At 43.6% G+C, this 132,149-nt stretch overlaps 10 protein-coding genes and 2 long non-coding RNA genes across 18 annotated transcripts; 7 read left to right on the forward strand and 5 right to left on the reverse strand.

Annotated features, from left to right (window-relative positions):
* Positions 1-20,992: 20,992 nt before the first annotated feature.
* On the forward strand, positions 20,993-26,922 carry gtf3c4 (general transcription factor IIIC, polypeptide 4). Its single transcript, XM_086054521.1, has 5 exons — positions 20,993-21,310; positions 22,034-23,746; positions 25,120-25,250; positions 25,354-25,442; positions 26,728-26,922. The coding sequence occupies exons 1-5, from the start codon at positions 20,993-20,995 to the stop codon at positions 26,790-26,792; spliced, it is 2,316 nt and encodes a 771-aa protein (XP_085910647.1). The 3' UTR covers positions 26,793-26,922.
* A 484-nt stretch (positions 26,923-27,406) lies between these two features.
* Positions 27,407-66,975, reverse strand: LOC147135819 (uncharacterized). The gene is made up of 5 exons (XR_015089903.1): positions 66,779-66,975; positions 65,557-65,629; positions 60,959-61,017; positions 57,246-57,342; positions 27,407-27,507 (listed from the first exon to the last, which is right to left on the reverse strand). It is a non-coding gene; the product is annotated as an uncharacterized LOC147135819 (long non-coding RNA).
* A 110-nt stretch (positions 66,976-67,085) lies between these two features.
* tsc1b (TSC complex subunit 1b) lies at positions 67,086-85,741 on the reverse strand. Of its 2 annotated transcripts, none has more exons than XM_086053213.1 (22): positions 85,471-85,741; positions 80,718-80,929; positions 80,520-80,623; positions 79,226-79,378; positions 78,972-79,116; positions 78,370-78,524; positions 78,207-78,280; positions 77,951-78,129; positions 76,692-76,810; positions 76,254-76,419; positions 75,607-75,728; positions 75,147-75,234; positions 74,725-74,832; positions 73,858-74,497; positions 72,676-72,719; positions 72,156-72,322; positions 71,881-72,063; positions 71,698-71,808; positions 70,683-70,796; positions 70,342-70,544; positions 70,021-70,191; positions 67,086-69,237 (listed from the first exon to the last, which is right to left on the reverse strand). In XM_086053213.1, the coding sequence occupies exons 2-22, from the start codon at positions 80,824-80,826 to the stop codon at positions 68,547-68,549; spliced, it is 3,846 nt and encodes a 1,281-aa protein (XP_085909339.1). In that variant the 5' UTR covers positions 80,827-80,929; positions 85,471-85,741; the 3' UTR covers positions 67,086-68,546. The 2 variants fall into 2 exon arrangements, with proteins under 2 accessions (XP_085909339.1, XP_085909340.1); XM_086053214.1 differs by lacking the exon at positions 85,471-85,741 and adding an exon at positions 85,071-85,453.
* On the forward strand, positions 81,532-92,092 carry gfi1b (growth factor independent 1B transcription repressor). Of its 4 annotated transcripts, none has more exons than XM_086053218.1 (7): positions 81,532-81,645; positions 87,437-87,519; positions 87,753-87,926; positions 88,497-88,717; positions 89,347-89,484; positions 90,271-90,436; positions 90,783-92,092. In XM_086053218.1, exons 2-7 carry the CDS (start codon positions 87,444-87,446, stop codon positions 90,959-90,961), a joined length of 954 nt encoding a protein of 317 aa, XP_085909344.1. In that variant the 5' UTR covers positions 81,532-81,645; positions 87,437-87,443; the 3' UTR covers positions 90,962-92,092. The 4 variants fall into 4 exon arrangements, with proteins under 4 accessions (XP_085909344.1, XP_085909342.1, XP_085909345.1 ...); XM_086053216.1 differs by lacking the exon at positions 81,532-81,645 and adding an exon at positions 82,845-83,009; XM_086053219.1 differs by lacking the exon at positions 81,532-81,645 and adding an exon at positions 82,845-83,009 and having other exon boundaries at positions 87,879-87,926.
* Positions 89,290-98,306, reverse strand: LOC147135822 (uncharacterized). 2 transcript variants are annotated; one of them, XR_015089807.1, is made up of 4 exons: positions 98,238-98,306; positions 90,252-90,377; positions 89,580-89,630; positions 89,290-89,493 (listed from the first exon to the last, which is right to left on the reverse strand). It is a non-coding gene; the product is annotated as an uncharacterized LOC147135822 (long non-coding RNA). The 2 variants fall into 2 exon arrangements; XR_015089806.1 differs by having other exon boundaries at positions 89,290-89,501.
* Positions 97,364-104,740, forward strand: gtf3c5 (general transcription factor IIIC, polypeptide 5). Its single transcript, XM_086053215.1, has 11 exons — positions 97,364-97,769; positions 98,460-98,658; positions 99,063-99,261; positions 99,873-100,059; positions 100,587-100,691; positions 101,766-101,880; positions 102,058-102,138; positions 102,314-102,402; positions 102,639-102,721; positions 103,374-103,516; positions 103,805-104,740. Exons 1-11 carry the CDS (start codon positions 97,416-97,418, stop codon positions 103,975-103,977), a joined length of 1,728 nt encoding a protein of 575 aa, XP_085909341.1. The 5' UTR covers positions 97,364-97,415; the 3' UTR covers positions 103,978-104,740.
* A 694-nt stretch (positions 104,741-105,434) lies between these two features.
* On the forward strand, positions 105,435-111,200 carry LOC147135824 (bile salt-activated lipase-like). Its single transcript, XM_086052713.1, has 11 exons — positions 105,435-105,500; positions 105,729-105,876; positions 106,053-106,172; positions 106,356-106,553; positions 106,993-107,123; positions 108,103-108,210; positions 108,328-108,442; positions 108,639-108,825; positions 109,319-109,522; positions 110,519-110,728; positions 110,823-111,200. Exons 1-11 carry the CDS (start codon positions 105,435-105,437, stop codon positions 111,001-111,003), a joined length of 1,668 nt encoding a protein of 555 aa, XP_085908839.1. The 3' UTR covers positions 111,004-111,200.
* A 958-nt stretch (positions 111,201-112,158) lies between these two features.
* Positions 112,159-112,710, forward strand: LOC147135825 (histone H2B). The gene has a single exon (XM_086052717.1). The coding sequence runs from the start codon at positions 112,174-112,176 to the stop codon at positions 112,546-112,548; it is 375 nt and encodes a 124-aa protein (XP_085908843.1). The 5' UTR covers positions 112,159-112,173; the 3' UTR covers positions 112,549-112,710.
* A 1,978-nt stretch (positions 112,711-114,688) lies between these two features.
* On the forward strand, positions 114,689-115,283 carry LOC147135826 (histone H2A-like). The gene has a single exon (XM_086052716.1). It carries the CDS (start codon positions 114,793-114,795, stop codon positions 115,177-115,179), a length of 387 nt encoding a protein of 128 aa, XP_085908842.1. The 5' UTR covers positions 114,689-114,792; the 3' UTR covers positions 115,180-115,283.
* A 1,089-nt stretch (positions 115,284-116,372) lies between these two features.
* On the forward strand, positions 116,373-116,749 carry LOC147135827 (histone H4). Its single transcript, XM_086052719.1, has one exon. The coding sequence runs from the start codon at positions 116,385-116,387 to the stop codon at positions 116,694-116,696; it is 312 nt and encodes a 103-aa protein (XP_085908845.1). The 5' UTR covers positions 116,373-116,384; the 3' UTR covers positions 116,697-116,749.
* Positions 116,750-117,198: 449 nt separating this feature from the next.
* LOC147135828 (histone H2B) lies at positions 117,199-120,566 on the reverse strand. 2 transcript variants are annotated; one of them, XM_086052714.1, is made up of 2 exons: positions 120,452-120,566; positions 117,199-117,742 (listed from the first exon to the last, which is right to left on the reverse strand). In XM_086052714.1, the coding sequence occupies exons 1-2, from the start codon at positions 120,486-120,488 to the stop codon at positions 117,348-117,350; spliced, it is 432 nt and encodes a 143-aa protein (XP_085908840.1). In that variant the 5' UTR covers positions 120,489-120,566; the 3' UTR covers positions 117,199-117,347. The 2 variants fall into 2 exon arrangements, with proteins under 2 accessions (XP_085908840.1, XP_085908841.1); XM_086052715.1 differs by lacking the exon at positions 120,452-120,566 and adding an exon at positions 119,915-120,051.
* On the reverse strand, positions 117,741-119,893 carry LOC147135829 (histone H4). The gene has a single exon (XM_086052718.1). The coding sequence runs from the start codon at positions 119,418-119,420 to the stop codon at positions 119,109-119,111; it is 312 nt and encodes a 103-aa protein (XP_085908844.1). The 5' UTR covers positions 119,421-119,893; the 3' UTR covers positions 117,741-119,108.
* Positions 120,567-132,149: the final 11,583 nt, after the last annotated feature.

Genomic DNA, 132,149 nt, shown 5'->3' on the forward strand with positions numbered 1-132,149 from the left:
AGTGTTTACAAAGTGCTTTGACAACAAAGCAAGGACAAAGTGATGCACAATTAGGAAGAAACAGTGGTCTAGGTGGAGGAGGGTACGGCAGAACACAATGCAACAAAACAAAATATGGGTCAAAAAGAGTCGACCAAGATAAAAGTGGAAGAACAATGACATGAGCGATAATGAAAGTTAAAATGCTCTGTTTTTAAGAAGAGATTTAAAAAAAAAAAAAAAAAAAAAAAAAGGATTCTACATGCCCCAGCCTATCCCTCAGGAAAAGTGTTCCGAAAGCAAGCGGAAAAGTGCTTTGGATTAGGGTGGATGATTGGAAGTTGCGTGCTCTCGTTTATTGGTAACGAGATGCGACTTTTCTCGCTTTTTGCAAGGAAAATTACCAGTATCCCCAATCAAAACATTTTTGTTTTTTTTCACATCGCTTCGACGTTTACCAGTTCCTAGGGGTTGTAATATATCGACGCTGTCCTGTGAAAAACACTCATCTCCAATTTTGGAAACGTATTAAATGTTTACTTTAATGCGACGTCTGTAACATGGAAACATGATTCATGTCAAAAATAAGAGAACGGAAAAAAAAATGGAGATAAGTGTTTTTCACATGACAGCGACCATATATAAAATGACATAATTACTGATTTCATACAATATAACTTATATCAATAGATAAGATTGAATCTCAGTTACAAGGGGAATTAAAGAGGTTTCAAAGCAAAGCAAAGTAAATAAAATATAGCTTACTAAATTGACTAAAAGCGCACAGAGCGTAAGAGCAAGATTTTTGAAAACATCCACCTTATGCGTCCATCCATTTAGACCTTCATCAGGGGTATGTGCAAAGATGATCATTTTTACCTTGGAGTGAAAAGCATTTAAACCTTATTGGCAAGTTTTGAATATTTATTCATTCATATTATTCGCTCTGACACCAGCAAATCGGGGGGACTGTATTCTACACAAGCACAGAGAAAAAAACAAAAAGATTTTTAAGGGTGATTTTGGCGTATTATAGAGCGGAATGATAGAACTTGTGTATTTGACACAGCTGTTGACATTTGGCTCGGCGATGGAAATGATCAAACGATCAAATTGGGTTTTACTAGTCCAAACTGCACGACGGTGTCTTAACTGTGTCGCTTGGTGGAAACCTGGCCGAAGTGGCAAGCTCCATCGCAAACAAGGGAGCTCTTCCTTGTCGAGAAAAACGCTCCAAACATGATGAAAAGGATGATGGCGGACGATGAGGCCACAAAGAACGATTGGACAGAGTCCGGCCTCCATGTACACACGCAGTTAAAGCACCCGCTAGTTTTTTATTTATTTATTTATTTTTTTCTACTTTTGATACTTTTATCACTTTAGATTAAGCTCCCCTCGAAGCTATTAATTCTAAGCCGTCAAGTTTACTGCCCGTACGTGCTTTCCTTTTCCACTTCCACTCTAGGCAAGAAGCTTCGCCGAGGGGAAAAGGCAAAGAGTAACTTATTGTTTTTATATGAGATCTATTCCCCTGCTGTTCCGGTCAATAATGACTTGGTATATCAGTGACTGCCTTGCTATTTGCACTGTTTTCGCCGTGTTTTCTCTGCCTGTGATTGAGCGGAGCTATTTTCGTGCGCGGAGAGAGGCGGTAGAGGACCAGCGAGGCTAACGTCTGTTTGATCAAAGTTTATGTGAAATTTCCCGAGGCCACCGGGGGAGCCGCTGTTTATGAACTGTAATAAAAAGAGTCATTTTGACAGTGTGACCCTGGCACACAGGAGGGGAGGGGCTGAGGATTTGGTTGGGTCTCTATCTTCGCAAGGGGGTGGAGCTCAGAGAAGGAATATGGAAAAGAATAAAGGAAAACACGACGACTCTACTAAGCGAAGTACGACTCCATATAATTACAAATGTGGTCGAGGCTTCTAATGTCCCAATTGACAGTTGAGTTGGTTGATGTGGCCAAAAGATTAATGAAACACTTCCAATTCAATTTCAGATTCCGCTCATGCAGCATGATCCACTTTGTCCCCAACTATTCTCTTCTCGTTTGAATATGATGCATTGCAAATGAAAAATTTGAATGCGCGCACTCTCGCAAATTGCTCCCGCGCGGGAGGACAAAAGAGAGAGAGAGAAAAAGAAAAAAAAAAAAAACAACAACAACGCGGATGCTCATGTCGCAGGCTCGAGCAATATAATGAAAATGGAAGCGGAGCCAATAAATAGATGGATATGAATATCAACCTTTGAGAGAATCAAATATCGTTGACCTTTTGCTAAGTCGATAGTGTAATCCTCCGTGCCCCCGGCAGCCCGCACAGACACTTGAGCGCCATCACAGATTTAATGAAGATGATTTGCTCCGGATGGAACGCCTACACACGGACTAAAGTGAACTAAATGGCAGGTTAATGACATCAAGTGACTGATAACGCACTAGAGTTCTCAATATACATTCTAAAAGAAAAAAACACACAACCGAAACAACAAACTGGCAAAAAAGCAAAACAAAACAGGGAACTACATACAAGATAACTGACGAGGCAACGAGGTACACCTGGACAAGGCACAAGTGGCTGAAGGCAGCAAATAAAAATCTAACCAGCGAGGCAAGCCATAAATGCAAACAGGAAAAACAGGACAAAACGTGAAACAAAACTAAATCTAATCAAAACCGAAATCAACAACAAGACGAATCTCAGGGTAGCAACAGTTAGGAATCACTTCTTATACTATTATAAAAGAGGGAAGTCAACCCGAACATTTTTTTTTTCCAAGTATACAATACAATTGTATTTATTGTGTCAGTCTCAGGTCGGATCAAAAGCCAGAGAATACAAATGTGTCTTCAAACGGGTTTTAAAAATGGTCAGAGAGTCACGAGTTGAAACAAGGCATTCTGATGAATATTGCGTTTGTGGTATATGAATTAAGCAGCAACATGCACCCGTTTTTATCTATCTCAGGGGGGCGGCCATTTTGTCACTTCTGTCGACTGAGAATGACATCACAACTGCTCAGGGCTCAGGTAACAACCAATCACGGCTCACCGGTTTTCTGAAGCTGAGCCATGATTGGTCGTTATCTGCTATCGATTTGTCTTTTGGTTTGAGTACACGAATTAGAGCTCTTGTACTTGGTCTGGAAACAATAAAAAAGGATTTGGGCATCTCTGACATCGTACTGATGGTCTTTTAGAGAAAATTGCCTTCTAAAAAAATGGAGCAAAAAGGTAAGTGTATTTTATCAGTAGCTGCAATCAAGCAGGTACAAACACCGCCGCGCTTCGCCTCTCTGCGACTGCTTTTCAAAATAAAACTCTCCCCGGGTCAGCCAAACAGTCGGCGTGATCCGAGGAAGCTTTGCTCCTTTCTGCTTCTTGTCTGAGATTTATCAGAGGTTTCATAAAATCAATGCGGCACGCTGTAAGAAAGATCACAGCAAACACCAGAGACCCATCAGCAATAATATCCTCCTCGAAACCAACGGCAGAAAAAAAAAAATGTCAGGAATGCCGAATTACGGCTGTAGGGACTAAAACGCATGAGACAATGAAACCAAAACGTAGACGGCGTCATTTCCTGACTAGATTTCCGCCTGAAATGGGCATAAAACCGGAAATGTCAGACCCGGTGGCAGATTCTGACAGTTGTATGAATACATACGAGGTGGTGGTCCTCCCAGTCAAAACTTAAGCCCGCCTCCATCACACACTTACGGGGGTCTTCGGCGGCCGTCGCACGCGCGAGCGGGCGAGCATGTGCATGGCCCCGCGCACACGTACACGCACACACATCCCCGCACAAGCACACTTGACTCACGGGCAGGCAGAGGATTATTGAGGTTGTGTCAAAAAGGAATAATAAAGTAGGTTCTTAAGATTTTAATAAGAATAAAATGAAACAGTAACCATCGAGGGGCCAGCCGGGTTAATCCTTTCTATATTACTGAAAATAAAAAAGGATAAAAACAGGCATCAAGGCAGGGATACAGCTAGAGGGAGGGGGGCCGGGGGGAGGAGATTGAGACATGAAAGAGAAAGAAAGAAAGCGGGGAGAAGGAGATGGTCATCTGCGGAAAGTATAACCAGTTGAAAGAGCGGCTGGTCTGGCTAGAATCGAACACGGAATCAAATGGGATGGGGAAATTTCTCAGTCAGACTAACGCGGCCTTTTATTTCCTGTCGCACGCGGCCAAAGATGACAGTGTTTGACTGTGTTTGGAATTGATGAAAGCACGGCAACATTCACGAGCATCCTCCCAATGTCAAAGCGCGTGCGCCGGCAGCGGCGGCGGCAGATGGCATGAAACAGTTGGCAAGAGTGAGCGAGCGTGAATATCTGTTTACTAATAACCCTTTAATTACTTCAGATGGGCAACGGGATCAAACATCGGCAGCCACGCAGGAATTAGCCTTAAATGAGACTGGACTGAGATGGTGGGCGAACTCCTTATGTTGCCATAAAGACCTTCGCAGGGAGAAACGGCGCCGAGGAAAACAGTTATTGACCCAAAGTTGATTAAATATTCTCTTTTGCCCCCACCAAGAACGATTCATGCGTAATCGAACAACACCGCATGGGCTTCAATATTAACCTGAGAGGGAGCAATTAAGGATTCAGTGAAATGATCACTTTTTTTGGGGGGGGGGGGGGGATACATCTGTTGGTTATCGTTGACTAATTATTTTCTACACTATCAGCAGTGATTTCATCTGCAAATCTGTAAAAAATAAGGAAATTAGGATGCCAGGCACCAAATTCAGATATTATGTAAAGTATTAGCAATATTGAAAGACGTATAGTTTTTGACTGTTATTCATTTGTTTATTCCAAAACAAGACAAAAGAGGCAAAAAGCATATCACTGGCATTGGGCCAAGTCACATTTTGGTCAATTGAATATTGTTTCAAAAATCAAAATTGTGGCTCATATCCAGTCAGCGATACAAACTGCCCAATAAAAATTGAGCTCAAAACGATCTTCTTCTCCATTATTATCGACAGTGTACACGCAGTCCAAAACGACAACTGTAAATCTTCAAGCGCTTCATTTTTTTTTTTTTTTTTTTTACTTTGTTTACTCAAAACAGCAGGGCAAAATTCATCGTCTTCCGCATGCAAAACGCAAGTAAGTCCTTTTGCTGGTGCAAAGAGGCATATTTTGTACACTTAATACAGACGCCGGGGCTCATCTATCGCCTCGTTGAATGTTATGAAGCTGCTTCGGGAGCTAAATCCCAGCTGTGTGTGTAAATGTCATGAAAAATTCCTTAGCCTGCAACAATAGCGCTCTGCCTCTCCATTTTGTTCCGCTCAAAGCCACCTTTTGGGTGAGCCCGAGACAAAGATGCGCGGCACCCCACCCCGCGCCTCCTTTACGCCTCTGGTGACGTGAGGCGGGAGCGCACGCCGTTCCGTCTGCCGCTGCCCTTTTCCCTGCGCGGATGCATCGAGAGCGCATACATTTTAATGACGGGACCTTTACTTTCCAACGGCGGTGAGGTGGGAGGAAAATAAATTGCTGTTCAAAAGGAGATAATACTCCTGGCATTGCGAGATGGGGCAGCTGTGTGGCGATCACTGCTAAGCTGAGCCCAACCTGTATAAATTACGATATAAATAGCCTCATCTCGGGTTGTGCTTGAGTGCTGCAGAACAGGCTTAATATATGCATATAGGTGTGTGTGTGTGTGCGTGTGTGCGTGTCCTCTGAGGGAAAGGAGCAATCACATGTCCGGAGTACAAGCTGGTTAAGGACAGTCCTCCGTGTCTTTGCGCGTGTATGTGTGCGTGGCCCTGTGTGCACATACTTGTGACAGAGTGCTCGGCAAAGCTAAATCCCACTCAAGTGTAAGGCAAACAGTGGTGGTGGTGTGTGGTTATTGTATTTTCTTTGCTCGGATCCCAGTAAAGATCTCCAGGCCTGCGCTGCCTGTCGCCGCGGCCATCCCGCCATCGGGGGCCACAGCCTTGGCGCAGGCCCCACAAAGAAATTAAAAGGGGATTAAGGCTGCCCGACACTTTGTGGCCGCTCACTTATTTGTGTGCGTGCGCGTGCGTGCTGTGGAGGACGGATGGTGTGGCAGAGTGCGGGGTAGGGAGGGGCGGGCGGCCTGCTAGGTGCTTTAGGCGTGAGTCTGGCAAAGGTCGTGAAAGGTTCAAAATGGTGTTATAAGAGATAGAGTGGATATCAAAAGTCTACACACCCCTGTTGAAATGCCACATATTTGTGGCGTAAAAAATGATTGATGTTATATATATATATATATCTATATCTATATATATATATATGTTAAATTTACAATTTTGTATATATATATTATATATATTAGATAATGGTTAATTGGTAAATAAATAAACCATTTCTCAGGCTTTTCCCAAACCATTTAGACAATGTTAATAATATTTTGCTGTTGAGGTAATAAGTTTGCTCGCACACTAATTTATAAACTGCAGATGAATACAATTAGAAAACACAACCCGCACATAGGCTTGACAACTAAACCATTTTGCCGATGTAATAGCAAACAAAATCTTGTTTCTATCTCAAGACACTTGATTTGCTCTTTATTTGATCTGTGCCGCGCGTGATGTTGGCATCCGGGATGCGCCGCAGCAAGGTGCCTGTGATTGCCATGCACATCAGGCAGCTTGGGTTTACTGTCTCTTTGCGTTAGAACTCAATATAATTGCTGCAGGGGAAACAAACTGTATGGACGCCAGTGTTTGGTCTGCTAATTAGCAGTTTGTATCTGTAATTAATAGGCATTACCAGTCAACGGGGCTCCCGCTCACTGGCCCCCACCAGCCTGTGACAGAAATCCAGGCGGCGTGCCTCCCCCGCAATATCACACTGCTGAGCCTCAAGGAGACTATATTTCACTGGCGCACGCAGCGGAAATCATTGGATGCAATCTTTGTGCTTCCTATTAGACAGCAAGTAGAGTTTTCAAAATGATTACGCGAGCACCATCCCAGTCACTCAAATTAGCGACATGTCTTTAAAGCGGAAGTCAACCCAAACATTTTTTTTTTTTCGAGAATATGTTCCCAGCAGGCCCACTAGTTGAAACACAGCATTCTGGTTAATATTGTGTTTGTGGAATATGAGATAGGCAGCAAAATCCACCCGTTGTTAGCCATCTCAGGGGGCGGCCATTTTGTCACTTCTGTCGACTGAAGATGACAAGACAAGCAATCATGGCTCAGTTTCAGAAAACAGGGGAGCCGTGATTGGTCGTTATCTGAGCCCTGAGCAGTTGTGATGTCATTTTCAATCGACACTAGTGACAAAATGGCCGCCCCCTGATTGGGCTAAAAACGTGGGTATTTTGCTGCTTAACTCATATTTCATATTAATCATATTGCCTTGTTTCAACTAGTGGGCCTGCATAGAACATATTCTTGAAAAAAATATGTTTGGGTTGACTTCCTCTTTGGGGAATCCGACGTATATATTGACGAGATACATTTTCATGTCAACAGATTTGTCTAAAAAAAATTTTTTTTAAATTGATAGGGGAAATTTCATTGAATGGATATGAGATACAGAGAATGGATGGATGGATGAATGGGTTGAATTAACAACACATTTTCACTGAGAGTGAATTGTGACTCCCACCACTATAGGAAAGAAAACAATTTGACAGATGAGTGAACAGGCTCTGCAAAACCATTCAGTCAGAATTGAAAGTACCACCAGTATATTTACAATTTTGGATATTAATAATGGACAAAACGTCAAAAATCAATTCAAACGAAGATTTGGTTGACAGACTTTTGGTTCGGACACACACAAATTGGCTCATGCCTCAGTCGCATTACCGATAAATAACGTCAGCATGACGGATTCGCATTTGAGTGAGACCCGAAGTTTTCGCAGTCACCAGCTGACTTCCTTTCATGCAACTTGGATTCATTCCACGCTTTGTGAAAGTCTGAACTCTGGTCCTGTGACTGAGTGCCAGTCCAGGGTGTAGTCTGCCTTTCGCCCCAAGTTGGATAGGCTCCAATTCCAAGTGACCCTGAACAGGATCGCGAATAGAAGAGGGACGGATGTATTTCCTTGTGCAAACTGTTACTTGACAATATAAAACCGTTGTTTTTTGTTTTTTTTAAGCCCTGTGCCTGAAGTAGAAAATCATTACAAGTACCAAATGTCAGCAAAGTGTTGTGTCCACCACCGATGTAAATAAATGTGAGCGGAGCTGTTGCGAGGACAAAGATATCAATTATCCCGAGCACAGTGGCACTCTGGCTTCCTCCAGGTCCGGTGTTAAATAGACTTGTCAGCACTGCCTCTCTGATTTCCCCCTTCACACGAGCAGCCATTGAGAGCGCACATTGGCCGCTCGCCGCCGCTCCTTGCCGGCTGCCGGCCCGCATCTTGCCTGCAATTCATCAGCCGCGGAGCACGCTGGCCCAGTCTCGGTCGAGCGCACGCCGCGTTGCAGCGGAGTCAGCCAGCCAGCCCGCCAAGGAAGAGAGGGGAAAAAAAACAAAAAAAAAACAAAAAAAAAAAAGAATCAAATCACCTTCCAAAAGTCTGCAGTAGAGGACGGGGAGTGGGCCAGAATTTTACCTGAACGCCTTGGGCAGGAAAGCTCGTTTGAACTTGAAGGTGTTTGTGTGGCAGTGTTTGTGCAAAAATAGAAGAAGAAGAAAAAAAAAAAAAAAAAGATGTAAGGGGAGTTCAGGTGGACGGGTGTCATCCCGGGGAGCACAACAAAGGCTCTGTTGGGCTTCAGGTGAGGGCAGAGAATTTGGGACACGAGGCAGGGAGCTTTGGCACATGGGCACGAGCCACTGGCTAGCCCGCAGCGCTCTACCGAGTTGAAGGGCACCGCAACACTGACGGGACTGAGGGCCAGCGAGGGGAGGGGAGACCGAAAAAGGGACAATCAGGTTACGGGGAAGAAGAAAAAAAAAAAATGTCAGGAAGTAAAGCGTCGGGGTGCTCAGCTCAGAGTGCTTAATTTGTAATGAAAAATCACCACGGCGCGCTAACAAAGCACTTGTTTAATATGAAGAAGCCTCCAGAGGAGCGAGGATCTTTCCAGCGAACCTTGAACGGGGCGGCCGACTCAAAGGCGGGCTGCGGGAAATGCCAAACCGCCGTAAACCTTCCACTCCCCCATCTGCATTCAAAACCACTTTCCGTCCCTTTACACTGTCCATGCTGTCTCTGTGCTGAATAAAACATTAAACGCCATTCTGAGATATTAACCTACTTAATTAAAAAAAAAAAAAAAGAAAGGAAAAAAAAAAAAAAAAAAAGAAGCTCCACGTTGTATGTCTATTTGGTTGGCGTTCAATGCTGCCCAGCTGTCACCACCAAGCCTGTAACCTAAATTATCCAGCGATGCACTTTCACTCCAGTTAAGGGAATAAGCACTCCTTAAACACTTCAAAAGGCTGGAGTTTGAATTCCCTACACTTCTTAAGTTCAGTAATTATTCAATCTGGGTGATAATGAGTGCCTGTTCGACCTTGAGGATAATAATATTTCCCTTTTATGTCGGTGTTTAAAGTTTTCCGGGCTAATTTAGGAAAACACTGCTTAATCTTTCAGCAAAAGTAGCAAAACTGTGGGCTCAGAAAGGCTCACAGTCGTCGCGCTGCCTAACGCCAATTAAAGCGGGGGAAGCAAAACAGACTGGCAAAGGGGCTTCTATAACTGTGGATCTAACAGTCACAACCTGATAAGATAAGCTGCAATCGGATCAGTGGGGGTATTTAACCGGGAAGGAAAATGTTTGCTTGGGAAAAAGCAGGACAGACGGGGGAAGTAAGCATGAAAAGGAATAACACGACGGGAGGTAATGTGGACCTAAATGACTGTTTGTGTGTGTGTGTGTGTGTGTGTGTGGCAGCAAGCTCATTGGTGATGGGCCTGAACGGAACCCAGACGGGTGCCCGTACTGAGACCCCACGCTTAATTGGCCACTCAAACGTTACCAGGTCCTTCCCCAAAACGACTCGGAGGTGACACGCGGCCAAAGAGTGCGAGTGGAAAGGAGCTTGTGGGGAGTGGAAATGGCGCAGAGGCTTTAGCACCTCCTGCAGCCAAGTGTTTTCGCTCCCTGAAGGTTGGTGTTTTTGTTTTGGGTTTTTTTTTTTGGGGGGGGTGGGGGGGCATATCACCAAGCAAAAACAAACCCCTGGGTAGTTTTGTGCCCATGGACACATTGCGTTGTTCTCGAATGCAAAGTTGAGGCTTCCCTGAGCTTACTGCGAGGAATGCGTGATAAATTCATGTCAACCGCCCCGCACTCAAGTCGCAGAGGGCAGTGCTTTTCATCTCCAAAGACGAGGAAGTCAAACGTGCACCAGAGCAAGACGGGAGCAAATTCATGATTTTTTTCCAGTTCATCAAAGCCTCCACCAGCTAATCCCTTTCTTATATAAATAGCTCATTTGGTGGAGAGGGTAGCTGCCACATAGAGCTCCAACCCTTCTGTCCGTGAAGCTACAGCCAGGATAAGCTGTGTGTTGGATTGGCACACGGGCAGCCTGGGGCCTGCTGCTGCGCTGGCCGCCAGTACAGATGGAGGGCAGGGCTGGGCAATGCCAGCTTGTCAGTCGGATTAAAACGACTCATTTATTCACTGAAGTATCGCGCAAAGACACCGGGCCAAAGTGGGCTGAGGGAAAAGGGCGGGGTGGGGGGTGGGGGGGGTTCGCGGCGAGTCGAACGGCGGCGAAACCGGGGCATCTCGGATGTGAGATCGGGTCTCTTCATCCCTCCCGCCCTTCTGCCTTTTGCCTGTTACTTATCTTTCTTGGGCTGCCAGAAGCCATTACCGCAGTGTACGGAAGGCGGCCGGCAGGGTGGCATCTCCTAGTGCCCGGTGACAGATTGCCGCTCGGCCGCGGTGGCGGAGAAGGTTGAGGGGCGAATGGCGATTGGCTCCGTTGGCCAGGAAGTGAACACTGAGGTGCTGGAGAAGGAGGCGGAGGAGGTCGAGTGGATGACAAGACCTGGCTGCGTGACCTTTCTGGTGTCGCGCGAGTGACTTAAAGGGGCGCGGGCCCTTCCTTCAAGAGCGCGCTCGGCAGCGGATGCCGCTGCGGTGGTGGCAGGCAAGAGAAGGCGGCCGATGGCGCAGAGTTGCCTGGTTTTGCCCAACGCCCCGCTGTCTGCACGGAACCTTCGTGAGGATACGTCGAGGACGACCGGTCAGGTCCAATAACCTCTCCGACTTCAGCGGCGTTTCAAACATCCATCTTAGACTCTTCAAAGTCATCGCAGAGTTTGAGGAAGGCGTTCAGGCCCACGTCCAAAATGAGAGGGCAGAATGCTTAAAGGTCAAAAACGAACGCCGGCAATTTCCACAGAACTTGGTGAAGGAATTTGGAATGGGCCAAGGAACAAGCCAGGAAATGATGGGGCAGATCCATGATTTATATTTGTTTGAAAACTTCATCCACGACAGCGGATATGACTTACTCTCCTTGGGTTACTTTCTGGTACATTTTTAAATCAATTTTCTTACCACATTGCTACTTTCAGGAAAATTGTCACAAAATTTCCAAATAAAGGAAGACAATACATGCAGTTAATCTTTTGAAATGTGAAAATAAAAATGTGCAACAATCTCCTTGAATAATTTTTCCTTTTTTTTGGCTCAAAGGGGAAACAACGGATGAAGTCTGTTCGAGATTCATTAAAAAAATGTCCAAAAACATCACCAGTCACTGACGAATGGTGGGGCACCTTTGAAAAATGACGGACTGACGAATGACGGAAGTGGGTTTTAATCATTACTAACCGCGTCCGTCAATTACGGACCGTCAATAGTCAGTGATGGACGCCTGTTTTGGTGATGTTTTTTGGGGGGATGCTGGAAGGACGGACTGACAGACCGACAGACTTCTGATGGACTTAACTGACCGACCGAGGAATGACGGGCGGGTACCCTGGTCGCTGACGAATGTCGAACGACAGAGTAGCAAATTCGAGTAAAATGCCCATCTCTGGTAACGACCAAAGCAGTGACGTATGTTCATATTTGAGCGACATAAAAAGCCGAGCTCGAAACTGTACACCTTTGGAGCAATGACCATCCGGAGTTCTGAGGTCATCAAGGGGAATGGTTTTATCAGATCTAATTACTCCCGATAGCTGTAATTTACAGGTTTGCGGGAGGGAAAAGTCGGCAGGATTCACACTTGTGTGGATCAGCATCTGTCGCCATTACCGCACAGTGCACGCGGCCGGCCGGTCCAAACCATAAACAACGAGCAGCGTGTGACAGATTAGCCAGCGCGGGCTAAAGGACCTTCCACTGACACATCATTTCTCTTGCTAAGCGAGTTTGTTTTGCGGCAGATGTCACCAATAAAAACAGAAAGGCGGGAGACGGGGAGGGGAGGTGGCGACGCAAGAGGTGGCCTTTGTTCCCCATCCAGAGAGGAGGATGGTAAAAGGAGCAGCATAGGAAGTCAAGGTTGAGGGCTACTTAGTAGCTTGAGGGACCCGTTTAGAAAGTCTGCCTCACTTTTTAATTGCGTGTTAACCGGAATGCCAAGGCAGGCCGACTTCAGAGCGCATGCTTGTGCTGACTGTAATTATCCTCACTGTTTGCATTTTTTGCACGGCGGGACAAATTGCCAGTGTCGCCCTGAAATGGTAAATTCAGTGCCATTTGCATCAGCCTGCGTCGTGCATTTGACAGAGAGAGATCGCAGAGGCGAAGCATTTTCTCATAGTATGTGGGAGTGTTTTGTTTTAACGCCGCACTGTAAATGGTTTCCACACGTTTTGCTTACTCTTCCCTTTCCTCGCGTTTCTCCTCGTCTGGTCCTAAGCTGCTCAGAGATGAGCCCGATCGAATCAGCCAAGTCCCAATCGGCGAGTTGTTTATACTTCATCCTGCATCTGCCTCGTTGCCTAAAACGCAGGTTTGGCTGGCCAGCGTTTGGACTCGGGGCTTTGACTCTATATGTACCGGGCAAGGTCCTTGACCTCCAAAAAGAGGATTGGATGAACATTTGTGATGCATGAGGTCAGGGCCGCAGTCATCCAAATGTGCTTTCATGGACCACGCTTTGTGTACCGGGCTACAGTCCTGCTAGAACAGAAAACTGCCTACTCACCGAGTACCTGGTGTACTAAGATCCCAAATCGCAGGTGATAAAGTTCCTGAATACTCACTCCAACAGACTACATTGTTGGCAACATGTGTAAAAGGTCGGCCATCGTGAGTTTGAAGTGGTGGAATTGGTGGCTTGAGTGGGAGAGGCAAAAATGAACAGGGAATTTGGTCACAGTCTAGGGTTGATGCCGCATGATTCCTTCTTGTGACTGGCTGAAAGTCAAGTCTTAGAAAAAATGAAGATGCTCCAAAATTGCATTGCTGAATGGACAATATGGATTGATGGGTTTTTTTTTTCTGGCATTTCAACAATGTTTAGACTAGCAGAAAAGTTCTCCCGTGGAGCTGACTTTCAGACGGGGTCTTTGAAGACACACATTCACCATTCGTCTCGGGTTTAATAGATCACATGTGCTAAATCGATCGATTTGCATATACTCCTCTTCCTCCTGTCAAACATACAAAATTGCTGCACAGTTTATTTTGCGTGTTTGGCAGCTGGCAAGATGCACGTGGTTATTAGATCAGCAGCTTCCACATCTGTTTGTGTGGGCAATCAAGTCCGTGCCGGTTTTTGCCTGCGCAAACCTTGTGTAAATCAGGAACTAAGATCGAAGCATGGTATTCAAATCGTTTGCGCAAGTTCAAAATAGAGATGTTTGTCTTGCACTGATTGGCATATCACAGGACACACCCGAAAAAGTATGATCTCAGTTGAACTATATCTTCCAACTCCATCGACACCTTGACCTGTTGTTAGCCTACAGCAGCTTGAGTCAAGCATCCTGCAACTGTTCCGCTAATGAAGGCTAAATCACGAGCCGGCCAATCGCCGTGCACATTTCATAAGAATAATAAGAATGCCTTTATTGATCCCACAGTGGGGAAATTTTCATTGTTACAGTAGCAAAGATATAGGTCACACAGGGGCGGCGGCATAATGTGGCCATTAATGTATAACATTGACGGCAAACATTTAGAATCAAACCTATGTAGATATACGCAGTAACATGTGTATATACACATGTGTATACACACCAACCTACATCTACATAAAAAATATGAGGAACACTCATTTCGGCCTGTACATAGTACAGAGGAAAAAAATACTCTAAGTGACAGTGCTGCAGTGCTGTAGTGAAATGTAAGGAACAGCATTGGATAAAAATAAAACTAGACTAACAGTAGTGGGGAATGTTGAGTATTGCACGGTATTACAGTAGTGGGGAATATTGGGTATTGCACGATACGAGCTCAGGTGCAGGACTGCACAATTGCACTAATGACCGCCAGTTTGTAGAGACTACACAATGTTCTTGTTAAAGACTCTGACAGCAGCAGGCAAGAAGGAACGGCGGAATCTCTCCTTTGCACAGCGAGGGTGTAACAGTCTGTCACTGAAGGTGCTGTGGAGTGCTGTTAGGGTGCCCTGGAGGGGGTGGTCCGGGTTGCCCAGCATTGATGACAGCTTGGCCAACATCCTCCTGTCCCCCACCGAGTCCACAGAGTCCAGGGAGCAGCCCAGGACAGAGCCGGCCCTCTTGACCAGTTTGTCCAGCCGCTTCTTGTCCCGGGCCGAGACGCCGCCTGCCCAGGTGACCACTCCCTGGAAGATGACCGATGCAACCACCGAGTCATAAAAGTTCCTGAGGAGTGTCCCCTGAACCCCAAAAGACCTCAGTCTCCTGAGTAGGAAGAGTCTGCTCTGACTCTTCCTATAGAGGGCGTCTGTGTTGTCGCACCAGTCCAGTTTATTGTTCAGATGAACACCCAGGTACTTGTAAGTTGAGACTCTCTCAACATCTGTTCCCCGGATATTCACTGGTGCAGGTGAAGAGTGCTGGCGCCTACCGAAATCCACCACCATTTCTTTGGATTTCCCCGCATTGATCAGGAGGCGGTTCTGCTGGCACCAGTCCACAAAACCCTGAGTAAGTTCTCTGTACTCCCGATCATCTCCGCCTGTGATGAGGCCGACAATCGCAGAGTCGTCAGAGAACTTCTGCAGGTGACAGGTAGGGGTGTTGTAGTTGAAGTCCGAGGTGTAGAGGGTGAACAGGAAGGGAGCCAAGACAGTTCCCTGTGGCCACAGGGCTGCTGTGACCTAAGTCCCACTCCTACCTGAGCAGAGAAATAGAGCCCCCCCCGCCGGACAGTTTGAACTGAAGAAGCCTATAAGAGGAAAAAGGTACTACAGCCAAGCAAATAAAAACAAGAACGTCAAATAAAAACAAGAACGTAGACACATTAGAGTATACAACGTTATGGAGACTATCGCTGTTTTGGCAGGCTGGTGGTTCAGGTGTATACTGAACTACTGTACTTCTATCAGCATGCACATCTCCAGTATAACACGGGCCAGGCACTCGGTGTCCTAAGGTCTGCTCCTGTCCTGTTCAATATGTAACGGGAGGCTGCCTGGTGGCTCGACACTGCCAACCTTCAGAATCTTCTTCCACTTCCACTCACGACGGCCATATGGACGAGCGAGCCCCATTCCATTAGCAAGAGGCGAGCAGAGCATGGGAGCGGGCCGGGGGCCCCCCAAGCCCTCCTGGCCTTCCCCTGGCACTGCCACAGGGCATGCCCTGCCCACCGCCAGCTGCCCACGCCGGGTCAAAAGACACAACAGCCGCCGGCTACCTGAGTTTGGCAGCGGACTTGACGCTCTGTACGCCGAGACGCAATCCATCAATGTAGAGGCGCTTCCAAGGAAATGTGAACAACAGGCTCGCTTTGGACAATTGACTCAGAGCGCCGTGGTCAACATTGGACTCTGACGTAAATAACACTTAGAGCATAACCGCGCCAACTAAATAACTGCATGCCCATAAAGCTGACAGTCAAATACCAGGAAGGCTAAACAAATGTTTTTCCTTTGAAAAATACGAGAAGCTACTAAAAGTTTGAGCATGCGCCCTCTCCAGTTTGAGGTCTGGGGGCGAGTCCAAGTCTGCATGAATGACTTAATTTGTCAAAACGGTACATTTATTTATTTCTTTTTTTGGTATACAGCAGAATCTTGCCTGTTTCCGGAAGTCACATAGCTACTGTAAGGTTTTGGGCGGTACAGGAAGTTATTTCATTTATTTCATGTACTTATTTACTATGACGACGAGTGTCCAAAAATGTGCTACCAAATAGTTGTTAATGTCTGCGTCTATTAAGTTGTTGCTTCCTTCTACTGTGCTGATTGTTCTCAGTGGTCGGGGCTTCACTTATCCAATACAGCAGTGGCCCATCCGCGGCGCTTTTAATTCCAACAGTTAAGTGACAAGCTACGAACTAAACAACACGTTAAAGAGTTACCACAAAGCAACTCGATACGCGCATACTATGCATAATTAATGATTTCCAACACAGATCCTTTTTGTGTTGGCCTGTTTGATAAACTACAGTTGGCACCTTGGGAGCCTGCCGGTGAGCTGCTGATGAGCTGATCATCTCAATCAGGTGTGTTGGAGGCGGGAGGCACCTAACACAGGCTGGATAGGGGCTCTCGAGGAACAGACCGGGGCACCACTGTTTGTCATTGGATTACCTGTTAATTCAATGGTTGACAGGTGCTAAGAGAAGGATGTAACTGGTAATTATTAGCTTCCATCTGGCCTGCAGCGTTACAGCAATTCTCAGCATGTTATTCCTTCACAGGCAGCTTTTTCCCCCTCTAATCCTGACATCCCATCACCTTGACCTTTAACAGGTGACTGAACATCCCTGAGGGAAGCTAAACAAAAGGCCATCACTGTGTTTCCTACTGATATCACTGATGTGATATCAATTGGTATCTTGTAGAGAGGGGGGGATTTGCTTCGCTGCCGCATGAAGCTCTCTTCATCTTGGTTAGAGGGTGTCACAGTGTGTAAAAAAAAAAAAAAAAAAAAAAAGAAAAACAGGCGGGGGCTGGGGGGGGCTTAACCACCACCCATCACCCCGAGGGCCGCGTGGGAGGGCAGCGGGATGAGCGATCGCGAGCGGCACCCGTCAGGTGAGCCTTTGGCAATTGACGGCGCAGGAGGAGCGTCGAGTGCACTTGCTTGCAGGGCTCGTCTCCGGCGCGGCGACCTCGCAGGTCCCCGGAGGGGCGGACGCCGCGAGCCTGCACGCGGAGGCTCATCCCGGGAGCGCGTCTCTGCTAATATTTCCCCGAACAGAAAGAAGCGCGCTGATATGCTCTAAATACATTTCATTATCTTCATCATGATTCCACGGCTAATTCTGTGTTGCGGCTAATGTGCGGCAGCGGCGCCCTCCCGGGACGTGTCTGAGAGACTGAGTGATTAAAACATGTATGATGAAGCATGCGTGGAAACGTCCCCGAAGGCTTCCCCCGCAAGATACAGCCAAGCAGCTCCACTGACACTCGGAGGCGGCCAACAGCAGAGGAGGAGCTCTACGGAGGCGGATGAAGAACCTCCTGGTAATCACTGGCACGCCGTTAGATACGCAATGGGATTGACCTGAGCTGACCTCATCTGTATCCATAAATCCACATTATGCCTTCGGTCACGACTCGAGTGCCGCTAATCCGCCAACGTTAGACGAGCGAAAGCATTTTTTTTCTGTTCAAATCCAAGCCGGTCGTCCCTGGCCCGTGCGTACGCATTGGCCTGCTTCTGTGTGGCTGGAAAGGCGAGGATAAAGTTTTGTGACAGCATTTGATGAATGTTTAATCCAACATTCATACACGGCAAACTGGGATTTGGTCCCCAGTCAAAACCCAGCAAAGACACACAGCAGGTGTGTGAAATATTCATTCGCGACACGCTTCATTAACAATGAAACATACCGCCTTTCGTGTATTCATTTCGATTATTGAAACAAAAGGCAGAAAAATGGGCGATTAAAACACAGTGGGCGTGGTATTCTATATTTGTCGTACAGATTTGTAACCATTTGTTTTGTGACAAATAACTCTGTCGGCTGAAATCCCGCCGTCGTCTTGCTGGGAGTCAGACAGCGTTCGTGTTGCGAGCGGTGACAAATGTCTCTTCAACTGTGCATGAAACGGCAGCAGTTTCACCCCTGACCTGTCCGGGAACATCTGCTAAGTCGTCACGTCAAGCATTCTGATTAATGTCCGAGCCGTGCGCTGATCATTGTTGCTATTTGTATTAATTAACACTGTAAAATGACAGTGAGTGATTTGTCATCGGTGCTGACTGACAGCAGACGGACAACGTGACAGATGTCCTGCCTTCCGGGGATGGAATCTGTTATCTTTCCCTCACAAAGTGATGGCTATGTCACGAGAGAGTGTCAGGGCCTTTTCAGTATAGGCCCCGCCTCTTTGAATAGATGTGTCATGTAGATTACCAAATTTCCCAGAGGAGATCATTAAAGTTTCATCTAATCTCATTTAATTAAAAGAAGAATGTGCAAGTCCTTGACACAATGTCCAAAGCTATATTGTTCGGCCGCATCAGGGCTCCGAAAGTCGTACGACAAACAAAATGTAGTCATGTGACATTTCAAGACAGAGTTTAATGAAGGTCAGTGGATCTTTTTAGAAAAGCCCATATTTGGGGCGAATTATACCATTGCGAAACAAAATGTTGCACATTAGCCTTGACTCACACACACATACTTATCTGTATTCTGCTGGGTGTTGTTGAATAAATAATGATACGGCGTAGTTCAGTACCGGGCAAAAATCACCACTGGCTTTTGCTGTTTTGATAACCCTTTCACATCACACTAAAGAGTATCGTATTTTTCTGTTCACTGCGGGGTAGAAGTCTGTGTGTATATATATGTGTACATATATATATATATATATATATATATATATATATATATATATATATATATATGTGTACATATATATATATATATATATATATGTGTATATACATATCAGTAGTAGCTGATCATTAGATCAGCTGCCACAGCTGTTTGCATGAGCAATCGAGTTTACGCCCGTTTTTGCACGCGCAAACCTTTCGTAAAACAGGCCCACTGTGGCGTAATGTGATTGGCATTCAAGTGAAGCGATGAGTTCAAAGGACAACATCTCAGAGATCAGGCACGTGTTTTCCACATTTGATCAGTGCCAACTCTGACAGCTGGCGGGTCAAAACTCCACAATAATCACCTTGTGCATAAAACCGATACATCTGTTTTACATTTTCACATTAAAGTGCCTACACCTTTTCTTCCTCGCAGAGGCACATGAAGGCGTCGCCCTACACGTTTGTCTTCTCCTCACGGTTGATTACCACTTCTGTTTATGGCTGCAAGATGTACTCGCCATCACTGTTATTCTGAATATTTATTTGAGGTATTTGATGCATACACAGGTATGACAGCTGTGACATAAAATGAATTAGTTGTTTACAACCTTTATCCTTGCATAACCATCTGGGAAGGGGTGGAGAAAGCCTGTTTGGAAAAGGGCAGGCATTTTCAATTGGCCTGTTTTGTTTGAAGATTGGTTCTCTCCCAAGGTTATTAACGTAAAGTCTATTTTTGAAAGCCCATTGCAAATTAAAACCTACATAGGAATCAGGCTGGTGAGTGTTAAAGTCGAAGCAGTGATATTGTTTTCTGGTTGCCTTGACAGCTCAAACAGTGTAACTTTGGTAAATAGATGCAAATACAGTAGATAGTGCGAGCAAATAGAAAAAAAATAACAACGTATGTGCAGTACTTAGGTTTAGGCTTACTTTCCTTGTCATACAGTGGACTATCAACATGTTTCCGAGTTTGCGGCATCCTTATTTACAGCACCCTTTGGTAATATATCGGCAGAATTTTCACTCGTTCTCAATTTGATGAACATGTTTGTACAATCTGTGTGTGTTTTTATAATCTTACTTTGAGCTGAGGATCTGTGCCAATAGGCATTTTTATCCCCCATATTTTCAGTTGTCTTATTCTAGTTAGGCCTGCGAAGATGTCATCTTCAACGTGAAAAAGTACAGATGACACTAAACGGCGGATATGTGAAAGCCTACACACCCATGTTCAAATGTCGGGTTTTTGTGAAACAATGAGACCAAGATAAAAATATTTCGATACATTTTCCATAATGCGACCTTGAACCTGAGCAACTCAATTGATAAAATAGGCAATGACAAAATCTCCCAAACACACGTGGAAAATGTGATACGGGCTGATGAAAGTTTGTTTGTTTTCAAACACAAGCGTAAGTGGTGGCAGCATTATGCTTTTGGGCTCTTTTTCTCCAGCTGGAACTGGGAGGATAGGTGGGGAGAATTATGAACAGTTCCAAATACTGTCACAGTCAGTGTTAGCAGAAAATGTTCAGGATTCTGTTAGAACGTAAAAAATGTCAGGAAATGCCAACTACAATGTCTTAAATTTAAAGAGGTACTTCGAATGGTGGCAGCTATGTGCTAAGCACAGACTTATATGTAACGGACAAACAATTGGCTTATGGCGAGTAAGTGGAGATGCATGTGATTGGTGCATTTTTTTCATTCCGAACAGAGCCATAACAGGTGAAGACACTACTTCGGCTACTGTATTTATTTTTACGTCCGTTGTCAATTTCAATCTCTCTCTTTCTCTCGAGATTCAGTTGATTCGTACTCGTTATAGGTCACATTAATGGTCGAAAAAGTTTTGAAATAATTTGTCTTGGACTCATTTTTTTTATTTCACAAAAACATAGAATTTGAACAGGCTAGACTTTTTATATCCACTACACATTGGTTTGAATTGTATTTACGTTTTAAATCTATTTACTACAGCAGGTTTGTAAGAGCATTTAGGATGAAATGCAAGGACATAATCAGACAATTAATTTAGTCTCAAAATGTAAAGGGCTAAACGAATAGGCAACGCAAAATATAGAAAGATAGATACGGTTTTTTTTTTTAATAACCACAGAAAAAAAGAAATCTGAGGAAGTGGCGTGACGTCACTTCCCTAAACAACAAAAATGGCGGCCCCAGCCGAGCCGTCTCATTTTGCGGATACTCAGCCCACAATTGAGCCTACTCCGATGGATTTAGAGTCCGCCGACAATGGAGTCGCAAGTACGCGGGACGTGCCGGTGAAACGGGATCCGGCAATCCCGCTCTTGTCCCCGCTGAGCGGTACGCAGCCGCTTGTTTGGTCGCAGGATCACCGGCTAGCTGTGTGCACTGCCAGCTCGTTGGCAGTCATGGAGCTGGTTTGCGACATTCACAGCAGAAAACAGGAGCTGATACTCAACAGGACTTCAATTCCCGTTCCCAGTAACACTTACAAAATGCGGGTAATTATGCTTTTGCATTGATCACTTTAAAGCCGAGGGCAACGAGCTCCAAAACGTCTACAAAGATGGACTACAGTCAGCCGTAGCTCTTACAGACACGTGTGTGGGGGGAAAAAAAGAAAGAAAAAAGACTCCAATAGAAGTACCGATTGAACTCCATTTAATTAAGTAAAGGCAATACCCTGCAATCTCTGAAATAAAACTCAATTTTTTTTTTTTTGCTGCCAATTATATACCCATTTTGATAAGATGATAGATTGCGTTAGCTGAGGTTTTTATACCATTAAGTGTTCCCACAGATTCTGTTATGTGTAGTACAGTATTAACAAACAAAAAAATATACTTTTGCCAATGGTAACAGCATGTTTTTGTTTTTCAGATTAGACTGCAAATTGTTTTTGACGCTAGAAGCTGGTGTTTTTCTTTTTGTGTGGTCTGTGCCGCCAGTTGCCTATCCCCAAGTTAAGTCATGTGTTCATCTGCGGATTTTGAAAAAAGTAACAGACCTATTTTGATAGCTTGAGGAGAAGAAAGTACAGATATCTGTTTTCAAATGTAGGGAGCTAGTTGTCAGGAAAAAAAAATACTCAAGTAAATTACAAGGAGAGATCCTTGACATGTAAATACAGTTTAATAACGTAGAGATAATCTTTTTGATGACTTTTGGTTTTTCATTAGGATTTCCCCTTGTAATCGTTTGGCGTGTGTGTGTTAAATGTATAGGTTGGACCCCCAAAAGAACAGGCCCAGGCCATAAAGCACTTAACCTCACACCGAGACCTGCCCACAATGCAAGAGTTTGAGCTAGATCGAGTGATGAATCCCTCGGCAGGAGCCCTCAAAGGAATCAAATACGCCAGCTGGTCGCCGTTCGGTTGCGATTCCAGCGGGCGCTGCTTGCTAGCGTGCCTAACTCTTGACCACAGACTCACCATCCATTACAGCCGCAAGCGTCTCGTGTGGAACACGCTGGTGGATCTCAGCGCAAAGTACGGCGAGAGGTTAGAAGAACGAGGCTACGCCAAAAAGGACGACGAGGCGCCCGAGAAGAACCTCTCGGACTTTGAGGAGCTGCAGCGGCGCTACCAAGTGCAGACCCCCGTCAGGATGGAGTGGTCCAGCGTTTACAAGCTCAAACAGGTGCAGCCGGACAACTCCTGCCATAATGCGGAGATGGTCCTCCTCGCCGTCCTGATGGAGAACGGCGACCTTGTTTTGTGGAAGTTTGCGTTGCCCTTTGAGAACGGCGCCGATGTCGTTTTTTACGACGCCATCGAGTCGGGTGTGAGCAGTCCCAGCGATTTGGCGTGGTGGGAGTACGAACACGCAGATCGGCGAATGAGCGGCCTGATCGTCGGCAGCCGGTCGGGCGCCGTCAAGATCGTGCCAGTCAACTTGGCGGGGGTCAAGGGTTACTTCACCCTGCGACAACCCGTCATCCTGTGGAAGGAGTGCGACCGCATGGCTGCGGAGAACATCAAATGCGTCTCGTTGGTCCACCCGCTTCACCGAACCAGCTGCAGCCTCATCGTGGCGTCTCGCGGTTGCTACGTCTTCTGGTGTTTGCTCATGATTTCGCCTGCCGGACTCAACGTGCACACCTCTCACGTGGTGGGCCTCCACTCCCTCCCCGTGGCGTCGCTAGCGGTCGGCCAGCACGGCGTCGTGTACACGTGCTGCAGCGACGGCTGGATCAAGACGCTGACGCCCCAATTCACGGAAAGAACTTTGACTTTCAAACAAGACGAGATGCTGTGCCCGGAAGGTCTGGCTAACCTGCGCGTGCACGGCATCGCGGTGAGCCCCAACGAAGCGTATATGGCGCTGGTGGGCGCACAACGTTTGCGCGACTCATTTCACCCAATCCTCAGGACCTACCACGTGCACTTCATCGCTTTGAAATTGCCAGAAACGGCAGCCGGGCTTCTGCTGAAATCCCCCACCGAGAACCTGTACAAGCAGGCCGACCTGCTGGACTTGGTGAGGTGGAACGTCTTAAAAAACAAAAACATTCCCCAGGCCCTGCAGCGGGAGCTCGAGCAGAAGATCCGTGAGGTGGACTCTCCTTACTTGTGGCGCTTGAAGCTCTTTCTGGTTCGTTTTCTGCACCAGTCGCTTCAGACGCCGCCGACGGACCACCACTGGAAACCGTCTCACGAGCTCCTCAGTGTGCTCATGCAGGACGAGGACGGGGACGGCGAAGGGGACAAAGATTCGGCCGGCCGCAGTAAAGCGGCCAAGCAGGAGAATCCAGACGAGCAGATGGAGCAGGTGCAGGCGAGGATCCGTTTGGTGGAGGGCCACCTCGTGAGGGAGAACATGAAGAAGTTGCTCGGGGAGGTCTACCTCAACACCCAAAAAACACAGAAGACGTGCATTCCCACCAGCGGCCTGGCTGAGCACCTCTTGAAGGTCTCCCAAGACAAAAATGCCGAGGTAACACCCTCTCCACAGTCTTGTGTCAAATTAACCGGCCTTTGTGCGTTTTCTTGCGATGGATGACGTTCGACGTCACGCTGGCCGGCTCGTATCTCCAAGTTGCAAATTTTGCACCTTTCTATTTCCTTTGGGGTTTTTTTTTTGCAATTTGATGAACTTCATCTTGAATCCAAAAGCTTCCTCAGTGATACTTGCTTCATGAAATGGCCTCTGCGGGTTCATGCGCGCTACCCGAAAAATAACTTTTCCTTTAACCGTGAATGTTTGTTTAAAAAAAAAAAAAAAAAAAAAAAAAAAAAGCAGATTAAACAAAACTGTAACAGCAATAACACAATAGAACACTAGTGATCTCAAAATTGTTTAAACCTTTGAGGCATATTTTGCACAAAAACAGTCCCACAATTTTTGGGGGGTTCAGCTTTTAAAGTGGAAGTCAAAGCCCGAAAAAAATCGTTATGTGTTCTACGCAGGCCGACTATATTAACACGGCATGCTTTTTAATATTGTGTTTGTGGAATATGAGTTAAGCAGTAAAATCCAGCCATTTTTGTCCTACTCAGGAGTGGCCATTTTGCCACTCGCTGTCGGCTGAAAATGACATCGCAGTTGCTCAGGTAACGACCGGTCACGGCTCAGCTTCGGAAAACTGGTGAGCCGCGATTGGTTTTTACTTGAGCCCTAAGCAACTGTGATGTCATTTTCAGTCGATAGAAAGTGACAAAATGGCGGGTGCATTTTGCTGCTCAACTCATATTCCACAAACGCAATATTAATCAGAATTCCATTTTTACATAGAACATGGCGGTCAAGCACATTTTTGGGTTGAACGACCGAAACGGGAGTTGAAATAATCAGTTCTGTCATCAAACTGATTCCATTTATTAAGTTCAAATGCAAGTACCCAGTTTAATTGTATACAACAACAGTGGTGCCTTGAGGCCCGAGTGACCCGAAGTTTTCCAAGATACGAGTTGTGGATCGGCTAATTTTATTTATTCTTTTTTTTTTTTTTTTTTTTTGCTTCGACTTGTGAGCGCAAAGTTGAGATAGTTGTGCTGCACGGCAGCCGACTTAAGTCGCCTCACAACAAGCTGGAGACTGGCAGATTTATAGAATATAAATAATAATAAAAAATTCTTCAGAAACGGCCGATTTAGGTCGGTACCTCCGAGTGCTTCAATACATTTAAAGCTAATGAAGAAACAAAGATGTCTTATTTAATGCTCTGCACTAAGAGAGCGGGACTGTTCAGTGCCTGAAGTAAGGGAGGGCCACATGGTCCCGTTGCACTTCAAAGTAAATGCAACGTTGACCTCACTCGTGGCGTCCTGGATTAAAACGCGTCTCTGTCTTTGTCTGTGGGCCGTTAGGTCCTGATCGGTCACATCAAGAAAAAGATGAACAAGCAGACGTTCCCGGAGTGCTGCAGCTTGTGTCAGGAGGTGCTGCCCTTCACCGACCACAAACAAGCAGTGTGCCAAAACGGTCACATGTGGCTCAGGTAGACCGCCCGCGCCCGAAGGGAATGGGAACCGCCACGTACTTTTGGGGCACATGCAAGCCACTCGTTTTTGTGACCTCCGAACCGTCTGCTTGTCGTGCAGGTGCGTGCTGTCCTATCAGGCGTGCCAGGACCTGACGTTCAGACGCTGCCTCTTGCAGGATAGCATCTCGGGAATCCCACAGCCTGACGGTCAGCTGCACTTCCTGTCTTATTGCTATTCGGTTCATAACTGGCTGGCGTCTTGACGCTTTGAAAGAGGAAGTCAACCCAAATACGTTTTTTTTTTTTTTTCCAAGAATGTGCTCTATGCAAGACCACTAGTTGGCATTCTGATGAATATTGCGTTTGTGGGATATGAGTTAATGGAACCTTTTTTTAGCCATCTCAGCCATTTTGTCACTTTTGTCGACTGAAAATGACATCACTGTTGCACGGGGCTCAGGTAATGACCAATCACGGCTCACCTGTTTTCTGAAGCTGAGCCATGATTGGTCGTTACCTGAGCCCCGAGCAGTTGTGATGTCATTTTCAGTCGGCGGAAGTGACAAAGTAGCCGCCCCGTGAGATGGCTAAAAATTCTGTGGGTTTTGCTGCTTCATATTCCACAAACGCAAAATGAATCAGAATGCCGTGTTTCAACTAGTGGGCCTGCTGGGAACATATTCTTGAAAAAAATATGTTTTGGTTGACTTCTTCTTTAAGGAAACCGCGGCAGCTCAAAAATGAAGACCACTACTAATCCATTTTTTTCTTCTTTTGAAACTTGATATGGCCCAAAATTTTGCGCCAGGACTACTAACCTCGCTATTGCTCCCATGCTCCAAACTGATTGAATGATTAGTGGGTGTGTATATGCATCCGGGGCAAAATGAGAAAATGATGCCCGTGATACTTCTTTTTGGCATTCTTCGGAGGCCTGATTCCCTTTCACAGCACCGCAGAACAAGCTTTGTCCCAGATGTTTCAGGGTTTGATGTTGGTATATTCAAGAATTCGCATTTTACAACACCCAAAAGACACGCATGGGCCTGATGGAGTTCTGCCGACTCGGGAGACATACAAGGGAAGAAGAGATTATGCAAATTAGTTAGTGGTTGTCTTTTAAATCTCTCAAAAGGCAAGTGCGCCGCAGGTACAAACGAGCTCCACTTGCTCCACTTTGGCTGTCGGCTGACCCTCAGACCTCAAAACGTCAAATCATTAACGATTTCGAGCAAGTTTTCTTGAAGTATACATGAATTCTAATTCTTAATTAGACTTAGAATTAATTAAACTTTTGGATGCAAGGGCCGCATTCTTGAGGCTAAAAAAAAAGAAAGTGGGGAAATGTGTATGTTAATTATCGAAAATGGCTTTCGTAAAAAATAAAACATTTCACAGACATAGTTGAAATGCGCTTTCCTGACACTAATGGCAAAGTTTTGTTGGAACGTATCTTTTTCAACTGTATCGTTTGTTGATTTCTTTGGCCTAGACCCGCAGTGGATCAAGAAGATACTCCAGACGTCGTGCTCACTCTGCGACTCGCCAATGCTCTAGAGACGAACAACCGCGGCAACATCGGCAAATTCCTGCAACCGCCTCAGTTTCGCAATCACTGGAACGCGTCTCAATTATATCATGCTGATATTTATGTCTTAAAATTGGAAATAAAAGCCTTTGAAGTTTTGTTGACGCTTGTATTTCGTCACCAGCGGAGCCTGAAAATGAAGTTGCTGAGGCTTTGAATTAGTATTTTAATGAGGTAAAACACGTGGACTAAAACTTTACACTTTTTTTTTTTTTTTTTTTTACACTTTTCCCGAACACTCTCCCTCCCCAAAAAAATCCCACTCAGACACTGTTTGCACAAGGATACAAAGGCGAGTTTGAAATGTGGTTATATCTGGAGGCTTTCATTATTCAGTAGAACTTGAGGGCACCATAAATAAGTTGCCTCGTCCCCCCCCCCCACCCCCCCCACCCTTCTCCATATTTCTCCTGTATTTCCAAACCTTTGGTGTAGTTTTATTGCAAGTAAGTGGAACTTACTTACCGCTAGACCTATTTTAGTAATTTTATACTTTTTCATTCTTTTTTTTTTTTTTTTTTTTTTTGAGTGCAACAAATAATACATTCTGAATAAAACATAGTCTTGGAAAAAAAGAGAAATCTCTGCGTACCTACTTTAATTGGCAGCGTAAAACAATTTCCATGCTTTGGGAGGAGGAGGAGGGCGGCGGTGCTCAGTCATTCTCTCAGATGAGGACTTCCGCTAATGTAAACGCAGAATAGAAGAAACGGCGAAGCAGATGAGATGAGCAAGAGGCAGGAAGAAAGTGAAAAGTGTGCTTAAAAACCTGCTGTGCTACCTCCCGCGGGAGCGGCTTGTAATGAGATTCAGCAGTAATGAGGGACAGAACATGGTGCCAGATGTGATTCTAATTCTAATCAAGTAGGGGAGGGTGGTGGCGAGGGCGTGCGAGCATATTGTTAAATACAATTTAAGGCACTTTTTTTTCCACATTTGGAGGGAAAAGTCTTGGTGGCATGTTCCCCGGCCCTCTGTCGGGCCCATTTCTTAGTGCTGTGGTGTGTCGGCATCTTGGGATCAAAAAGAGGAAGGTGGGCCCTTTTTTTTTTCTTTCTTTTTTTTTTAGGATATAGTTGGTGTCGCTGCAGATGTTAGCCTGACCTAGCAGTAGATATTCAAGATATCTGCAGAATATTGTGTGGCCCCTCTACAAAAAGTGTTTTCAGAAGTCAGCCAGAGTTGACACCTGTAGTGTCGTTGCTGAAGCAAGATAACAGTCTGTTGACGGCACCGTGTGGTGTTTTTAGCTGACGCAAACTCAATATGTGACTGTATTTCCCCTCCTGTACTAGGGTGTTAGGAAGCAAGGGTCCTTGTTTTTATTATTCATTAACGATTAGTTTTGCTGCATGTATAGCAGAGGTGGGAGTAAGTCACATATGCGCAAGTCACAAGTAAGTCTCGGGTCGTAACCATCAGAGTCTCAAGCAAGTCACTGTGGGAAAATAAATAAACAAAAATCGAAAAAGTCAAGTCGCCACTAAATTTCATGATGAAAAAAAAAAAAATTCGCAAATGCTACTACAAAAATGACATTATCTCTAAAAATGTAATGGAAAAACAACTTGAATATCTACACTTAAATTATTTAGAAGAATGCATGTTATTTGTTTAATGTGGTGATAAATACTGAAATATGCTAAATGAGGGTGTAAATGTGTATCATCGTCAGATCAAGTCTTGTCACTTATTTCCCACTGCTGCAACCTGAGGCAGTTTGCTCCAATTTCCCTTGGTGGGGAGCTGTGCGCAGTAACAGTTTATGATATTCGAAGAATAACTGGAGTCTGATTACTTGAGTGGAAAAAGTAACACGTTCGATGAATTACTTTTAGTTAGTTACTTAGAAACCCATTACCGACCTCACTGCTAGCGAGCGCTTGATATTCAGATGCATCAATCAATTTGAATCTAGTGCAACACTTAATTTATTGGGTTAAAATCAAAATTCCCTACACACAGAGTGAAATTCGATATTTTATTTGAATCATTTTGCTGATGATAGCTCACAGCCAACGGAAATTGAATATGACATCATGAAAACGATTTTAAATATAGAAGTAGGAATTGGCCTAAGTATTTTCCTGCGATTTTCGCTTTTTGATATTTGAGCAATAGTGAAATAAACGTGTCCCCAATATTGTAATTTATTGAGATTGAGTTGTAGATGACTTATGTGCAGCTGCTGTGGAAAAACGAAAAAAAAAAAAAAAAAAAAAAATCCCAGTCATTGACAGCTGCCCATTATTTGAACGGGGTGTCGTCCCCCTTCCGGCCCAAGTCAGCTGGTGTAGGGCTCCAGCTGTGACCCTGACCGGACTCAGCGGCAAGACTCGTGGATGTTTATTTCCCAAAAGTCTGAACGAAAACTCTTCAAATATGACCTCGTCTCGTTTGGGGTCGAGGCTTTTTGCGCCGTATGCATGCGTTGGATGTGATGTTGAGGTTCCTGTCACGCGCGTGTGCAGCCAGAGGCAGCCAGAGTGTGGCTCTTTTTGGTTGATCCTCCTCCGACTTCCACAATAAACTGCCAAAGAGCATCTCTACCAGTAATTACCTGCTTCTCCTCCCATCTCCCACACTGTCTCCCCTCCCAAGGCTTCAAACGGGCTTTTTTGTTCTCTTTGCATACAATATTTATAGCCTTTATGTTAGTGTCAGGATGGTGAAGATCACTGACGGAACCTTTTCACACCTTAATTCTATGTGATATTCCTTTTGTTTAGACTTGATTCGGAACATGATCCTCGCCGCTGTATTGTCTCAAGAGTATCGGTTCATTCGTCGCATTCAGTTGATGCTGTAAAGCAAGGCCCGCGTCACCCGATGTGGCAACGATGCGTTTGGGTGTTTTGCCTTCACAGGGCTCGGGTGGGAAAATTGGTAACCGGTTGCCATGAAAGACAGTCTGTTTCGACATTTCTCAGTAAGGATGCAGTTGACGACAAGTACGACAAGTCGAATCCGTAAACATTAGGCTTATTGTTGTTTTGGCTAATTTGCATTTTTGTACCACTGCACTGCATCGTACGCAGAAGGTGGGCATTTTACTAAATTTTGCTGGTCTGTTATTCGTCACCGTCATTTTTCATGACAAACTGAATTGTAATCGTCAGTCAAAAAACTGACGACGGACCGTCACTGACGGGACGCATTTAGTGACGATTACACTGACGGGTGAAAAAACACTTCCGTCATTTTTAAAAGGCGTGCCATCATACGTCCATCGTCAGCAAAACTGGCGTTAAAAGAGTTTTATGAAAACCAGCGCATCCTTTTTTTGTCGTTTCAAAGCTGTCAAAACCATGCATCAATTTTCTATGGCTCATCTGGGGTAAGGTGGCGGGGGCAGCAACCTCTGCGCACAAGCCTGCGATTCCCTCATATGGCATGACTCCTTCTTGTGACTGCCTCCAAGTCAGCTCTTCGATCCTTCAATGTTGTGCTAATTTTTGTTTCTGGCATTTCAAAAATGTGGACGCTATTACTAATTACATAATTTGTCTCAGGTTTGATCAATTATACTGCATTTGCTAACAGAGACTCCCAGGACGCATGAAATTAAGTACACAGAAATGTTGCGGTTTTGGCTGCAACTGGTTAGTACTGTAGCTCCGCATCCGTTTGTGCCCATTTTTGCACACGCAAAATTTGGAAAAATCAGGCCTGGGTCTTCAAAAGGTTATTTAAAAAAACAAAAAAAATGATGCTTTTGGTTGTGAGTGGTTGTGTTCTGTCCTGTCTCTGCTAAGATTGCGCTACAGACGTACACCACAATTTTGTGTTGCGTGATGTCAGACACACACACACACACACACACACACACACACACAATGTGTCGGTGTTAATGAAGTCAATATGCAAGGCTGCCTTCTGCACTCTGGCGCTGAACGGGTGAACATGGTTGTCTAACTGGTTGACTTTCCTGCTCTGCCATCCCCCGGGGAAGGGGAGGGAGGGCGGCCAGTGACCCGAGAAGGGCTGAGGGGGCGCTTGTGTGTCCCATCATTAGAGTCCCCATTTGTCCGTGGCTTGGAGAGCGCTGAAGTGGAACTAATACTGAACAGCAGAAAGGACACGGAAAGGGAGGGCCACTTTTTACTGCTACATTAATTAAGCTCTCGCTCAACATGCTCCCTGTCTCCTCTTGTTCTGCTGTCGTAATGAAGTTGGGGGGCCACGGCTGCCTTTACCTCTGTGATGTTTAACAAACCCTCGCTTTAAGAGGTACTGCATTTACTCAAATGGTGTGTTTTCGAGCGCGACATGCTTTGGCCTGATTTGTTACATTCCACGGTTGACATTGCAGCTCATTTTGTGGTTGCTTAGCACAACCACGCTAACGTCAACGTGGCATTCACGTGGCAAGTGTCGTCATTTCTCGTCTATCAACAGACAAAACGCAGTATTTTACGTCTTAACCGCTTCTGAAACCGCACTTTTGATGCAAGAGGTTCAGAGATGCATACACAACTTAAATTGAACAACGGCTGTATACGCATACTCACTATTTGACATGACTTTTCATTTCAATTCAATTGTGTATATTGTCACTGTCATGTGAAAAACACGCATGTCCAGTGTTGTCATTTTTTTTTTTTTTTTTTAATGCTCACGTCAATGGGATGTCTGTAACGCGGAAACGCCCCATCAAGGTACTCAACATTTTTTTTTAAATGAAAAAAAAAAAAAAGGACATAAGTGTTTTTTCACAGGACAGCGACGATATGTAATAATATGATGAAGTGATTAATTATGCATTGACAGGATATGATTTTCACATTCAACAGCCGTATGAGGGAAACCATATCGACCACCAAGCAAGCAATGAAAATGAGTTTGACACCCGAAATCATGCCACTCTCCCGAAGCGGAACGTGAGAGTACAAATTGTGTGCAAAAATGGGCATAATGGGCCCTCTTTAAATCACTAACAGGAATAAATACTTAATCGTTTATTCTGAAACTCAAACTCAAGGTCTTCGTGCTGCTTTCTCTCCCGTTTCACTAACATTGGTTTGATGTGCCTCAGAGGGATTGATGGACAGTTATGTCTTCATTGCATATGGACGGTAAAAGTTGATTTAAAAAAATGTTAATAAATGTTTTTCAACCTTAAGATGAGAGGCACGCGAGAACAAAAAGCCCGTTTGCGAGTCTAGCCGAATGCGCCTAAGCACATCTTAAGCGCAACACACTTCTCGGCAGGCCTGCAAGACATCACATGACGTGCGACGTGAAAGCGGCGGATGATGGATGTCTGTCTCCATCAGCGCCGCGCCGTCAAGTGACAGCTCGCGGTGACGCTGACAAGCCAGGTTCCAGTCGAGACAGATTGCCTTCAGGTGGCTCACTTTTCAAAATCTCGCCGAGAACGTGCCGCGCTTAACTTTCCTTTTGAAGGCGGAAGGGCTCTCGCTGTCTTTTTTTTTTTTTTTACCTTCTATGCCACATTTTTCAGCAGGAAAAAAAAGTGGAGAGCGGGGGCGGGGGGAAATGGCTCATTTGAGAGTTTGCTTTAATATCTGCCTTTCGGAGATCAGAGTCATATTCTCACACCTCATATTTCAAAACGTCTATCACAGGCCATGTAAAATTCCTTTAAAAGTGCATTATGCAATATAATAGTAGTTTTGAGTGACATTTACCTGCCAAGGAGGGGGGTACCTGCTGCCTTGTGCTAAAAGGATTTCATCACGCAGGAGACCTCAGTTGTCGTCGCTGTTGACTGAAATTAGAAATGAATGTGCGCCTCTCTCGTGCGGATAAATGCATTTTAACAAGTTAAAGCTGCTAAAAAAGCATCTGTATTTTTTCTTTTTTGTTTTGTTTTGTTTTAAGCAGTTGATCTGGATAAGTCTCCCGCCTTCCTCTCTGCGTCTTCTTGGGGAGGAGAAATGATTTCAGAGCCCGGTTATGCAGAATTTGAAATGAGTATTTTTGTGTTCGAGGGGGAAGAAGAAGAAGATGAAGAAAATACCGGTAATAACTATGTGCAAAACCATTAGAATGCATATTTATGTTGCTTGTTATGAAATATTCATGAAGTTGGTATAAAAAAAGAACAGCCAATTGGGGCTGCGGAGGGGAAATGCGTGTTTATTTGCGTGTTTGTGTAAAATGAGGGCGATGGGGCACTCATCACCTCTTGCGCAGGGGTACTGACAAAAATCCTCAGCTTGAATATCTGACATGCCTTGTTTTGTTTCCTTCCATCCCTCGCTGATTTTGCTCTCTTCTCACCTTAAGCCTCCCGCTCCGTTCCTCGCCTTCCCTGCATTTCATTCCCTCACTTCCCAAATTAAGAAATTAATGAGGGATAGGTTCTTTACCAACCGCCCCTGCAATGTTTACCACTGATGAAATTATAATGTAGGCCCTGCTGTATTATTTATAAGCCAATTAGGCGAAGTGTTACTTGATTTGATGGGGAGACGACACACAGTGTACATTTAACTAATGGAGACCAAGAGAGTAAAGGGAAGGAGGGGCGGGAGGACAGCTGAGGCGGCCTATTCCGCACATTGCTCTAGGATTACGTGGCTAATTGCCCTGCTTTATCTGTCTGTCATGGATAGCCATGCATATTTTAGCGTTCCCAAACACTTTGATTGTTTGCACTCGTGTTGGGGCTGTAACAAGTAGAGCAGAGGCCAGAGTGGAGTGTAGTTAAAAACTGGCAGCGGGGGATACAGGGAGAGGGTGCAGGGTGGCGGTGGAGAAGAGGGGGTGGAAAAGGGGGGTACGGGAGGCGGGCCCGAAACGCAGACACAGTGACAGGTGGCGGAAAAGTTTTGACAAAGAGCTAAGGTGTGCCGAGGTGGGAAAATACAGCCGAGAACAAGGGGGTGTCTCGTACTGACGCTGCAATTAGGCAGCTCCAACAACAATTCATGATACACTCTGCAGCCCGGCGCTGTGCAGGATTCTAATTCCGAATTCGCATCTGCACCACACTGTGCCAAAATACAGCGGTAGCATCATAGCTAAGTGCAATCTGTTCCAAAACATTGGTCGACCACCAGTTTTGTTTTTTGTTTTTTTGTGGGGTGGGGGGGGCGGTAAAATAGGGCCAGCCTGGGGCAAAGAGTACACAGTCGGCTACCTCGGTTAAGTCGACCCCAAAAATGGGTAGGCACGAAGAATTATACCTCGAAAACTATAATTCATCATTTTAAAACCATATTGTATTCGTGATCCTCGGAACCAATGGTTGGTCCTTTCTGTGTTTTCGCACAGATGATGATGATGCTAATGCCCAGCGTTAAAAAAAAAAAGACAAAAAAATAAAGTTTTATGACTGCAAGGCAGAGCTGGGGTAACTTGAAGACGGCGGTCGCGGGAACACACATGCATGTCTAAGTCGACCCAGCCCCCACATTATGAGGGGAGGTAGGATGAAAATACTGAAGTTTTTTTCTACATTCTTTAGTGAGAGCCTCGTAACAGTACGTCCCATTGCTACTTTTCGGGGGAACAAAGCACGATCTTTCAATACATCGCTGCGCACGGTTAAACCTGTCTGGCATAAGCTACAGCTTCTAGAGCTAACTTAGCTTAGCATAGCTTGCTCCAGAGCGCATCGACGCGGCCAAGCGGCGATCGAGCGCCGGTGTGATCATTGTGGGAAATGTGCACGGAAAATGAATAAAGAGCAGGCGAGCGCGACAGTGACATCCTCACGTGCTGCGCTCTACTTATTGACGGAGCAAAAAGTTGCATTCCTGTTTAGCGTCGTCAATGATGAGATTGAATTAGCGCAGCTCCGTGTGAGCATTTGTGAACTAATCCTGATGACGACATCCTTGGCAGAGCCACCGTACGTGCTATAGCACCTTCTGTATCGGTCAATTGGCAGTTGGTTCCACGGAGTCGAGAAGCTGAGCGACAAATCTTTGACATTTGCTTCTTACAGCCTGCGCCCACTCACAGGGAGATCCTGATCCTGAGAGAGCAGGCGGATCCTGCCGCAACTCTGACTGATGAGCTCTCTGAAAGATGATCAGACACTCATACTAGGAAGGGGAAACTGGAGCAAACTTAATTATCTGATGAAGGGAAGCTTATCTGAATGGTTTCTTTTTCTCTCGCCCTTTTTTTTTTTATCCCGCTGGATCGTGTGGCACATCTTTACATAACAAAAGAGCGGCCTGGCCGACCCGCTTCATCCAAAGCGCCATCGACGCTGCGTTTGAGGCCGTCTATTCTTTTTGCTGGTTTGGCTCAACTTAAGTTGTCATCTCTGGGGGGGGGGGGATGTGATAAAGAGTTCTTACTACGGCATAGTGGTGCGTGTTTGTCTTCTCCCCTCCATGAGTACGTAATTAATTGCCAGTTAAAAGTATTAGGACACGGCTTTGTGCGGTGATTTATTTAAAGGCATGTGCGAGGAAAGGCTGGCTCAATTTCCTCCTTTTAGGAAATAGGTAATGGTATCCTATGCGGGCCTTCTTCTGCATTCCTATCAACACGCGCTCCCATTAAAAGCGCACACATAAACCTGGAGCTCTGTCACCGACGTCATTGCCATGTTCACTTATTCATCCCCGTTAAAGCCCATGTAAGGGGATAGCTGTTAATTAATATCGCTGTCGGGTAAATGCTTGCTGCCGGACCGTTGCCACCATCCATCAGTAACATAATCTCGGGCTTGTTTCCATGCCAGGCCTCGGGCTCAATTAAGATAATGCCATGCAAACGAGGTCTCTCGCCATTAGCCTCATCAAGAGGGGCTGTTCATGGAGTAATCGGGCCACTCCAAGAACAATTACGGTGGCATCTCCTCCCGGCCGATGAGTAATCGGCGCCGGCGTGACTGAGGAGTGGCCGGGTGGGATGGCCAGACAGTGAGCTGGGCCCGCATGCTGACCCTGAAGGTGGGGCAGCGGCAGCTGGGGGGCTCAGACATGTGACAGCGGCCAAGTCGCACCCCCACCCCCGTCTCCTGTCTGGTGGAGACGGCAATAAACGTGAGGCACCTTTCGCAACGTTTTCCTTGGTTTATTATCATCCTTCCATCGGTGCGCTTGCACTGGATGAGAGGCAAAGCAGAGCCTGGTCTGGTCGGGAGTAAATCTCGGGGTCCATATAGACAAAGTGACGCCATTACGTACAGAATATGAATCGGGAGGTTTGCGTTTGTTGTAAGGCCAAATTTTCTTGGGCCTCTTGCCTTCACCGTGCAGGAAATAAGAATGCTGCTAATATTAGAATCACACACCAACTCACGACCTCATGTCTTCCCATCAACCTCATCCAAATCATCCAAGTCTGCTCTCTTTGATATGATATTTTAACCCTAAAACGGATTCGAGTATTTGTATTTGCTTTGTTGATAATTGGAAATATTGTCAAAACAAGCATTTTGGATCAGATTGCATTAGATGGTTCCACGTACAGCGTTTGATCGGAGCCCTATGATCAAATATTGACTTTGACTGCATATTTTTCAAAGTACTACAACTAAAGGATCAGCTCATTTAGGGGGGAAAAAACAGCTTGGAGAATATGTTAATTACTAGACAAAAGTTACAGTGATAGATTTTTGGGCAAGTAGGCAAATTTTCAACTTGTACATTGTTTGGAATTTGGCTATGAGGATAGTTTGTTTTTAGTAATACTTTCTAGTTTTAAAGCACACTTGTGTGAAATGCACAAAATTCTTTTTGATATTTTCAGATTTTTTTTTTTTCCTGGAAAACCAGAGACTTGCAGTTTGATGATGGTAATTTCTGGTTGGAAAGGTCCAACAACTTCCCTGTTGTGTGAAGCTCTCAGAATTAATTGGCAAATCAATGCGAACTGGACAAAAACAACAACGGTTAAAAACACTTCAAAAGTGAGGAAATCACAGCCAAACGGAGGTGCCGCAGCTGACAAAGTGCATCGAAATCAGCGTAGAAATATACACCTTTTCACAAATTGCACTGGAGTGAAAATGAAGAAAACAAATGACACAGTCGCTCAATTCAACTACGACCGCGTTAGAAGAAACGGCGGCCTTGCCATCTGGATTTCCAGGAGACTTTATCGACGCTGAGTCACAATCCCACACATTTTCTGTCACTTTTCATTTGCAGCCGCCCCCCCACAACTCAGGAGGGGAACAAAAGCCCCAGCTCCACAATGCACTGAACCTTGCTGTCTGTTGTGTGCCCACACCTCCAGCTACATGACTCACACCTTCACACGCATCCACCATAGGCGGGCTCGCCTGAGCTCTAATGATCCCTCCGACACACATTGGGGCGCATCATTCCGCAGCGCACCACAACTTTGCAGCAGCTCAGGGCCCTTAAACCTCATTGCCAAGATGTTTTCGTGAGTGTGTGCGTGTGTGTGTGTGCGCGTCCGTGGCCATGGAGCTGAAGAGTGGGCAGCTCCTTGGGAATTTTTAAGAGTCAAGCCCCTCTAAATCTTCTTGTTTCAACTTCAGAAAAATCAATAGGATAAATATCCTGTTTGCCTCTCTTGTACTTAGCGGCACCCCCAAGCTCGCTCTGGTAACCAGAGCAGAGAATCTCGCTCTAACCTCAGGCTATGTTTAAAATAACGCCCCCCCCCACCCACCGACCCCCGCCCGCCCCTATCAACCCCTCACCTTTTTAAAGCTCTGAACGACCAAGGATCTCAGGTGCATGTTTTTTTTTTTCTTCCCATTCCCAAGTATAAAAAAAAAAAAAACGGCTCGTGTAAACATTTGCCACGTGATCGGTCCGGGAGCGCCACTGGCTAAGTCTTGCGATCGACCTGCTCCTTGTGTGATTAGGCTGCTGTAGCCGAGCACAACCCAGACACAGATCGAAGATTGTACAATCTCAATATGGATGTGAGCAGTGCTGGACACATCCTGCTGCTTTCATTGATTTTTTTTTTTTTTTTTTCCTTGCCCTCAATTATATAATAGAATCACTGTTCTGGATTTGAACTCACATCACAGTTTTGTGAGCATAAATCAAGAAAGCATTTTGACTCAAATGAAATCGGGGCTTCATCGACTGCTTTGGCAGCCCCTCTGGAGAGACGCGCGCTACGCCGACATGCGCAAAGCGTGCGTCTTGTTTTATCTTTTATTGTTCCAGGTGACTGACCCGTAAAGACAAAGCGGCACTGAAACAAACAAAAAAAATGCATTTCTGCAAGTGTACACCTCAAGCTGGCACAAATATGTTGAAAGAATAGCCCTGCTATGACATTGCTCTTGGCGTCAAAATTTAGGAGGTAAGGGTAGGAGTTTGAAGAAAAAAACTGCAAAACAATTTAGCATTCACCAAACATTTTGTCCATCGTTGGAACAGGGAGAACAAATGTTCCAAATTAGTTGTAGAGAGAAGTTTTAGGGCCCTATTTCCGTGCCCAAAAAAAGCCCTATAAATTTTTCAATCGTGTACATTTTGGAATAGCGGTTCGTTCTCTGACATATTGTGCCACCGATAGTCCATTTAATGTGGACAACCTTATCTCTGACAGCTTGACTGACTGCATGCCATTGTAACCTGAAGTATTTCATGCCCTGCTGACCTGGTAAATTGACCCCTGGCACTCTGCTCAAACTAACATCAAGCTCATTTTCAATCATCCCACGATTGCCGCAAACGAGAGCGGCGTCATTATCGGGGCGCCATTATCGGGGCGCCATCAGACACCTGGAGGATGAGCACGGTGCCGTGGCGCTGGCTGCCCACGTCTGACGAAGGGACGTCGGCTTTGACACGGGAGGGAGGGAGGGAGGGAGGTTTGGGAGGGAGGGTAACCCGAGCCGCGATGCTAATCTGACTACACTCTGACATTTTGGGGGATAATTGTAGCGTGGGCTGAGCTCAGGTGAGATGCGGGCGATCCTCGGCAGATAAGCCCTGTCGTTCACATCGGTTTGCTCGTCTTCCTCTCACATGTCCTGCCCCCGCTGCTTAGTATCAATCGCTTTTTCCTCTCCTATATCCTTCCCTTTACTACATATGAATATTCCCCGGAACGCCTGCCATACCCGCCGTGCGGAAGGGTCGTGGGCGCAACTTTAGCTGGAGTAATGAGGCCTAATCCCCTGCTGACTGGGGCTTGTTTAAACAGCTCCTGACTGAGCCGCTCGGTAATGGAGTAATTAACCCCAGCGCCCCCTCCTGCCCGGCAGCTCTGGTCTTCACCATCAAGGCCGTCCATATTCCACTCCTTCATTGCTGCACAGTTTTCTTGCCGCCGTGTGTACGATTAGAAATCTGTGGCTAAAGATGACCCCCAATGCATCTCTTCTGTGCGTTCTCGTGCATTCCAACATGGGAGAAACTTTTCAATGCTTTGTACCCCGAGTGAGCTGAACGTGACAACGGGTTTACGCGTTTGTTTGGCTTTTTCGCGCTTTCGTTTTTTGCTTCGTACATGAAAAAAAATGTATAACATTTATTAAAAAAAGTTGTAGACCGTACACCCAGGGTTAATATTCTCAATAGGAATTCAAGCCACCAATCCACTTTAGAAGTCGGCAACTTGGGAAAAAAAAGGCGTCTAGCTTGATTTCATTAGGGCGCATGCATGCATCGAACTTTAGAAGCGGCGGTATGTAAACTGTACCCTGTATTATCAAAAATGTTTTCAAAGAGTATCTTTGTTGAATTTATACTACACAACAGTACTTACCGTGGTGTTTATTTTTTTTTAAATCAAGTAAAACTATTTGAAAACTAAAACTAATAGCAACACTAAACTAAAACGTTTTTTTGAAACAACTAAAACTAGCAAAGCCGCCTTGAAAACTAATTAACAGCAAGTAAAAAATAAATAAATAAATAAAGTCAAAATTCCAAAACTATAACAACCAGGGCGTGTTTTGAGGCTTTCCAGCCGATCCATTTTAGAGCAATTGCAACGTTGTGGTCTAGTTCTGCCCAACTTTTATCTCCTCGGATCCAGGAACCGCACCTGCAACTTTTGGATGCCCATGCACCTTCTGTACGTTATTAAGGCAGCTATGATTTGTTTTTCCAGGCGTAAGAAATACTTAAGGGTGTCCAATGTTTACGTCTTGTGCTGAAACACATTCGGCAGCATGGAACATAATGGCGACGGTTCAAGGGTCATGAAAAGCACTGCCAATAACTTGAGGCAGACTGCGCATCGGGGTGCGAAACATCTCTCTGGCGCCGGTGATCTGATTTCCAGACAATCATACACGGCAGATTCTTTGTATTTGCTTTTGGTGGGCTCACGAAAACAATCAGCGCAATCAAACAGCGCGCGCTACACAGACATCCCATCAAGCCGCTCTGGCAAAAGCCTTGTGTGTTCACGTCCCGACTCTTGCCGTCTCCAGCTAGCTTAATGCAGGGAGGTGCCGGGGTGTTTGAAGTCAGCAGCCGGCGCACATTATACCAGATGAAATGCTATCACGCGTGGTCGATGAATGGTTTGTGTCATTAAGAGAATAAGGCAAACAGGGAGCCGAGCGCGCTCAGAACCTTCCTGCTTGCGCGCCTTTCTGAGGGAAGGCAAGATTAAGGGGATGTTCAGAGGCTCGCGTCTGTCAAGACTTCAAAGATGCCATCGACACTCCTTGTTTCTGCCGGTGCAGCAACCAAATCGCACACACTCTGCTGCCTCTGTGGCTGTCAAAGCTCCTCTGACATCCCCTTCATCAGGTATACGGGCTTTAATCCAGACACGGATAAATAAATCAACACAGAGGGGTCCCGCTCTTTCCAGCACCTCCTGGCGGCGGCGTGTCGGCACAGCCGAGAGATGGCGAAAAGATCTCGAGAAGTCGTTAGTCGTCTGCTCGGGACGACAATCGCACGTCACCGAAAGGATCATTAATACAAAATACGGATGAGAAAAGACGGGATTTAGCCAGTTTGAGCTGCCGAAAACTCCTCCGGCATGTTTGAGTTGGATCTCTTTGTCGATCGGAGTTTTGGGGAGCAGAGCTCAATCGCGTGGAATAGAGGGGGGGGGGGGGCTGCATTCGAGCCGACACATTGGCAAGGTTTACGCGGACAAAAGTCCTTTCATCTGATCGGAGTTCGGATTAAAATTAGGATCGGTTGCTCGAATTTTATGGGCACTAAAAATATGGATCCGTTTAGGACTCGCGTGTTCACACTTTGGATCGGAACAAATTATTTGGACATGCGCAGATTGAGCAAATATAGCGGAAGAAGCCGTAAAGACTTCTGTGTCGACAAAACACCCATTTCTACTTTAAACGTTAGCATTATTTGGCATATTTTTCCCGTTTGCGTCGACTTAACGCTTCCTAATGACCAGTTTAGCCTTGCGCCCGCCGCGTCTTTTCGCCCACTCTGCTTCTACTAGCTTCCGAGGATAACAGAAACGCGCGGCAAAGACGGTTTGTTCCGAAACGTTGGAAAAAAAAAAAAGTGTTTTCATGCGCGCCGACCGGATTATCAATCGACAAAAAAAAACAAAACACCCCTCTCGTTCGGAATAAAATCTTGACGGGAACGGGCTTGATCGGATCGGAATATTCCGAATGTGGAAAAGCATTTTTTTCCCCCCGATCGGGTTTTTAATCCGAATAAATGTGTCCGTGTAAACCAGACAAGCCTATAGAGTATATGGATGGACACATAGTATGTCTGGAATCCCATGTGTGATAAAACACACAGCAGATGGGAGGACCATGGGAAGCAATCTGAGGCATCAACAGTGGAATAAATAGAGCAAAGCAAAAGAAGCAGCACTGTGTACCCAATACGACTGCTTTAACTCACAGGGAAAGGAGCGGGGAAGAAAAACACAAGCTGCAGAAGCAGAGCGTTGTACCTGTCGAGGTGCGTTTCTGTTGGCTCTTTTCATTTTATTTTAACAGCAAAAGCGAGGCAGACAGAGATCACCACAACAGAAATATGTTGTCTGAACTGAGAGGAGAGATCTGTTGATCCATTGTTCTGTTTGTTTGTTTTGAAGACCGGTCTGGCAGCACGTAGCGCATCCCTTTCAGAATACAAAAGATGCCTTAGAGGCAACATAAGTGAAGTTTTATGCTGATGACTGACTGCGTGACAAACATGGGGTGAAAAACTGCAACTCCTTTCAGCGGGGTACCAGGTTTTATTTGTAAAAGTTAAAGACAAAAAGGAGGTTTAAAAAGTGACAGAACACACAGGCGCGCGCGCGCGGGCGGGCGGGCGGGCACACGCGCACGGGCACACGCGCACGCACATCTAATTTATATCCTATAAGAAGAATGTGAGGCGCCCATGGGGTGCGTGTTAGTTGTGAAAAATTAAAGGAGACGGATTCAAACTGTCCAATTTCCACATCAAACAAACGCCGGGCTCCGTGCTCCTGGAGAGGCTGCCTCATTTCTAACACATAGCTTCAGAAAGAGGTAGCCCCCCCCCCCCTGCACCCCCCCCTTCCATAACCACCACCTCTTCTGCCTCCTCATCCTCCCCCTGCTGCTTCATCCTTCCACGAGTCCGCCGCTGCCGCCACTTTTTCCCCCTCTTTCTTCTTCTTCCTTTTTTTCTTTTTTTTTTTTTAAACTGGTACTCTCCATTTCCTCAATAACCCCGCTCTCTAATTCCCCTAAGCACTGTACTGGTTACACTAGCCACTGTCTCTCCCCTGCCTAATTATACCCTTGTGAGTCTATTAATCAACTTGTGAATTATTTAAGAGGGAGAGCTCCTCTGCCTGTAACTGGTTTTGACACTGCGGAGGGGAGACAGAAGAGAAAGGCAGCGGGTGGGGTGGGTGGTGGTGGTGGAGGGGGGGGGGGGCGAAGGCTCAAGCAAAGGGGAGATGAAGGATGGAAAGGAACGAGGGCAACGGGAAGGTAGGCGAGAAGAAGCAAGAAAAGCCAAAACAAATAAGAAGGAAGGCGAGGAGGAATCAGGGCCTTCCTGCATACGTCCCCCGAGGACCGGGCTGCCTGGTGCCTCACCCAGACGAGACAAAACCCCCCCATCAGCATTCACCCTGTTTGTTTTGTTGCTGTTGTTGTTGTTCACCCCCCCCCCCCCCACCCCCAACCAAGCCCCCCCACCCCACCCCTGTCCCACCCTCGATTTCAATGCATAAGTTTTCATGATAAACAGGCGTTCATGAATATATGGAGTGCAATAGTGAGGAAAGGAGCAAGGGGAAGACGCAGGCTGAGGTGAGGGAAGAGAAACAGTAAGACTGGAGGGAGGTCGTGTGTGTTGTACGCACGCACGCACGCACGCACACACACGAGTGCGTCAGGCTTCTACTGTTTGACAGGAGGCAGCATTTCCCCTGAGCAGTAAGTCTACATGGCCGTGATGATGATGATGATGATGATGATGTTAGTGAGCATGCTTCAGCCCTTTCTTCCTCTTGTCCCTCCCGCACGGCCTGCCTAACGACTCCCATTGACACATTGACGCCATCATAAGTGGCAGTGGCATGCACAAAGAAAAAAAAAACAACGACAAAGTGAGCTCATTAGCATTTTCCAAATGTTTTCGGCGCTCCGTCAGACCACAGCTGAAATGTGCACTGACCAAAGATGTGATGGACTTGGTTCAAATAAACGTTTTGGACACAGGATAAACAGTCGTTAAAGTGGAAGTCAACCCCCCCAAAAATTATTTGCAAAAATATGTTCTATACACCGTCACTAGTCTAAACACGGTATTCGGATTAGTATTCCGTTTGTGAAATATGAGTTAAACAGCAAAATCCACCCGTTTTTAGTTATATCTCAGGGGCGGCCATTTTATCAGTTTTGTTGACTGAAAATGACAGGGAATGAGCAATCACAGCTTAACGTTTTTCTGAAGGTGAGCCACGATTGGTCGTTACCTGAGCAACTGTGATGTCATTTTCAGTTGACAGCAAGTGGCAAAATGGCCGCCCCCGACATGGAAAAAAAAGGGCGGGATTTTACTGCTCAACTCATATTCCACAAACGCAATATTCATCAGAATGCCATTTTTCCAATAGTGGGCCTGCATAGAACATATTCTTGTCAAGAAAATGTTGGGGTTGATTTTCCCAAGTGATCATTTAAATCTATGAAAATAGATTGGCCACAAATTCTGTTTTTCTCTCTCAAAACCTGAACCACATACTCAAAGTAGAAGTCAACCCAAACATAATTTTTTCAAGAATATGTTCCCAGCAGGCCCACTAGTTGAAACACAGCATTCTGATTCATTTTGCATTTGTGGAATATAAGTTAAGAAGCAAAATGCACTCCTTTTTAGCCATCTCTGGGGGCGGCCATTTTGTCTTCTGTCGACTGAAAATGACATCACAACTGCTCACAACGACCGATCACAGCTGACCTGTTTTCTGAATCTGAGCCGTGATTGGTCGTTGTGAGCACTTGTGATGCCATTTTCAGTCGACAGAAGACAAAATGGCCGACCCCTGAACAAATTCTTGAAAAAAAATATATTTGCGTTGACTTCCTCCTTTAAGTTTAAAGTAGAGAACGGAAAGATTGATCTCCCCTCAACATTACTGGGTTTTATATTAAAGTTACGTTTCATTTTCACAAGTGCAACTTGTTTGTTGAATATACAGTACCTTTTAAATGATTACATTACAAAAATGCGAATGTAAAAATGAAATGAATTAAAAGTTGCTGTCCAAGCGAATGCCCAGGGCTTGGCCGTGATCGGCACGTTCCTCCGTGCTGCGTTGTCTCGGGGCTCCTGCATGCATTTGCTTGAGCTAACTGCGCGTGACTGAGGAGCCCAGCCTGACATAAAGGACGCCTTTCCCAAACCCTTCGATGTATTCTCTTCGATTTCATTTTGGGGGGCGCGTGGACTGCGGATTCTATGGCAATCGACTACGGTTCTGTGGGTAATACCTTCGGGTCGAACACATTTGGGAATGTAGCAAAAAGTTAAAAACGGTATTGCGCTCTAATGGACAATTTTTCTACGCTGAACGCCATACGAATGCACAAAAGGTCAGGAGTGACGCATTCCACAAAGATGGCGGCGTGCGGTTGTTATGTTGAGTGGCCCTTGACTGCATTTGCCGTGTTTGGGCCCAAAATGTTACATTCCGCCATGATTTCAAAGCGCTTAGAATGTTCAAGAACGGTATTTTCGATTCACTTTGTCTCGCAAACAAAAAGGCTTTTCAAGTAAATTCCCAAATTTGTCAAGAAAGGCATGAACTATGCAGAAGAGAGAAGATTTGCAGCGAAAAGGAATATTAATCAGGCAGGAGCAGAAGAGACTCTTGTGGGAAAGATGAGTCACTTTTGTTAGCCATTATACAACCATTTCTGACTTCACACAAACACTTAGACTACTGTTATTATGTTCCAATTAAACTCAATAGAAAAGTCGGGCTTTTCAAACTCTTCTGAGAAATTTGCATACTGACTTTCAGTGGGGTGGGGGCGGCGGTGGGGCGGGTGGGGGGGGGGAACAAAGGGAAAAATTAAAATATATTATCATCTTTTAAAAATCCTTTTAAAAATAAACAAGACAAACACAAACAAAACATAACAAAAAAGCCCCACTCTGTGTCTTCCACTTGCTTCCTCACTCACTCGCCTCGGCTGGGCGACTCTCTGAGGAGGCGAAAGCTGAGAGAACGTATTTGCATTTAAACTGCGAGAGGCAGGGATTGTCATCGGCGGCGCATTAGATGCAAGGAGTGCGAAGGGAGAGGATTTTCATGTGCAAATTTTTAGCCTCGCCAACTCGGAGCATTATTATTTCATCAGTGCCTAAGAAGCAAAGCCCTTGGTTTCCCCGAACCCCGCCACCGTCCCCACGGACACTTCAAGATCCAGACCAAATCCCCCCGTTACGCCTCGTCCCCACAAGGCCGCACTACAGAGTCGATGTTTACACCGGGGGCCTTCCGTGCAGGAGGAGGAGTCAATCCGCCCGCCAGGAGGACGAGAGCTCAGACAAGAGCAAAAAGCACGGAAAAAGGGGACACGTAGAGTTGTGACCAGAAATATTTGCCGTTTCTTGCATTAATTGCTTTTAAAACCGCCAGGATGGAAGCTTGCCGGCTTTCAACTTTAAAAGGGAGATTATAGCCAATTAGCGGTCCTTCTGAAAACCCTTTAGCGCCTGGGGAATTGCGGCTGATCCCAAATGTGGGACAGCTGTGAGCAACAAAAGAACAGCGGCGGGCCTTGCTTTTGAAAACACACACGGCAAGCAGAACACTTTCAAAACACACTCATATTCCATGCAGCTCTGCATAATCGCTCATGCAAACAAGGGTGGGGGGGGGGGTGTTGGGGGCTGGGGGGTGTGTGGGGGGGGAGAACCCCTCACTGATAGCAATCGTAGCAAAGAATCTCTAATGCGGCATAAAAAATGAATGCGTGTAACTACAAGATGCAAACAGACAAACGTGCACGGTATTGCAAACGTTCCCAAAGTGACAAAAGGAGAACAGACGGAGAGGTAAATATGTTTTAAAAAGGTGACAGGGAATACTTTGGTGGGACGGGGAGCGCATTCCATCCTTTTAAATCAATTTGTCAGCTTCGTCTGCATTACGGGACGCGCCGAGTGTTTCCCCTGTAAACTGCCATCTTGAATTTCTTTGTCTGACGCGCTGCGACGTCGCGCAGGAGACGGAGCGAGAGGTGAGCGAAAGGTTCAAAGCCCAGATGGGAGCAGCGCGTGTGAACCCCCGCAACCTTGCGGATTACCTCAGTCGCTCTCATGTCAAACAGAAGGCAGCGAGAGGAGGAACACGAGTCGAAAGATCTCCGCGGGCTGCGTAATCTACGCCGATTTAGAGCGGGACCCCCGCATTACCAGTCTCTCTCGATGATTTCCTTCTTCCTCTTTATCTTTTCCTCTTCCCGCGTTTCATACCACTCCGTTTCCATCCGTGTACCTTTCTGTCATGTTCGCCGTGCACCTGCGCAACACCCCGCCGCCCTGCCATCTTCCTCCCTCCTGTTCCTTTATCCCGTCGCGCACATTAGCAAAAAAAAAAAAAAAAAAAAGAAGCTTTCTGACAACTATTTCAACTTGCGGGAAAGGAGATTCAGATCCTCTATTTGCGCTGAACAACTTCTCCTACAAAGGAAACGTCGGAACGCGTCAAGATAAATGGCTGAAAACGATGTTTTAGTTCAACAGTTTAACAGCTGTTAAAAGATGAGACTTTGACTAAAGCGCTGGAAAACTGGTTTTGCTGAGGGAGAAAAAAGGGCCTCATGTCAAACTGTGCGGAATAGAGGTTTTATCTCAGCTGCTTCTGTTCGGTATTTGCTTAAAATGTACGATGAATGAATAAGTGGCTCAGCAGGCTAAAAATGGACTTCTTGAGCAGTCAAACCAGCCTGTTTTCGCACACGAAGGCTTAAAAACGTTGGAACAATTTGGGATTTCTTTGTTTCATTCATGCTAATGAAAAAATTGAAAAAAAAAGAATGGCACTATTAACAATTAAAAAGGCCTAAACCTGAACCCTAACTGCAAAATATCCTGCTTTATTGGCAGCCTTTTGTAATTCTTAGATCAGTGTCAAAGCAAGCAACATGTCTAAAATGTGATGTTTTGCATACAAATCCTGATCTACGACCGATCGTCGGCAAGAGTATCTTCTTCCTAGCACAGGAAATAAAGCCGGTGAGCATATCATATAGCCCTAAATCGCCATCATATTGATCAAAGTTGAGGGTACCCGGTACCAAGCCCTGGGGATATTTTAAAACTTTATTCACTAGATCAGGGGAAGCTGGCCTCCACACGTTACATTGCCAAATTTTACAGGATTATTTAAGGATTCAAATGACAAAGGCTACCCTGCTGTATATGGATAAAAAAAAAAAAACTCTGAAAAGATGCTGATCCTTGTGCCTAAGGCTCTTTTTGTGGATTGTTTGTTTACAGTATGACCCTCTCAGGAGAGTAACTCGCTGTTTTCATTGAGGCTTAACATCACCCTTTTACAACATGATGGGTTTTGCCTTTTAATACCTCCTGATTAAGCACATCCTAATCAGAGCTAATGACCTACTCATTAAAGGGCTCCGCAGCTCTCTCATTAGCATTCTGAGCTGCATGCTGGGAAACACCGCGCGCAGGTTACAAACTTAAGAAATGAATTGTAGGGGGCGGAGACCGACCGGACACCGCTTCGACTCCTCTTCTCAAACTGCATTTTTAATTTCGGATAATCAATATTCAAGGCAATGGATTTACCGCACTTTACATATGCATCAAGGATCATGAATTGTTAATGCTTTAAAAAAAGTCCCAATGCCCGCAGAATTTCACTCCCCAATTTTATCGCAATCTGGCAAATCAAATATGATTAATTATAAATTGAATCATTACAACACGCTTCGCAAAGTCCCGTTCGCAAATTGCATCCGCGACTGCGGTTCAACAACTTGCTCTCCAGATATTTCTGCCGCTCACATGTTAAATCAGCGAATGATTGCAAAAGCAGCGTAGAGCCGCGCTGTCGATTCAATTAAGGAAATATTCGGAACACCTCGAGACTATTTACGTGCGCCCGCCCAGCTGTCACCGTCCCGCCTACATCGCGGGACGGGAGCGCAAATGCGACCAGGATTACAACCGCTGCCTCCTAAATACAAAAGAAGCAAAGGAATGAAAACAGCGCAAAAGTCGACAAGCGCAAAGTGTGGAAGACAACTGAGCGACGGCATCTTGGGGCAGGGGGCTGCTGGGTTGGGTCGGGTGCTCTAATGGGCTCTGGGAGAATGGCGGGCCCTGCTGGGGGGGGCCACAAGAGGCCCTAGCCTGTGGTCTTGCCTTGGGCTGGGCTGCCACAGCGGCAGTCAGGTGGGCTGGCAGACTGCGAGTGAGGCGGGCCTCCCCATGTGGCGTGCCAGCGGCCCCTCCCTCTGCACAGATGTTGGGGGGGTGGGGGCGATGTGGGGCGGTTGGAGGGGACGGTTAACAAGCTGCGCGGCAGCACACAAACACAAGGATTCCATATTACCGAGTTGCACCTGAGAGCGATCGTTGCCCCCGTCGCTCCGATTGAGTCGTCCGCAGTCGTTTTTTTTTTTAATGAGATTTTCTATGAGATTAAAAGTTAAACACTCGTGCGACGCGTCGAATTGCGTAGTTTGCTATTTAATGGTCATTTATCATAATTAATTAAATACCAACGAGTCCACGGTGCTCGCGCCGAGCACTTTGCTTTCGCTCCACTTGCCATGGAGTAAAGGGCAGGCATCCGTGTGACCCTTGGCATCGAAAGTCGACCTTGACACTGGCAGTTCCCTGACGCCCCATTCGACGCAGCCCGCCGTAGGAGGGAAAGATTACGGCGGCCGGGCCCGGACTCGTCTCCTCCTGACCGCTGAGGCGTGAAGCCTCTGGCATGACTCTCAGCGTGTGAAGAGCAGCTTCATCTCCTCTGCTTAAACATTCATCACACAACCTCTCCTGCAACACATTCCAAAGGGAGACAATCACGCCGCCGCCAACTCCCATCTGAAGCTGCGGGTTTAGGCCGAAGGTGGCAGGGAGGCAACTTCAAAGTTTCCGGGGGGGGGGGCCTTGAGTCAATGCACACATCACACCGTGGAAGAAGAAAAGCAGACAGGAGGGACGGACGAGGAGGAGGAGAAGCTCTTTTCAGTCAGGAGGGAGGTCATTAGAAGGCCATGTTTACACCGGCAAAAAGCACACTTAGAGTATGAGTCCTGCTTCTCAATACCTGTGCAGGGAAAACTCGAGATGGAGTTTAAGGGGCTCGGTTTTCGTGCCCAGTGCGATCCTAGAGCAAGGCGCAGTCTAAATCTGCGCAGGGGAGGGCTAGACTGGGTTTCGGTTAAAACGGGCATTTTGCGCCGTTGTGGGTGTGAACACCGGCAACTCGATTTGACCTCCAATAAAAGCGGCTCCTCTCATTCCTTTTGCAATCAGCGCGATTCTTGATGTTGAAGAGCCCATGCTTCAGGGCGAAGCGCGCAAAGTATGTAAAGACCTCCACGGGCGGAAGTGATCAAGTTGGCCAGGGAGGTCGGAAGACCGTCTGATGGTATGTGGCGTTTCTCACCAACTACTTTCTTCCACGGTACAAACTCAAGAACAGAACTTTATGCGTGACAATGCACCGTCTTATCAAATAAGAGGTCCTACGTTCAAATGTAAGGCGCAGATGTCTCGGATTGAAATAGCTTGGGAATCCGGGCAAAGGCAACCCCCTAATGCTGCAAATTCGACCGGCTGATGAAAAGATGCCGCCGTAAACCGGTTTGATTCGGCAGCATGCGGCCGTTGAAGGAAGAGGCCGATAAGAAAGAACGACGACTGCGCGGCTGTTCCTGCGAGATGTTTACAGACCTGCTGTGCCGCTTCACATATTTACAATCCAATTAACCCACATTTCTTCGACACGGCGGGCACTTGAAGACGGCGAAAACAAAGTCAAACTTTGCCACATCACGAGTGTCAAGTGAAGTTTGATAGCACATTTGAATTGGAAATCCGGCAAAGCGACAATAACAACGGCGTACACTCGCTGGGAAGGCGGGAAGAGGGTTAAATGAACAAAGCCTTGAAAAAGAGTACAATTCTCTCGCTCCTGCCCCAATCCTCGCTGTTACCCCCACAAAGTACACAAGAAAAAAGAGAAATAGTATCATGCATATCATTCATTAGCAGCAAATAAAAGAAATTCTCTCTAATAGTGCCCCCAAATCCCCGAGCTCGGCGCACCGCGGCGCCGGGAACTAAAGAAATGGGGGAGAGAGATGCAAAAGGAAGCCGTCTCCCTCAAGTGCTTGTTAGGCCCAAATTATTATGGCGATGAATACATTTGAAAAATAAATAAGAAAATAAATAAATAAAAGAGGAAACATTTATAGATCTAAGTATTATCAGAGGAGCCGCGGGTCTGTTGCCAAGCTCTCTGGGCCCGTTTGAAATCTGCCTTTGTTTTTCACTTTGATCTTTAACTGCTAACCTATCCATCACTTCACCTGATCCCCCCCCCCCCCCCGCCCCCCGTTAGCGCTCCCCCAGCCACTTCCTCCTTTGAAAACTTGCTCGCGCAAAGTGCACCAAGCGCTGCCCGCTCTAAGTGGTAATCATGATCGCATCATCATCAGCCTCCACTGCATTGTGAGTCATTTGCCGTTTCCTTCACAACAATAATTAACATAGTGCATTGTGAGGGGGGGGGAGGGCGGTGGGTGCGAGATTAGAGCGAGAAAGCGCCCAGCTGCTCATCTACTGTACTTTCTCTCACTCTGTTTTTCCCCTTCCCGTTTCTCCATCCCATTATTTGCTCTTCTCCTCGCTAATCGTCTTGTGTTCCTCTGAACCTCTTTCACACGATTGTGTCTCCTAATTTGAGTGTTGCTGCCCTCAGAGTCATTTTCTCCATTCGTCTTTGATTTCATGTTTGACATCAGCACCCAAAACGCATCATTTTCAATTGTTGCTCAATGGTCTATGCACCGTTACACAAGACGCTCACTCTTTTCGTCCGAAAATTTCAAAAAAACTTCTCTGGGGCCTTGTCTACCAGATGACGCAAGCTATTCCGTCTCATACAATTATGGCCACCACATACTGGTGGGTCAATCGCAAATACGGATTTTCTGACCATGATGACCAGCGCTAGGGGAGACAGCACTTGGATCCCTAAATCTTAAAAAAAATAAAATAAAAAAGCAATATCAAACTGTGAAGCACGTGCCAGCCCCCCACAAAGAAAACGTTATTTTACTTGGAGGCATCACTGATCAGTGTATGCGGCGCATGCAGCAGACATCCCCACAACTTTACCAAGATGTGCATCCTATCAGGAAGCTATAAGCTATCTGTGCATCCAACGTAACTCATTGCAGCTCTGCTTATCTTGTGGCTTTGATGTAGAGTGTCGGACAGTGAACTCGCACAGCCTAGCTGCCAAGTCATGGGTGAGGAAACTTGGTTTGGGGCCTGTAATTATGTAAATGAGAAAAAACACTGTTATGAAATGGTGGGGCGGAGGTTCAGCTTTTTAGAAATGGGCAGGAAATTAAGAGATTAATTTGAAACGCAAAAAAAAAAAAAAAAAAAAAGTTGAGAACTCAAAAATTTCAAGGCAACAAATTTCGATAAAATTTTAAGTTGGGCAATTCAACAAAATATTTTAATTTTGTTGTGAAAATTGGCTTTCCGCATTTCACAACAGAGCAATAAGAGTTTACAGAAATTATTGGAAAAACAACTTGCGCCGTATTAGCCCCCCAAAACTGTTTCTCTTTTTTTGTTTTGTGGTGTGGGTGTTTAATTTCACTCATGCGTGGCATACTCCGATGATGTCTGAAATCAGATGATTATGCTAAAAATGCTCTTGCTCTTAAATTCACTGAAATTTAGATCTGAGCACGTCTATTTTTTTTTTTGAATCCACTACAAGCGTCGCCTCCCGTCTCCCCCTTAATATGCAGCATCCGGTCCTGTCTTTCTCTTGAGGTTTCCGACCTCCAGCGCAGGGACATTGTGTAACCTTGGACTCTGTGTTTGGCCTCTGGTTTATATTATGAGACTCATCCCGACATCCCTCCCTTCCTGTCCTTTGCCTCCCCCCTTTCACTCATCTTTCCTGCTATCCTTCCCTCGCCTCCGCTGCTCCCTGAGCCCCAGAGTGGCTCGCTGGATTCTGTTTCATCACACATCAAACACGCTCGACGCTCTCCGCGCGGGCAGGACCCGGGGACCGCAACATCTGCACGGGGAGACGCGCGGGGGCCGGGGGGTGGGGGGGGGGCACTCTGGCCTCTGAGGAGGCTGTTGCGGGGAGGACGTGGCATGCCACGAGCAGATGTCACCAGGACCTGAACAGCAGGCTTGGGGGGGAAGCCGCAGGGAAAAAGCCGAAGCGAGGGAGCCACCCCTGCGGCCCCGCCTGGGGAAGGAGGAGAGATGAACCGACCGCTCTCTCCAAACACTCCACCTCTGCTCACCTCGCAACATGGCTCCCGTACGCTTCCTGCTTTGACGGTACAACGGGATAATTAGCCAGCTCGGCGCTAATAACCTCATCATGACGCGTCTGTGTGTCTTTTCGTTCCATTTAAAAATCAGTGTCCTCTACAGGCACTCCCCGGAGTCGTGACGGGGAGGCGGAGGTGAACAATTACCTTTGTCTGGCTTGTCCCAGTGGCACGGAGAGAACCGCGGCTCTGATCCAGAGCAAAGCAAAGACCTTTCTTTCTTTCTTTCTTTTTTTTTTTAACGGCGAGAGGGAACCTGCTCTTTGGAGAGGGTCACCGTTGCTCTCACATCCATTAACACCGGAGGTATTTCATCACTAGCTCCTTCTGGCAGGCGGGAGCAGCGGAGGGACTGTGATCAGCCCGAGCTGAGCACAGATGCTGACACTCCCCCAGTTAGCGAACGCGGCAATCGGGAGCTTCCGCTGTCAATGAGTCATCAAAGGGCTTGTTTGAGAACAGCTGTTGACGTCAGTTCACTGTCACAAGCATTAACCCCTATTGAAAAGTGACGCTTTTTTTTTTTTCCCCCCCAATTCCAGAATCGCTAATGGTCCTTTACAACTGCATGGGCAACATGCACGTTTTGAAGGGCTTATGTCCTGATTAAATCTATCTAGGAATGGAGCTTCTCTCTTGTTTTAATAATACTTAATAATCAATAATCAATTAAAAAATGTTTCGTTCGACTTTGTCGATGACTTTTGTTGCACTGATTCGGCCCTTGTTTTCTCTCTAATGCATCAGGATTTGATCATAATATGATGTGTACTACAGTAATATATTTAGTGATATTTGTGAATTAAGGGTTGGATTCAGCAACAGGTGGATTTGTATTCTGAAATGTCATCGCTATAAATTGCAATCCACAGTAAAATCCATATTGGATTTTATGATCAGAACCCGTTTGTAAAAACCTAACACTGGCTTCCGGTGAGCTGTGGAATAGATTTGAAAATTCTGTTGCTGGTCTATAAATCACTGAACGGTTTGTATCCCAAACACATGACAGAAATGCTCATGGAATATAAACCAAGTAGGGCTCCGACGTCAGCAGACCGGGGTCAATTAGTGGACCTCGGAGTTCAAAGCAAACACGGTGCATCAGCATTTAGCCGTTATGCTGCACGCAAATGGAAGAGGTTGCCAACAGAACTGAAGTCAGCACCAAGTCGGAATGCTTTTAAATCCAGGATAAGAACTATGCTATTTTTTTTCCATTTTTTTTTCAAACTTTACGGTAAAAGAGGGTCTGAAAATGTCTGGCAGTGAATGAGTTAACACTTCATCATTGCAATTGGCAGGTTTTCAGCTCATTTTCTCCAATTCCTACTAAATAGCTGCGAAATGCCCGTGAAACATGCACATACTGCCGCCACAGAGAAAAGCTGCTCTTTGCCACGAAGCCGCCATCATAATTTAGTCTGGAGTTTTTGGTTTGTGGAGTTTGACTCCCCCGCCGCGCCCGCCACTGACAGCTGTCGTGTCGTCATCTTTATTATTCACATTTCTGGGAGCCAAACAGCTGTTTTGCATGTCACATTGAATCACCCGCTCGTCCACCCTGCCGATGACAGAAAGATTCAAGGCGGCCTTGGATTACATCGCGAAGATTGAAACGGTGAACGCTTACGGCTTTAAACTGATCATACGACCCGCAGTGCACCAATGAAGAACTAAACAAATTCTTCTTTTTAAGTGTGCTATGGGAGCCGTTAGCGGGGAACACTCCGAAAGCGCACATCCATCCATATTTGTATATAAATTAAATCTTAGAATGAATAAAACATCCAGACTTGATGTCAGGGATTTTTAACTACACAGACAAGTGTCAAAGCAGAAATAGAGACAATTAATTGCTGCAGCCAGTAACAATATTTCTCCGGAAACAAACTGCCGCAAATGAATCACTGGCGAGCGCGTGGTAGGCAGTCGACGTTATTAGATGAACCCAACGCGTTGCTTTAGTTGACAGCAACGTCACTGCACTTTATCACGGTGCAAGTAATGAGAGTTAACTTCCTCGCATCTGTGGGAAGCGAGTGCTGTACAACAACCTCCATGCATTTTTTATCAAGCGCAATTACTCGGAGCTTGTTGACGTTTCGTTTGATTGGATTGAATTTGCATCCCAAATGCGGAGGACGTCTGCGGGCCTAAACGGTTAACCACAACTGTCCAGATATTCATTTGACGAGGGACGGAGCTAATGGCCAAGCTGCACTATGGGGGATCAGCTGGACGCTTTTGACGTTCCGCCACGTCGGTTAACGATTCCTGTGTGAGAACTTCGGCGCAAAAACAAAAAGCCGCGTCTGCTCAAAAGCGCGAACAACGTTTGACGGTGAAGTATTAAGTCAGACCCGTTTCAATTTTGGTGCACCTTGAAAAGCTCCGTATGGTGCCCAAAATGATTTTTTTCCCCCGCACACGTAACAATAGTCCTTTGTGCCGAGCTGGTCGACATACGCAAAATACGGCACGGTGGCTATGCGAGCAATTTTACAGGAAGAGAAGGAAAATTACGACAGACCCTGAAATAAATGCTGCACTCCAAGACGCAGACAAATGACACGGGGAAACATAGTGTATAAAAATAAAATTAAAGTACAGCAGAATGTCTAATATGCAATGCTCCTGAGGTTGCACAACTAAGAATTAGACCAATATTGTAAATACCGTAAAGCAGGGGGTGTCAAAATCCTTTTCGCCGCGGGTCACATCACAGTTATGGTGTCCGTCGGAGGGCTGTTACGACTGTGAGCCCATATAAATGTAGGATCGCCTGATATTATCCCAAAAAAAAATTCACGGATAGCTAGTTTTGAAATCAGAAGCCAGTAAATAGTTTGCGCAACGATTTTTCCGTTGATTTCAAAGGAGGGATTGATAACAAACGTTTGCAAAATATCATATTTAGTGATACAAGTGAAGACGATTTGAAAAACCATGTCAAGTCAACGCACATGATTTGACTTCACGGCCACACAAAATGATGTCGCGGGCCGGATCTGGCCCTCGGGCCTTGAGTTTGACACCGGTGCTGTAAAGTCGCACAGAAATCATCAGAAGTCCGAACCCCAATCATGCAATGCGATCACACGAGACCTCAGCAAAACGTACTAGGCCTCTGCGTTAATCACTCACTACTTTACAACCGCAAAAGGGAACTTTGCGACGTGGTCATTAGTCAGTGCTATCACAAAACCTTCAGTCTTCTGCTCGAAAGCAAAAGAAAAGTCCAGAAAAACTATGTACATTTGTACAATACTCTTTCCCCCCACTAATATGCAGTCGTATATAAGTGAGGATTTTTTTTTTTTTTTTCACAATGCCACCTCCAATGAGTGCGACAAGGCGTCACCCCGCGGTGTCTATTTATACGCGGCGATGAATATTCTCAATCAATCTCAATTAGCAGCAGTTGTATTCAATTATCCGTGCAGACTGCGGGCGGCGATAAAAGGCTGAAACGCAACGTCTCCTTGACAACGCCGAGCACATCCGAGTGGATTGACAGGCTGACTTCTACCTCGATCAAGGTGCAGCGTCCAGGGTGGCTGCTTCCGACAGTCTCGGATTTGTTGTAATTGACAGGTGCGGAGAGACCTACCGGGGTCCTGATGGAGCGCTGCGCCATTTATGCAGATTAACACGTCAAAAGTACAAATGAATAAATAAACCGGTAAGCCGAATCAGGCATTTAGCCTGAGGGGATGCCATCGTTAGTAGATTAAACAAAGTGACTAATCAGAAAAACAATCCGCTACTGAAGTAGAGGAAGTCAAAAGATGCCAAAGCCTGAGGGTAAAGAGCTAAGTAATTGTAATTATTTAGCTACTGGCAAACAAAGACATGAATTCATAATCAACAGAATAGTGACAGATGATTTTTTTTTTTTTTTTTTTTTTCCCAGATATTCCGCATTATGACAGGGAGGGCTGAGTGTTTTGATCAAAGGGAAAGTGCTTGTCTTTCCACATTTTTTACACGTTGACATGTGGGCGAATCGCATGTTCACCAGGATGTCAATTTTGAATTTCCTAACTACAAATGAGCCACTGGGATCGGATGACTCGTAAGCCACATATTCCCTCGGCTGCCATCGGCGGCTGGTGCCCAAGGTAGACGCCTTGGGGGAATACTTTGGGTCAGTCCGCGGAGAAAGGTGGGATCGCAGAGAAAGAACAAACGGGACCCATGCGGGGTGTTTTTGACACTAAAAAGAAATTTCCACTCGCTTTGAAATCCAAATGAGCAGATGTGAGGTCCTCTCTCCACTGCCCATGAATCAAATGCTCGAATGCTTCAAATACAAATGCATGTTTTTTCAGGATGGGTTTTTTTTAACCTTGGATCGAACCTCTCAAGCATACTATGCGAACCTCTCAAGCATACTATGTGACTGCACACGCCTGATTCCGCCCAAACTGGCCAGAAAGGGGGCAGACTAAAATGCATGTGTAAAAAAAAAAAAAAAAAACTTCAACTGGGAGTCAACAACAAAATGGCTCACCTGTTTTCTGAAGCTGAGCCATTATTGGTCATCATCTGAGCCCGCAGCAACTGTGATGTCATTTTCAGTTGACAGCAAGTGTCAAAATGGCCGCCCCCTGAGATGGACAAAAAGGGGTGGATTTTACTGTTTAACTCATATCCCCTATCACGTCGGTTAATGTCATGTTTGGAATTGTCACCAAAATTGACATGCACATCTCTACTCATGCCCACTTCAACCTATATTCCACAAACGCGATATTAATCAGAATGCCGTGTTTCAACTCCTGGGCCTGCTGGGAACATATTCTGGAAAAAAATATGTTTGGGTTGACATCCCTTTAACTGTTTTCCTCTCCATACAAAAATCTCAATATCACTTAATGTCATAACACTGCCAACCGATATTTACCAGAATCGACGTGGGTGTCTCTACTTATATCCGCATCAGTCTCTGAAAATATCAAAATGATTGCACCAACATTTTAGGAACATTGACATCTTGTCGTTTAGTGAGGAAAACGCTCAATGGCCATAAAATCCAAAACATTGAGCCGATCATTTTGATATTTTCAAAGACTGATGTGGTCATAGGTCGAGATACTGTACGCACGTGTTTGTCGTTTTTTACATTAAGTACAGATTTTTCTCGATAGTGAACGTCTTTGTGGAGACAAAAGCTTATTGTCCATTAAATGCAAACTATTGAAGCGATCATTTTGATATTTTCAGAGATTTTTGTGGGCACAGATGGAGATACGCATGTGAATTTTGGTTAGCGGTTTTCTGACATTTCTGCGGCTTTTTTTTTCTTTTTTTTTTTTTATAACACACACACCAAGCGGTTTAAACTGTCCCCCAAAAAGCACCCGTTGGCTCTCCGACTTCTTCCTTTGACCTTCACGCCAAAAGCCACGGGCCGAACCTGAGCTATTGATTTTCGGCGCTCTCTGTTTACTCCTTATCTGCACACTTTCCCAGCTGCTTGGAGAGCATCATTTGCCCCGAGGCGATCAGCGGGGCTCAGCTTGTTCCAGTCTTTGATCATCGTTCAGCCAGCGGATTAACATATGCACACTCTCTTCCTTGCTTTTGTCGCTGAGCTTGATAATAAATCTACGGCCTTCCTCCATCTTTCTCTCCCCCCTCCCTCGCCGCAACGCGGGAAGAGCCATGAATCAATCACGCCGCTTTTCGCCTCGTGTCCGACATGGATGCAAATCACGGAGGGATCTGCGGGTAAAGCTCTGCTTATTAAAACCCAATGCCTGACTCATTACAACCCGCTCGAGCGCATTGCCTGTCGCCAAGATGAACAGCAGGTAGGGCGCAACGCAGCAACATCGCTGGAGTTCAAACAGGCGGCTTTACCGATTCCGACGGGAAAAAATATTGTCGCAACATCGACAAGAGAAAATATTGCCGCGACACAGAGCGCGAGGCCTTGTCGAGTCGATGTTACACTTTACGGCAGATATTTGGACTTTTATGCAAAATCGGTGATCGGTTGTAAACGTCAATTGTATATTTACCAGCATTTATGGGAGAATTTTTAGGGTTCGATTGTTATTGTTTTTTTCTCCAATGCATTTCAATGGGTGTCAATTAGACGCAAATTTTTGTCTATTTGTGGACCTGGCCAGTCCAAATCCACCGCGAATAGTGGCGGTCAACTGTACAGTACTGATCGGATATCTTTTTTTTCCCCCCTCTTTTAAACTTGCTGATCGGTGTATTGGCTCCAAAAAAATCTGACAAGAAAAAAACTGTTGTCTACTTTTACAAAGCTCAAAGAGAAGAGACATTTTAATGCTGTTAATTATTTGACCTGCCCTTGCCGAGCAGACGATGCACTTACTTTGGTTTGGTTTGAGGCAACAGCAAACCCAGTTAGCTTCTTTTTTTTTTTTTTTTAATTTTTTTTTTTTTTTTTTTAAAAGGGTCAGGATTCCAGGGTTTAACACTGAGAATGACTTTGTAAGTAGGACACTAGATAAATGCGCACGGGCCCGAGCTGGAAAAAGAGAAAGCGTGTGTATTTCCAGGCAGACAGGTGACTTTTTTTCCATTATAAGCATCCTATGTGGGTTCTTTAATGGCCATAGTTGAGACGCACCCTCACTCCCCATCGCCTTTTTTTATTTATTACGACCTAATTATATCAGCGTGTCAGCTAACCAGCTCCTTGCCCTAAATGCCATAATGTTCTCATGGCTGAGATTCCCGTTTCCATGCCGTGCAAAATTTCACCGCGGACAGTATTCACTAAGAGGTACAGCAGTTAGTTCCGTATTCTTGTCACAAATGGAACTAAAGCGACACATCTGTAGCATATCAAAGTTGAACGACACGATCCGTTTGGAGATGCTGGTTGACCTCCGATTTTTGGGGACAGAGCTGGGCATTCCGTCTATGTGACAGACCGGTCCATCTATCCGTCACTGACGGACGCCCCCCGTTTTGCTGACGGTTGACGAATGACAGGAACATTTTTAAAATAGACGGATTAAGCATTAAGGGGGTGCTGTTTAGTCGACAGTGTTGAGCCTCGCTGGGCATACCAGTGGACTAAGATTTTTTTTTTTTTTTTTTTTTAATGACATGCCCCAGGCGCACCTGAACATTTGGTGACAGAAAGTAGACCAGAATTTCGAGCAGCTAAAAGCAGGTCTAAGTTGTGGCGCAGGTGGTGCGAGGCAATTTGGGAGGATTTGATCCAGGATGCACGACGTGGGGTAGACGGCGCTCTCCAAGCGCCCACTCCACTCCACAGCGGTCAACTTCACATCATCCGCCTCTGCGGATCTTACTGCGCACTTTGCGCGCACTGATCTCCTGACGCGGACAGCGAGTCCTTCTGCCATGTAGACCTCGTACAACGCACATCTTGTGCATGTAAGTGGGGAGCCTGCCTTTTTTCAGAGACTGGAAGGGATGAATGAAGTGACGCGACATTCAAAGCTTGCTGACGGTTTTAAAACCGCAAACCTCGCCTTTAAACGATGCTTTTTAGTGCTGCTGCCCTGTCACACTGTATCGCTAATACGCAACAAGTCAGATCAGGTTTCCAACCGTTGTTCCAATTAAATTCATCACTTTAGAAAAAAAAAGCTCAAGTTGTTCAACAGCCTTTGTTCCCGCTTAGTCCATTCACAATGCAAAAGGACGAAGCAGAGGATTTTATGTACTGGGGGGGGAAAAAAAAAAAAAACTACCATAACAACATGGGTTCAGGCCTGTCGGGATGAGGAGAGGTGGAGCGAGATGTGAGCGGGCCTGCCAGGTGCCAGAGCTGAGGCCCTATTAAAAAAGTGAAGCCCAGCTAGTCGGACAAGATCCATCGCCTCACCTCGGGAAAAACAACAACCCCGCTCACCCTGACAGAGAGACAATCAGCCGTGCGCTACTCAGGGTGAGGCTGCAGTGACCCGGCGTGCCGAGATGAGGCTGCTTCTACACACTGATGAGCGCTTTGGCGGACATCAAACGTCGGCGCCGCACCCCCCCCTCCCCCCCCCAATGACCTGCAAGCGCCACCTTGTCTCCTGCTATCTGCTTTTATTTGAGCTTGACGCGGGCAGACAGATCGGCAAATATCGATCACGGCACGTAAAATCCTCCCACCGGGTCGGAGAGGTGATTACAAGACTCAGGACCCGGTTGCGGCAGACCGCGTGGGCGCCTGTGCGTGCGTGCGTGCGGGCGAACACATTTGGGCTTTTCGTGACGCACCTGTCAGACAGGCCGAGGGGAGCAGAGCCACGTTGTTTAGTTCGAGTCTCTCCAATCATCTGCGGAAGAGAGACATCTCTGAAGTAACACCCAGGCAGACAGGCGGCAACACCGCAACACCGAAAAAAAAACAAAAAACAACACAGAATAATGCATGTGGAATCCAATCATCGGAATTCAAATGATTTGAATGCCACCCCGACCGGCTCTCCTTTTCTCACCTGCCTGCTGTCGAGGCCTCGCAACTCACCAGCAGCACGGGGAGCATTCCAAAGCTTTGCGTTCGGAATGGCCCGCTATTAATTACGCTGCTGGGGTGCAGGTTTTTTTTGTTTGTTTTTTTTGACAGGGCCTCCCGAGGTGGCAGGCGGCGTGGATCTTGGCGCCGACCTGGCCCGGCAGGGAGAGCGACTGTGTGGCTTTGAGGTGGTATTGATAGGATGGAGAGGGGCGCAGGGGGGCAGGGGGTGTACGGGTGATGGGAACAAGGGGGGGGGGGGGGGGGGCGACGCTGGCTTCATGCCGACAGCGAGGCCTGCCGCGTCTGCGTGCCCGCTTTGAAGTGTCACCTTGAGGGAAGCGCCGATGGCCGGGAAGCCAGGAGGGCGGGAGCGGCGGAGAGGAGTGGCATGCTTGGCATCGCCAGACACGCTGCTTTAATATTGCATGGGCTCCCGTCCATCTCTCCACACACTTAGGACATTCCTTCTGCTTGATTTAGTTTGAAAGTAAATCTTTGTTGTTGTTGGGTTGTTGTTTGGTTTTTTTTTTTTTTTTTTTTTTTTCCCCCCCCCCCAGCAGCCCCTCCCTCCTCTTGCCGTGGAGCAGCTCAACACCTGTGCTGGTTTTGTGCTCATTGGTGCCTGAACAAATGTCAAGCTCTGCAGTCACAGGAACTTTAGCAGCCAGGTGCATTATGGCAGCTGACAGTGTTGCCTTGGCGCATGGCTACTTAAGCCAATCACGTACAGGTTCTTCCTACCGGTGCAGGTCTGTGTTCGGATGCAAAGTGGCAGACTTAGAAAAGAAATGTGGTTGCTCTAAAGCGGGCAAAAAAGACGAAATAATGAACTTATTAAAGTGATAGTTAACACAAAAAATTTGTTTCAAGAATATGTTCTATGCAAGCCCACTCAGTTATAACAGTGCATTCTGATAAATATTACGTTTGTGGAATAAGTGTTAATCCACTGGTTTTTAGCCATCTCCGGGGGCGGCCATTTTGTCACTTGCTGTCGACTGAAAATGACATCACAACTGCTCACAAGGACCAATCACGGCTCAGATTCAGAAAACAGGTCAGCCGTGATTGGTCGTTGTGAGCAGTTGTGATGTCATTTTCAGTCGACAGCAAGTGACAAAATGGCCGCCCCCAGGGATGGCTAAAAATGAGTGGATTTACTCTTATTCCACAAACGCAACATTAATCAGAATGCCGCGTTTCAACTGGTGGGCCTGCTGGGAACATTTTCCTGAAAAAAATATGTTTCGGTTGACTTTCCTTTTAAAATTGCTAGAAACATAGTCTGACCTAATATTCACTTTGCCATATTTAAAAAAAAAAAAAAAGCCAGTTACGATCATATTGTAAACAAATGTGTTCGGTAATCATTTTAGTCCACATCTTTCTGTCGGTTTGAATGTATTGTTTTTTTTTACTCTTTTTTTTCTCCATTCAAAATGTTCCCTTTAATGTCTCTAAGTCAGTTCATATAATATTGCTTGAACTCCTTTTGTTGCAATGCACAGCTACGTGAACTGCACTGCCAAATTTATTGTATTCTACGCTGAACACTTGCAACACTTGTTTTTGCTCCCGTTTTACATGAGCTGAACTCAAAGATCCAAGATTCTTTTTGGGTACACAAAACACATTTTTGTTTCCAATATTTTTCACAGATCTGCCTAAATCTGTTCGTGAGCACTCTCCCTTTGGCGGGCATTATTATTGCACAGGTTTGCCTTAAGATGAGGCCAATTAAAAATGCGCTAATTGACTATAGTCCGAAGGGGGGGAGTTCATAAAATCAAGTCAGGATCTGGTGTGACCACCATTTGCCTCACACACTGCAACCTGCCCCAAAATGAACAGGACAAGACGTCATGAACCACAAGAAAAAAACAAAACGTACGTTTCCCGGTGCCTCGGGTCTGTGTTTTAATTTATTGCTTTCGTTTGTTATATTATTACTATTTTGTTACTGTCATGTAAAGTGCTTTGGTACAGCTGTAGCTTTTATGGAATGCGCTATATAAATAAAGTTGTATGGTATTGGTCATTTGCTTAAAAGGCCTCTCCTCAAGAAAATGACGTTGACTAAACTTGAAATGGCGTCTTGCGTTTGCTGGCCAGCAGTTACATCGGGAGAGAATTTAACATGGCAGTAGCTTGAGGAAGAGCATGAGAGGGAGTTTATCAATACAGTCTGCTGAAATTTGGTGTTTTGAAGTGAGGAAACAGCATATTAAACAAAAAGAAAAAAAAAGAAAAGAAAAACATTCACACTGCATACACTTTCTGCACACTTGAACAACCGGCCCAGTTCACAAATAGCAATTTTAACTCCCTGATTAGCACTGACATCTACAGCCTTTCATCTCTCCCTCCATCTTGTCTTTTTTTTTTTTCTTTTTTTTTTTTTTTTTTTAATCAGATTAACCCAAACGGGCATCCTTTAATGGCCTCTTTTTTTTTTCGGAAAGCTGAAAGAGGAGAGATAATTAAAATAATTAAACCGCTGGGACCGGACTGTGTATGCTCGTCTCCAGCTTCTTTCTTTTCTTCTCCCTTTAACTTTGAATTCTGCCTGGTTTACTCACTCAAGAGAGAGGCGGACTCATCATCCTCACTTAAATGCATTCAGTTGACTCTCGGCGGTCCAATTGTTGTTTTTTTGGCTCCCCCTCCAATGCCAACGACCAATGTAGGACCTGATCTTATAGGTTCAAGGCCGACACGTCATTATGAAAATGGGGGGGTAGGGCATCGAGTATTTCTAAACAGCATTTATACAGTAGATATGTTTTTTTTTGTTTTTTTTTTGCAGTCTGCATCTATTATATGAGCCTGAAGATTAAAAATGGGAGAAAGTATGCTTTGCTCCAATGATTATTTATTCATGAACTTTTAAGCTTTTAATGAGGACAAATGAAGCCGTTTTCCAGCGTGTCAGTATGTGGTATGCTTACCACAAATATTCTTGTTTAGCATTTTCTTTTGCACTGGCTGTCCGTGAGGAATAAACACTAACATTTTAAATGCACGGCAACTAGCATTTGAGAGGAGTTCAGTTTATCTTGAGCTCGCATTAATATAAAACACCCTATACAACTTTTAAAGAGATTATGTGAGGATTCTGATGATTTATTTATTGTCACTAATACTTGTAACTAAAGCTAAATTGTGATATTTTTAATGGTTGACCACTGCATGAATTTAGACGAAGCCATTGATGGTAAAAATTTTCCCATTTGTTCAGAGCTTTACGAAACAACAGCTTTATTTATAAAGATCCTCCTGAACTTAACAAATACAGTATGCTCTGCGTCAAATTAATCATTTAAACATATGTAGCTAAATCTTATTCATATGAACGTAGGTGAAATATATTTGTAACTTCTACACACTGAATAAAAAAGTAGGTTACATAGTGACGCCTGATTTATATTTTGCACCATAGGTACACATAGCGAATATTCAATTATAATTACACATCTTCAGATGAATTCAAAACTTTACTTCCTGTCAAAAAGAATCTAATGAATTCTTGCATGAGGATTTTACCAAGAGCACGAGCACTGACGCCCTCCATGTAGCGCAGAACCAACTTTACACAAGTTGGATGTCTTTTTCAACACCTCATACACTGTATTTTCATTTCATTCAGATCATTTTCACAGGGCTTCATTTCAAGTTGGCACACACTAAAAAGGGAAAAAAAAATCCCTTTGCTGGAAGTACTTAAGATTTATATTTAAATTTTCATGGAATCTTTGAGAACATTGAGGAGCAATTTCACATTTGCACTGACATCTAATTTCTCAAGTAGTGTCTGAAAGCACAAATTGCCACGGATTCCCTATGTGCCCAATTATCCTGCATCAATTTTCTTGACCTGGTGGAATGCTGGTAAATTAATCATAGCACTTTTTTGGACTCTCATAAAACACATATGCAGGCGTTTGATAAAGTAATCATACTTGGTTGTGCTCATATATATATATATTTCATCTCAACAGCACAACGAGTGTACCAACGAGGCCTAATTGGGATTCGGGAGCTGGTTTAAAAAAAGAAAAAGAAATGGGAAAAGAAAACGGGTAAAACCTATAAAATAATATAATTTAAGATTTCAGTTTTTATCTTCTTATTTATTGGAATATGGCTGCTTTTTTAATTGAGGTTTTTCCTGATCTATTACTGGTGTCTGGCCATTATTTTATGCACAATGAAGAGGTCAGAGGAGGGCGGACATTAACTTCTTACAAATAAAATTAATAAATGCTGATGCAGACTCAGTTTAATATAATTCCCACCCTGTGGATTTCTATAATCATCAACAATTGCAGGTAAGTGCTCAAAATCATACAGCACTTACCTGACCGAACCTGTTGATCCCGTCGATATTTACCAAGGTTTGGCGTCAGTTGTTGAAGCTACAGTGCCCTCTTCTGGAAAAGAAGAAAACAACAAGCATTAACCTGGAGAGGAATATAGTAATGTGCTGGATATAACAACACTACTGGGCACTTACATAAAATGCCACTAGCCTTTTCCTCTCAAAAATGAAATTGTCAGTCAAAGATACTGCATACCAAAAAGCAAAGTTTGAGACTGAAACGTTGCGAATACATTGCATACTTGGAAATGACTGTACAGTACAGCGCCAGTGCTTGGTAACCACACTGAGGTTTGTTGATAAAGAACACCGATAGGAACACGGTTTCTTCCAAATACACGAAGGTTTATGCCATTTTAAAGAAACTGGAGTTTATTTCCTCCCACCGCATTTTTTTTTAAAACACAGACGTACGTAAATCAACAAGCCTATTCGCAAATCATGATTAGCATAGCTTAGTTTACAGCTAGGTTAGTTGATAGCCTACATTTTGGCACGGACATGGCACACAAAATATATACAATGAAAAAAATAATATCAAATAACTAATTAGCAAAAAATAAACTAAATCATCCCCGTCATTTATTTTTTAACTGCTCGCAAAATACACGAAGAAAGCCTTTCGTCCCTGCAAAAAACAATCCGGAAGTAGACCATTTAGCGAAATGAGAAACAGCCTGACAAATGCAAACGTACAAAACGCCGAAACAGAATAATTTAATCAACACATTTACTGTTTTGGTCCATAGCTCAGATTCGTATTTACGTATGGAACAGTGGTTCTCAAAGTTAGACTAAGTTCCACCTAAAACTAAATAAGATGTTCACTGTTCATCAAACGAGACCGTTTTTTTATATTAATTTTTTTATGTTAAGTCATTGCAACATCGTGCACAATTTAAACATAGTATTTTTAAGTACTAAAATAATTATTCAATTAAAATGAATTGGAGTGGAAATACACACCTAAATAAACTTTCTTCACCCTCTTCTTAAAGATCAAATGTAAATGATTTCAACTTAAACGGAATTGTAAGTGAATCTTTTGCATTGTAGAGTGAACCTGCAAAAGTTGTACCTACAACACACAAAAACGACCTGTGCTTGATGGGATTATCAACGCAGTAAGGTGCCAAGATCCAGTTAAATATTGTGTCATTTACCATATGAGTGACATTTCAACTACAAGAGGTTAGCGCACCTGCTTCACACTTGTGAGGTTGGGGGTTTAAATATCAGCTCCGGCCTTCGCGAATAGCGCTTGCATGTTCTCCCCATGCTTGTGTGTGTTTTCTGTGGCAATTTGGCTTCCTTCCAAAACATGCCACAGTTTAATTTAAGACTAATTGTCCGTAGGTGTGAATGTGAATGGTTGTTAGTCTACGAGCCCTGCGATTGGCTAGCGACCAAAAGTCAGCAGGGATATGATGGATGCTTTACAAAAATACAACACACACATATGATTTTAACGGTAGAACCGAATAGAGTATACGACAAAACACTCAGTATTGTAGTGCAAAACATTGAAGACGACCTTTATTGTTCACAGTTAAACACAAGCCACTGCTTTAAGAACTTCCATTTTTGCCATGTCACCCATTCAAGAGTCCTGGTTTCTTCAGTTTGTGCAGATTGTACCTTCCGTCTTAGGTTGCTGCAATTACTACGGTTGGTAATTAAAGTGGATCGGTGAACATGCTATAGATAGCGCGGCAGAAGGACATAACAGCAGGAGATCCTGGTGGACAACAGGATTTAGAGAGAGGACAAGAAATTCATCGACTGCTGGTGCAGCAGGGGAAAAAAACAATTGGGTGAGTGGGGGACAATTCTGTTGAGGAGAGTGTGCATTTTGTCACACTAAACGATTCCTGGTAATCTTGAAGAATATGATGGAGCAACATTAATATTACAGAGCTTGGTCACTTTGTCAGCTCCAATCAGATGTATATGTGAGCATCCTTGATGAATGGATAAATAAAACAGTAAATAAAGGTCAGAATGTTCTACTGTACATCTAAAAAAAATGCATAAATAGTCATCTGTTTCTACGTTTCATACACGTTTCCATTTTGCAGCCTTCAGGAAAACCAAGAAGCAACATGTTCCCCTACAAAGTGCAAACAAACACACTCCTTCAGACAGATTTTGATAAAAAAAAAACGTATTGTAATTATTAATGGGAATGTTACTTAATAAATCCCAACAATGATATGTTCTGATTTTCTTGGGGAAAGAAAATAATGAGCATTGTTTTTTTGTTTTTTTATAACTCAGAATGACCTGATCAAGGTAATCCGCTCCACCCATGATTTGAGTCCAATTCCCCCCCCCCCCCCCATGTGCAAGAGGAAGTCGTTACGAGAGCTGAGCAGGTTTTAACACTCATTTTAACTCATGAAAGTGACATCCAACAAGGGGAAAGAAAATATGAGCCGCAAAGTAAATGATTGTAATTAATCGACAGATTACCCCACTCTAATACTTTGTTCAGTCAATAAAATTTGGAGGCAAAATTGAAACTTTTTGTGTCACCTGTTTGCATTGTTAACGCTATAACCCACACGATCATGGTGCAGGGCCAGAGTTGCTTCGTTTGGTTGGTCGGAGCAAAGTGGAAAGATAAAAAGGAATTGGAGTTGAGTTGACCATTTAAAAAGCGCCCAAATTCCCAACTGTCAAATGGAAGTTCATTCTACTTGCGTTATCTTTGAGCATCCGAGTTCATGTTCAGTATCTACAGTGGCGATACGTACATAGTTTTGGCTCAGGAGGAATTGATATTATAAAAACAAAACAAAAACAAACAAGGGGAGGGGAGGGGCAGCGGTGGGGGTGTCCCGTTGTCCACCCAAGAGGAATGGCGCAAATAATACTGACTTTCAAAGAGTTGCTGACGTATTACTCTTTGACCGATTTGTAAATCCTCTCAAACTTTAGCTTTGGACTTCCCGGCTCAGTTGTGTCTCTTAACTGTGCTCATGATGTGTTTCATTGTAGTCCATGATCTTTAGCTGTTGCTGCCGGGGCCGCCCGGTCCCCAACGGGCCCCGCCCCATCTTCCTGCGGGGGCTTTCCTGACTGGGGGCCTGCTGTTTGGGCTCTGGGGAATTCTTGGCGGGTACAGTGAGAGGAGCAGCCAAGGTCGGCGTCCCAGTCGGGACGGTTGGAGTGGGAGAGGGCGCGAGGCTGAGGCCGAGGCGGGCGACGGAACCCGGGCACGGCGGCTCCGCGCACGGCTCGGTCTTCAGGCTGTGGGCAAGGCCGGCAAGTCGTGGCGGCTGCAGATGCTCGTCGTCGTCCTCCTCCTCCTCCTCCTCGCCGCACTGACTCTCGCTTTTGTTGCGAAACAGCTCGCGCGCCCTCATGCCAAGGAAGCTCTTGGCACTGGGGTAGGAGCCCACAGTAAGGGGGGCGTCAGATGGCGTCAGGGTCGCAAGCCGGTTGGTGCGGGGGCAGGACAGGGGGAGGTCCACGATTAGAGGCGGGCCTGACTCCTTGCTGCCGTTGACCGAGTTGGCAGTGGTCTTGGAAGATTTGCTTGCCTTTAGTTGCCCTGGTAATAAAGTGCTGCCGTTGCCGCAGTGTGAGTCATGCGCTGGGCTACTGTCCATCTCCTCATTGGTGCACGTTTTACTTGGTCCATCGGGCACCAGGATGCTGATAAGGAGGAGGAAAAAAAAGACGGTAAATTATGGAATTTTGATTTGTAAAAAGGAATAAAAGACCAAATTGTGAATTAAAATCCCATTGTACTAGTTAACAACCAATTTTAAATCGGCCTTAAGTGTCCCTAAACTTATTTTTGATGCCGAATTCAAAAATGTCACATCAGGTTTAGTCTTTTTTTCATTTTTTTTTTTTCTAAGTGGAAGTCAACCCAAACATATTTTTTTCAAGAATACGTTCCCAGCAGGCCCACTAGTTGAAACACGGCATTCTGATTATTTTTGCGTTTGTGGAATATAAGTTAAGCAGCAAAATGCACTCGTTTTGTCTTCTGTCGACTGAAAAAGACATCGCAACTGCTCACAAAGACCAATCACGGCTGACCTGTTTTCAGAATCTGAGCCGTGATTGATCGTTGTGAGCAGTTGCGATGTCTTTTTCAGTCGACAGAAGACAAAATGGCCGCCCCCCGAGATGGCTAAAAACGAGTGCATTTTGCTGCTGAACTCATATTCCACAAACACAATATTTATTACAATACCTTGTTTCAACTAGTAGGATTGCACAGAACAAATTCTTGAAAAAAATATGTTTGTGTTGACTTCCCCTTTACGTTTAACTTATAAAAGCTTGCGCAATACGTATTTTTCATTCATGACAACTGCCGAACCCCGCACATTGCGCAACAGTTCAGTCTGTCTCAGCCGCATCGCTCAATGTGCGGCGGATACACAATGATGGTATTTTTCCCTGTATTGAGCTACACTCCCAAACCTGGACTCAGCAGGTGTGTGTCGGTCAACTTTGACCCCCGGTGGCAAGCCAGCACTGCACGCTGGAGCCTCCATCTCGACTTTGCTGTACAGTTGCAGGATTTCAGTCTGCAGCAGTTGGGTGATTCTCTTCTGAGCCTGGTACCTGCTGTCGGAGGCCTGCAACTCCGCCCTGGTGTGGAAAAAAGAAGATGTGACAAAAAAGTAGTAGCGGTTGAACTCGAAAATCAAGGGCAAGATCAATTAAGGAAAAATCATCGACGTAGCGTGGTTAAAAGAACCTACAGAAAACGCATTTGACCTTTGCAAATTGACAACTCACTTTGCTTGACATTTGACATCCTCAAGAAACTTCTTCTGCTCTGCAATGAGGTGTTCCTTCTTGGAGAGGAGGGTCTCCAGCTCAGAGGCTCTCTGGTGTGCTGCCTCAAGTTTCTGGCCCTGAACCAGCAGGTTCTGTCTCAGAGACTCCACCTCCTTCCTGTAGGACACCTGCAGCATCTGGGCCTCATGGGTGGTGGGTCGCTGCACGGCATAGGAAATGTGTGCGAAGAGGAAAAAAAAAAAAAAAAGAAGAAGAAAAATAACAATGATCAATGCCTTGTGAGTATTTGTTATTTTCGACTACAATTCATCCTTTATGAAGCCATCTTGCCAGCATACCTTGGTATTATCTGCGCCGACGTACTGCATGGACAGTTTGTGTGCCTCCCCAAGGAGCAGCAACTGTTTGTTCAGGAAGCTCATCTGCTGCTGGGTGCTCTCACTGTTGCTCAACTGAAGGATGCATGAGATAAACATTTTTTTTTTTTTTTTAAATAGCATGTCAAAAATTTGTTTCAGCATATTCGAATATTTTAAAAATATATATTTTTTAATATTTTGGAGGCCCCAAGTATTATTAGTAGTACTCACCCCCAGTATAGAAATAGAAAAATATCATAGAAAATTGCCATTCATTTCATGCAATTTGAAGGAAAAATTTGATTTGGGGAGATATGTTTTGGGGCCGAATCTACCTGATGCGGTACGCCAGTACTCATGGCTTGGCTTTAGAAAACAGGTAAGATGTGATTGTGATTGAGCAACTGTGATGCCATTTTCAGGCAACAGAAAGTGGCAAAATGGCCGCCACCCGAGATGACTAAAAACGAGTGGATTTTGCTGCTCAACTCATATTCTACAAAATTTGGGGGTTGACTTCCTCTTCAAAGTTGACAAGTAAAGTTGCCCGTTTCCTGAATCAACGCACGGCCTTGTAGGACTCCAGCTCACTTACGGTCAGAGGAGGAAAAACAGGCAAAACCTCAGAGGCAAAAAAATAAATAAATAAAAACCAAAATTCCACAGACACCCCCTGTGCGGTTGACCCCAAATCACAGAATAAGGGGCATCACCCAGGCAACTGAGCCTGCCGGAGACAATCTGCTGTCTGCAGATCAGCTGGATGACAGGAAAAAAATATCATCCAAAACGCCCGCCTGCCTCGTTTCTGTCCCACCCACTGCTTTTGTTTATAACAAAGAAACACGGGAGACCTTTTGTCACCTTGTTATAGCCCTTTCCTCGCCTGCATGGTAAAAATGCACCTACAAAACAATGAAAGGGCTAACAAATGCAAGTCATAGCGTTCTGACACAAACACAGACTGGATGACAGCAACACTGAAAATGTTTACCTTGATGGTCATCTGTTTGAGCAGATGCCCGGTGTGACAGACTCTGTTATTTGCCCCCTGCAGCTCCGCCTCTAATTCGCCCATCCTTTTCTGACACTCTTGTAACTTGCTCTGCAGACGCAGAAAAAGGCGGCTTGAGTAAAAATTGGAAAGCTCCGACATAATCTGCCTCATAAGGTGCACCTGGAGCTCCTGGTTCTTGGTGTAGTAGTCGTCTCGCCCCTGCTGCAGCTGTCTGATCTGACTGTGCAGACGGGTCACCACGGTCTCTCGGTCGTCCCACAGCTGCCTGTAGCGCTGCTGCTCCACCTGCAAGCTTTCCCTCAGGGACGAGATGTCCACACTCTGCAGGTTCAGCTGGTCCTTCTGCAGAGATTTGCGCAGCCGACTGCAGGTTGACGCTTTCGGGCTCGCGCTGCGGAAGGCGACGCGTGAGGTTGTGAGCCATGCGCACTCACCATGGCGTTGTTCTGCTCTTCCAGGGCGGTGGCGTTGATGATGCGTCGCAGCAGGCGTCTGTTGCGGACGGCGTGCTGCTCCCTCTTGTAGCGCTCGTACAGCAGCTGGTTGTGCAGCAGCAGCAGCTGGCTCCGCAGCGTGTGAAGCTCGTCAGATGGAGCCGACCCTGAGGAGATCACCGTCGTAATTGTACGGCTAAAACCTGGTCGTAACCCCCGACAAAGTCATGCAAATGAGTCCATTTCAGGTCTAGCAATTCATAATAGTAGAAGATGAGGGCTCCCAGTCTTTTCATGGCATCTTGTCTAGATGTTTATTCCGGGAGGGCTGTGAATTTCCAAGACATGTAGTTCAACTCAATCACTGTGTGAACATTTGAACAAATGCTCCCCCCGATTTTAATTTGAGCCCACGCATCCCGTGACGCGTCACTAGTCATGCTGAATAACGCTCCATGTGCAGCTTTCAGAATAGCTTCTTTTATCAGTGGGCAACAGTGTAGCAGAGTGAGCGAGTTACCTCCAAAGTGTGTCCAGTCAGCTGACTTACTTGGCAAAGGTAATCTGGAGAAGGAGAGGAAGGAAGAAAAATAGTTCCTAAGATGTTTGTCTCCGCTGGAATTCAAATGACGCCAGTCATGATCCCGATTGCCCAACTGAACATGCTGGGAATGTGAGTTTTTGTTACCAGTTGCCAAATAGGAACGGTAAATAAATGACGTTGAGCTACGAAGCTAATCGTAGTTTCAGTTCAAGTTGATAAGACTGACCGTTTTGGAAATGTTTCTGAAAGTTCTGTTTAAAAGTTTAATCAGCAACTAAAAAATACATTACAAAACAGTACTTATTTGAAGTGAACACAGTAATTAGACTGGAAAGGACTCACACTGGCTGCACGGTGAAAGGCATACAACCCATTGCAGGGGTTCTAGAGATAGGTTGTTTTTTTTCAGGGCAGATACCGATTATTAGTAGTCAAGGAGGCCAATAACCGATATTTGGAACCCATATTCATTTATAGTAAAAAGGAAAATATTGGCGTCAAAATCTAAAAATTATTTAAACTTTGTTGAAACGTCTTCAAGCATGGTTTGTTTTTGTTTTTTTCAGATTTGCATAATGTTGACTTATTATTATTATACATTTTTGACACTATACATCTTTGTTATTAAATTCTAACAAAGTGCAGGGAGCACCCAGGGTCATCAGCATGTCTTAAAAAGAAATGAAAACTGAAGCAATAGCTCCCTATAGTTTGCTACAGTAAATAAAGTCAGACAAAATTTCAAAATGAATGTTACAGTTTCACTTTTCAATGTTTCCAATTCAAACAAAAAGGTGCAGAGTATTACCGGGGTCAGTAGAAATCTTAAAGTGACCTGACCATTTAAATGAATAGTTCCTTGAAGTTACGGCAGTTTTAAATGGAATTATTGGCCATCCGATTTTTTTTTTAAAAAAAGGCTGATGCCGATATTAGTTCAAATGCTGAATATCGGCGCCGATAATCGACCCTGCCTTAATTCTTTGGAATTCTGAGACATTCAATTCCATACGATCAATTGAACTTTCACAGATGAACTCTGAAATCTTTCCGGCTTGCTGCAAATGGGAGAGTGACTCCATTTCCACTTCCTGTAACACTTTCCTCCACATATCAGCCACTAAAACCAAACAACAACATGTAGGTATGATATCTCACCTCTTCAGGACTTTATCATGGGTGTCGCTCCCCTGCTGAACAAGGCGATCCAGCACCTCCAGTGGTGAAGCGGTCGTAAGCCCCTCCTCTTCCCCATCCTCCAGCCCCTCTTCCCGTCTTGAGAGCCTCTCCAGTGCCGCTTTGTGGACGGCCTCAGATGTCTTCTGGCCCACGTAGAGAGAGGCCGCCCTGGGCAAAGCCAGGTCAAAGAACACCTCGTACGGCACCGGCGCGGAGGCCTTGCTGCAGGGACTGGGCGAGAACATGGCAAACTTTCCCACCTCCTCTTCAGGGGCCGAGGGGCTCCGGTGCAGGTGGTGATCAATAGGGGTGAAACCTGACAGGAAGGGCCAGGACTGATCGAGGCCGACGGCTGAGCTGCGGCTGTCGCCCAATGCCCCTCCTTGTTCGCTCCCAACATCACCGGCGCTTGCGGTATTCTCCACTTTGTCTGGCGTAGACGCTGCGTGGCGTGTGTCCAGGACGGACCCTCCAAGTTGGCTGTTGGCGACGATCTTGTCTTGTGTCTGACAGCCGGTCAGTGTCTCGGTGGTGCGGTAGAAAGGAGAGTCGAAACCCCTCAGGCCCGGGAGATCCTGCTTATCCTCTGTGATCTTGAGCAGCTCCTCTGTGATAGCCGCTACAAATGCAAAAAAATAAATAAATAAAAAGCGGGAATGATAGAGAGAAAAGGACGTTTAAGCAAAAACAGAAAGCAGGTGCCAAGCATCTGCTGCAACACACCGGGAAACTGAGCATTCAGGGTTTATGACGTTCTAAATATTTGTATAAAAAAAAAAAAAATACCCGTGTTACTCAAAATTGGATGAAGCTCTGAAAAAAAAACACAAAAAGGTGTGTTCTCACCCTCCTCTTTTTCTTTTTCCGTTCTCAGCTGAAGCTCCAACTCCTGTTTCTTCATGAAAACTGAGAGCTCGGTCAAAGTCATGGACACATTCGCAGCATCTGCGGCATCTAATGAAATGCATCAGTCACCATTGCGATTGACTTCAGGAATGCCAAAAAACAAACGCGTTTATAGCGACGCTGTGAAAGGTGGTCGAATCTTAGAACTGACTGAATGAAAACTTATTTGGCAGCACTAATAGCAGTTGACTGGCATTTGACAACAAGCCAAGCATGCAAGATTCAATATTTCAGTCTAAGGCTGGTGAAGTCCCTGACTCGAGACTCAGCTGCCTTTGAGATCGCGCATTTATGCAGAGCATAAACATTCCGGGATGTTCCTTGAACCTGTGTGGATGTGAGTGCGATGCATTCGAACAAACCTCTGTTTGTGGCGCCGCTTTTCTCAGAGTCTTTCACAGGTTCCTGTCTCACCAGTGCAGGTTTACCACTGTCTACATGTCTGCGTTCCTGAAAAGTCCCACAGTTGGTTTCTGAAGACTGTAGAGCCAAGTCAAGTCTATTTACCCCGCCCAATATCACAAAAGACTATCACAAGCACTTGTTGACAAAACTGTAAACAACCGACTTATCATATACCTTTAACACCTTTTCTTTTTATCTTGTTTATTTTGTTTAAATAAAAAAAAAATCCAGACCTCGCTTTTCACTTCAAACTAAATGCTGAAATATCTTGAAACTTGAAAATGAAAAAAAAAAATCCTTTATTAAATAACACCAATAGTTTGTGAACAATGAACTGTAATCCTTCTTTTTGGCAGACTTCATAATCAGGCGTCTTACGAAACGTCAGTCTGTACGCGCATGTGCATTTGAGCTTACTTTTCTCGGCGGACTGGATTGGACTGTGTTGGTTGGTAAGGAGATAATCGGAAAGTCATCTGATAGGGTGGGTGGCGGTGATGAAGTGGCTGGAGTACTGGAGGCAGATGTTCCTTTCCCCCCTGCTCACACAAAACACACAAACAACATCAGTTAAAAACAACAGTCCAGAGAGGGTTTTTTTTTTTCCCCCCAAATCAAACTTAAATGGGAAGTCAACCCAAACATATTTTTTTCAAAAATATGATCCATGCAAGCCCACTAGTTGAAACAAGGCATTCTGATAAATATTGCATTTGCCAACCACAACTGACCTGCTTTCTGAAGCTGAGCCGTGATTGGTCGTTACCTGAGACCTGAGCATCTGCGATGTCATTTTCAGTCAACAGAAGCGACAAAATGGCCGCCCCCAGAGATGGCTAAAAAGGGCCGGATTTTGCTGCTTAACTCATATTCCACAAACGCAATATTAATCAGAATGCCGTGTTTCAACTAGTGGGCCTGCAGGGAACATACTCTTGAAAAAAAATATGTTTGAGTTGCCCCCCCCCCCTTTAAACCAGGTACGTGTGGGTTTGTCACTTCAAGAGTACTTCATGTATACGACTTTAAGGACGTTTGTTTAAATGCATTGGGAATGAATTGACCTGAAGTGCAGTGGAAGCGGCTGGGAAGGTGTGAGGCACTGTGGGAGAGCTCAAAGTTGGGCGACATGCCCCTGGATGAAGGGGGCGTAGCCATTCCACACAAAGAGGAGGGGCTCCACAGTGGGTCCTTCCCGCCATAGGAGGAGTTAGGTTCACAGGTGGAGTTCTGTAGAAGAAAAGGAAAAGCTTTCTGGTTGATTCTGTGACTTTTTTTTTTATATTGAGTTGTACACCACCAACCACAGAGTTACTTACAATGATATTGACTCTATATACGGTCAGTGAAATTGTGGTTCATCGTTCACGCCCTCATTATAGAATTGCGAGAATTGCCGTATGCTGTTTGTGCATGTTGCAGCTCGGTGTGAGCCTCCACAGCGGTGTCCCGAAAAATATATACTAAATACTACAAGCTTTCCAAGTGCATCATGTTCTTACCTGCCGTTTGGTGGTCTGTGGGCTACGGTTGGTTGACTGTGTCCCTGAGAAGGGGGGCAAAGACAGGGGCGGGGGCAGCGGCTGCCGCGGAGTGGAGAACGGAGTTGATGACGAGCTTCCTGTTGTCGAGAAAACAATGTTTTCAATAAGAGATGAACTCATTCACTGCCAGACATTTTCAGACCCATTTCTACCCTAACGCTTGAAAAAAGTGGGAAAAAATGTAGAGAAATAACTGGGATTGAATGGCTGGACTGTGAAAAGACAAATACGTCAAAGGCAGTGAATGAGTTAAGTTAAATTTATCCAATAAATTTAACTTGTATTTGATAATTGACAACCTTATTTGATTTAAGAAGTTGATGACAATGATAAGTTGTGGTTGAATTAAGGGTTTGTTTAAAGATAATAATCATATCATAATAATCCTTGTCAAAGTGGCCACTGTCAGAAGACAACATTTCGGTTCAAACACAAATATTTTGTTACTTGCCGTAATTACTCAGGGCTGAGAATCGCTTTTCAATGTGAATATACTCGACACTTTCTATTAATAACATTTGCCAACTGAAACATTCTGTTTTAATGCTTAAAATAATCGCAGAATTGGTGGACTGAGAAAAATACATTGAGTGTTTTGACGCAGATGCTTCCATTTTTAGAGAGCTCTCAACTTTTGACCATTTCCAACAGGAATGAGGAATATCAAAACATGTTTCGTTTTTTTTTTTTACATCCACATATTTGATATGGGAGTCAGAAAGATCTTTCGATTCAGGAATGCAAGTCAATAATCATTTGATATGGCTTTCAAAAAACTGCAAAAAAAAAAATCGTATACGTCATATTAACTGCATACTAGGGCTGTGCAATTAATCAAAATTCAATTACAATTACGATTATTACACTCCACGATGACAAAATTGGCATAATCGTAAAAAACGATTATTAATATGCATTTATAACCAAGGAAATTTACACAAGGAAATCATTACTTGAATTGATACATTTGCACCCTATTTTTAGTTTATAAAACCACATTTTATAAATTTAGTTTGGTCCCAAAGGAACTTACTTACATATATTTGTTCTTATATTTTTTTTACATTCAAACAATTGTTTGTTTTCTACCAAAAAATAAATGGTTTGAATAATCGAATAATACCAAAATAATCCGGATTAATATTTTTTTTTCCCCATAATCGAGCAGCCCTACTGTATACATCACATGACTTTCCTGCCGCTGTTTTGAAACCAACCATAGCTGCTGTAGAGGTCTGTGTATGGGCTGGAAGTGCAGTCTTGCGGCCGCAGATGGATTTGAGGGTAAAAGTTCTCAGGCATGGTGGCATATCCCTCCTCACAGGAGGCCTCCTTCGGGTCGAGAGACACTTTGGCACATTCAATGACGATATCGTGGATTTCATACTTTTTCCACCTAAAGCAAAAAACGTCATCAGGATCCCCTGGCAAACAGCGGAAAAAACGCCGGCTGGAAGACGGTGTGAGACTTGCCTGGTGGGGTCAAGCTCGTGATCCTTGGTTCCTGTCACCAGTTCAGGGTGGATACGGACATGTTCAAGCATTGGCTGGGTAAAGAGGTTTTAAGCCATTTCCGTCAATGTCCCAAAAAGATTGACTAGGTTGTAAAGGACAGCAGTGTACGGTAGTACCTCACCTTGACCACCTCTTCAAATGTTTCCATGTTTTCCTTCATGCTGTAGTGAGAGCGCAGGTAGGACACAAAGTTGCAAGGGTACATGCCATACAGACGGTGGAAGAGCGAATAGACGCTGGCGTGTAGGTGGATCAAGTAAACCTCTGAAATATGACCTGAATGGATTAAAAAAAAAACAACAACAACTTAAAATCGTGAGCAACAGGACAAGCGGGACCCGGCAGGTTTTACGTCTTAAGCCCGTATCTCACTGAGCGGCGAGGGTTGGCGAGTGTTTGCGCACGTAGCGAATGTTGCTATTTCGTCAGGGTTGGTTCAAGGTCGCTAAAAGTGGCCAAGACGTTCGCAAACAGCTTTTCTTGTCACCAGAGACTAATACTCCACAAATGAATCAGAATGCCTTGTTTCAACTAGTGGGCCCGCTGGGAACATAGTCTTGAAAAAAATATGTTTGGGTTGACTTCCGCTTTAAAGCTTTTGTCACCTTCCGTGATGGACCGCGGTTTATCGCCGAGTGACTGCACTCTTCGGCGAAGATTGTGGGCGCAAATAACGGTGGCCAGAACTGAACAGTTTTGCGGGAAACGGAACGCATGGCTCACCCGGATTCTTGAGGTTCCACGATGCCAAGCGGCCGAAAATGTCAAAATACTCCCACAGGTGTTGCTTTCCCGCTTGAGGGATCATAGGAAGCAGCGTGATCAGCACCAGCACCCCAGTTATCAGCACCACCACATCCGTATCAGTCTGACAAGGGAATAACGTGCAGATATGACAAAGCTGCCAAACGCTGACCAAAAACATTTTTGTTTTATTTTGTATTTCATCATCCTTGTCTGGATGGAACATGTTTTACCTTCAGGCATTTGAGCAGCGACAGCAAAAGAGGGTATCGGGCAATCTTGTGGATCCAGGACGGCTGCTTGCGGATGACATGGCCCAGCATGGTGAGGGTGGGCAGCCGACACGCTTGTTTGGCCATACACTCGTTCATCTTGTCCAGAAGGTGCTGTGAGTGCAAGTAGGCAAAGATGAGAGCATTAGCTGATAAGGGCAACACATATTGAAAGCATTTTTTTCCACAAGTCTCATACAATTAGAATCCTAGAACCCCTTTATTTGTATTTTTCTGTCATGGCCTTGCATGTAAGAACACTTGAAAGGGGAAGTCGACCCAAAAATGTTCTTTACAAGAATATGTTCTATGCAGGCCCACTAGTCGAAAGACGGGATTGTGATGAAAACTGTGTTTGTGGAATATGAGTTCAGCAGTAAAATTCATCCATTTTTGTCCATTTCAGGGGGCGGCCATTTTGCCACTTGCTGGCGACTTAAAATGACAGCACAGTTAGGGCTGTGCAATTAATCGAAATTCAATTACGATTATTACACTCCACGATTATAACATTTGCATAATCGTAAAAAAACGATTATTAATATGCACTATGTTTGCTTACACAAGGAAATCTTACTTGAATTTATACACTTCCACCTTTTTTATGACACATTTTTATACATTTTGTTTGGTCCAAAAGGAACTTACATAATTATAGTGATTCAAAGACATTAATTTGTCTTTATTTTTATGGTTGAACATGTTCTTGTTTTGTACCCCAAAAATAAATGATTGTTTGAATAATCGTGACTTCAATTATTACCAAAATCATATTAAGATGAATATTTTTTTCATAATCGGGCATCCCTAATCACAGTTGCTCAGGGCTCAGGTAACGACCAATCACGGCTCACCTGTTTTCAGAAGCTGAGCCATACAGAATATATTCTTGTAAAGACATTTTTTGGATTGACTTCCCCTTTCAGGAACTTCATGCTTGTATCCACATAGCGTAATCAATTTTGAAAGAAGCTAATGAAAGATGTTGATCAACCATCAAATCGGCGCTGTCCTGTGAAAAACACTTTTCTCCAATTTTGGAAACTTTTTTTAATTTTCACATTAATGCGATGTCTGTAACGCGGAAACATGTTAAAATAAGAAAATGAAAGAAAAAAAAAAAGTGGACACAAGTGTTTTTCACACGACCGCGACGAAATGCATCGTTGTTTTCATCCCTCTCTCATTTGCATTTGAAATCATTCCCTCTCACGTAATTCAAAGTCGGTGCGAATAAACATTCAACTTTTGTCACCTTGTCGTGTGGCTCTCTGACTGAGCAGAGGATCTGCATGGCCTCTGAAGAGTTGGTTTCTAAAAAGTAGTCCACCAGCCCGTTGAGCAGCACAGACCCTCGTTCTACAAATATATGACACCGTGGTGGCACATTTTCACACACATATATAATAAACAAGCAGACAAACTATGTTTAATAAAATAATGATGATGATACCAGTGCTGAGTTGCTCATTAATAAGGCCTCTGATCTCTTCTAGCTGGTGGAGGTCGGAGGTCTCCAAGAGCGGGAGGAGGTCCCCCGTGCTCGGCTGCTCCCTCGCCATGGTGGCAGTGCTCTTGGTGGAGGCAGTGTCCTTCTGTCTCTACCTTCTTTCCTGCCTGGAGGACTCTCTTGGGGCCACCCACCAATTCAGTCTCCAGGCACCTCTGGATCACAAGCAATGATGCCGACAATGTCACAAATGTGTCCAAAAATGTTGATTGAAACTAAGGATGTATCTGCTATGTGATGCACGCATGATTTCGTCGACATTTTCAGGGCAGGTTACGTTCCCTTGGAACCCGCACCTTGTATTTATTCATAATAAATTCTTGAGCATTTAACTCATTCACTGCCAGACATTTTCAGACACTCTTTTTTTACCACAATGTTTGAAAAAATATTTTTAAAAATATTAATAAATTCCTGGGATGGAATGGCTGGACTGTGAAAAGACAAGTAAATGTGTCCATGGCAGTGAATGAGTTAAAATGTTTGATTAAAAAGCATTAAAAGGGCCGCTTTTCTCCTTGTTTCGACGAATGCCATCGTCATATGCTTTTCCCTGGAAAATTGGAATTTCACCCCCCAAAATCTGAGATTTTATTTTGAGCCCACATCAGCCGGCCTTCAAATCCATCATATTTAACTTTTTATCAACTGAAGTCATATGTCAGGCAAAAAAAAAAAGAAGAAAAAAAACTCCCTTCAGAGAAGTGACAGTAAGCACGTCATCATTCCCATGAATCAAAGCTGATAATAAACACTTTGGGTAATTCACAGATGTCACGGTGAAGCTCTTTGGCGGTTACCAATTTAGAGCTCAGTCATGGGTTGCGGTTTGCGAAATAGGAGGGAGGAAGCGAGCAACCGGCAGGAACAGGTCAGTCCAACCAACGAGGGACGCCCTCGCTGTGATCTCGGCCAGGCTGGGAATGCTCGGGAATAGACAAAGGTCCTTTATGCGGCGCCAGCGCTTCTAGATTACATTTCGCTGGGTGCAAGTTGTTAGCAACCAACCTAATGCTCCCGCACAAACGTCTCATAAGGGCACACTGCACTGTAAAAAAGGCAACTTGTATTTTTGGGGGGCTAAAACAGTCCTTTCGGTTGGAACAATTTTAAAATCTAAATCATTGGCATTGATGGTTACAATGTTTGTTAGCTCAACACAGCAAGAAAGTTGTTTGCTCCCAAAAAAATTTGCTGAGTTGTTTGCATTTATATCGTTAAGTTGGGGGACGATACAAAGGACAATTAGTTCCGTGGCTCTTATTTCTTTGTTGAAAACATTAGCAAAGCTTAAAATGTTTTGTTGAATTGCCCGATCTAAATTTCTTTTCGACTTTTGTTGCCTTGAAATGTTGTGTTCACCCACCTTTTTTTACAGGGTGCTTTTTCTACTAAACTACAAATAATAATAAAATAAAGTAAGATGGCGGAACTCAAAATTGGCAAAATGTTTTGAAGCAAACAACTTGCTTGCTGTGTTGTGGTAACTATTGTTGTTATGAATGTCAATCATTTATAGTTTGAAGTTGTTTAATGACTGAGTTGTGTTTTTTTTAAAGTGTAGATGGTTCATAGATCGACAGATCGATAGATGTCAGCTGGTGCTGTGCGAAAGTAGTAGTTGGATGTCTTTCGACTTCCCCCTATTGAGCCACAACAGCAAACGAACGGAGCAAGAAGATGACGAGGAGTGCAGAAGGCGATGCCAAAAACGAACAAGAGGACTCGACTGGGAAAACTAAGAGGAAGACAACGTCAGTCACTTACTGTGTGTTACAGTGTAACCAAACATGACGGAAGGCAACCCTTTTGATGGCAATCGTTTTTCACCTATAAGAAGGGACTAGGGTAGAAATGTGGGCGTGTGTACAGTATTTCATTTTGTCACAGGACAGCAGATTGAAATGATTCAAGATACTGTTACAGTAAAGTGGTACTTCTACACTACGGATTTTGCAAGTCTGTGACAAGGCATTTCAGTTATGTAGTATCTGAGTGTGAACACTAGGGGGAGCTATGTAAGATGAGTACATACAGAGATAACAGACAAAGATGAAATAAGAAATGAAGAAGAAGCAACAGCCTGGTGGATATCCATGGGAGACTTTTATGTGGTTATATGGCCTCAAGATGGTTTGCTTTTTAGACAAGAATAAGTACGATAAGATACATTTGATTGGGCCTGTTTAGTTCACTCGATAGCTGTGATGCTTCATTGGCAGATCAGCCACAGAGGTAGGTTTGTGAGCAGATTCATTTCCGCCTAGTACACTGCCTTGTCAGCTCATGATTTTGTTTTTGTTTTGCATCGCTCATGACTCTCTTTGAAGTGGAGATTGGGAAGATGATGTAACCACGGTTGCTAACTTTTATTGTTTTATTAAGTTTTGTTAACTATTTTCCTCTTATGAGGAGGCTTGGCACGCCCGCAGACCATTCTAATTAATGACAGCCATAAAAAAATGTGCGGTGTGTTGATGCAAAAGACTATGATAGCTTTCAGCGCCTTCAGCGTGAATCGTCCCTCCGCCACTACATAAGAACGTAACAGCCAAACGGGACTGAAGTGGAGCACCGCAAAAGCGTTATCATCAGCAACTCTCGGCTGCAGACGAAACGATTTAGCACCACAGATCTACCGGTGCGCTGCAAAGGCAAAAATGGCAAGATAAGTTTGATTTTTCAAGATTCTAAAGATTTTTTTTAACCGTTCAAATTCGGCAAGGTTGTTAACAACTAGGAATGTTCGATACTTTTTTTTCAGACCGATACCAGTACAAATGCTCACCTCGAATACTCACCGATACCAAGTAACCAATACCACTATTTTAATACACAAAATATCTATTAAGCCATTAACAGATCATTTTAACGATTTTATTTATTTATGAAAAAAGGCAGAATAGTCACTCTGCAACACATCATTTAAGTTCAAAATAAAACAATTTGCTTGATTAAAGAACAATTATGACTACAGGAGAGAAAATAACAGTTCACTTAATAATGAACAACCAACTAGTTTTCATTTTTAGATAACCACAAATGTTTTACTTCAATTTAAACTGTGCATAGCAGCTGAACAAACCATATTTTCTGCTCTAGAAACAGTAAGTATGGGACGAAGTGATGTCAGAACCACAGTAGCCATTTTGCCAGCTAAAACAGCACATTTTAGTAAGTCTGGTTTGTAAAAAAAAAAATAATCACCAAGAACTGTAACTGTGTCAGGCTGTCAGAGAAAGTGTGCCGAGTCATTATCGCCTATTTAACTGCCTTTGAAAAGTAGTCTGACGGCTCTTGCCAACGCTGGCAAAAGGTGCAGTATGTCTATGTCAGCGCAATTCATAAATTTGTATTTTTAGCGTTCTTTATTAAGGATTGAATATGATTTCAGGATGAGTGTTGTTTTGTTAGCAAATTATTTGTTAGGGCAAAACTGGCCCCAACCAGAGTCAGGAAGCCACACACGTTGCCAGGAGCAACTTCAAAATCAAAGGGTGTCAAGGCTTTTATGTCCATGTATTTTTTGATTTTTTGTTAAGATAGTTTATTTTGAAGCTGGCATTCTCACCGCGTGTTACCATCATGCACAGCATGAGCAAGAGTTGCTGCGGCAAGCTTCATTGTGTCCCGAACGAGTACTCGAAGCAGAGAAAAAATTCTTCAAGCACTGTTTTTAATTGAGGTACCCGGGAACTAGAGGACTCACCCCTGCTAAAATTTGAATTGTCATTTAGGTTTTCCTAAAATGCCAATATATTTCAAAGTTTCTTTTTGCGCCAAAAACTGTTTATATGATGAACAACAGTGATCAATAATCATAATTACAATATGAATATAACTGTGATTAGCATTCAGGCCATAATGGTGCAGCCCACGGTCTTAGATGCATTAAAACTCATTTTAATTGTTGCTGCCTACTATGTGCTAAAACTCCTATGGTTGATTGTTCTTGGTCCTGTATGAACAACATTTATTTTCAAAATACTGTGATATTAAGTATGCCGGATAGATTTGGTTACTGTAATACTATAGCGTTTCATCACTAATATAGACTGAGGAACACCTGTCACGCTAATTTTGAGAAGAACTAAAATATCACACCAATGACGCAGGGCAATGAATGCAACATCGGATTTAGGTGCAACAAACAAGAGGCTTATGTATATTCACATCTTGAGTGCAATACACAAGGCCAGGCCGCAGTGTGTTTTGCATATGTGCCAAAGCGCATGTGAATGTGTGCGCGCGTGCGTGCGTGCGTGCGTGCGTGTGTGCGTGTGTGTGTGTACTGACCACTGCCTGCTGCTGCTTGGCGTAAACAACTCACAGAGAACAATGGCCAGGGTTGGGTTTACTTCATCCGATTATACAAATATGTAGCCACCGTCGCTCCACAAAGCAGGCACAGCCTCAAACCCAACACCACACGCAGCGAAAGGGCCACGAAATATTTGAAGGGCCAACCTGTGGTGAAAATCCATGACCGTGGCTCTTTACAAAAACAAGTCAGTCCCACCGCCAAGAGCTAACGTTAGCTGGCAGCAGCGACCCAGACTCGCTCGGGATTTAATATTGCCTGTCAGACACAGGAAATGGTTGGAGAGCCAGCCACGCAATCGGCGGTTCATAAAGCAACATACGCGTGTTGAGATTCTTTTTAGAATTAAGAATCCATACAATCGAAGCTGTTTACCTGCTAGAGTAGCTTCACTCCACAGGGCGCCGCCATCTTGAACATCTCACAGCCCACCCCTCCACAATCGGCTTCCGCTGAAAGGCTGCATGCAAACTAATCCCACAAGTTAGCGCCCTGAAATCTCCTCCACTAAACCTGTTTAACTCATTCACTATGAAACCAAACACGTGATTGTGGCAAATAGTCGAAGTAAATTTTAATCTGCGCTCAAAAGGAATATTCACTCTCTTGTCAGGGCGCGAGTGTGTTTGTCCCATCTGCTCGTTTGGATGGCGGATGCCTGAAGTTTGAGTGATGCGGTTTCGCGTGACCCACATGTTGACAGCGCACGCGCGGACACTTGACCGATCACGTCGTTTGGTGATCAATAAGTGGCCTGAGCAATCTTAACTCAAACAAACTTTCTAGAATATGCATGTGAAAATTTAGAAAGAAAAAGTTATTTACAATGATGGGAAGTAACGAAGAACAGATGCGGTACTCTTTGTTACTTAAGGCTACTTCAGTGAAAATTTCAACAAATTCGATTTTTTTAAGCAGAGATGAAAAAAATCGACACTTTTTTACTTGCATCACAGATTGAAAAGTTGAATAAAATGTGTTATGTATGTTGATTTGTTTTAGGTTGGATTTTTATGTACAGCACTTCGCTTCGGCTGCGGTTTGTTTTTCAAAGTGCACTACAGTTTGGTGCTGCAAATTGAGTTCAAGGCATAGTATCAATTTTGTCCACAAGATGTCGCACTTACACTTCTCCCAGTTAACTCTCGCGCTCGAATATTACATGGTTGCCGCTAATTATCCCACCATATTTTCTTAATAAGTCTTATATTTGTAATTGCATGTGACGAGGTAGTGCCATCACCATCTATTCTTTTTACTATTATTTGTTGTTGTTGTTGTTGTTGTTAAGGGGTATGTCATATCGTAAATTACTCCTTGCATTCGGCATAATAGACTAAAGCGCCCTATAGGTTTGAGAAAATCTGTCACCACTGACAATTATTTTATTGTATTCACCAGTAAATACAGAATTTAAGTCAACATCTTCTCCGAGACTGGTTTGGTGTGTGTATCTTTAGAGGTGCTAAGTCTCATGTGACTTGTTACCCATGCACTTAAATCACACGCACAAGGCTTTCAAATAGTAGCGTGTGATAAAAATCATCAACCACTGAAGGAAAAACAAAAATGTTTTATTGGATGACAAAACTACTTTTGTCTGTACTGGTGGCCGTATTTTACAGGAGAAATACAGTCGACAGAAAGAAATACATTTAAAAAACACTAACAATTAAAAAAAAAAACATATAACCATAACCTAACGCCCGAAACGCATCTGAATCATCAGCCTCCGTATAAAACTTTGCCAAGTTTGTATAAGTTTAGCAGTTTTTTTTATATATATTTCCCCCTCCAGCTGTGTGTTCAGTGTAACTGTACAAGCAGGAGGCCCCGTGCGTCTACTACGCAAATTGCCTTCTCCAGGTTGGCTCTGCCATTGGTTGAAACCACAGTCAGATTCTCCGGCGAAATTATCTGATTGGAAATCAGGGAGGGGAGAAAAAGAAAGAGCAACAAGTGCGATGCTTTTACGCTGTTTTGCTTTTGGGACTTGAAGGAAAGGATTTTTTTGTGAGACACACTAAGGTCTAAACGAGGAAAAAGATTTGTCTTCTTTTTTTTCTTCTTTTGTCTTTTTTTTTTTTATTATTGGATCTTGTTGAAGTGAGTTTCTGCTATCAAGGAAAAGTTTACACACTTTTATGTTTGGCTTGACTAGAGCTTTTACAATGCTTTGCGTACTATTCTTTTAAAGCATTGTTCCCATTTAAAATCTTGACAAAAACCTTTTGAAATTTCCACTTTGACAAAGCTCGAGCTTTTTTTCACGGAAATTGAAATGAATATTTACTCATGACTTCTTTTTGGCGATAAAGCAACGTGTTATTTGTGCTTATAGAGTCGACATGCCACGATCATTCCTGGTGAAAAACAAACGGAGCACGTCATTTAATGTGCATCGATTGTACGAAGATGAGACAGGTAAGTTTGAAACATTAATTATGAAACAATTATTAACGTCGATTTCAATAACATAGCAATTATACTGTCAACTCCTTTCATCATTATTCACCACAGTCCAGCTAATCCACATTTTGGACAAATTGACCTCAATTTGAAATAAATGATGAGGAGAAAAATTATAAATTAGTTTTGATTTAGGAGCTTTGGGTTTTTATCAAAGTCAACCAACCTACATTGTTTTGGATTTAAAGGTGTCTCACCTCAGATCACAGACTCATTGGACAGGCCTCAATCTGAGAGCCTGCATTCCCAAACAGACCTCAAACCATTAGAAAAAGAGGAGGAAGAACTTCAGAGTCCTTTACTTGTGCACGCAGAGCCCACCAGACCCCCTGAAGCTCCCACAAAGCCGTACTACCCAACAGGTGAGCGTCTTATTTTCCTGCAGGCATGACTAGAATTACAGATGTTAAACTACGAAGTGTGTCAGTAAAGTTCCGGGACTGGTGTCACGTATGATATATTTCACACCCAAACTACAAACGACAAGCTCTCCTCTTCAGTATGGCTGCACGTCTACAAATATCGGGTGGCATTTGCATCGTTTGCTGCACGAGATTGAGGTGCAAGTTGTGTTCTCACACCATGGCAACGCACCTGCTCACAATGCCCTGAGCATCCGAGAAGAACATGGGCGTGCTGGAGCAACGTCCCCACTCACTCGACCTGGCTCAGTTTGATTTATTTTTCCTCTTGACCAAACTCAATGGCAGTGAAGAGGACCTGTTTTGAAGACCTTGACCACATCAAAACGGCCATGATGACAATGGAGTTGCGGAGGATCCTGGAGGAATCCTTCCAGAAATGAATGAAGGCATAGTAGAGAAGGCTGTAAAAGTGCATTAGGAGAAAACTTGTACATGAAATATACCTTTTGACAAAAGTCCCGGAGCCTTTCAGGCGCACCTTCTAAGTAATCTTTCTTTGCTCCTCAGATCCTCAGAGGGGAGAATTCCCTTCTTACTATAAGCCGACATATTCCTGGGAGCAAGTCCCCTCTCCTTATCAGTTGGGCTTCAGCCCGGCGGTGCTGCAGCATGCCGCCAGTTTGTACAACACGCACATCAGCCGCAGCCCACAGAACCAGCAGCCTCTGGACTGTAGTACACACTACTCCCCAAACTGCAACACCTACCACTGTATCACCTGTGATAAGGTATGGATGTTAAGTGTGAGATTTAGCCCTTGTACGGAAAACTGTTTATATGAGGTGAAATGATGTTATGAAACCTTGCTAAATCATAATTCAACATTTGGAAGTGAAAACAGGTTACACCAGTAAGTTTGGGCTCACTATTTGACAACTTCATGTTGTCAGCGACTTAGCATATTGTCGCTGTCCTGTGAAAAACACTTATGACCCTTTTTTTAAAAAAAATCTTATTTTTACGTGAATGGTGTTTCCGCGTTACAGACATCGCATTCAAGTAAAAATTAAAAATGTTTCCAAAATTAGACAATCAGTGTTTTTCACAGGACGGCGACGATATGCTGCTACTATTTAATGTCTGATGTGAAAAGCCTGTACAGTGTCTCCAAATGTTGTTTATATATAGATGCAGTATAACCTTTTTTTTTTAGTTTGAAAAGCAGTTGTTAATAGTTGTTGTAGTAGTGATAGTAGAAGTAGTAGGTACAAACGTGTATGTAGACAAGGGGCATTGCAGTGGAGCCAACGACAGCTCACTATTTGGCAAGAGGAGGTCACACATTGTTTTTAGCTCACTGACAATTTATTCCATATAAGTCTATTATAAGTCTGTTGACATCTCAACTGTGCTTCAGGTGTTCTCAACGTCTCACGGCCTGGAGGTTCATGTCAGGAGGTCCCACAGTGGAACGAGACCTTTTGGCTGCAGTATCTGCAGGAAAACCTTTGGCCACGCAGTCAGTCTCGAGCAACACATGAATGTCCACTCCCAGGTACAAACCCTGAAATACTTTGTATGATTAAAGATGTTAAATATGATAAAATGCAGAATGTATGTTGTCATGTGTCTCATTTGTTAGCGACATACTGATAAATGAAGTAATGAGTTTCATCTTCTCAAAATGTATCCAGGCTTACACTGGGAAAAAATAATAGAATTGGTCATAAACACCCACAGTGAAGACAACTTTAACTCTGTATTACTTCTAATTATTTATAACCTTAGCGGGGAAGTCAACCCAAACATATTTTTTTCAAAAATATGTTCTTTGCAGGCCCACTAGTTGAAACAAGGCATTCTGATGAATATTGTGTTTGCAGCAAAAATCCACCCGTTTTTGGCCATCTCTGGGGGCGGCCATTTTGTCACTTCTGTTGACTGAAAAGGACATCACACACCCTCAGGGCTCAGATAACAACCAATCATAGCTCAGCTTCAGAAAACAGGTGAGCCGTGAGTCAACTTCAGTCGACAGAAGTGACAAAATGTCCGCCCCCTGAGATGGCTAAAAACAGGTGGATTTTGCTGCTTAACTCATATTTCATATGAATCATAATGCCTTTTTTTCAACAACATATAAAATATGTTTGGGTTGACTTTCCCCTTTAAAGCTTTTAAAGGCAGTTGTATGACTATTTATTTTTCAGTATTTAAATATTATGAATGAACGAATGAAGGAATCTCCTTAGTTTCTGGCCAATGACAACATCTGAAATTGAATGAAGTTCATCTTGCACTGACAATCATGTGGACGCGTACTGTGTTTGCCTTTGTCCAGGAAAAAAGTTTTGAGTGCAAGATGTGCGGGAAGTCCTTCAAGCGCTCCTCCACTCTGTCCACGCACCTCCTCATCCACTCAGACACGAGGCCGTACCCGTGTCAGTTCTGCGGGAAGAGGTTTCATCAGAAGTCTGACATGAAGAAACATACATATATTCACACAGGTATGACGTATTGACAATGTTTGAAATGAATTGCGTGGCTGTTGGAATGGTCGGGTTGTAAAGTATTGTTTTCCAAGACTGATGAATCAGAAAAAAAAGCCCTTTTAGCAAAATCTCACAATTTTCAAGCAGCTGTCAGTGCAATAGTTGTGGTTCAAGAATAGATACAAATGCAAGTATTATCTCTATGCTTGCTACCACCTCAGGTGTAGTGACAAAACCAGATTTTCCAGAAGCAGTTATTTGTATAAAGCATACAGCTGCTCCTTTAAACAAATACAATTAAATAATAAATTTTATTTTATGTTATGTTTTTATTTTTTTAATGGTTTGTGTGTGTTCTCAGGTGAGAAACCCCACAAGTGCCAAGTGTGTGGTAAAGCCTTCAGCCAGAGCTCCAACCTGATCACCCACAGTAGGAAACACACAGGCTTCAAACCATTTGGGTGTGGCATTTGCTCCAAAGGCTTCCAGCGCAAAGTGGACCTTCGCAGGCATCACGAGAGCCAGCACAGCATTAAGTGACACGTCAACAGCCACCGCTCATATGCGCTGTATGTCCCGGCTCTGACCTTTACAGCCGTTCAGCCCCTTAATCAGAATGTCAAGACTGCAGTTCGTTGCAGTTGATGTAGGTACACGTTTCAATATGACTGAGCCGAATGGCTTTGTTGGAGTGTTTAAAAATAATTCAAAGTATGTATTAACAGGAGGCTTCATTATGATACACCTGTTTAGGGCTGGACCCTTTAGTTAGTGAAACCAGACTTAAAATGTATTTATTGAGTCAATATCACCATAAGGTGCCTTTACAATGTCCCCATTTCACACCCGAAAATGTGTGATTTACCATAGAAGCTCATATGCCATATACCCATATATGGTTGTCGGTGTGATGCCTGTTAGAAATGCATACTGGTCAAGCTCCCGCACTGGAGAGTTATTTTTTAAAATGAATGAATTGAAAGCAGACAATGTACATGCAAACAGCATAATATGTGAGCTTAGTGACAGGGTGGAAAATGACAGGGTGGACATTTTTGGCAAATGTCAGCAATGGATTGGAAGATGCCTGGTGGTTTAGCCGCATGATACAGTTGGCAAGCTGTCTAGTACACAGTCAGGTTGCTAACTAACTTCAGCAAATATTGCATTTCAAATTTCAGAACGATTTCGGGCTCTATTTTTACAGACGGGCGCCCGTGACAGCTTCATTTTTGTGCCAGGGCAAGTCTACTGTGTTTGGGAACTTGGCAGGCTGCGCTGTGCATTTCTGGGCGGACAGATGACATTTTCAACCAGACAAATTTGGCGACAGATAGTAGACTAGACTTTAGACCAGGTAAGAGCATGTCTAAGTTTTGGTGTAGGTGTTGTAACATGATTTTGCAGAATTTGATCAAGGCGCGGGCAGACTGCGCTCTGCTGATATGTGTGGTAAAGCGTTATAGATGATGGATGGATGGATGGATGGATGGATGGATGGATGGGATATTACAACTGTATCGAGTTAATATATTACAAGTTTTCTGCTTTCAAGTGTTGTATAACTGTTGGGGAGATGTGTTGTTGTTTTTTTTAAGAATTACACCTAGGTGAGTTCTTTGCTGTCGTATTTCATTCATTACATTCTATGACAATAAAGAATGAGCTGAAGCTGTGGTTGTTCTGTCCTGTTCCCTCCAGGGTAAAATACATGTCAACTGTTAGTCTAGTAAAATGATGTGATAAACTCTGTCAACACGCCTCTTCCAGCTCATTCTGGTTTGGTTCAAAGTGTTTTAGCTCACTCGTGAGGCCTAGTAAAGGTCACGCACACTCCTCCACTATACTGACAGCAGTTATAGATGTACTTTAACTGCCCTGGTAGGACACTTTATCAAAATCTATGAAATGTAAAGTGTTCTTGTTTACTTTGGAGGTTTTCACTGTCTCAGAAATTGTGCCTACCGTAGTAATCCGTTTTGCAATTTTTCATAGCTTACTGAGAGGGGTTTCACACTTTTTGGGGTTACGCTATTTGGCTATGTGAGGGTAGCAAAATATTTCGAACAATAAGGAACACTAGAATCACAACAGCTTGCATAATCAATATGTTGTTGAAAGAAGACCTCAAATTTAAGATCTGTAATCTTTGTCAAGAGATTTTTCTTTCATGAACCTCCTCTATTTTACTGAAAAAGATGCCATCTTGCATTCAAATGACACACAAATAGCCAAGCCTGGAGAAATCAAAAAAGTTGCATTCAGTCCTTCTCTGAATTTGACAACTAGAACTGTAATCACAGCTAGAAATCAGAATTACACAAACCAACAGGTGAGGCATTATTAAAGTTTGGCCACACACACCTGCATACGTCCACTGTTGCTGCTTGGTCTTAAGAGTGCACTGAGGTGACTGGGATACAGGGATTATCTAATAGGCTGGCAAAAAGGGATTGATTGCTTAGTCAACTGTCACCACACCCAGCCAGCACATTGGATTTACTTCAACAAACAGTCTCTTAAGGAAAACTCACCACCTTGCTCAAACACCAAACCAGTTAGCACTTTTAAGATGCTTCGGGCAAATCTGATCATCACCAGGGTTTGTTTAATTTAATTTAACAGGATGAAGCATCGCTGGTAGATACGCAACCAACCACCAGCTACTGTAATTTTCATGCATGTATTTTTAAATGCATTACATTTCTACTCTAATTCTAAGCCACACACTGACTTGTAATAGGACACACACGGGCGAAGCTAGAGGGGTGTTTATTGCCCCCAGAAACATGCTTGGACCGTACCGGGTGCCTGGCCAGACGATTGACTTTTGGGTATTTTCATTATTGGCATTTTCTGAAGATTTTGGGGGGTTGTAATAGATTTTCTTTTGGGAGGGGGCGCCACCAGTTCGTCATCATCATCTTCATCATCATGATTATTCGTATTATTATTATTATTATTATTATTACTATTATCATTATTATTATTATTATTATTATTATTATTATTATTATAAGCAATTCAGCATTGCTGCTGCCACATTTTGACGCAATTTGTTTGGCCAGCTGTCAAGAATCTGGTCTCAAATGTATTCAGCTGATTTAAGGTCCATCCAGAAAACAAAACATGGTAGTGAAACAAAAAGAATTGAATGCAAACGTCTCGCAATTTGTGTATGATTCCGCCGAAATCAGTGTCTGTGTGGGCAACGGAGCAGATGTGAAGGCTCACTGTCTGGCAAACAAATCTGAGGTCTTTATGCAAAACTTGTGGATATCACAGAGGAAACAAGGCCCCCTGTGTCTGTGTAACAGTTACAGGGCTGCGGGGACATCCTGGTCTGAGTGGGACCGAGCTAATCAAAATCCAACACATGTAACCAACAGAAAAAAGAGGAGGAGGAGGAGGATGCGGAGGATCATTGTGGGTGGGGCATGCAAACAGGACACATGTTGTGAATAGGGGAGGGGTCTCGTGTAGCCTCAGGAAAAACGGGAGAAAAAGGCCCAAAAAAAAGAAAAAAAACATGCAGCATGAACCAGGAACATTGCCTTATTATGACTGCTGGTATCAAAAGCTCTATGAATGAAAAATAAATGGGACTTTCCTGCCGAATAAAGCTGAAAAGCTTGCTGAATTTGAACTTTGTTAATGTAGACGTTCGCTCCTTCCATTTGCATGTTGCGCCTCCAGGTGTTGTAAAAGTTGCAAATATATTGTACTTGATTTGCTTTCTAACTGTGCAGCTGCATGCCACTAAAAGGTTCACTTGCCACGCTGCAGATAAGGGTGAAAGGTTCAACATTTTGAGTATGTTTAAAGCTGTCTTATAAATTTAAGAAAGTGAAATCTGAAAGAAGGTAATGAGGACTAATGCAATGACAACAAACACAAAGATCTCAATTTGGGTGTTTTCTAAAAAAGGCATCTTCATCCGACTTGAACGTTGTGCCTCCAATCTCCTTCATCAACACAAGACGCCCACATCAGCCCAGGAGATGGAGCTTCGATGCAAATTTGTCTTGCAAATGTTCCCCATGCAAATGATGCCTGGTTTGTGCAACCATGTGCCTGAGGGGTGGCAAATTCATGGAACGCGGAGCGGGAAATCCGAGAAAAGGCTATCATAACAAAGTTAGGGTCGTAACAAGTATGCAATGTGTCTGCATATCTCCAGCTAAAACACATTGGATGTTACTTTTACACTTTTGTGGTTAGGGTGGAATTTGCTTGTATTCATCAGTGCTCTTGAATACAAATAGAAGACAAACTGTCGGCAGATTTCCTCCATATGACTAGACAAAGGAAGTTGCTGTATGATCCTGTCTGCTGTAGTCACAGTAGTGTGCAGATGTGATACCGTTTGATTGCCAGTGTCACTGTGTTGTGGCCCAGCATGTCCACAGATAAGTGCAACATTGACATGGCTTAAGGACACTCATGCAGTGAATGACGGCAGGGGAAGATCCAAGCTTCCCGTTTAGTCACCATACACAAGATATATATATATATATATATATATATATATATATATAGATATATATATATATATATATATATATATGTATATATATATATATATATATGTATATATGTATATATATATATATATATATATATATATATATATATATATATATATATATATATGTATATATATATCCACTATAAACAAGGGTGAAAAAATTTCTTAAAGCTACATTTCAGCAAAAAACAATTTTTGAGTGAATTGAGTCCAAATCATCCTTAGTTCAGTGCTTTAGTCTTTTTTTTTTTTATTTAATTTTATTTATTTTTTTACATTTTTGTTTAAATGGGTGAGATTCTTCTTTTGTAAAATGGGTGCCTTGGATCAATACAGTTTGCTTAAGCGAGCCAAATTTGTCTGCGTGACCTTACACATGTAAACGTCACACTCCAAATATGGGCAGATTTACCACATTTTACCTCCCCAACTGTCAAACAGCCAGCTGCAGGTTCAGAGGCTGGCCGTGAAAAAGCTTAGACAAGTCATAGGGGAGTGTGCCACTTGAGAAGCAAGTGTAAGCAAAAAAAAAAAAAAAAACATGAAATCTGAGTGCAACAGGCTCTTCCAGTGAAACCCAGGCAGCAAAGTGTGTCTGATAATGCTATCATGGCCTCCACACACTTTAACGGTTGAACCAAGCGAGCCAAGAGGCAGGGAGGAGCGGACAAGGCTTTGAGAGAGATAGCGCCAAAAGACGTAGGAGTGTCAAACATTTCCTTGCAAACTAAACCAAAAGAGCAGATCGTCACGTCAACGTGTCACCATAGCACACAACTGATTGTCATTCAGTGCCTTTGGTACCCTCTTGACCAATCCTACCCCAATCCACCAATTCTAGCACTGAACTGCTATGTCATTTAGGCCAATGTCAAACACTTTGCTGATCTTGGGTAAAATTGGATATTTTATCAAGCTAACCCTTTGAATGTTCAAATTGTTGACATAAAAGTAAAACTATGTAAGTGTCAACATTTTTCATATGATGGCTGCAGTATATTGCAAGACTTGTTTATTCGAACAACTTGTTACCCAAATGTGTTACAATTGTCATTAAAACTGTTTCAATAATTGTATATATCACAGTACAATGCAGTATATTGTCATTGGGTGGAATAGTTCACTTTTTTTTTTTGCCTTAGAGCAGGGATGTCAAGCTAATTTTTGTCACGGTCCACTTTGTAGTCGGGGTCTCCCTCAGAGGGCCGTTGACAATGAAACCATACAGTACACATGTATAATTGCCTCATCATATAATTACAGTACATAGACACAACTAATTGATGGAAAACGATTTAGCCACTTTAAAAAGGGTGATTGGTAAAAAGAATTGCAATATCTCAACGTTATAAAAAATTTGAACTGATTTTAGCAAGCAAGTGGTAAGTGTGATTTGTTTTAGTAGGCCACTTAAAGTGATAAAATCCTTGTTCTTGAATTTGATATATTGAGTGAGTGCATATACTAATTCACCAAAATCATGCAAGATGGTAATAAAAAGGGGGTATGAATTTTCCCAAAGTGTTATGCTTTACAATACCGCAGGCAACTAAAAGAGGTCTAACTCGAATGAAAACAAACTCTTTAGTGCCACTAAAATAATCACCTATATATCAGGAACATTTTAATAACTCGGTAAACATAGACACAACTGTTTCCTTTCTTCTCTGAGGGGATGTTAGTGTATTGACAGATTCCGGGAGGGACAGACCACAAATCCTCTTTTCTGAAGTTCTTCTGTCAATAGTGGATGGAACCTCTCAGGCAACATAAGAGCACATTCAATGGCTTTGAGAATAGCCAACAGTATAGTGAGTGAAATAACACCCCCTTTATTATTATTTATTCATGCAGGTATTCAATTATTTATTAATGGCTATGCTATCTATGAATTTTCTTGCCTCAAAGCACGCATAGATATATATTCTTAATGTATTTACTTGTCTCCAAGCCATCTCGTCGTGTATTAATGTGGATGTCACGGATTTATGGAAAAATATACATTTATAATCAAGTAACAGTTTAATACAATACATCTAAAATAATCATAACTGACACTGTTGAAGTCAACTATCGGAGCATTCCTTCATTTTTGTCTTATTTAGTTTAGAAAAAAATGTAAGGTTTACATCGCCATCGTGTGGCCAGATAGGACGCGATGATGCCTCTTTTAGTACGATTTTCTGTTAATATAAAACACTGCCAATTTTCAATGTCAATGAGTTATTTACTGTAGAAAATAAACTGGGGAGCTATTATGCACAAAAAAGGTTATATTTATACTGTAACTTTGGAAAGATACTTTGATTGGATATTTGATTGCTTTATAAATCAATACTTTTTTAATGTCTTGGGGCAATAAAAAAATAGCAGAAATATTGACTGATACTGATACAATTTAATCAAAAATAATGTCCATAGTGGTTTATTCTAATAATAACATCGGTCTCGGAACTATATAAGACGATGAGCGTTTCTAGCCGGAATTGTTTTGCTGCAGCCCGACATGCAGGCGAGGATGAAACTGGACAAGATATTTCCGCACATTTCGCTTTGTTTCCTCGTTACACTTTGTCTGGCTATTTAGGTCATATTAAATCGAAAGAATTATTAAAAATGGAGGATCCCAAAGATTTAAATTTGGGGTTCACGCTGAAGGAACTGACGTTCTCCGGCTTGAATGAGCAGGACATTGTGCCTGGCAGTTCGTCGACGTTAGCGCTGCGGGACAACAAACTGGTATGCGTGGAGTATCCAGCGTTAGTTTCCAGCGTTGACAAGATGCTAGAGACTCTTGGCGGTGAAAAAACTGTGTCTGAAGTAAGTCAATTAGAAATAATGAATGAGCCAAACACATATTGCATGTGTTGAAGTAGTTGTTTGCAGTTGATGCAAACAAAAAGATGGACCACAAACGTCCGAGCTTTTGCGAAACTTCCTACCGAATGCTAAGTTGACAGCCAAATTACTACCGTGCGCTTGCAGCTTGTTTTGCAGGCTGGTAGTTAGAACGTAAAAAAATCCCTTTAGAAAATACTTCTAAAGCACGGAGGCGCAAGCAGGTAGGACGTCCTGACGTGATGTACATACACTGCGTAATGTATGTGGTCAACATATAACACTAAGAAAACACACAATGCTTAAAAGCTATGATGGAAAACACACGCCAAAAGTATGAAAAAGTCAAACAAGACTCAATAAAAAAAATAAAAGCAAGCACTCACATCTTTTAACCGAACGTACAACAGGTAGGACAAACATTTAGACAATTCCCACGAAAACACTTACCGACGTTGTGCGCATGCGTGCGCAAGCGCATTGGGCAGTGGTAGGACGTCTCGACGGCTAGGAAGGAATTTCAGAACACCTGTTACAAGTGAAGTTTGGTCTATTAGTGTGCTAAGCATCAAAGACTTGTTCTGCGTACACAATTTTTTTCATTTTTTTATTTTTTTTTTAGTTATTTTTGGTTATTATTATTAATATTATTATTATTCCCCCATTTCATAGACCTTCACTCAACCGAATCGGCGGCTAGAACTGCGCTACCGACCCCAGGACCCTTTCTGTCATTCTCTGTGCGGAAACCGCTTCTCGTCAAGCAACCTTCTCCTCCGTGTGCGAAGGAGAGTCCGGAAAAGGGACTCCAAAGTTGCTGAGATCAACATGGAAATACTTGGAGTCATTGGAACAACATACAAATTTCAAGGTCTGGTTGTGAATCTGTGGCCGTTTTTTCAATCATTTTGTTCAGAAGATGTGTGTTTGTTTACTTTAACATTGTTGCACACTTGCCTCTAACATCTGGTGAAATACAATAAAAGAGCTACATTAAAAATGAGAAAAGATTGAAAGATCATATTGCTAACTTTTTTAATTCAAACTGTCAGTGAGCTATTGAGAAGTTTCTTAGTGCATTTATTGTTGAATTAATGTGTGAGGTGAGCTAACTACACAATTTGGGCCAATAATTTACAGTACAGTTCTACACCACTACAATCTGCACCCAAAATAATTTACATGTTGTACATTAAACCCTCTTTGACAGTGCCGATCAACATTACTACTGGTGTCTACACTTAACATTGAGGAATTGATCTTTGTCTCTTCCAGGGATGGCAGACTATCAGTGCCTTGCTGTACATTGTCAAGATGGAAAACACACATCTTTGTATAACAAAATCATCCTTCGTAAAACCGAGAAGCAAGAGTTTTTTAATCAGCCCATGCCGTGTTTCCTTCCCCCTGCCATCTTCTCGCGTCTCGACACTCCAGTTGATTATTTCTACCGAGCTGATGTTTCTCAGAAACCGTAAGTGCCTTGTGTGGCCAAAGTGGCCTCTTCAACGATTTTCCTCCGTTTGCTCAGCTAAATAATTTAAATCTGTTGACCCTTTTTATGTTTTTCTTTGTACTTAAAGGGGAAATCAACCCCAACACATTTTCTTCAAGATGATGTTCCCAGCAGGCCCACTAGTTGAAACACGGCACTCTGATTAATTTGTGCAATAAGAGTTAATCCACCCGTGTTTAGCCATCTCTGGGGGCGGCCATTTTGTCACTTCTGTCGACTGAAAATGACATCACAACTGCTCAGTTAACAACCAATCACGGCTCAGCTTCAGAAAACAGATCAGCCGCGATTGGTCGTAACCTGAGCCCTGAGGGTGTGTGATGTCATTTTCAGTCGACAGAAGTGACAAAATGGCCGCCCCGAGAGATGGCTAAGAACGGGTGGATTAACTCCTATTCCACAAACGCAATACTCATCAGAATGCCTTGTTTGAACTATCGGGCTTGCATAGAACATATTCTTGAAAAAATATGTTTGGGTTGACTTCCCTTTAATGTCTGTTGTGGAGATTCTAACAAAAGAGGATCAGAAATGATCTTGATTCTGCTTTTCCTCGTTTGTTTGTACAGACAAGCAGATGTCCCAAGCAAGACAAGTTTTATTGGTTTGAGCAGACCCCGTCGGCCCCACAATGCCATTTTCGTCAGCTACACTGACCCGGTTGTTCCTACCGAAGCGCTAGAGGCGGCTAAGATTCATTGGCAAAATATCGGCTCGAGAAAGCATGACAAGCAGGCTGAGGAAAAACTTATTGAGGTATGTTTGAAATGATGTTGACCATCTGCCCATTGACTGACAATTTACACGGCCGTGTGAGGAGTTATGTGAATACACAGTATATATTCCGCAGGAGGGCCACGACAACATTACGCAGATTATTTGTTTTGTCTCAACTCCTCGAAGGAGAAATGCTAAACTATCATTTTCATATCGTCACGTCGTAAAGGTGGAGCACAAATACTGTGCAGTAGATAATCACAATGGAACAATTATATGTTAAAAGCAAAAAAATAAATAAATAAATTCGCCACTCTCATTAGCACCATACAGAAGCATGCTTGCCATTAGTCACAAAAAAAAAAAAAGCAGTTAGGATATATATGTAAATGACACAGATAACCATTGACACTCACTTTCACGCAGTCTGCCATGAAAATCAGACGAGTGCACCACGCCACGATCAGTGACCTTGGTTTAGCAATATTATATAATGTCAAGCAGGCATAACTTTCCATAATTCTGCTGGGCTTTTATCTTATCTCTAAGCCAAATTTTGTTCCTAGATGTTTGAGAGCCGGCCCATCTGGTCACGGAATGCTGTCAAGGCCAACCTCAACATCCACCCGGACAAACTCAAAAGGCTCCTGCCTGTCTTGGCGTACTACATGGTGAGTTCAAACTGGACGCGGTGTGCTGATAAAGAATAAACATCATTGCGCACATATTTTTTTCTTTTTTTTTTCTTTTTACCCCCAGTCACCCTAAAGTAGGTGGGGGAAAGACAAATGACAATAAAGTCACTTATAGACACAATTTCTTATTCATACTGCATTGTTATGGATGCAGTCCTCCAAAAAAAATCACACGTCACAAAATTACACTTTGTTCACATCATTTATTCGTCCCAGTTTTTCGGCAATTTACTATTTTCATATTTCTCAGCTAATTAAAATCCTTTAAAATTCCAGACAGTCCAAATATTCAGGATATGTGTGCTGTTATTTTTCACATTCCCCAAAATTCCAAATTTTCAATTTCAGAATAGAATTCCTATATCAAAACATTTTCTACATTAATCCCCTCCTTTCACATTTCTAAAACGATTCAAACTATTCCAACGTGAAAGATTTAATCTCATCTAGCCCATGTTGGGATTATTACCATTCAAAAATTCCCCAAATTTCCCAAGTCAAATTGCTAAATTCAAGTGATTTGTTTTTTTCCTCCAACATTTACCTCTGAATTCCACTTTTCTTGACTGATGATTCAAACCATTCCAACTTCAAAATGTTCAACTCATTCATGATACCCTGGGAACTATTCATGCTCCCAAATTACCCACATTCACAAGAAAACCCAAATTAAGAGATGTATTCATATTTGCCTCCAGCTTCCACATTCGATGACAGATTCAAACCATTCCAAGTATCGCATTCTTTGTCAATATTTCATTCAATTCCACAGCATTTCACTATAGCGTCAGCATTTCATCTTTTACGTATATCTGTCGAAATTGCATCGTCTAATTACATGTACAAAACTGCAACTTGATACAAAAGCTTTTGCAGTTAAAAGCTTTTCGCTCGTTTCATTTAGATGCGCACACACAGAGCGGATTAGATTTTATTTGTAGACTGAGTTAGACTGTTATTTCAATGTGTCCCGAGTCCGAAACTATCAAGCAGTTAAGTGCCAGCTAGTAATGTGATCAAATAATATAGATCGGACCATTTCTTATCAAGGTGACAGGACCATGGAGAACTCTGTGGGTGAAGTTTGGATATGACCCCCGAAACAAAGTCGAGTCCAAGATATACCAGATGCTTGACTACAGGATGCGCTGTAGCACCAAAGGAGGTAATAATTTGACTTGCAAATTTGAGATGCAAGCCCTGTATGGCGGCATATCACTTCACAATAAGCAGCAGCTTGGCAAGTGTTGATCAATATATTAAAGAGACTTTAATAAGCGTACGTTGTGCACACTTCATTATTCCATATTGACTTTTTGGCCTCTGTGTCTTGCGTGTTTAGCATTTGTAATGTCTGATCTGCTGGTGAAACCCAAGAGGAGCACCCTGAACTACACCCTACCCATAGCAATCAACAAGACCGGTCAGTGGATGCATTTATTCAATGAGTACTTTTTCCATCATACAGTAGTTAGGTAGGGAGCATTGAGGTTGATTTCAAATTGGCAGGCTAGCGTGTCTTCACCGATTGGGTGAAATGCTCTTAACTGAGCTTTTCATGTATGCACGCTTAATTTTTCCTTCATGCCGGTGCCCAGGTCCAACTCCGGCCAGTGTGTCGGAACTTCCATCTCAAGAGGCTTCAAGCACCAGTAGAGATCCAGTGCCAGTCTCTTATCAGCTACAGGTCAGTTGACATCATAGGAGGGCATTACTGTGCGACGTTCGATCTACATCGAACCCATTTCCCGATTTGAAAGGGAAGGGGGGGGGGGGTTGTTTTGAGTATATCGCTATATGGATAGTATATAGAGTATATGGATTTTTTTCGTTTGAGTGTATAATTTTGGTGGTTAAAACGAGTACCACAAGGTGTTAAACGAAGAAGTTGATACTAATTTCTGCAATGTTTGATGTCTGTAGGAATCATCCTATATTTTCAGAGAGGGCATGCTGCCGCTTCACCGGCAGATGTTTTACCAGCTGTGTGACTTGCAGGTGCCAAGGTAGACCCCAGCGCCGTACAGTCGCTGCTTTTCTTGTGTCCGTTAAACAGTTTTTGTCCTTAGGCTCGTGCTCACCTATTTTTATGTCCTTATATTTATATATATATACTTATGCATACAGTACAGGCCAAAAGGTTGGATACACTTTTCATGCAATGCGTTTTTCTTTATTTCCATGACTATTTACATTGTAGATTCTCACTGAAGGCATCAACACTATGAACGACCACGTGGAGTTATGTACTTAACGAAAAGAGGTGAAATAACTGGAAACATGTTTTATATTCTAGTTTCTTCAAAATAGCCAAGATATATAGCTACGGAGCTATGACTACTGCTTTGCACACTCTTGGCATTCTTTCCATTCATTCAGCTTCAAGAGGTAGTCACCTGAAATGGCTTTCCAAACAGTCTTGAGGGAGTTCCCAGAGGTGTTTAGCACTTGTTGGCACCTTTGCCTTCACTCTACCGTCCAGCTCATCCCAAACCATCTTGATTAGGATCTGCAATCGAAGAATCTACAATGTAAACAGTCATGAAAAAAAAAAAAAAAACCCTCACACCTTGAGGTTGTGTCATAAAGAAAAAAAGTGAGGTCCTTGCAAATCACAGGTTATGAATTCACTGAATGATTTTTGCTTTGTGTTTCTAGTATCCAGGAAGTCATCCAGCAGAACAGCGGTGCGGAGCAAGTGTGCAGTGAGCGGGATGGCTGGTGTCCTGTGGGCACCACCGACAAGCTGAGAGACATCATCTCAGTTATGGTCAAGAAGGTTATGCGAGCACAAAAAGCACGTAAGCAAATGAGTACACATTGAAAGCTAATATGCCGCCGACGCGTTGTGCTTGATGCCAGCCTGATGGAACACCTAATCGATGATGTTTACCGGTATTTACATTTTATTTTTTGTTTAAAAAGCCTCATCACACCAGCCTTGACGTGACATGTAATTGAGCTGAGTTGGTTCACACAAAGCTGAGGAAACCTGTCCAGAACCTTTTGAAGTTAATGTTCACAGTGCATTCCTCTTCTGTCTTTTTGAAAAGACTGAGCCTTTTGTTAAACGAATATTTCTCCACCAGCATTGCAAAAGAGCTCCATCCGACCAAGACGCGCTGCCCGGAGTTCAAAAGTCGACGGCGAGGATGGTGAAGATGATGATTCTGAGGATGAAGATGAGGACGAGGAAGACGAATATCAGCCATCGGAGGGAAGCGAAAATGAGATGGAGACTGAAATACTGGATTACATGTGACAAGAGACGATACTGTTTTCCTCCTACACATTAAAAAAACAAAAAGCAAAAAACTGGAGCTTGTGTTGTACCACATTCGGATTACACGTCTTTTTAATAGTTGGGTTATGATTTTAAAATGTTTGATTCAGATGAAAACTCACCCAAAGAAAACGGAAGTCTTCGTGAATTAACCATATTGTTTGTTCCCATCTGTAAAAAAAAAAAGGAGAAATAAACAGAAACTGACAAATTAAAGTGACCTAGACAAAAAAGACTTCATATTTCGTTACGCAACCTTATGAAGCAAACAAATGATTTCTCATACTCACTGAGACTTGAGCAAGTGTCCGCGGGTCATTTGGTTCTCTCCTGTTGAGCGAACTGCTTCAGCTGTCTGCATGTTTCACATCCTTCCACAGACGTTCAATAGAATTGAGACCAGGGTTCATGGGAGGTCACGTCCGAAGAGTCCAATGAAAAATGTGGATCTTCGTTTGAGTTTTTGGCTGCATTTTGTGCCATTATTTTGTAGAAAGCCTTGTGAGCATGTGAAAGGAGCTGAAACGTGCAGACTGGAGAAAAGAAGCCTTCAAAGCTGAGAAGGCTGGAACAGTTTTTTGAGAGGTGGACCAAAATACCTGTCGACAGGTGCACACGTCTAACAACAGAGTTACAGAATTCATTTGTTTGCGGTGATTGCCTCAGAAGAATGTGTTGTTTTTTTCCAGGCCAATTTTGTTTGTTGGACCACCAAAATAAAGTAATAACTGATTTTCACTTATTTTCTGTACATGTGTATTTATTTTAAGATATTTCAGTGGCCGTGGTGTTGTTTTCTGGTACTTACAATTTGTACGGGTGTGTACTTGCATACACAGTACATATAAAAAGTCTGCACACCCCTTCTGCTATAAATTATGCATGGTCAAATCCGTATTGCACAAGCTTTTAGAGGTCAAACCGTAAACTGAAAAAAATGAAAATATCTCAAAATGTTTACTACAAAAAGGCAAAGTCATTTTTTTGTTTTAAATCAGCGTCAAAAAATACGTTACGGGACACATAAAGCCATCTCTGGTTAAAATTTGCTGTTGACCAGCGTTTATAAATAATTATTAAATGCAATCCAAAATGATTGAAACATGCAAAAACCATTGTCTTTTTAGAGCCTCATCTGAATACTATGTCTGTTTTCTTACCCTAAACTTTATATTTTTTTGTCTCAGGGTAAAATAATATAATCGGACACAAAAATATGTAGGTTGGAAAAGATGCTGTTAATCTCTGATAAAACTAAGGGTGTGATGATTAACTTTACAGTGTGACTTTGAGTTAAAAACACAGCTGTGTCAACTTCCCTTGCCACACATCATTACAAATGCAGAGAAAACAAATCACATGCTCATAGGTGGCCCCGGGGGAGTGTCCCCTTTATAAAAGTGCGGTGGCCAATCATCGAGGATCTCAGTTTGGTCATGATGGAGAAGCTGGGCATCCTGGTCACCGTTGCTGTGTTTCTGCAGACAGTGTCTGCCACCTCCGTAAGTGACAAAATGTGATTATTTTACCTACTGAATTTAACACCATCAGTAGTTGGGAATGAAAGGATGAAGTCCGTATGTGACCTGTGATTGATTTGCGGCTAATACAGGATGTATCGCGCCTTTTGGGTGAAATACTCCATTTGGAATATTTCAAATGTGAAATTGAATTTGGACTGACAGAATCAAAAGAAGAGATCAATGTCTGACGGTCATTTGTGTCTTTAGCTGGGGGTGGTGTACACCGAGGGCGGCATGGTAGAGGGCGAGAACATCCGACTTGGGTTCCGTCACCATATGGACGTCTTCAAAGGGGTTCCGTTTGCCGACATTCCTGGAAGGTTTGAGAAACCAAAGCGTCACCCTGGTTGGGACGGTGAGTTGATTGAACTTTGGCTGGGACTAAAAAAAAACAAAAAAAACCCCACACAAATTAATACAAATTAAAAATTTAAAAAATGGACTCTGCAAAAATAGAACTGTCACTGTCCTCAATGTTTGTGTTGAACCCGTCACAGGTCATTGTCCTAACTTTACCTTGTCTATGATCAGGTGTTTTGAAGGCCACTGAATACAGGAAGAGGTGCCTGCAGGTGAACGTACTCATGACAGACACGAGAGGAAGTGAGGACTGTCTCTACCTTAACATCTGGGTTCCTCATGGCCGATCAGGTAAGTAAAGCGAGAAGCCCATAACTAAGCAAGAAGTGTTAAAACGCAACATAGTTCCCAGGCCTCCTAAAGCCTAAATAATTCATCTTGAAGTTCCATTTTGTGTGCCGTGGCTTTGACACCCTTCTGCCATACAGCACGTCGTACTGGCCCAAATGAATAATCATTATCTTTACTTCCTAGTGTCAACCGATCTTCCGGTCATGGTCTGGATCTATGGAGGCGGCTTCCTGGCTGGAGGCTCCATGGGTGCTAACTTCCTGAATAATTATCTCTATGATGGACAGGAGATTTCAGAGAGAGGAAATGTCATAGTAGTGACGTTGGGATACCGAGTGGGAACTCTGGGCTTCCTCAGCACTGGAGACGCTAGTTTACCAGGTACTTGGCGGTGCTCTTTGTTCGTTTTGTTGAGACACAAGCGCAGGAGTCAACAACCTTTTTTCAAAATGAGGCCTATTTCTTGGGTGCTGATCTATGCAAAGGGCTAGCAAGCTAACACATTTGCTGGAGGGTTTAATCATCTCACTGCCATTACGCTGGCTAGCTTGTCTCTAACAACGCTAGGATTTGGTCATGAGATTTGAACAATACTAATTTTCTTTTAACGCTGTCAAATTTAGACTAATGCAAGTGTTATTTAAAAAGGAACAGCGACAAAAATGTTAGATGTAGCTCGCTGCTAAGCTCACAGGCTGTTTTTTGTGGTACTTGAGGGCTACTTGGTGCCCGCGGGCGCTATCTTGGCGACCCCTTGCACTAGAGTTTTAAAAATCCTTTTTATCCACGATAAAATATGATTGTGCTTGTCCATTGCCAGGGAACTACGGTCTTTGGGATCAGCAAGCCGCCATCGCCTGGGTCCACAGAAACATCCGCTCATTTGGAGGAGACCCAGACAACATCACTATCTTTGGCGAGTCTGCAGGTGGCGCTAGCGTGAGCTTCCAGGTGAGATGCTTAATTGTTTGTCTTTTGCTGGAATCTTTTCATTAACAAATGCACGCAGGGATTCTCAACTACTAGCCAGCAAAAAAATGGAGAATTGTTTAAAAGCCTGGGTTGGAAACATTTGTCAGTCCAGTAGTGTGAACGTTTGAATAAAATAAGCCAAAAGGTGATGTATGAAATTTCATACATTGAGGATGAAAGAAAGCAGACAGAAAAATCAGTGTGTGATATAGTGAATTGTGTGCCAGTTTAACTTGTCCAGTTTTGGCAATTATTTTATAGATTTTTATTCATGCATATTATGCACCTGTACAAAATCACACAAACACACACACACACACACACACACACACATTCAAACTTTGCATTTATGGTGACTGGATAAACAGCTCATGACGTTCAGATTCATTTCAAGACAATTCAAGATGGTTAATTGTTAAAGAAGAAGTCAACCCCAAAAATTATTTTCAATAATGCACCTTCACTTAACTTCACTCTGCCTTTTTGGTGTAGCACACCTTGCCGTATTAAAGGAGGCATATTCAAATTTTTAATTAAAATAGTTCCCAGGTGTCTTAATCTGTGTCATGCTTTCATCAAAATACCCCAAAAACAAAGAATTCCGGAACATGTTTCTGTTTTCCCAAAGCCCGTTGGAAATGAGCGCCTTACGAGTGGGCGGTCCCGTCTCATGCAAATGAGCCAGCACTCTCCCCGCCCACCTCTCCTGTGGCGAGCCAACATGAGTCTGTGTTACCATGACAACCTAGGCGGCTTGCGAGTGGCTACTTGCACTCAAGCGGCAGCCCTGCGTCTGAAGAAATAAAAGAGCGCTCATAAAAGCGTCAAATGCAGTTTTTACTCATGGAGGCAGCACATCATCACCAAGCAGCAGAATTACTGTACATTTGTCACACAGCATGCAGATCCCTCCACCTAACATTTCAAGTTCTCATTTTGACAATATCTCCATTCACAGACCCTCACTCCCCACAACAAGGGCCTCATCAAGCGAGCCATCTCCCAGAGTGGCGTTGCACTGTGCCCCTGGGGTATCATCAAGAACCCCCGCAAGATCGCAGAGGAGGTACACATAACATGGCTCTGACTCGTCTGTGCTTCATAGTGGAACTTCTGGACACTCCTTTCGGTCATTTATTACGGTTGTAAAACAGTGGCGGATGATTTCCCCCGCTCTGCTCAGGTTGCAATTAAGGTGAACTGTCCGACGGATGAGAAAATGGCCGCCTGTTTGAAGATGACCGATCCCGTGCTCCTCACAAAAGCAGGCACTCTCAATTTGTCCAGCTCACCAGATGGTAAACAAGCCGCCGCGCATCACTTGCTGGTTGTTTACTTTCAGTTGCCATGTTCTTGACCTCATGATAAAAGTGGATCAACTAGCAAGTAGAATTCTTCTTTTATCCAGACTTATTTTGTTTCCCACGATCACAAAAAACGCTCACTGGTTGGTTAAAGGCAGAAAAGTGTCTTAAGTGTTTGTCCCTCCTTCAGCCCCCCTCGTAAACAACTTGGTCCTGTCTGCTGTAATTGATGGGGATTTCCTACCCGATGCGCCTTCCAAGTTGTTCCACAATGCCGCTGATATCGACTACATCGCTGGAGTCAATGACATGGATGGGCATTTTTTCACTGCAATGGATGTCCCTTCAATCAACTCCCACCTTGTAGACACGCCTATGTAAGTATTTTCTCCAGTTATAATATGCAATGAGCTCCCTAAGTATTTGTCTAAGTAAGGGCTTTTGATTTCGGATCTAATTTGCTATAAATATTTTCATTTTCTTATATTTGCACTTGAGAACCTGATAAACATAATCTATCAAAATTGATGTAATTCCTTAATGGTAAAATTGCCTTTTGTTTTTGTGAAAGTTGAAAGTCTGTACTTCTTTTCCAAATCCATTACGGTTGTTTATAAGGTGTCCAAACTCTACCACATATTTCTGGACCTCCGGCTGCAGTTTTATTGCTTGAACTCATTCACTGCCATTAACGAATTGACTTGTCTTTTCACAGTCCAGCCAGTCAATCCCAGGAACCTATTTATATATTTTTTCAAAACTTTTCAAACGTTAGGCTAAAAGAGGGTCAGAAAATGTCTGTCAGTGAATGAGTGAAGTGACATCACGTTGGCTCATGTGACTTTCCGTCTAACTTTCTCCTAATGCCAGTGATGACATGAAGAGGCTGCTGGCTACATACACTCAAGACAAGGGCAAGGCCGGTCTGGATCAAGCATACTCCACGTACACTTCAACATGGGCAAGCAACCCCACCAAGGAGGACATTAAGAGAACAATTGTGGATATCGGAACCGATTACATCTTCTTGGTTCCTACACAGGCTGCTCTTTACCTTCATGCTGCGAATGCCAAGTGAGCATACAGTTTTGCTGCACACCTGTTATTGCACATTTTATTTTACATCATACGTTCCAAAATGTTGTAGCGTATTTTTTTTAATTGAAAAATATCACTGTAATACTTTTTTTGACCACCTTGAGGGCAGTATACTACACGAGTTGAAACACAGCATTCTGATTAGTATTGTGTTAGCCATCTCCGGGGGCGGCCATTTTGTCATTTCTGTCGACTGAAAATGACATCACGCACACTCAGGGCTCAGATAACAACCGATCATAGCTCGGCTTCAGAAAACAGGTGAGCCGTGATTGGTCATTACCTGAGCCCGGAGCAACTGTTATGTCATTTTCAGTCGACAGAAGTGACAAAATGGCCGCCCCCTGAGATGGCTAATAACGGGTGGATTTAGCTGATTAACTCATGTTTTATACTAATCATATTGCCTCATTTCAACTAGTGGGCCTGCATAGAAAATATTCTTGAATAAAAAATATTTGGGTTGACTTTCCGCTTTATAAGGTTAGAATGACAAAGTGACACTGATGCTCTGAGTTTGCCCTTGTGTTTCGCATTTTTTAGTAGCATAAAGTTTAACTGACTTTATTAATGCAAAACTATGTGGTGGTTTGAATTACACAACGGGTAATTGTAAACTTCAACTGGGAGTGCCAATATCCATCTTAAAGACTATTATTAAAGACAAGTATTTGAAGAGTTGCTCACTATCTGTCAAACCGCTGTATGTTGTGAAGTGAGTTGAGTTTGTTGCCACCATCCAACACGTCGCATGTTTTTGCTTCCAAGTCAAACCAAAACGTTTTTTATCTTTCAAAAAAATGGAAATTGGATTTCTCAAGGCCCCACTGTGGGTAGATTAATAAAATTTGTCACAGTTGATGGATTATAAAGCACTTGGGCTAGAGTTAGAGGAAGTAACGATTATCATTTAAACGCACATTTACAACAATTGTGTGCTTCTTTGATTGTTCTCTTCTTGTCTCATTAAAGATCGGGTCGCACGTACTCCTATCTCTTCTCTGAGCCCAACCGTATGGCCGGCATCGGTCGGCCGTATCCCAGCTGGATGGGTGCTGACCACGCTGATGACCTGCAGTACGTCTTTGGAAAGCCTCTCACCACACCGCTGGGATACTGGCCTCGCCACCGTGATCTTGCTCGTTACATGATTGCCTATTGGACCAACTTTGCCAAAACTGGGTATACTTCTTCAGGACAAAATAGAAAGAAAGTTCATGAAAAATCAGTAGATCGCCCCATTCATTTGCTTGTGTTGTTTTCATCATGTCCACAGAGATCCCAACAAAGGAGATTTGAGCGTACCCACCACCTGGCCTAAATTTACCAATGGACACCAATACCTGGAGATCAATAATAAGATGGATATGAACTATGTAAGACAGAAGATGAGGATGCGTTACGTACATTTTTGGACCAGCGTCTTGCCCAACCTCCCAATAAGCGTGTCGGTATAAAGACCGGAACTTTCATAATGGGTCATTAATGATATTTTGTTTTGATTTAATATGTATATAAAAGATCTCAAGAAATGCAAGTCTGAAAAAATAAAACAATACATCAGAGGGGCAAGATGTGCAAAATAAAAGCCTTACACAATGTGATGCACTGACATCACAGTGAAGTGATAACACAATAAACATTTTCACAACCACTTGCTTTTTGAAGAGCTTTATTTGAACACAAAACATCAATACACAAAATGTATGCAGTGCAAGGGTTCACACAAACACACCAAACACAATCAGAGAACCCCATGGACGCCAAGAAGTTACGGAGACGACTCCAGACCAAAACCTCGGAAGTCCAGAACGTGCCAAGGGCACTTCCAATGTTCTTCTCCTTCTGGGAAGACAGAGAAATTGTTTGTCCACGACTTAACTGTTGATACTAGTCTGATGGATAGACATGGCACATCTGTAAAACAGTTTCACACAAGTAACAAATAATCATTTGAAACTGTAGCTTTTATTTTTATACAAATACATAGTCCGAAGCTTTGTACGACTGTCCAAACCTCCAATTGATTAATAAATGTTGTGTCTTATTCTCAGTGCAATGGCTCATTTGGGCATTCTTTTGTTTTGAAAAAAAACAGCTACATGATACCTGGTTGGGAATCTTCCTTCAAAAATCAACCATTGTACATCTTTGAAGCCTCTGATGTTAATGTTTTTTCCCCCACAATGTTTCCTCTCTGACTCCGTTGTTTGAGTTGTTCACAAATGATTGTAAGCAAGTGCAATTAAGAGAAAATAACATTTATTCTGGCAGCTAAATGCAAAACATGCACAATCGCAACGGTACTATAATAGGATAAAATCACGTCGAATAATCACTAGATTTTCTTACTACCACATGTGAAATATATGTGGAATTTCTTTTAAAAATACAACAACGGGGGGGTCAACGAGTTCGTCCATAAATTGTATCAATTATCCTCTTTCAGGTCCGCAGGCAGCTCAACCAAAGAAAATGCACTGACGCGTTTGACCAAGAGCTGCTGATGCTGTCAGCCAATCGGAGAGAGGCGTTTTCACAGTGTCATTTGCATTACGTGCCAATAAGTACACCTGCGGTACCGCAACTCTCCAGTACTCAGAAGGGATTAAGCGAAACAAACCACGATGCCGGAACCCGCTAAATCTGCGCCTAAGAAGGGCTCCAAGAAAGCCGTCACTAAGTCTGCCGGCAAGCCCGGCAAGAGGAGAAAGAAGGGAAGGAAGGAGAGCTACGCTATCTATGTGTACAAAGTGCTGAAGCAAGTCCATCCTGACACCGGCATTTCGTCCAAGGCCATGAGCATCATGAACTCGTTCGTCAACGACATCTTCGAGCGAATCGCCTCAGAGGCATCTCGTTTGGCTCACTACAACAAGCGCTCCACCATCACATCCAGGGAGATCCAGACCGCCGTGCGCCTCCTGCTACCTGGTGAACTGGCCAAGCACGCCGTCTCTGAAGGCACCAAGGCGGTCACCAAGTACACCAGCTCCAAGTAGACTGCGCCAATGTCTGCACGACCCAAAGGCTCTTTTAAGAGCCACTCATCACCTCAAAAGAATGTTTGCATCCTGCTGCTCCGTCGCTGGTCAATATTTAGATGTGCAATGATACAAATGTGCTCAACTGATTTATAAATGTGTTTTGTGCCCTGCTTCCAACGTTGTGAACACATGATATGGTACCAAAGTATCGGTAAATACAGTTAGCGTCAAGGCGTTTAAAAAAAAATAATTACGAAACTGCTAATCCTGGATTTTTCTTCAACGGTTTTGCTCGCACCCCCAATATTGGATTAGAGTCCAATGTTTTTAAAGAATATCCTATGCAACCCCCATAGTTAAAACAAGGTATTCTGATGAATACTGCCTGTGTGGAGAAGGAGTTAATTCACCCGTTTTTGGCCATCTCCGGAGGCGGCCATTTTGTCTCATGTCGACTGAAAATGACATCACATTTGCCCAGAGCTCAGATAACTACCAATCACAGCTGACCTGTTATCTCAAACTGAGCCATAACTGGTCGTTATCTCAGACCCGAGCATCTGTGTTGTCATTTTCAGTCGAGAGAAATGACAAAATGGCTGCCCCCTGAGATGGCTAAAAACGGTTGGATTTTGCTGCTTAACTCATATTCCACAAACGGAATATTATTCTGAATGCCGTGTTTCAACTAGTTCGTCTGCTGGGAACATTCTTAAAAAAATTGTTTTGGCCGATTTCCGCTTTAGGTGTTTTTGGACATTTGCCTTTTCATTATTAAACAGTTAAAAAACTGGATATTTAGGATTGTTTTTTGGTAAGTATAAAATTCCTCTTCCCCCACTGCACACTTTATTTTTTTCTTTAAGGGCACAGTGATAAGCGGAAAATGTATTTTCCCCCCAGCTATTAGTTCGTTCTGAAATTACAAACGTAATAAAACCAATTGAACTATGATTTTTTTTTAACACAAACAAGTTGTTCAAGATTGTCACTTCACAACAAATATTAAACATGTAGGAAATCAATTGTTTTTCAAGTGTGTGTTCAGAAAATCAAGTGTGGTTAGTGTTGTACCAGCTGTCGCCTAGACGTGACGTCATCAGGCAGCCACCGCCCGGAGCCTGGAAATTGATGAGATTCGATATTGTTTGAGCTCAAATGGGTAATTTTGATTTGAGTCGTCAGAATTGGAAAAACAAATGTCTGGCCGTGTTTTCAAACACGCACGCATTCAGTTGCATCTGAAGTAAGACTGATCCACAGACTACTTTTAAATAAAAGATGTTTGATATTGCTCCCATTTTTTTTTCACACGTCACTCCGTAAACTAAGTAACGTGTGCTATCCTTTTTAATCGTTTCATGTGTAAACATGTGCAACTGGACTTCATGAACTGTAACCAAAAGAAAAGAAAAAAAACGCCAAGCATTTTTGTGAAATCCCAGCAGTCGAGGACATGGGACAAAGGGGAAGAAGATTGTTGTACAATATTTGGATGGTTAGTCATCTGTTCGTTGTTCGTAAATCAACACGCACGCACATTTCTTTTATTGCATTTACACTATACCGACTTTTTTTTAAGTCAACTTAAATTGCATGCTTTAAGCTAACATCCACCTCATCACAACAGAACCAAACAAACCCGCAATGGTAACCCATATCAAAAGTTATTTTCTTCTACATTGATTTTTGTGTATCACTATAAATGAAAGCCGTGCATACACACAAGGTCATTCATTGATTCAAGCTATTTATTATTTATTATATATATGATATCAATTATTACTATTACATTTTGTAATTGTATTTGAAAGCATGAAACTAAGACTGCAAATTAGCTGAAGCTGTCTTTTATGCATCACATTTGTAATGTTAAATAAACGTGCATGTTGTGTTCATTTTAATGTTGCTGAGTATAAAAGTCACACACGCATTAAGAAAGCAATTTGTTTTTCAAAACGACAGCATCACAGTTACGATCATCTTGACGAACTGGTGTGAACTGTTTATAGCGTTGAAGACGTCGGTTAACGTACACGTTTTCCGCAAAAACAATTGACGTTTTACATTTTTTTTTAAAGGGCAGGCTGGGGGGGGGAATTCTCCTCAAAGCAGGACTGTAGCTCGTTGCTGATTGGACAACCAATTCCCTGCCTCAGCTAACCAATCAATGAGCAGCTACAGCCTGTATATAAAGGCTGCTCTATGCGGTAGTGCCACCGTGTTCAAATAACACAGAATCGAGCCAAGAAACCAAGTATGTCTGGACGGGGAAAAACCGGCGGTAAAGCGAGAGCAAAAGCCAAGACTAGGTCCTCTCGTGCTGGACTTCAATTTCCTGTGGGTCGTGTCCATCGACTTCTGCGTAAAGGCAACTATGGCGAGCGCATCGGTGCTGGTGCTCCCGTCTATCTGGCGGCTGTGCTTGAGTACTTGACCGCTGAGATCCTGGAGTTAGCCGGCAATGCCGCTCGTGATAATAAGAAGACCAGAATCATCCCCCGCCACTTGCAGCTGGCCGTCCGCAACGACGAGGAGCTCAACAAACTTCTCGGCGGGGTCACCATCGCTCAGGGCGGCGTCCTGCCCAACATACAGGCCGTGCTTTTGCCCAAGAAGACCGAGAAGGCAGCCAAGTCGAAGTAAAACCCTAAGGAAACTACTACCCCCAAAAAGGCTCTTTTAAGAGCCAACCACTTGTTTCCTAAGGAGTGCAATTCATTGACATGAAATAAACAATACTAACCCAAGTATGTACATCATTTAACCATAGCGAGTTATAACAATTCCTGAAATGTAACTTGGACACAGCTTTTACGATATGGATATAGCACAGCTGTGAAACTCGGCCTCCCCAGCACTATATCCCAATACTGCCGACTCCATGTTTCTTTCTAGTTGGATTTGGGTTTTTTGTCAGGAAAAATGACACAATTATGGTCTTCACTTTTTACAGATGTTCCAAACTACCACCACAACCCCCCCAAAGAAAAAACCCTTAACGTATATTCAGCAGTATTTATTGGTTGTAAATCACTTACGATTTCACGTCAAAATATGGAATTACAATACATGTAGATGAGCATTTTTCATGAATACAATACATGGCCCGGGTCATGCACTGAAGGGGAGAAATGTTTTCTTTGTTTTGGATTCCTTGAACTGACGTGCTTAAATTTTCTTTCTTAAATGTTTTATAAGGTAATTAATTGAGATTCAGCGGTTCGATGATGCATCAATCTTAATTAAAGAGTTGTCAGTATCAGCGATACTGGCCCTGAATTTGTCTTTGTATTGGATGGAAACCAAAACATGCAATATTGCACACAACTACCTCCTAAATGCGAATCCATTGAATCCAGGGGTTCCTTCTATGTAACACCAATAATGGCGTTTGTGTAAATCACGACAATCTCAATTTTAATAAAGCAGGAGTCTTTCACATTTTATTTAAAATTAATACCACAAGTACACGACGTACCCAATTTCATCATACATATGTTTATCTAATTACTCAACCGTGTTCATTTGTTTGAAAACCTTCGTTTAGTGTTAGCAAGTTAAACTAGCGACATAAATGTATGAAACTCAATAAGCGCCATGAAACAATGTGACCTTTAAATTATATATTTATTCAAAATTCACATTCTCGAGCAGAGAGACACGTTAAAAAATATTACTAACAAAGAAGGTCAAATTCAGTTTGGTCAACGTATGGGGGAAGGGCCGCTGAGTGACGTTACTTGCGCCGAATTGGGTCATCTGTCCTCTTTCAGGTCCGCAGTCCTGATTTATAGAAGGGTTGACCCGACCGTATGCCACATCTGACTTTCTAGCAGTAAACCATCATTATGTCTGGTAGGGGAAAGGGAGGTAAAGGTTTGGGAAAAGGAGGCGCCAAGCGTCATCGTAAGGTCCTTCGCGACAACATCCAAGGTATTACCAAACCCGCTATCCGTCGTCTGGCTCGTCGTGGCGGCGTCAAACGTATCTCGGGCCTCATCTATGAAGAGACCCGCGGTGTGCTCAAGGTCTTCTTGGAGAACGTCATTCGTGACGCCGTCACTTACACCGAGCATGCCAAGAGGAAGACCGTGACCGCCATGGATGTGGTGTACGCTCTCAAGAGACAAGGACGCACGCTGTACGGCTTTGGCGGTTAAACACTTCATCAGTCCCGTCGTTCTTCAAATCAAAAGGCCCTTTTAAGGGCCACTCACTCAAATCTAAGAGCAATTTCCTTTACATGGTGCTTCATCTAATCTCATATCAACGCACAGTACCGATATTGTACATGTACTATTGTAGATGGCAAATTACGATCACTTGTAAATCAAAAACTGTTTGCCGGCACATCACATTTTCTTTTGTCAACCCAAATGAATTGTGATCTTCAAATCGCCTTTGTTTGTATAGCGCCCTAATCACACACATTTCAACTAGGTGTGTTACAGTAACTAAACCGGATACCACGCACCGGAAAACTCACTCAAAAAAGGTACGCGTGCGAGCACGCAGTCTCTAGGTGAGGGGCCTACACACCAGGAGCAAGCCACAGACACCCCGAAGTTTCCCCATCCGCCGAGCCTTATATGACAGTATACAACCCAGAGTTGAATACGGAAAAATTAGGTGAGTGACGTGAATCACAAAAAAAAAAAAGTGTAAACTGAACAGTGGGCTTTTGAGCCACATTTATTTTAAAAGTGCAGTGGATTATTAATTTCAAACTAAATGTCAAGGAAAATGTCCTCTTTGGGTGTATTTGGGTGGCTCTTAAAAGAGCCGTTGGTGTGTTGAAATGCCGGAGCACCTCACTTAGAGCTTGTGTACTTAGTGACGGCCTTGGTGCCCTCGGACACGGCGTGCTTGGCCAGCTCACCAGGCAGCAGGAGGCGGACAGCAGTCTGGATCTCCCTGGATGTGATGGTGGAGCGCTTGTTGTAGTGAGCCAAGCGAGACGCCTCAGAAGCAATTCGTTCGAAGATGTCGTTGACGAACGAGTTCATGATGCTCATGGCCTTGGACGAAATGCCGGTGTCGGGATGGACTTGCTTCAGCACTTTGTACACGTAGATGGCGTAGCTCTCCTTCCTTCCCTTCTTTCTCCTCTTACCGGGCTTGCCGGCAGACTTGGTGACGGCTTTCTTCGAGCCCTTCTTGGGCGCAGACTTGGCGGGTTCAGGCATGATGCCGGTTATCAGAGGACCTCCGAATGAAGGGTACATTTCAAAGCCAGAATTCTTATAGACGCTTAAATGCAAATTTCACTGTGCCACCACCTCGTTCTGATTGGCTGAAAGAATCTCGACCTTGTTGTGAGGCTTCAAGTAAACCAATGAAGGCGATTAATGATCACGTGGTGAAGTCCTTTGTTAGACATGTATTTTCCAGACTACGTTTTAAAATGACGTAAAAAAAATATATATAATATACTAGTATATCTATAATAAAATTCAAATTTATTTTAAAAGACACTTTGTTGTTCATGGAAAGTCCTCATGATATGTATTGGTTTTCCTTTTGATTAGGTTTAGGTTACCTTCAGAGAGTACTTTTCACAAGTACCAGTAATTAATATTGGCTATCTTAGCTAGCTGTTGCCATATTCTATTTTAGTGAGATATTCTATTGTAGTGAGTTTACTCTCAACTTAACTTTATATGTGTATGTATATTGATGTGGCTCTGAAAATATTCAGGGCCCTTTTATAAACTTGCGTTTGGAGATTTTGTGGTTAAGTATGAACACCTAATGCAAATATTAAATACATAGGTGTTTGAGCCCACTCATTGCTATCGTAATTATTTAGAACAAAATTTGTTGTAGTATTCAGTCATTTAATTTTAAATCGCACTTTGAAAGGAAGAATGGGTCATTGTCGTTCCCCATGTGTTCAAACTTCATTTAGTAATATAAAAACAGTTATTTATAAAGTATGAAAAGAAAGGTGTAAATAATTTGTCCTGATTAAAAACAAGGTACTTAAAAATATTTGCAATATTCAATCATTAAAACATTTGATTTCAAAAGATAGACCAAAGAAAAACCCAGACAGCATTAAATAACATTGGAACGGAATGCGGGTCATTTTTGACCCATGTTGTGCATTAGAAGGGGCGTAACTATGTTGTGCATCAAAGGAGTTAAACGAAAAACAGTTATTTGACGCAAGTACTATGCCACTTCAATGGTAACTCTTCTCTCACAAGAAACAACACCATCTGCTGGAAATTTGAGTAATTGCACGGCTTTTGACCTTTTGTTGAAGCAGAAGAGGAGCCTCCGGTTTGACACTTCAACTACATTGAAAAATGGTAATAGAGTCCGATAGGACAGATTTATCAGATTTATTCAATTTGAGGATTAAATTGAGTAATATTCGAAACTGGTGTTATAAGTATCATACCGAGATTTGATTAGAAAGATACTGATTTCTACACCTCCATAAAATCCTAACTCGGTAAAAAAAAAAATAACATAATACTGCACATGGAATGTGAGACCTTGTAAGTAATGTGTGTGGCCCTTAAAAGGACCGTTTTAGTTGTGAGACGAGAAGCCGAATTGAAAGTTCAACCGCCAAAACCATAGAGCGTGCGTCCTTGTCGCTTGAGGGCATACACCACATCCATGGCGGTCACGGTCTTCCTCTTGGCGTGCTCCGTGTAGGTGACGGCGTCACGAATGACGTTCTCCAAGAAGACCTTGAGCACACCGCGAGTCTCCTCGTAAATGAGACCTGAAATGCGCTTGACTCCGCCGCGCCGAGCCAGACGGCGGATAGCGGGCTTGGTAATGCCCTGGATATTATCCCGGAGAACTTTACGGTGACGCTTAGCGCCTCCTTTCCCCAATCCTTTGCCCCCCTTGCCTCTGCCTGACATTTTCGATTCGACTGTGTTGACGACTGAAAGTTTGAGAGCATAATGTCACGAGTACCGCTTATTTATTGAGCAACTGAGGACGTGTTGGAAGACGGAGGTGGTCGTTTTCTTATTGTTCTCTGCTCGTGATTGTGGTTGGTCTTACCGCCACCTACTGGAAAAAGAATAAATAACTTCCCCAAATAAGGAAATGAGCCCTGGCTACCAGTTTGACTCCGCCCACATGAATTCACGACAGCTAAGTGCCTTCTTTTTTTGTGTTAAACTATTTCCTTGGCTGCTTTAATGATGCGCCGTCTTAAGACGTTGCATTTTAAAGCACGAAATTTCACATTGATAATTACAAACTATCAACGGATTGAAAGCCAAATATTAACCTCACGCATACATGGAGTGTGCCCTCTGCTGGGGACATGTGATACTACACGTCCCAGTCATTCTAAGTGGAGAACGTCTTTTAGACGCTTAGAGTCAGAACCAACATCAACTCACACATTTTCAGGGCCCCTGGACACGCTTTACAAGCTTTCGTGGCTCTGCAACCCTCTGTTCATCCAGAATGGACGTCAATGGCCGTTTTGACCGCTTCCGTCCAACAGTTCGTAGCTCAGTCAGTCGGACTGAGGGTTGAGCGTTTTTAAAGTGTTATAAAGTAATCGTGACGTCATAAAACGGTGCATCATTAAAACCACTAAGAAAATATGTGTAACATAAAAGAATAAAGAAGGCGATTAGAATCAGTGTGGGCGGAGTCAAATGTTCTGCGCCAGCGCTACTCGCAAATAAGTGAAGAGTCGTAGAACATCCCAGGCCGCAGAGCGTAGATGCAGAAGTGGCTGAACCCAAACCTTTGACTCCACTCACACACTGTCAAATTGCGCGAAAACGACTCCAAAACGCCTTCCTAACATGGGTCTGGGGGAACATTTTTTACGGTTACACTTTAAAAACAAAAATTACACGCGCCCCATGAAAATCCCATTCCCAATTGGGAAGGGCGTTTTTCGACCCTAAGTCCGACTCTGACTCACCCACGTGGACGCTGGTACAGGACGACGTAATTCTCATCTAGCTGCATTCAATGTTGTTTTCTATCACCTTCCCCTAACCTTGAGACCTAATCTCAACAACAGACCCTGCTCTCGACTGGCCCAAACCCAAATAACCAACCATCGAGTGAGTGCGGCCTCTGCTGGGGACATGTGGTACCGCACCCATCAGGAGTTGATCGCTGTTAACAAAATACATGTGTTCTATTTACTAAGAACCCACAGTCGCTCTCATGCTCTTTACATGTCTTGAAATTTGTAATAGTTTTTTTTGGGGAATCACTCAGTTTTAATTTTGTATGTTATATTTCCTCCTCAGTAGTGTCATAGTGAATCGCTCAAATAAAGTTGTATAAAAATCGCAACAAGGTCTGGCTGCAGTCTCCATTCTGAGCCAACATGCTAGCAGCCTGTTACGGCCTGCCAGAATTTGTATCCCCTAACTTTGTTTAGGAAAAAAGGGATCCTGCTCATATTTGCTACAGTTACTCAAAATGATCCCAGGAATACACGTTAGTCAATGGATGGTTGTGGTTCACCTTTCTGTGATTGGAGGGGTGTGATCTTGGGTACACATTCTGGCAGGTGTTCCCACAGCAAGGGGGATACAGATTTTGTCATGGGTAAGTACTTTAGCACAACACTGGTCACGTTCAAACGTCGCTAATGGAGAGCGATATTTGTTTTTATGCCGTTACTAATATGTATAACTTATACTTTGGGTTTATGTTGTGTTGAAACTTGCACAATGTGAATTGAAAACATTCACCTAGTTTCTGCAAGTATTTATCAGTAATAACTTAAAATGGAGCGTAATGTAAAAATTTACTTTGCGAGTCAATTTACCGCATGCGCCGCTAAATTTTCCTCCAGAACTCCAAAAAATGTAAATTACGGGGTACTGTGCTCCGAGTAAAAAACGTTAGTCTGGAGCCCTGTCTATGCATTCTAGAAGTGTTGCTAGCTTCTTTTTCCCAATTTTTTCTGAACTTAGTAAACGAAATAAAAACACAAAAACAATGCCAAGTCGCATACTGAGTTGAAAGCCAAACACTAACAGACCTAATATGTTAATATCTCATACTGTATGTTTCCCTTGACAAATCCCATCATAAAGACGATTGTTTAAAAAAAATAAATCGATACGGCAGGCAGGGACGAAAAGATAAATCGCAATATAACGGGGGAACACTGCATTGTTCTACAGTGGAATGGAGCATACAGTATGTTGAGTGTGACATAATGTTCTGGCCAGTGTCACTGACTGTCTGGGCTTCCAAAGTCCAGCAGACCCCAGCCATCCCTCAGCAGGCGGACTGATTGATCAAAGCCATAACGGGTCAACTTCTCATGTTATTATTAAAGACTTGTCCCCGCTGTGGCTACGATGCGACTACTTTTGAACTCTCACATGATGGAGACATCTGCTAACCATCTCGTAGGGCTCCATCATCCGTGCCCTGCAGGCCAATGCAAAAATATTAGCATATGCCAGCGTTGACAGGAAGTCAGACAGATGCGCGTGGTCGGAAAATGACACAAAATAGCATCATATGACTCATACTGCAGAACGACAATCTATATCGCAGATTTTTACGTGTTTCTTCAGTATACAGGCAAGTCAGAATTTAGAGTTGCTCGTGATTAGTGTAATACCGCGTTTTGCCACAACATGCCGGGCAGCACTGTGCTCGACTGTAAAAGATGTCGTTTAATTAATAGCGAGAAGAAGAACCAGAGCATGGTAAATGGCTGTCGTATAGCGCTTTTTCCACCTATTAGCAATTGTTTGAAGGTTACTGATTAACTATGCTAAATTCCGTTAGCATGAAGTTAGCAGACTTTTGTTAGACGAAATGATATGGTTAGGTTGAACATTGCACTTTTTAACAAACGCATGTTGTGAGTGTGTTTTGTTTTTTCCCCCAATTTCGCTGTGGTTCAACAGTGGCAGTTCTGTACTAGAAAAATGGACAGTATCACCTCAATAATTTGAGAAGTACGATGACAAATTTCATGCATCTATTTTTTTTCTTCAAAAAACACATTTTGATCTTTCAGGAATAGGCAGGCAAGAAAATACTGACGTGACATTTGATGGGTTCACAGTGACCCAAGTATTTGTACACAAACCATTTAAAAGTCACATTTCCATAATATTGCCCCCCACCACCACTCAACCCAGACCCCCCCAACCCCCGTAGGGTTTTACTTTCAAACAAATTCATCCACTTCCTGGAAGGGATTGGACTCTTATTTAGGAACCAATTTGCGCAACCATTGTTACTCAGACTGTCACGTGACCAGGTGGTCTACCAAAAAGTGGATCTGGACTGCAAAATGTTGACAATGACATACAACAGTAAGTGCCTGTGTGTGTGTTTAGAGAGCGATGCTTTGCATGCAATAACAGTTATTACAAAAGCGCGTCCCTTAACGAAACCAGCACCTTGATGTGACAATACAGAATGTGTACAGGGCGTCCAACCCCAGCGGACGGGTGCGGTTGCGGTAGTTATCCAACGGGGGCGCTGTGCTGGCGGATTTATGATGCTGTCCTTGGCACGACTGATCCTGCAATCTCGTCTTTATAACGGGATCTCTGTGGACACAGAAAATTATATCCCAATGGCACAATCGCTACTCTATAAGCTTTGATAGGATTTTTATACTCCGTTTAAAAAGTCACGGTGTGTATTTTCAAACACAGCTTGTTAAAAACGTATATTCTTGCACTTTTCAAATAGAATGAACTACGCTCAGACTCGTTGCTAAATAGGAAGTAAGTGAAATTCCACAACAGATGAAAAACAGATAACAGTGGCGGTCAGTGGATTTGACCTCTCTCTCTCTCTCTCTAAATATATATATATATATATATATATATATATATATATATATATATATAATTTTTTTTTTCAAAGGAGCTTCACTGTGAGCTGCGTTCTTTCAATCGGGCCACTTGTCCTCGTGTCTTTTGTGGTAAGATGAAGAAGCCTGTGATGCATTCAAGGTCTGCTACTATTCTTAAGCGGCAGCAAAAAAAAAAAAATCCATTTGTGAATCTTTTAATTACGTCTTTCAAGTAAACGCATTTGCTATAAATGGCAAAGCATCAAGGCAGCCAGGTGGACAAGCGGTTTGTTTCTTTCTGAGCTTGGTGCGTGCGTGCGTGCGTGCGTGCGTGGCTTTTCTCCGGCCTCGTGTCCTTTTCCAAAAACATGCAAGTTAGCTTCAACGAAGACTACACACAGGCCGTAGGTGTGAACGTGAGTGTGAATGCTTGTGTGTCCTGCGAGCGGCCCAGGGTTAGTTTACCTTCCTTTCGCAAGTGTGTGCGTGTCCACAGCGTTGCTCTCTGACCCCCAAAAGCTGTTCTGTAAGTGTCAGCGTAAGTATGCATGATCTGGCACTTTTGCAGCTGGCATAGTTGCACACACTCATGCGCAGTTTGACGAGCGACGCATTGTCAAAGCAAATTCATGTTTCAGTTTTCTCGGGTGCTTCCCTTTGACAGTGTGCGCGCAAATTGCCACAGGGGAGCAAATTGCAGCTGACTTCCGCACCACAATGTTTTGTAAGTGCCTTTCAAAGTGTTTTATCTTATTGAAAATAATATGGACAAAAAGAATACTGCATGGTGATAAGAGGGCGTGCCCAATCAAAATGTTTCAAACTACGATGATATTTACCAAATATTCTGAAAGACTATATTTTAGTTTTTTTTTTTTCAACCTAAACATCATCTTCCTCTTTGCATTTTCCTTATGTCAACAATAATTATCACACGGCACCCTTGTTTTATTTGATTTCATTTGATCTGGGACAAGCCAAAAGTCACAACAAAAACAACAACAACTTGAATTTCAAGAAATGAGGAATATATTACTTAATTGGAAAAAAAATATTGGCCACTTGAACGGGGAAAATTTGACTCGGCAAGATTTCTTAAACCGAAGAACCTTGGTCAGCCTAAAAAAAAAATCACCACAATGAGAGTAATGTGTTTATAGTATATTCCTGATTCGAAGCTACAGTATGTAGTAATGGCAATTGGTTCAGGTTGAACTTTTGCAGTGTGCCGCCTATACTTTATGTTCCAAAGTTGCTCTGCTCCGATTCAGATGGAGCATTTGAACCGTCTCAGCGGCCGTATTTTCGAGGACGACTTCATGGTGTCTACCAGTGACGGCGTGGCGCTCGCAGGAGCACAGAAGGTGCTTTTCGCCACGTAAACAGATGCGCGAGTCAACAGCGTGACATGGGCCAGAGGAAGGAGTTAAAAGGCCACACTTTCATGTGGCTCTGCTTAAATGAAGCCTTTTGATGGGCGCGCCAGTCAAACGGGCCTCAGTGAGTCTCTTTCACGGGGCCGAGCGAGCGAGCGAGGCCCGGGCCCCGACACAGGTCCGCTGTTCTCATTCTCAAAAGTGCGTGTGTCTCCTTCCGACCTGTTTGGATTTGTGCAGGAAATTCACTTTAGCGCGTACAGTGAGGTGTGACTCCTACGACGATATTAATGAGCTTTTTGGATAAAATGGTCTCATTCAAAGTGGCGCACGCATCCGACGTCCAGGACTGGACTTTGCTATCTTCTGTATCAACCCCGAAGCATTCAAATACCAACAGAAAATGTCAATTGTTGGACAATTAACATTTTATTGAGCTGGATGACAGGAGTGGGCTAACTGACTGTAGATATCGTCGTTTTGTACACATTCACTGGCAAAATTCTCAGCTGTTTTACAGCAATTTGACCGATCCTTCAAGATCTGAATTCAGAGGTTTTGCCGCATTTTTCGGCCGCATGATTTCGCTTGCGGCGCAACTCGACCGCACGCGGTTTCCAAATTCTAGAAAGACAATTCGCCGGCTGGGCCTTTCGACACCTTCAAAAGCTCGTCCTCATGTAGCCTCCGTGGACCACCTAAACGCTGGCCAATTTGTGCAGGCTTAATGTGAATTTGGACATCACGAGCAGGCGAGTCGCGCCGGAAGTGACGTCACGCGGCCGAAAATGTACACGACCTTTCTTGTGGTGGTCATGACACACTTCTTTGATGCACGGAACAGCCTGTGGGCTAGAGGTGTTGGTGAGCCATCCAGTGGTTGACACTGGTATTACATCCTTTAGTGGCTCAGCAACAGTACTTTTCAAATTTAATTTTAAATCAAACGAGGGCCACTCCATGTGTGGGCGCGGGCCTCCAGTTGCCCATCCCTTCCATACATACAATTTCAATTTATCAATACTGCGTATCAACTTATGTGTTCTCACAGGGTTAGGCACGAGACGTGGTCAGGCATTTGATCAATTTCGCAGCCAGGAACCGGTTCTTTTTTCTCTACGAGTGAGTGACGCCAGGAGCTCTGACTCCAGCTACGGTTTAGCACATGCACGGTGAGTTCAATCTGAGCATCTCTCGAATGCTCCTTGCGAGTGTTTTCATTTTGTATTTGTATGTTTACAACATTTCTGATCCCTGAAAAATCTACTTAGGTACAGAAGCAAGTATTTGTACTTTGTGACTTGCTACCACCGCCGACGACCACAAAACAAATGATCCCAGCGGCTCTTTTTTTTAATTTTTATTTTTTTTCATGGCATAACCCTTTCTTTCAAACTGTCGAAAGTCAGTTGAGGAGATCCAGGCACAGATAAACAGAGCATCGGGAGGCTTGCGCTTCAGACTCCAGCTTTAGACAAGCCTGTCATTAAAGTTGCCTTGAGCGGGACAAGTGTGGCGCTCGGGGCCACAAGGCCTCGCTCGGGACTCGCTCGTCTTTGTGCGGCTGCTGGCACCCAAAATACACAGCTGGGGATTACTAAGCACGGCCTTTGGGAAACACACACACACACACATACACACTGTATATATATATATAAAGCTAATTATTGTATATGCTGAGAGAAAAATATAGGACACCCGTCGGGAGCTACTAATTTTCCTTGTGTCCCTCGACAGTTCTCTCTGTCGTCGAGGCTCACCGGTTGTAGTTTGCTTTGCCGGTTCCCAAACCACTTTAAAGCTTTCGTGGATGGCGGCCCGCAACTTTATGATGTTTTTCTAATAATTTGCGTTTGATCACTCAGGTCTTTGGTGTCTCCTATGGGGGAGGGGGTGGGGGACAGCATCCTGCATTGACAGAAGACTTCCACGAGAGGGCGTCTCTTAACCTCCCACAGCCACGCTCTGGAGCTGCACTAAAGGTTTTTTTTCTTTCTTCTTAAGAAACGAGCTTCAAATGTGCATCCTTTTGAGGCATGTGTAAATTGTGCTGGTCGTTGATAGTTTTTACAACTGATTAAGAGTGCATTCATCCTGATCAAATTTTGTTTGCCAGAGGTTGTGCTGAATGGAAAAATGTAAATCAATCAGCCACTGAAGCCTGTTTCTATGTAGAATGAATACATACCACGGTGGCAGTGAACAGATGGATTCCGATTGACAAATACAAATTGTCCACAGCAGTGAATGATCTTGAGGACTTTCTTATTCTGATGCACTTTATGTTTGGTTGAGGTTGTGGCTGACTAAAGCGCCCTTGAAGACTGTCTCCCTTAGCAACATGAAATTTGGCAGGCATTTCTATCATGAATACTGTAGACCCACAAAAAAGTCTCAAGGACCGTAACAAAAACAGAAAGTCAACTGTTTTGCTTGATTTGAGGCTCATTTAGGCAATTTCCAGGTGCCTTTCAAAGACACATTTGTCTTCCAGATGCAAAATGCTGATTGTGAAAAGGTTGGGGGGGGGTTTTGTCAACATTTTTTGCCATAGTTTGGTCAACAACACAAAGCTCTAATCAATCAACATCACAAAGCTCCTGACGAAATGAACGTTTGGTGGGGGTCGGAGCAAAATTGCCTCAGCAGCGCCCACCAAAAGTAAAAATCAGCACCTAAAAGCCTGAAATTTGGTAAGCATGTGTGTCACGATTACAACCACCAAAAATTTTCAATGACCCATGCTGTAAAACAAACATGAAGGCGGCCATTTTCAAAGACAAATTTGTCCTCGAGATTGTTGTCGCGAGTCTCAAGGACCCAGGCTGTAAACTGAGAAGGAAGTCAGCCATTTTGGTTCAAAGAGGCCCCTTTTGTATCATTTTGACCATTATCAGGTGTCCTTCAAAGACAAACTCATCTTATAGAACCACACAGTTTGAGCTTTTGTCATTGCGTGTTGGCGGAGCATGGCAGCAAACTTTAACCACTCGCCATAAAACACAAAAATCAGCTCTACTTGGACAGATTTTGACCAAACGTCGTGTGTTGTTATAAAAGGCAATGTCATGACATTCGTTGTTTCCCCCGACGGACAGAAATGATGTCCTCCATTTGGCGCACCTCCCGAATTTTACGCTGCGCTTCTCACGGCGTCGTTGTTTTTCGTTTTTCGTTTCCATTGGAGTGCACACGTCATCTCATCCTTTGTGCTTTTAAAGCTGCGGTGTCACGCGGCAGCGGCCGCAGTCGCCACACCGGGCTCAGAGGGCTTTCGTTTACCTGATAGCGCAGAGTCAGGGGGGATAGTAGATAAGCGGAAAGTAAGGGTTCTAAAAAATGAAGAGGCGGGAAGAGCGCGGTTGAAGCAGGCCAGACAAAATGGCTTTCAATGAGAGATGAAGTGTGAGGGGAAGCCACGGCAGACCGTGCTCGAAAATGGAGCCAAGAGCACGAGAGAAGCGGCGCTCGGCCTCGTTTGTTTTTCCCCCTTCGAGCAGCTTAGCATGAATTCAGCTTTTGTGATGTAACGCCGATCTCTGAAGGAGGGGTGCACAGAGCGAGGGTTTTGCCCCGAACATGCAAGGAGCTCGAAACGTTTGGCGGGCCCCCGCATGCGCTCGGCTTGTTGACTGCCACTGGAAATGGCACCCAAATAGACGGTCTTTACTGGCTCCGCAGAAATAACACCGGCGCATAGAGGCCGCATTCAACACAAGCGCGAGTCGTGCGATGAGCCGGCCTGCGCGCAGCACAACGCGCCCCGCCGCGGCTCAACCTGAGAGATTGGTTGGCTGTCTGCGCGTTTGCGAAGACCGATTCTTCCATTGCCTTTGTTGAACCTTTAGGGTTCAGTGTTCATCCCGGTGTATACGTTCCAAACCTAAATGAGAGGGAAAATCCACGATACTGAGGGACCGTAGCGTCGCTTTCGAGAGGAATCCTCGCATCTGGCTGTTTTTCCGGAACCCCAAAAATGTCATTTTGCTTGAGTTACAGCAAGCATACAGCATATTGCTATGATACGATTACCACGGCATGCTCGCATCAATAACAATCGTTGATTTTAAAAACACACATTTGTTAATAGGACTACACACAACTGCACAACCGGCTGACCACTTCTGCATCAAAGCGTTACAGCGATCACTTTTTTATTTGATTTTCTTTGCGGGCCTACTCAAATGTATTATTTGTAAATCTAATTATTTTCGCTCGTTGTCTAAAAAAACTCCATTCGTTCAATCTTGAGGCATGATAATGCCGCGCGGCTCCTGCAGAATGAGGGATGAGATGGCGTTTTACAACACTTCTCAAACAGTTCAAGCATTTGGGAGAGTTAATAGATATGTTCATAAGCTCGTTTCAACACTTGTTTAAAAATGTTCAAGTGACTATTTTCGGTCTGCATCCAATGGAAACAACACGACTAGTTTGCATTAAACACATTCGGCGGAATTAAAGTGCACTTTTTGGGATACGAAGAAAAGGAGAGCTCGAACAGTTGTTCGAAAGAGAGGCCAAGCGTGCTTGCTTTAAGCTATCTGTCACTCCCGGGTGAAGAAGATAATTCAACATTGTAAATGTTCAACCCAACAACATCATTTTGTCGAACTAAAAGTCCACTAGCCCAACGCTAACTTTCGTGAAACGCTATAGATAGGCTAACAGGAAGTAGCATACAGTAAATAGAAAGCGCGAAAGATGACCTGAAATGTGGGGCAGGGTCTGCTTTTGGCCACAATGAACTATGAAATAATGTCAATAAAAAAAAAAAAACAACTGAATTTCGACAATAGTTCCTGCAGTCCAAAAACAGAAGGTCAGAGTTCAGTAGTAAAGTTTTTGCGACTTGCTATAGCCCAACACTCCTAATCCTTCTAATCCGTACACGCTTTCAGAGAAAGCGACTATGCCTATTTATGTCATGAAGGATTCATGCATTTTTACCTGAGAAATGTGGAAAAATACATCCACCTTTATCTGAATGTGCACCACAAGCAGCCCGGGAGTCCAAAACTTAGACACGTGCGACTTTACTGTAAGCATTCATGGAAACTCTCTAAATGAATGCAGACATGAGCGATTAGGAAAAAATGAGAAAAATAATAGAGAGTGAGTGAACTAATCGATAAACCACCAAATGGTCTTATTCGGATTACCCTGTAGTCGTAAAAAAAAAAAAAAAATTAAAAAATCACGTGTCATGTATTGGATGAGAAAGTGGAATTGTACAAATAATGAAATAATGTGCAATAAAAGCAGCTTGTGTTTGCAAATGATGTGATGGAACCTGATGATGTGCCACTTGACTATGTGTGAGTTTTAATGAGTTCCACAAATGATGCTTTCCAGATTCCGGCACTTATCGAGTCGTAAAAACACTCGGCGAGGTTTTTACAGCCAGCCAATTATGCTGATTTCAGGCAACGCCGCAGCGTACAGATAGCTTTTGTCTCGGTGGTTGTTCCATAACACGAAACGTACTCCCTTTCCAGACGGGATCTGTTTGGGAATGCGGCTACCGAATTGAAACACCTCCAGGGTCAATGTTTGTTGTACTTTTCATCTCCAATAATAAGCACGTGTTACAAGTAAACAAACATGGTGGTTGGCTGTCCTAAACACTATCTCAGCCACTGACCTACATTTGAATATTTATTGATTCATTGTATAGTCTTCCAGTGCGCGTCTGGAGATGTTTGATAACTGCATCAAATCCAACCAGATTTCAGCCTCTGTGTTTGGCCATCAGTGTAATCTAATCGGATTTGATGCAGTTATCAAACTCAAATACATTTCTAATGTTCTAGTAGGCTTTTCCTGGCTTCCTTCTTTTTTCTTTTTTTTTTTACTTTCTAGCACAAGCCTGAACGTTGTTGTTTTTTCCAACGCTGACACGTATTTGAAACTGTTCGTAATTCCCTCCAGCCGGACAAATCGCCCAGACTGGTGACTGTAACTTTAACTATCAACAACGGGACTGTTTCCTTCACTTTCATGTTCATCCTCACTGGCCTTTGATGATGTCAGCATTTTTCCTTCCTCTGATTGGTTGCTCTGAGCAAAACTTGCAACAAACCAAATTCATCTAGCAAAAGACGTCCATAGCAGTCGGAATGCAACTCTAGTGAGTATGTTTTTTGTTTTGTTTGTGCTTTTGTCATGTTATTACAAGAATATTGATTGTGTTTTTTTTTAATATATATATGGTTGCGGGACCAATTAAATTGAGTCTCCATGAAGATCCAAGTCCCAAATGCCCCACCCGCCACTGACTTGACATTAGCTAAATTTAACCAAAATTGACGTCCTCTTATTTTTTTTTTTTTAACTAACAGCTGATTATTATCAAACAGCTCTCAAATTTCCCCCTCATGAACGCCATCGCAATTTATTTAAATTTTATTTCCAATCACACCCACTCGGGACTGAAGAGGCTTTTTTGTGCGACCCTGGAGCCTTTTGAAGAAAGCGCGCTGAATGACGGGCATTCTTCCGTCGCTACTTCTGCTCTTTTCTAACATCACAGAGGCCTTCCTATCGCTCGCCAGAGGAAATGAAATGTTTATTGTGCAGTCCTGAGGGCTTTCGCAGAGGACTGGTGTGTTCTTAGTCTTAACGGCGAGGATCTGCGTTTTCTCGCCGGACGACTCCAAACGCGGTTTCCTCTCTCGTAGGATGGAGGCGGTCTGAGGGGTGAAAATCGGGTCTTGGAAACGGTGCGAAGGGCCTACCTGCCCGTCCGTCAAGAGCGTATTCGTCCACACTGGTGTCACGGTCCAGACAAGGATCAGTTGTGTGTATGGATGTCATTTTGCCCGGCGACTCCCATTCAAGGGGAAATTCTTCCAATTTCCTGCAGTGGGATGTCCCCACTATCGGGAGCATCTGAAAGTCATTCCCAAGAGCGGTGACCTGGAACAATGGACAGTTGGCACTAGACATCCAAGTATATCGTCGCTGTCCTGTGAATAACACGTATCTCCAATTTTGGAAATGTTTTGAATTTTCACTTTAATGCGACATCTGTAACGCGGAAACATGATTCATGTAAGAATAAGAAAATTTAAAAAAAAAATGGAGATAAGTGTTTTTCACAGGACAGCGACGATATGCTACTGTACACGCAAAAAGAGGAAAGTTCGCAACATAGAGAAACGATGAACCGAGGTATTGCAAAGTAACTTTTTCAACTCATTACCGTGGTTCACTTTCCATACTTTTCGTCTCGTGACATTCAGCTCCCGTATTGATATTGTAAGACGGTAAATCACATTCAATTTGGCCCCGAGACAGGGAGCATTTAAGGTTCATTCTCAGTGTGGTTAATGATCTTTCCACACTTGAAGGCGCTGCTCTATCTGTCCAAACCTCCAGACAACACATCCCACAGTGTTTATTTAATGAGCACATGGGACAATTTGAGGATGGCAATATGCTCAGCAACA

Source organism: Filicampus tigris, chromosome 15, assembly GCF_054856515.1.
Source record: "Filicampus tigris isolate MCC_2025a chromosome 15, RoL_Ftig_1.0, whole genome shotgun sequence".
NCBI lineage: Eukaryota > Metazoa > Chordata > Actinopteri > Syngnathiformes > Syngnathidae > Filicampus > Filicampus tigris.

Excerpts from the sequence above, each read along its gene's own strand:
- gtf3c4 (XM_086054521.1), top strand. The coding sequence starts at position 20,993 with ATGGCGGCCCCAGCCGAGCCGTCTCATTTTGCGGATACTCAGCCCACA. Across the intron at positions 21,311-22,033 it reads GTAACACTTACAAAATGCGG|GTTGGACCCCCAAAAGAACA; the intron begins GTAATTATGCTT and ends TTAAATGTATAG. Across the intron at positions 25,251-25,353 it reads AACGGTCACATGTGGCTCAG|GTGCGTGCTGTCCTATCAGG; the intron begins GTAGACCGCCCG and ends CTTGTCGTGCAG.
- tsc1b (XM_086053213.1), bottom strand. The coding sequence starts at position 80,826 with ATGGCGAGGGAGCAGCCGAGCACGGGGGACCTCCTCCCGCTCTTGGAG. Across the intron at positions 79,117-79,225 it reads CGCTGCTCAAATGCCTGAAG|ACTGATACGGATGTGGTGGT; the intron begins GTAAAACATGTT and ends TTCCCTTGTCAG. Across the intron at positions 72,323-72,675 it reads TGACTGGACACACTTTGGAG|GGTCGGCTCCATCTGACGAG; the intron begins GTAACTCGCTCA and ends TGATCTCCTCAG.
- gfi1b (XM_086053218.1), top strand. The coding sequence starts at position 87,444 with ATGCCACGATCATTCCTGGTGAAAAACAAACGGAGCACGTCATTTAAT. Across the intron at positions 87,520-87,752 it reads ATTGTACGAAGATGAGACAG|GTGTCTCACCTCAGATCACA; the intron begins GTAAGTTTGAAA and ends TTGGATTTAAAG. Across the intron at positions 88,718-89,346 it reads ACTGTATCACCTGTGATAAG|GTGTTCTCAACGTCTCACGG; the intron begins GTATGGATGTTA and ends ACTGTGCTTCAG.
- gtf3c5 (XM_086053215.1), top strand. The coding sequence starts at position 97,416 with ATGAGCGTTTCTAGCCGGAATTGTTTTGCTGCAGCCCGACATGCAGGC. Across the intron at positions 97,770-98,459 it reads GTGAAAAAACTGTGTCTGAA|ACCTTCACTCAACCGAATCG; the intron begins GTAAGTCAATTA and ends CCCATTTCATAG. Across the intron at positions 103,517-103,804 it reads TATGCGAGCACAAAAAGCAC|CATTGCAAAAGAGCTCCATC; the intron begins GTAAGCAAATGA and ends TTTCTCCACCAG.
- LOC147135824 (XM_086052713.1), top strand. The coding sequence starts at position 105,435 with ATGATGGAGAAGCTGGGCATCCTGGTCACCGTTGCTGTGTTTCTGCAG. Across the intron at positions 107,124-108,102 it reads GCGCTAGCGTGAGCTTCCAG|ACCCTCACTCCCCACAACAA; the intron begins GTGAGATGCTTA and ends CTCCATTCACAG. Across the intron at positions 110,729-110,822 it reads ACCAACTTTGCCAAAACTGG|AGATCCCAACAAAGGAGATT; the intron begins GTATACTTCTTC and ends TCATGTCCACAG.
- LOC147135825 (XM_086052717.1), top strand. The coding sequence starts at position 112,174 with ATGCCGGAACCCGCTAAATCTGCGCCTAAGAAGGGCTCCAAGAAAGCC.
- LOC147135826 (XM_086052716.1), top strand. The coding sequence starts at position 114,793 with ATGTCTGGACGGGGAAAAACCGGCGGTAAAGCGAGAGCAAAAGCCAAG.
- LOC147135827 (XM_086052719.1), top strand. The coding sequence starts at position 116,385 with ATGTCTGGTAGGGGAAAGGGAGGTAAAGGTTTGGGAAAAGGAGGCGCC.
- LOC147135829 (XM_086052718.1), bottom strand. The coding sequence starts at position 119,420 with ATGTCAGGCAGAGGCAAGGGGGGCAAAGGATTGGGGAAAGGAGGCGCT.
- LOC147135828 (XM_086052714.1), bottom strand. The coding sequence starts at position 120,488 with ATGAGAATTACGTCGTCCTGTACCAGCGTCCACGTGG. Across the intron at positions 117,743-120,451 it reads CTGTACCAGCGTCCACGTGG|GTCCTCTGATAACCGGCATC; the intron begins GTGAGTCAGAGT and ends CTTCATTCGGAG.